At 34.8% G+C, this 144,179-nt stretch overlaps 4 protein-coding genes across 4 annotated transcripts; 1 reads left to right on the top strand and 3 right to left on the bottom strand.

Moving 5' to 3' along the window:
• Positions 1-82,058: 82,058 nt before the first annotated feature.
• On the bottom strand, positions 82,059-106,398 carry LOC133333814 (protein takeout). Its single transcript, XM_061542105.1, has 4 exons — positions 106,347-106,398; positions 82,654-82,866; positions 82,429-82,509; positions 82,059-82,363 (listed from the first exon to the last, which is right to left on the bottom strand). The coding sequence occupies exons 1-4, from the start codon at positions 106,396-106,398 to the stop codon at positions 82,059-82,061; spliced, it is 651 nt and encodes a 216-aa protein (XP_061398089.1).
• Positions 106,399-115,433: 9,035 nt separating this feature from the next.
• Positions 115,434-124,105, bottom strand: LOC133333813 (Fanconi anemia group I protein homolog). Its single transcript, XM_061542104.1, has 14 exons — positions 123,995-124,105; positions 123,378-123,832; positions 120,464-120,699; positions 120,294-120,403; positions 119,774-120,224; positions 119,625-119,713; positions 119,376-119,488; positions 118,954-119,213; positions 118,563-118,894; positions 118,330-118,494; positions 118,108-118,268; positions 117,318-118,044; positions 116,508-116,908; positions 115,434-116,442 (listed from the first exon to the last, which is right to left on the bottom strand). Exons 1-14 carry the CDS (start codon positions 124,103-124,105, stop codon positions 115,434-115,436), a joined length of 4,620 nt encoding a protein of 1,539 aa, XP_061398088.1.
• A 4,738-nt stretch (positions 124,106-128,843) lies between these two features.
• On the top strand, positions 128,844-135,229 carry LOC133333812 (exostosin-3). Its single transcript, XM_061542100.1, has 5 exons — positions 128,844-129,125; positions 129,194-129,319; positions 129,382-131,019; positions 131,085-131,921; positions 135,115-135,229. The coding sequence occupies exons 1-5, from the start codon at positions 128,844-128,846 to the stop codon at positions 135,217-135,219; spliced, it is 2,988 nt and encodes a 995-aa protein (XP_061398084.1). The 3' UTR covers positions 135,220-135,229.
• Positions 135,230-139,272: 4,043 nt separating this feature from the next.
• On the bottom strand, positions 139,273-143,941 carry LOC133333806 (ankyrin repeat domain-containing protein 13D). The gene is made up of 10 exons (XM_061542095.1): positions 143,840-143,941; positions 143,393-143,525; positions 143,137-143,307; positions 142,616-142,759; positions 142,230-142,546; positions 142,077-142,169; positions 141,826-142,005; positions 141,435-141,765; positions 141,140-141,347; positions 139,273-139,484 (listed from the first exon to the last, which is right to left on the bottom strand). Exons 1-10 carry the CDS (start codon positions 143,936-143,938, stop codon positions 139,280-139,282), a joined length of 1,881 nt encoding a protein of 626 aa, XP_061398079.1. The 5' UTR covers positions 143,939-143,941; the 3' UTR covers positions 139,273-139,279.
• Positions 143,942-144,179: the final 238 nt, after the last annotated feature.

Here is a 144,179-nt window from a genome sequence, read left to right as displayed (position 1 = left end):
AATAGTCGTTGAAGATTTTACGTAAAAATGTAATAAAAAAATTCATGCTGGTGATAAAAATAAAAAATTCATGCTGGTGATATGGAAAATATTTGTCTCACCTTCAACCAAAATTTGCTGTAATTTGGCATTTTGGGTTATTATTGTGTAGAAAATCCTCCTACCAAAAATGATACATTTTTGTCCACTTTAAAAGATAGTCCCCATATAACAGTACCACCAAATTTCGATATTTTTGGGATTTTGTAAACGTACTCCTACATAAACCAAGGATTACATGCTATTTTAATATTATTTGATTCGCTATTATGAATTACTTTTATTTGATTTTCCAAATCGGATTTCACATTTATAATCAGTGGCCGGAGCTCTACAAAACGTGCTTAACAATAATTTTAAATAGTTGACCGCCATTTTCTTTAGAATTTGTAAGCTTTTCGTACAGAATCGTAATCAGCGTCCCCGAAACACTTATATGTGATATTTATTTATTTGTCTCATAAAATCACTGATTTTTCGCCCATTGTGCGTACTCTGGTCTGTCACACAGATGGCTCTACTAGAAGTAGATCCATATTATTTTTAGTTAGCCCTAATACTATAAAATGTCTATTATATATCAGGCAAAATATGTATATTTGCGATCCCACTTTATTTAAAGACATTTATAATTCCGCAGAAAGTATATGGAAATACATGAAAAATAGGCTGTGAATGTATCGCAGAAATAACGATAGAGCCCCCAATATTTATTAGTTTAATATTTCAAATAGGATATATCGGTCCACGTTACGAATGATATCAAATAAAGAGCATTATAACCGATATGTCGTTATAAATAATTTTCACTTTTATTTTGGGTTATTATTGAGTAAAAAGTTGGAATTTTTCTACCGATGTAGCTGTAATTTGGGATATTGAAGCTGATACAAATCACAATAGGTCCATGTTAGCAATTTGTCATATCGGGTTGGGCAATCGATTTGAAAACGAGGCTGAGGTGGGTAGGGATTACATATATATGCCATAGAATACAAATTTTGTAATTTTTCTCACAAAAGTTTGAGCCCCATATTGACCGATAACCAGCACAACAGTCATTCTTATTATTTGACCATATTCCCTTCCTCGTGAAAAATTTCGTAATGTTCGGGTTATAATTGTAGCCTCCAGATCGACAGAAATTATTTATTTTTTTTTTTAATTTCATTTCATCCTCTAAATATTAACCAATCATTACCAAAATCAATAGGGGTTACCTTGGCCAGTACCCATAACTTTGGCCGGTATCGTGTTTACAAATTATAATGGACAGACAACAAACAAACAGCATATGTTACTTGCGTATGCCGATGACATCGACATAATGGGTCGAACATTGCGTGCGGTAACAGCCACCTTTGAACGAACTGAGAAGGAGTCTGCCAAAGTGGGTCTGGCAGTAAACAGCAAGAAGACCAAGATGATGGTATTAACGCGCAAAATGTCCATTAGGCTCGGACCAACTGTGGAACTTGAGAACTACAGCTACGAGATATAGCTCAGTACCGCCATAAACAAATCTAATAACATCAGCATTAATATCCGGAGGATAATAGTGTTGGTCATCAGATGCTACTATGGGGTGAGTAAGTAAGCAAGGCCACCTCTTGCCAGACCAAACTCACACTCTACAAGACGTTGATATTATTGTTGTATGGATTACTGTTGTATGGATCTGAAGCATGGGTACTTGCCCAAACAGATGATGGAGCTCTTATAGTGTTTGAGAGAAAAATTCTCCGGAAGATCTATGGGCTGATCTAAGTAAAGAAGGACATAATTAACAAGAAAAATAAATAAATAAAAATACAATAAAACATTATATGAACTACTAGTTTAATTGAATCGTCCTCTTGTCTGAAATACATATGCGTCTATTAGAAATAAATCCATGTTATTTATAGTTAGAAAGCGAAACAAGTCGCCATAGTAAATAATGACTAGAGATAATATAGGATATCCATTAGAGATCTGGCAGAATATCTATATTCGCAATCCCACCTTATTTGAAGTCCTTTTTCGGGAAAATAATATGGAAATACCGAATGCAATGTTTGTCGAATGTAGTGGCGATCGTCCAAACAAAGGACACTGATAGTAAAAATAGTTTATTATTTGCTAAATGTCCTGTTCCTTTAGCCAACCAATAATATTTTACCTGGGTCCATGTTTTAGGGTATCCTCCATATAACGGTACCCCCAATATTCGGTATTTTGAAGCTTGTGGACGCGGTTTCCAATAGAATTGGTTTTATTTCGATATTAGAGATTCTCGTTGAGCAGAAAATCACCCGACCAAAAATTATCAATATTGGCCCGTGTTTCGGTGTACCTCCCAATATTCTATATTTTGAAGCTTATAGGCACGGTTATACACCAAATCATCTGTAATTACGAATTTCCAGTTCTCGTTGGGTAGAAGAAATGATTAATATTGGTCCACATTTTAGGGTATTCGGAATTTCGGTATTTTAACCAATTTGTCTGCAATTTTATATTTTGGAATCTCACTAAGTAGAAAATCTACTTTACCCACCATTATTCCATATTTTGGTTTTCAAATGAGTTATCTCCAATTTAAGTAGATGTAATTTGTCATTCCGGATTATTGGAGGGTAAAACACATTTTTCTGGAAAATTGTGTGTAAAGGCCAACGTTCTGATATAGCTTCCAAATAAAAGCTAATATGTTTTTAAACAATTTTTTCATCGAAGTATCTATAATTATTCATTAAATTCGACTGGGTGGAATCCCATATACTAAGGATTCCACCCAGTCGAATTTAATGACGTTTTTAAGGGCTTCGAGTATGTCTTTTATCCAACTTTATTTAGCTTTTTTTGTGAGAACTCGAAATGATCAAATACGGATCTATATTTTCAGTCCAAATATAATTTAACCTCCTAGAATCAAAAATAAAAAACCTATAAGTGAAGCAGTATAGTCGGAGGGTATATCACATCCTACACAACTACCACTGAACTCTATATTTCTGCAGATCTTTATTCCGAGCTCGAAAAGTATATTGTGATATCTGTACTCTCTTCTGTAAGAAGAGCTCCAGCCAAAAAACACAGAAACACATATAGTAGCCCTTATTCACTCTCCTCATATGAACCACTACTATACGCATTAATAATTAGCATTCCAATCAAAAGAAAAGTCTATGAGAACACAAAATTGTATGTTCCGAGATCCGGTTTTAAATTATATTTAAGGGGACACCCCATTCTCGGGGTCAAAAATTTTTTTGATTTAATTCAAATCTTCACTAATTCAAGAATGTCCCTACAAAATTTCAAGTGAAAATCCAAGAACTCTTGAAGATATAGCCGATTTATTGTGTCAGCATCAAGTGACGGCTAAAGGGCTTCTCAATCATTAAACGCGTTTTTCTCTTTTGCGAATGGCGGGCACGATAACTCAAAAACTAATAATCCAATCGGTTCCAAATTTTGACACGTTTCTCTGGGAGTGTATAGCTCTCGTATGAACTAGTATAAAGCCAATCAGTGAAGAACTTCCTTATTTTTTAACTTAGTTTGTGGCAAAAAATAGGCGATTTTCCAAAAAAAAAAAATAAATAAAATAAAAAAATCAAAGTTCCGCCATTTTGTTAATTGTTGTGCGAAGTCAATAATCGTAGTTCATACGAGAGCCATACATGTACTCTTTCTAACACCGTTGGAATTTTCGGATTCCGATGTTCCTAGTGAGGAGTTATCATGCCCGCCATCAAAAATAAGGACTATTCTTTGATCACAAAAAACAACAACAAAAATTTTTTGTAAATTATTTTTCTTCCTTTTTAAATCTTCAAATATATATGTGCAAAGTTACAAACCTTAACAAGCATTGGTATTCATTTACCAGCCCATTTAAAATCTTAAAAATAAAAAATCGAGAATGGGGGGTTCCCCTAATGCAAATAATGAGCCAACCCACAGCATCGAATATTTATGCTATTGCTGATGAAAATAATCTGAGAATTGCATATTTCTATTTTTTTCTGATTAACGAGAATAATTCAAAGTTTTATTTGAAGTAAGAAAACTCTATGCTTTTCTTTTAAGATAATGTTGTTGATTCTTCTGAAAACTTTTCTGTTTGAGTTGTTTATAGTCGTATTTTGAGTTGTTGTTGCTGCTGTTTGGTTATTCGATTGTGAATCACAAAAACTGAGAACTTTTCGTTTTGTGTTTGGTATTTGCTTTCGGTCAAAAGAAATTGGTCGCAGAATTTTGTATTTTTTCCTTAACTTTTTCGTTTGTAAATAATTAACATTTCACTGATTAAACTTAAAAGGAAACTCATTTCTATATATGAGGCAATCGCATTTTAATAAGAAATCCAATTAAAATTAGGAAATTAAAGTAAATAAGTGAAATTATTGTGATAACAATTTGGATTAGAAAGAAATTATGGGTTTGGTGGTCTTATATTTGCGGTGTGTTTTCAAACCCATTCTCAGAAATACATATTATCAGTTTATATTAAAGTTCACAACTTTCCATTGTTCATATTTTTTTACAATAATTTAAATTATTCCGTTTTTATTTCGCAAATTGCAAATACCCTTCAACCTTACGGCATTTTCATTTCATCAGATTGTTCATTAGCAAGAACGAATATTTTTCATATTTGCTTATACCCATCTTGTGCAAAATGAGATATTTTGTTGTCATTGCAAATATAATATTCATGATTAAACCCCAGCCTCAAAGTATACACACTCCTTTACGACATTTACAGCACCCCTAATGTATGCTATGCTTTTTCAAGCAAATACGCTCACACACACTGTGTTACTTTCATCAAATATCACATAATATATATTTTTTAATAATTCGTTCAGTAATTTACTTGACTCATTTGTATGGTAAAATAACGCGTCATTTCGCCATGTATCGTTGCGACATGAAACCCTTGCTTTCCTTTCTGCTACCAGCCTCAGCATATGCTGCCATCTACACCTACACATTAAGAACGTGAAACAACGGAAAGCGGGGGAGTTAAGCATATCAGAAATCTTTGTATGTATGGGTGTCTTTGATGTACCATATTTCATTGCAAGAAGTTTCGGATTTCCCCCCGTCTCTCTCCACAGCCTGCTTCATATCTCATTAAGCGTTTGAATTTAAAATAAATGAATGAACAAAATGAGAAGCATTATGGAATATAGAGCGTGCCACTCATAGCTTGGCATTTTTTTTTTCTTCGTGTCTGTATACTACTACACTTGTATCCTGTAACCTTTTACCAAAAAACGCCAAGAACAAACAGCAGAAGTAGAAGAAGTTGAAATTTCCAAAAACAAAGCCTACAAGGAAATTTCGTTGTTGGTACTTCTCTAATCATACCGCACGGGTATCATAAATTATGTTGTTGTTGTTTTTGCTGTTCTTCTTATTTTCGTTTATTTTTATTTTTTTCTTTAATGTCAGCTTCATCAGTGCCAAACAGTAATGCCAAGAACAACAGCAGCAACAACAACAATTACACCCCCTTTAAGTTAAATGCCTTTTCTTACTTTCCACGGTCTCCAATCTACCACCACCCTCCTGCACCGACTAGCTTGCTTATGTAAAATGAAAGCTGGCAAAGAGCTTGAACAAAGCAACAACAACAGCATCTACCTAAAATAAAATTAAAGTATAAAAAAGTCTTTGACAAGAAATCCTTTGCCTCACAATATTCTGCCATGGCTTGGTTTCCCCCCTGTGTGTGTAAGGCTATACTCTTTCTCTGCTCATTATTTGTGAACAGCTACGCCAGCAGCGCTGCAACTGAATTTAAAAATAAAAAAACTCTTTTTATTTCCTCCACCTCTTTCGTTAGCTTGACTTTTGCCTTTGCATCTCTTCGTCTCTACCACGCAACGTTCTGGTTCATTTGCATATTGTGGCACGTTGGCAACTCTGCTGCTCACCAAAATGCCATTATATCGGTTAATGAAAAAAATTTGCATATTTTTCGGCATCCCCTTTTATTAAGGGTTTACAGTAAATGTCTTGCCTGTCTCCGTCGTCGTTTCCTTGTGACTTTGTTGTTTTTTCACCATTTGCCTTTCGATTACTTTGCAACTCATTTATTATTGTTTTCCTATCTCAGAGGCCTTGGTATTTCCAGTTCCATTCCCTTTTCAGGAACAAGATGTGATTTCTTTTTTCCTAGATTTTTTAATGTTATTCCCTCGTTTGTAGCTGGCGTAGACTCCTTTTTTAATTTAAAATAAAATTATTTTTTTGTATTTACCATCTTTGACAGTATCAACAATTTTTAGCTGATGTTAAGGTGGGAGGTAAGAGGAAGCAGAACAAACTGATGTTAGACTCCCAATCAGAATGGAAAAAATGTCATATTTTAATGGCATACAATTAATTAAATTTATGGCAGCTATGTACAAGGTTGGACATTATGGTACGCAGAAAGGGGTGGGAGGTTTAAGTAAATTAGACTCTTCTATGAATCTGTTAATGAAAATTCAAAATGGCGAATTTGAAATAATGAACAAGGTAGTGCCAAGTCGTAGTACATACAAGTGAAATTTTTAAATAGCTAAAAACATAGAATCTATTCGGCACTATAAACACCAGAACCAGTTTAAAATACTATACAAAAATTATACTATAATTATTCTCTTCAGGTGAGACAAGGTTTTATACTTGTAAAAAGTAAGTATTATACTTCCACGACGCTCGATAGGCGTAAAGACACCCGTAAAGGTAGAATCTTGATACTCAGTCACTAATAATGAATAGAAGTGATTATCGTTTGTGTAAAACCATCCGTTGTTTTTGTCCGATTTATTAAATCGTAATTTTTGTATACTGGGGACTGTTTTGCCATTCACGATAACATTGGATGTAAACGACTTGCACGCAATTACCATTTTTTTGGAAACCCCTTTTGAAATTAGCGGGAATCAATTTCAGTATGTCTATCCGATTAACACGAAATTTAACGTAGAAAAGTAATTTCATTCCAGAATTATTTATGCCAACTTGTGCACAAAACACCTCATTTGAATTTGCATAGACTACCGAACATAATAATAGGGAAAAACCCCTATTATTATATTATGGTTTAAAACAGTTATGGTCGACTTTTAGCTCCTGGACGATGTTACGACTGCTAACATGCCGGTCAACTTCGATCATTTCTCCGATATTATCGACATTGTACCTAGCTGTGCGAGGTGCATCTTTAACATCACAAATTCCTGAACGGGATCTACGAATCCAAAATTGCACATAATTCACAATTTAAGCCGCTTGGATTGCATTTTCGCCTTTGTCAAAGAAAAAATGTACCGAAATTTCTCTTTGTTCACTTCCATTTTTAACACCCACACAACTGAACGCTCCAAACAAAAAACAGCAAAATATTTTTTTAATCGATACTTTACGATAAATCTATCAGTACAGCCATCTCCACACCTAAAGTTTTTGTCCCCATATAACGTTACCTCTTATATATCCGCATTTTTAGAAGATTGAGCATGTTTACCAACAAATTGGCTATTATTTAGTCTTTGGGTAGTAAGTATTCATATCCATATAAAGGTACCTCCCAAAATCTCTAACATTTTAATCATATTTTTAACCGAATTTGCTATAGTTCGGCAGTTTAATTTCTCGTTAGGTGTCAATTGTTCCTACCAAAAATAATTAATATCTAATTAATTAATCTCTAATCAGAAACCCCAATTTTTGGATTTTTGCGCAGACCCATATGTTTAAGGTCCTGGACCAATTATCCTCGAAGTCTTTAGTTTGGAATTTCGTTTAGTCCTGGTAGCAATTTTCCATGGCTAGCACCCATATAAAAATAATTTGTCCGAAGAGGCGATTGGATCATGTCACAAAATAATTAGAAATGACAGATTAAATCGCACGAGAAAATGTGATCGCGTAAAAACAAATCAAGGCCTGTTCACATACCTGATTTTACAATCAGAACCATCCATTAGTGTTTTAAGCCAAAATAGGAAAATGAGCACAGATAAAGTAGACATTAAACATTACATTATAAGGGAATTGGATTGGATGGGAGAGGAATAAAATTGTATCGTTTATATAAATGTCATATGGTACAATTATAAAAGGTAACAGCAAATCCCAGCTGATTTGATTCCAACGTAATACTAGTGTCAATATGAATTTGACAAATTATGTTTTTAAAAATAGCCCAACAGGAAAATTGGGAACGCATATAATTTGTAATTGTTCTTTATTAAATGTGCTCCCGTATTCAATTTACACAATCTGCCTGCTGGGAAAGTTTGAGGAAGCAAATCGTTCTTCATGGAATAACTCGCAATTCCCTGCATTTTCATATGTGTTATACATATAAGTGACAATGGCTCAATTATAGGAAAGATGTAGAAGCGATAGAAATATAAATTTGATAGATTTTCATTCGTGTTTTTCAATTTTTATTTTGAGGATTCGAAAATATTTCATTTTCAAAATAAAAATAATTTGATGATAATTTGTTTGTTTGTTTACATTTTTCTGTCAAATGAGTTGACACTAGTAGAACTTACAACAACAAATTTCCATGTGGTTGTTGTATCGTTTTTTGTACCTTCTATTATTATACCATGTAAATGTCATTATATAATTTTTCAATTTTATTAAATGTAAGTTAAAGTTAAGTAAAAAATAAATACATTTGATATAAAAAAATTGAAATGTTAAAAAAAATTAGCAAAACAAACTCATGTGAGTTATATTTCTTAACTGATTTTAACGTACTTACAGACCTTGTCGAGAATCTAAAATGTTCCGAACTAGAAGGAAATCGAACCGAAATTGACTAAGTTATAGCGAAATCGGTGAAATATATATATATATATATATATATATATTGGGTCTATATCCAAAATATGCTTACACTCAGATGGCCGAGAGCAGGGACGTACGCAGGGGGGAGCCCTGGGGGCTCACAGTAAATTTATGTTTGCAACAGCGAATTTTTTAATTTTGTACTACCGGGCCCCCCCGAAATGAAATCCTGTGTACGTTGCTGGCCGAGAGTATAAAACATATATATATATATGGAGGCTATATCCAAATGGCTATATGGAGGCTATATCCAAATCTGAACCGATATTAACCAAACATTGCATTTTTCATTCTTTAGTCCCACATATTGCATGTACAATGTTTCATAAAGATTAAACAACTCCGTCTATTTTTGTCCAGTTTTACAACACTGTGCGCTGTACTGCAGCATACCGTTTGGCACATGCCAATTCTCCTTCAAATCTATACAGATTTACATACATCTCTTGCAGTACGTTTACATTGTACCGGATTTATTAAATCCAGCATATCAATTCCATTACATATATGACAAATAAATGCTCATAGAGGAGGTTATCCCGACAAAAAGTTCTAATGTAAATGCCTTTTTATGCATACCTATAATAATATAATTCAGCCCAATTATATTGAAATTGCATAGCTTTTAGAATGGCGTGTGTTTTTGGTTTGATTAAAACAGTTTTATATATCTGTATAGATCACATATGGTCAAAATTCTTAGAGAAGGGGGTGCGTTGTTTTCGTTTTACATCGGAATACTTCTCACTGTATCTTACAATAGGAATCAAAAATGAAAAATTTGGTTTGAGTCATTGTGGAAATTGTCTTCACTTTGATGATCTACACAAATATTATAAAATATGCCTTTTTTCATTGACCAATTTGAATAATTTACAAAATGATTCCGAAAAAATGTTTCAGTTGCTAATTATGTAGGGTGTAAATGTATATATGGTTTGACCCTTCAGATTTCTCCCAAAATTGTTTTCAATTGAATTCCTAAATAGATTTAATCTCCTTTCAACTTCCCGGCCATTAAAATTAAATCCATAAGACATTTAGCGTAAATAATTTATTTTAATCTCTTAAAAATACGCACTTTTGACATTTTACCTCCTTTTAGGATAACGCAAACGATAATCTCCATTATTGCAAAATATTTGACATTGTTGCAATGATTGATCATCCATCACTCCAACGGTTGGAAACTCCTTCCTCATCGCAATCACCAAGAACACCATCATAATTCATTGCAATGGAAGGCGTTTGCTCATTTCTTCTACTGTAAATGGAAAAAAAGAAACAATTGAATAACGTTTTTGATTTTCATTTCAAATTTCTATAATGGTATCCTTTCTTTTCAAAAGAAAACCTTTGGTAATGATTTCTTTTTATATAAAAAATGAAATTAAAACAATGCATAAATGAATTGCTGGCAGGTAAGAGTGGAGCAACAATTGAATGCTTTGGTATAGCCCACACCTTGTTGCATTTGTTTGGTTGGATGATGCTTGTCCTTTAATTCCTATGAAATATTGAAAAATGTAATAAAAAACAGAGGAGAGAACCTAACAGTAACGTTGCAACCATATTCCTCACATCAAAATTCTGCACATTTACGATTTTTGTTTTTGGGCGAGTGAGTGAGTGAGTGTCTGCCAAATAACAATGAATAATAAATAAGTAAAAATTGTGTCATTGCATGCCATGCAGAAGCAACAACTACAACATTACGCATTGTCCTTGTCACCGTTGTGTGTGTTGGGCGTCTGGTGTTTCAACGTGCAATGTTACTTCAGTTGCAACACCAACACGGCTAAGACACCTGGTGGCCCTCTCAATTTACAAACCAGCCAGACAACACTCACTCTCTCTCCCGTTGCATTGTTGTCACAAAAATGTCACCATTGTTTCGTTTCTTTTCGTTTTTTATAACCTAACTGTCTAAGTGTCGTCTGACGGCTGATGGTGCAACACTAGCACCCATCATTTCTGGTTAAGAACAACAATTATGATAACCTCTTCAAGGGAATCTTTGTTGCCCTTTTCGTTGTTGTTTTTGCAAAAACAGTTACGTAGTTAAAAGTCCTTGCCTGCTGAGGACATGTCAAAATAGAAGTTATAAAAAAGGTTTGTTTACATAGTTTTTTTTCAATAAACAATAATCGGTAATAATGAGGAGAATGTTCTTTTGTTATCGACTCCTAAATATTGGATTGTGTCAATGGGTTTATATTGAATTTAAGGGTTTCGAATGGCGGCATCGTGTCGAGACAGCTCAGACCAATTTAACGGTACATGATTTTTAAGACTTTGGTTTTATTATTTTTTTGACAATAATATTTTATTATTTAAGATAGTTTATCTAAAACGATATTGTTGTTGTACTCTTACATGAAGTATTTGTAAATAATACGTACATACTTAATCATAACAACAGAGAAGATTAGGCAGACATATATGATAATCTAAATTGTAAAATGGAGGAAATAATACTTATTTCGAAGACAAATATATTTTAAAATTTCAGCAGGTTTGACTGCCCATTACATAAAACCAATAAGGAAAGTTCAAAAGATAGACGGGGCTGAATATGTGCTTTTAAATAGAATCGAACGAAAATCGAACATTTACTTATAAATCCAGAATCCAGAATGCTATGCCAAATTTTGTGGAAATCGAAGGATATATAGGAGCTTTGGTGCATTATTCACCTAAAATCGGACGCAAACATATATGGGAGCTATATCTAAATCTGAACCGATTTTCACGAAATTTAACACACATCTTTCTAGACTTAATCCAGTACGCTATGCCAAATTTGTGCAACTCGAAGGATATATAGGGACTTTGGTGCACTATTTACCTAAAATCGGACAAAAATATATATGGGAGCTATATCTAAATCTGAACCGATTTTCATAAAATTTAACACACATTGTTCTAGGCTTAATTCAGAATGCTATGAAAAATGTTGTGGAAATCGAAGGATATATAAGGACTTTGGTGCACTATTTACCTAAAATCGGACGAAAATATATATGGGAGCTATATCTAAATCTGAACCGGGTTTCAGGAAATTTAACACACGTCGTTCTAGGCTTAATACAGTACACTGTGCCAAATTTCGTGCAAATCGAAGGATATATATGGACTTTGGTGCACTATTTACATAAAATCGGACGAAAATATATATGGGAGCTATATCTAAATCTGAACCGATTTTCATAAAATTTAACACACATTGTTCTAGGCTTAATTCAGAATGCTATGAAAAATGTTGTGGAAATCGAAGGATATATAAGGACTTTGGTGCACTATTTACCTAAAATCGGACGAAAATATATATGGGAGCTATATCTAAATCTGAACCGGGTTTCAGGAAATTTAACACACGTCGTTCTAGGCTTAATACAGTACACTGTGCCAAATTTCGTGCAAATCGAAAGATATATATGGACTTTGGTGCACTATTTACATAAAATCGGACGAAAATATATATGGGAGCTATATCTAAATCTGAACTCATTTTCAGGAAATTTAACACACGTCGTTCTAGTCTTAATTCAGTATGCTGTGTCAAATTTCGTGCAAAGCGAAGGATATATATGGACTTTGGTGCATCATTCACATAAAATCGGACGAAACTATATATGGGAGCTGTATCTAAATCTGAACCGATTTTAACAAAACTTCGCAGACATCAGTCCGGACCTAATTCTGTGCAAAATTTTGTCATAATCGGACATATATTGAGAGCTTGTTGTATCATTTACAAAAAATAGGACGAGATATATATGGGAGCTATATCTAAATCTGAACCGATTTTTCCCAATTTCAATAGGGTTTGTCCTTGGGCCAAATAAGTGAACTGTGCCAAATTCCATCCAAATCGGATCACAAATACGACCTGTACTTTGTTAACAAAAATACATGGACGGACAGACGGACATGCATAAAAAGTGATTCTATGCATATTCTCAAAAGGAACCATGTGTCTATCTCGTTTCCTTTTGCCTGTTACAAACATATGCACAAAGACTAATACCCTGTACCACAGTGTGGTGAAGGGAATAAAAACGTCGCATTTGATATACTGCAGCACAGTAGACTGTATAAAATTGTATATTGGAGAAACGCTTATTATTTCGTATACAATTTGCACGAATTCAGACGAAAATATAGAGCCAATCGGTCAATTTTCAGTTGTTTGGTACACCATTTAGATAAAATCGAACCGCTTTAAACAAATTTAAATTTCTTTCCAATACGCTATGCTATTTTTCGTGTAAAGCGAAGAAACCGTGGCTCCTCTGTGCCCCATTTACATAATATCTGACGAAAAAATATATGGGAGCTATATCTAAATCTGAACCGATTTCAACAAAAGTTCGCATACAGTACGTTGTGCAATTTTTTGTCTCAATCGGACAAGCCTTGGGAGTTTGAATCACCATTTATCCAAAATCGGACGAAAATATACTAGGTTGGGGAAAAAGAAATCCATTATTTTTATATGAACTAAGGTAACTTCATTATTCCTCTCTCGAGAAATATAAAAAACTCTAGTAGTCTTTTCAGGAAATTTTGCGATGCAAGAAAAAGAAATCCATTATTTTTATATGATGTGTGTGGCCTAACATTGTCATGGTGGAACACGACACCTCTCCTGTTCGCCAATACTGGTCGTTTCTGGTCAATTGCTATCTTCAAACGATCCAGTTGTTGACAGTAGAAATCAAAATTTAGTGTTCCAGTCCCACCAAATGCATAGCAGAACATTCCTAGCCGTTAGTCCTGGTTTGGCCACCGTTTGAGGTGCTTCACCGCCCTTAGACCACGATCGTTTACGCACTGGGTTATAGTATGTGATCCATTCCTCATCTCCAGTCACCATCCGTTTAAGAAATCGGTCTATCTCATTCCGTCTGGCCAAGGCTTTGCAGATGTAAATTCGATTTATCCTATTTTTTCTGTTAATTTGTGTGGCATAAACATCGAGTTTGTTTTGGAATCCAGCTTTTTGTAAATGGTTTTAAACAGTTTTATGGTGGATTTTTTTGTTCCTGGGCGATGTTACGACTTTTAACATGCCGGTCAACTTCGATCATTTCTCCAATTGTATCGACATTTTCGACGACCGGAATACCTGTGCAAGGTGCATCTTTAACATCAAAAATTCCTGAACGGACCCTACGAAACCAAAATTGCACATAATTGGCTTTTACATTATCGGAACCATAAACATCATTCACAATTTTAGCCGCTTGGCTTGCATTTTCGCTTTTGTCAATGAAAAACTGTAAAATGTACCGAATTTTGTCTTTGTTTACTTCAATTTTTAACACCCTGTAACTCACAACTGAATGCACAAAACAAAAAACGTCATCCTTCCAACGAGTATAAATCTGAATTTGTTTGATCGAGTTCATCCGCCCGATTTCTATTCTTTCCGTCCATGAAACATAATTTCGTTCTCCCTACACAGCAACATAGTTTCAGGAAAGCTGAAACAATGGCATAAAATAACTTGCGAATGGCCTTAAGAAGCCTTATATTTGTGCAGATATCCGACATCACAAAATTCATTCTTCCGAATGATGCTGAGTTCCGTAATTTCCTCTACTTTCTTCCATCAGACAGTGGTGTCATAAGCGATGAATGCACTACGATATTGACGAGATATAAGGCCATCGGTCGTTCCATTTTTAAATATACAGCTCAAGTGTGAACTGCTTACTGCCATAGTGACACAGTTATCATTGCAAACATCACAAGAAAATGCAATCCGAGTCGCAAAGAGTCAGTGTCAAAATGATGTCAGTCAAACAATATAATATGAGTCGACTATTTTGAAAGTGGTTTAAGCCCATTTTAGGTTCTAATATATTTTATTTGTTCCAGGATTTCCTTAAAAATTTGTAGTTTCATCCCAAAATTTTTAGATTTTAAGTTGAAGTTTCCATATTTTTCACACGATGAATTTGAATTTCCAATGTTTAATCAGTGAGCGAAGCTGTAAAGTTGGACAGGGACATTCATATGATAACTTATATAAAGAAAAACATATATGGGCAATATTGCCAGTTTTTTAACATAGCTGAAGCGGAGGTTCATCCCTTTATAACTCGGGAACTACTTAAGTATATGAAAAAAAGTGAATAGTTTTGGGTTAATTGATCTATCGTTGCAAACTGTTCATGATATTGACCTCCAAACTTTATTTTGGTGGAAGCTGTGTCTACTTTAATGTAAAAAAATGTGTAAAAACAGGTTGAGGCAAAACAGTTTTTTTTATGTTCTCTATCGATTTGTGACTAAGCCACTCATTGTACGGCCTTCGTGTCAAAATAAAACTAGAAGCCAACACAATTTAACTGCATCTACCTTTAAATGATGCTGACATTTTGAAGCTCGATTTTAAGTGTTTTTTTAATTTTACTTCTAGCTTTAATACGCCAACAGGAATTTATAAAAATCGATTATAAGATTATTGTAGTCGCGAATCTGCGTAATTTGATATGTATTTTGTGTATGTAGTATGCACAGCTTCAGAGTAATACTCATCCGAAGGTGCGAATTTTGTGCGATCTAATTTCTAAAAAACCTATTTTTCGGGCCAAATTTTTAGATCTGTCAACTGAATGATATGGGTACCCGCGATCAATAAGGTTTTTTACGTTTCGGATGATATAAAATCTTTTTCGTGAAAATCCATCTACTAGAACGGCGGGAACTGACCTTCCAAAAACACGAAATTTGGCAAAAAATGTTTTTGAAAATATCGCGGATTTATTTGCGTTTTCTGTGTATCATTTCCGCTTCAATAAATGACCTCATACGGATTTTGATCTTTTTCGAAAAGAGAACTTTAAAAACTTCAGCCGAAAGAGAGATGTACGCAATTTATCTCAATAATAGATTGTGCTGGCACATCCATGGTTCTTAATGGACCACATTGAAATCGGTATAGATCGATGTATTTTTTTAGGGTGCACACCGAAATCGGATGCGCGTTAATGACATATGGAGTTTTCGGAAATTATTTGCGTTTTACGATTTTTTGGGTACTTCAATGTAACGTGCGGCACATCTTACCCGTCAAATGAAATTTCGCAAAATATATATGGATTGGAAGATAAACTTCAGTACTTCCTGGAAACCGCATGCGCATCAAATGATTTTGAGAATTACGCGATTTACACGCAATTTAAAATGTATATTTCATAATATTATTTTATTTTAAGATTTATTCCTATTTATAGAATTCTAAGATTTATCGGAAGGGTCTTGATATAATCCGCAAGGCGTATACTTACACACAAAATGTGATTATTAATATATATGCCAATTTTTCGGCGAAATTCGCTGTGATTTAGAAACCGCTACACGGACTTGTGTGATTTTGATATCATTTGATTCACCATGGTGTTCAGATTATGTAGATTATGTATTATGTAGGTTATTTCAAATTAAGTAGAAAAATTATTTGTTAAGAACTATAGATCTTATTATGAACTACAAGCTAGTTTCTTTATATAAATTTTTAGCACTTTTCTAAAAATGTTAGCACCTTTTACATTTTTTAAACTAAATCTAGCATTTTTTCTCAATCAAGTTTTGGCAACACTGTAGAAACCATATTTAAATTTTGGCACAGCTAGGACCCGAGTATATCGACAACGTTCCATTGACTACACATTCATCCTCATTAAGAAAACGGTCTTGCATACCTGACTACTTTTCTGAATGAACATAACACGCAGGTCTTTACTTGAACCGCTAAATGTTGACCGATCATCATCAAATCTCATATAGGCAGATCCCTTCCAGATATCATCGGAAATCATAAACCAAAAGTATGGGTCTCGTGTATGGTCTGAACCGAATATATTTCCTAAAATTCCTTTCGAGAAAAATACGTTTAAAGTTTGAGAAGCACTCTTGTCGTAATTTGATGCTAACACAAAAAAAAAAAACAAAATTCAATTTTTGAAAACGAGAAAAAGGTGGGATCCCCTTAAATATAGGTTCAAAATAATAATAAATAACCAACGCCTTACCTTCTCAATTTTTTAATGATCTAAGTCAGATTAAAGAACCAAATTTGGAAAGTTACAAAAATTCTAGCTACATTTTCCATCAAAACCCCATATTTTCGCGACATATTAATAAATTCTTCCATTGCACTATGGAGCAAAGATTTCATTTTTTTTTCATAATTAAAGCAGAGTCGTGCATGTAGGATGGGTTCTGGCCGTCTTCATTGATGAATAGGGGATGAAATGGACCAACAACTTTATTTTTGTCTGATTTTCCGGTCGCATCAGAGACCGCAATTATGGCCCAAACATCGCGAATTTTTACATGGAGAAAAGGATCGGGCCAAAGAATAAGCATGCCGAATTTAATAAAGAGCGGTCAATATGTAGCGGGTCAAATGGACCCTGACTTTTGTGTGAAAATGACAAAATATGTATTCTATGACGTATTTACCCCTGAAGGACATAGACCGAAGTTGTTGATAGTTATTGGCCTCCGATGTGGGAGTTACACATGAATATTTACAGATGCTTACGTATTCAGATATTATTTAGTAACCCATTACTACACTAGAAAGAAATATAGCGCTGATAGCTCTGAAATTTTCCATGAGGGTCCAGGTATGGTCAAGGATAATGCCTAAAATTTTCGTTGATGATCAAATAATAATTTTGGGTTGAATTGGACCGAAAACTTAATTTTTAGTATTTTTTAGTCGATCTATAGGTCACAATTGAAAGCCGAACATCTCAACACAACCCACGGTGAAGGCCTCTAATCGGTAAAGAGGGTGCAACTATGACGAGATTTTGCCCAGGCTCGGAATAAAAATCCGCGGAAAGTTAGAGTTCCGTGAACTGGTTCTTAATTGAATTTTTTTAATACGATTTGTAGAGCTATGGTCTTTGACAACAAACGTGAAATCAGATATTGAAAATCATTTCATAAAAAGTATAAAAGTATATCTTTTTATCAAAGAGTTGACCACCCATTTGATTTATAGATCCAATATTCGCATTTAATGTAGGTTTGGTAAAATATTACGATGTGCCAACTATGAATCAAAATGACTATTCAATTTGCTTTAAATTAAATTTACATGCTTATAAAATGTTGACCCTTTGTGTGGGGATGTACTAGAAGTGTGTAAAAGTTATAAGCAAATCCGATAGTCCGTTCATATGATATTTTACAATTATTTTTCAGCAAAATGTTGTGTGAGAGGTACCAGAAAAAGTGGCCCATGGGTCCCACCTTCGAATTTGATTAAAGATTGAAATTAATATTACGATGTGCACATTTTGTATTTTTAAATTTTTTTGTATGAACATACATTGTAATTAACGACTTTATAATAATACTGCCTTAAAATATGAAAAGTTTTATACACGAAATATTTACGAAATGGAATGGAAATATTACAAAAGCATCTGTAAAAATACAAAAACCCGTGTATATTAGAGAGCAAGAGATTTAAAATTTTCCGACAGTTATTTATTTTGATTCATAGGTATCGAAGAGCTTTATATCGAAAACGCCATTACCACACCCCACAGCCATAGTTGCTTCAATCTCCCCTAATTTCCAAGTTCGTTAAAAAATACTCATTAGAGTTTCCTTTTATCAATATATATATATATATATATATATATATATAGCAACAATGTTGCACCAATTATTTCCAAACCGGTACATTAGTTTCAATTATATATTTTCATAGTCTCAAAATTGTATACTTCTAGGCTAAAAGGCTATTCATTTTCTGCCTACTTTTAGGCAACATTAAGAATTCTATATAAAAATATATAACAATTTTATGGATATTACATTAACCATACAAATATCTTATGGACATACATATAAACGGAAAACAAATAAAATGTTTTACAATAATTTAGTTTCGTTGTTTAGATTCTAAACAGACAAATAAAATTACTTCGAGATTATATTTCTGTTTTGTCTAAACCAAGAATTACTTCAATAAAAATGTCATAAAAACATTGAAATGACACGGCGAATCAAAAAACAAAGGGAGGTTAAAATACCCGATCCACAAATAGTAGTCTGACAATTTTGATGTGCAAGCAGAGTCAGTCACTTGTCAAAGAGCAGCAAATGTTGAACTACTCCAATTTGACAAAATAGGACAGTAGTATATGAAAATCATACCTACATCCCTATATATATACGATATGTTAAAGTAAATACAAAAACAAAATCATGTAACCTTTTATCATTCACAGTGAGGGAAGTATGGGAAGGTTAACATCATACATTCATGATTTGTTTATTTGTCATGTCGTCGTTATATGTTTATGACGATGATGATGCGACACCGAAGAGACACCCACCTTGGCTGGCTGGCTACCACCGTTCTACGCCACCACTTGGCCCTTGAAACAAACTAAACTAATGCAATTAAATAGAAATAAAATCCTAAGAATTCAATGGTTGTTGGTGGTATCCATGTCACAGGGTATCACCTTCCTTGCCAACAGTCTACAGTCGGACGGAAAAGGGGGTTGGCCGCCTAAGATGATGCATATGGAGTGTCAAGACATCATAAATGTACTCGTAACAAAATAAACAAATTTCTTAATGTGCTTTTAGGCGTTGTAAATAAAACACGTAAACAGTCATCATTACACACATTGGCTGGTTGGCTGGCGGTGCTTGTGTACCACCCGTAAATTCAGATCGACCCAAAATGTCAAAAAATGTAACATACATCTTGACTTAAAGCATGTGTGCATCCACGGGTATATAACTAGACCAGACCAGAGAAAAACAACCAACCTGCCGTCCGACAGTCACAGGCAATGTCACATACTTTGTGGCGTTTTCGCTTTCTTTGTTCGCTTTCATTTACCATAGTTTATGAAATTTTTATGAGCATAAAGTACTGACGGTGTTGTTGTTTTCTGGTACACACACACATTGCTATTACACGAATTTCATCTAATGTAAAATCACTGTCAAATATCAAAATGTATGTGCCTACGGTGGTAATTTAATCTAATAAAGGATACTTCAACTTCCCCCGATAGTGGGTGAAAAACAAGTTGAACCGAAGTAAACAAACTAATTTCACCTGTTAAGACTTGTGTAACATAATTCCTGTTAGTCTTTTGGATAGTTCGGCAACTAGTGTAACCGTAATATTTTAATCACCAACTAAGAACTTAATTAAGGTTTGGCAAGGCCAAACTTTATTATCGAAGTTATGTTCCAAGTAACATTATTGTGATTTATACGGTATGGTATGGGTAAAAGAACTTCGAAATGAGGTAAAGTTTTTCAAACTATATTTTACAGGCGTAATCCCAGTTTGTTGTTTTTATAAAAACATCCTGGGGTAACTATTTTCATCACCCGTTGAAATAGTGAAATGATATGTGACTCGAGTTCGCCCATAAGAACTATAAAAAATGGGTTGAGGCATCCGATTGTTGCCCACACTCGGAAATTCCCCCTACAATGAAAAAGCAGAGAAAACGAAAACCAAACCCCCTAATATTGACGACCCCCGCAAATGTATAAATGACCACGATCTGCGAATCTGCACTTGGAATGTGCGCACGTTGTACAGAACCGGCGCAGATTTCGCTTTGGCGGATGTACTCAGGAAGTACAAAGCCGATATTATTGCCTTACAGGAAATGCGATGGAAAGGGACAGGCGTATGTAAATCAAACGATTACGCCCTGTATTATAGCTGCCATGAAACGAGGCATGAATTTGGCTGCGGATTTATGGTTAACAGGAGAATAAAAGACTTCGTCTCCAGATTCACTCCAGATGAGTGAATTGCTATTACCCGCATAAAAGCGAAGTTCTTCTACATAAGTCTTATTAGCGCCCATGCTCCGACGGAAGACAAAGATGAGCAGACCAAAGACATACGCATAGAAACAGCATATGACCGCAGCCCTGGCCATGACATTAAAATTCTGCTAGGAGATTTTCATACAAAAATCGGAAGATTCAGCATCTATGAAGAAACATCTGACAACGGCATGAGGTTTATTGACTTCGCGGCAACAAAAACCACGGTAGTTAGCAGCACCAGATTCAAGTATCTCGATATACACAAGGCCACCTGGATTTCTCCTTATCAAGCAACGGGAAATCAAGTTGATCATGTTGTGATAGACCGAAGGCATTCATCCAATGTATTAGACGTTCGATCGGTCAGAGGAGCGAATATCGATTCGGACCACTACCTTGAGCATCCAAGGTTCGTACTCGTCTTAATGTAGCAGCAAAGCGATATAACACAACACGACGTCGAAAAGCTGCAAACACAACAAATATCAGAAGTATACTCCGATCAACTTACCCACTTGCCTGTGGGTAAGTTGCCTGTCGAAATGTACAGGAGTCAGAATGAAGTCCGGAAATTTTATTCCAACTATAGAGGAATTAGTCTTCTTCCCATCGCATATAAAGTGCTATCCAGTGTGATGTGTGAACGACTGACATTGTTGGATTTATCGAAGACCTTCGTGATCATGTGATCTTTTTAAAATCCTCCTGAAAAACGTCATACAAGACGCAAAGGTGATCAGATATGTCACTCTCTGCACCAAACAACACATGGTACTCACATTTGAACAAATGAGAGAATGAGTCTCAATTTGCGCAAGCAGATGAAGCAGCTCTTAGTGTTTTAGAAATTCTCCGAAAAAGATCTACGGCCGATCTGCGTCGACGGTGAATATCGGCGTCGAATGAACCTCGAGCTTTACAATTTATACGCGGACATCGACGTAGTCAGTCGTATTGAGCTGCAGCGACTACGGTGGCTAGGCCATGTGGTTGGAATGAATGATATGGCCCCAGCCGAAAAGGCATATAAAAGCGATGGACCTATATAAACAATTTTTGCAAATATGTCTTTCAACCTCCAAGAACTCGGAATGTCAAATTACAACCAGTTCGATTGGAAAATGAAGCTGAAAGCATCAAACTACCGTAATATCGAGTCTATGTAAAAATATGGACCTATATTGACCATTTTCATTATTCATTTCTGCATTCAATAGCAACTTTAAAAATTGCATTGCAATTGCAGTAAAATAATTACTGAAGACATTTTCATCATCTCCGATAGCAAATCAAAGCACGAGTCAGTCACCTTGTCATGCTCCATTTACGAAATTTTTCATCTCCGATTTCTAATCCAACGGTTCTTTTGTTTTTCTCAATACTTTGCTGTTCTGCTCTGATTTTGATTACAACATTTTCTTGTGATACCAGCCAGCCAGCCATCCAGTCAACCAGTCAGGCATGTGTCTCCGAATGCACTTCCGTTATCTTATCTTATTTCTTTTTAAAAAATATCGAAACAAATCAAGGAATAAGATTCGAATCCCAAATAAACAACCAAAGAAGAAATCCTCTTTCATTCGAAGGAAGAAAAACAGAAAATTGCAATCGAAATAATTACGCAAATGCCAAGCAGGTGACAATGAACACCTAACACCAAACAATCATTGAGGCAACGGTGTACCGTTGCAGGTAAATCTGAGGTGCAGCATTAAACAGTTGTCGTCGGTTGTTGCATGAACGAACGAACACATGCCACAGCAGCAAAGATAACAAAAAGTATCATATTCTGCTATGTTTCTCTATGCAAAAAAATAAATAAACCGTTCATTTGTCACTGCAGACGTATTATAAAGAAAACTGAACAAAATTGATGTGTAAGTAAAGAAGTGAATAGGGTTTCAAAAGTTATGATGAACACGCGTTATTTTTATATTCAAGGATATACGAGGCCAATTGTTCAAAAACGATTATATTCACCGTTTCGTGAGTTTCATATCATCGGTCAACAAGGTGTCCTGTCAGTACACCAAGTGCTGTAGGTCATTGCCGTATCGTCGTGCTTCGAACTATGGTTCAAAGCACGAAGTTTCTTGGCTAAAATTATAAAAAGTTAAAATTATTGTATTTTTAATATGAATTAAAATTTGTTGACCTCTTGACCGACTAGAGGTCCACAAATATTACTAAAGTTCATTACAGCCCTTTTAATTACTGGTGCAGATTCCTTTCACCATGGGTTGTGTTGTGATGTTCGGCTTTCAATTGTGGCCTATAGATCGACTCGCAAAAAATTAAGTTTTCCGAACACTTCATCCCAATATTATTAAAATTGTAGGCGTTGTCATTGATCATATCTGGATCCACATGGAAAATTTCCAAGCGATCAGCTCTATATTTTCGCCCTCTAGTGTGGTAATGGGTTACTAAATAATATATAATATTTAAGTGTAACTCCCACATCCGAGTGCATACGACAATATAATTGGTATCAATTTAAAGGTCAACCACTCCTCTTGGATATACTATCAACTTATCAGGTCTATGTCCTTCAGGAGTAGATATATATGTCATAGAATACAAATTTTGTCATTTTTCACACAAAAGTCAGGGTCCAGTTGACCCGCTAAATAATGACCGATCTATATCAAAACATGCATGCTTATTCTTTGGCCCAATCCCCTTCTCTATATAAAATTTCGCGATTTTCGGGCCATAATTGCGGTCTCTGGAGTGACCAGAAAATCAGACAAAAATTAAGTCTAGATCGACTCATCTAGTCGAATTAAAGGTGGGTCTGCACAAATTTATACACTAATTGTAACTATTTGTTCAGTTTACTCAAACTTAAAACATAAAAAATGCTTTTGGGAAAACTTATTTTATTTTGTATAGTATTGATTATACCCTACAAACTATGTTGTGTGTGACTCCAAGAGTTCGAAATGTCGCAAAATATTGGTCCCAGACCCACCTTTTAATTATCGTTATATCTCGACCAGCTGTGTCGATCTAGACATATGTTTCCGTCTGTCCCTTATAATTTGTAAACACGATACAGGCCACCGCCATGAAATGTTGCATGTAGGACGGTTCCGGCCAAAGAGGACCCCTATTGTTTTTGGTAATTATCGGTTAATATTTTGGGGATAAAATTGACCAACAACTTTATTTTTGTCTGGCCCCTCTAGAGGCCACAATGATGACCAAAATACAACGAAATTTTAAACGGAAACTGGGATCTGACTAAGGATCAAATATGGGTTTTTTCATGATAATCGGTCAATATTTATCGGGTTTAGCTTTTGTATGAAAAATGGCCAAACTTGCATTCTATGGCGCATATAGTTACGAAGGACAGACCTGAGCTGCGTCTTCGAATTCTGATTTTATTTTGAAACCATTACTATAGTAGAGAGCGGAAACGTAGCTCTGCTCGCCATGGAATTTTGCATGAAATTCCGATTGGGATCAAGGACGGGACCTACTGTTTCCGGTATTGATCAAATTATATATAGGGCCGACAAATGTTTTTATCAGGATTTCTAATCTCTCCAGAGGACATAATTATAAGCCGAACATCACAAATTTTAAATTTTACGGGGAAGTGAATGTGGTCAATATTTAGGGGGTCAAATAAGCCAAGGCATTTGTGTGTAAAATAAGAATATTTGAATATTGTAATTTACAGTTCAGGATAGGTCAAATGTCAAAAAATAAGGCCCAGGCTAGGTCGCGAAATTCTATATTCAAATGCACTAAACATATTCAATTTCAGTGACTCAGTGTTATAATGGCAGTGGCTTGCATAGACGAGGCTGTCGAACGCTACACCCAATATCTTGAAGTAATTGGTGGTCGGAATCTGTCCTGGACAGCTATGTTCAGCGGGAACTTCCGGTGGTTGTAAAACATCAGAAAGGTAGAAATTGAACTGTTCCAACACCACCTTGGAGAACTTCCCGCTCTACGGTTTATTTCGGAATAGTTGATTTCATACACTCAGGCAGGTTGGTCTTCTCTATGTCCTCAAACAGCATGCAACAGCATATTGACTAAAGAAGAGAAATCTGTCTGACAATTCAACACTGTAGCCCACCCTATCTTCTTTCCAAGTTTCAGGAACTATGTGGGTTATTAACGACAAATAGAATAATCATCGGATCTATGTAAGCAACCTTCTCTTGGATCATGGCGACCATAATAATTCAACGAGTTATAAACTTCACTATCTTGTTGCAAAGTCCATCGTGACTCAGTGTTATAATGGCAGTGGCTTGCATAGACGAGGCTGTCGAACGCTACACCCAATATCTTGAAGTAATTGGTGGTCGGAATCTGTCCTGGACAGCTATGTTCAGCGGGAACTTCCGGTGGTTGTAAAACATCAGAAAGGTAGAAATTGAACTGTTCCAACACCACCTTGGAGAACTTCCCGCTCTACGGTTTATTTCGGAATAGTTGATTTCATACACTCAGGCAGGTTGGTCTTCTCTATGTCCTCAAACAGCATGCAACAGCATATTGACTAAAGAAGAGAAATCTGTCTGACAATTCAACACTGTAGCCCACCCTATCTTCTTTCCAAGTTTCAGGAACTATGTGGGTTATTAACGACAAATAGAATAATCATCGGATCTATGTAAGCAACCTTCTCTTGGATCATGGCGACCATAATAATTCAACGAGTTATAAACTTCACTATCTTGTTGCAAAGTCCATCGTGACTCAGTGTTATAATGGCAGTGGCTTGCATAGACGAGGCTGTCGAACGCTACACCCAATATCTTGAAGTAATTGGTGGTCGGAATCTGTCCTGGACAGCTATGTTCAGCGGGAACTTCCGGTGGTTGTAAAACATCAGAAAGGTAGAAATTGAACTGTTCCAACACCACCTTGGAGAACTTCCCGCTCTACGGTTTATTTCGGAATAGTTGATTTCATACACTCAGGCAGGTTGGTCTTCTCTATGTCCTCAAACAGCATGCAACAGCATATTGACTAAAGAAGAGAAATCTGTCTGACAATTCAACACTGTAGCCCACCCTATCTTCTTTCCAAGTTTCAGGAACTATGTGGGTTATTAACGACAAATAGAATAATCATCGGATCTATGTAAGCAACCTTCTCTTGGATCATGGCGACCATAATAATTCAACGAGTTATAAACTTCACTATCTTGTTGCAAAGTCCGTCGCAGTTAAACTGCAGGACTCATGCATTATAAGGCTTTTGGGGAGACTATAAGGCGTCTAGTATTCCGACGATGATTGAGACACACTGCTAGATGTGCTGGAGTAACAAGCCGTAATAATAACGCGGTACTACTGTATTAGGTTGAATTCGGAACATCCAATGGGCCTTGCAGAACAGGCATTTCGGCCTCTGATCGAAGTCTTCCTACTAGTCAATTCGGAGCATAGAATCAGCTTCGTTGGGATTGTGTCAACATTTGTAGTAAATTTTAGTGCTTTTCGTAACTTTAAAGTGCGAATTTCCAAATATCGAATCTTATTTCACGCATATGGCTCAATTTTAACTCACATGCAAAATTTAATGATTCTAGTTTAATGTTTTTTACTAAATATAATACTAATATATAGCATGCTAAAATATTTTTCTACTAAATATATTTATCAATTTCTAATTGTGTTTGCATTAAATATTTTTAATTCTATAACACATTCTTTGTATTAATCCCCTTTAAAAAAAACACCAATCCATCAATAAAATATCCTTCCCATTAATGACCCTGAATAGTACTTAGCATTTGTGTATTTATATTGAAGAGGCCGAAAATCTAATTAAAATACCAATTGTTTATTCTATAAATAAAAAAAGATGTCTTAAATAAATATTTTTTCTTTACTTTTCCAGTGATGAATGAAAAATGAATGAAAAGACTCAAAACTTGCAATGTAGTAGAGAGAGAATAACAACAACATTAATTCACCAATGAATGGATTCCATGGCAAGAAAAGTTCGTAGCGGAAGGAGTTCATCCATTGAAGGTAGCCCTTAAATGTGATTCGCCGACATGATAATGATGCTACGACGAAATATGCCTTTCCTTTATTTCCTTGGCAAAATAAAAAAACCAAATATCCATTATCCTTTATGATGAAAGACACACCAATGTCAGCACAGTACCGTCAGTCTGAGGAAGCTCAGGCTGGTGCGTGTCTATGAATGAATTAAACAAAATATCCAATTTTTTCTCTTGTCTCAACCGAATTCAGTGTCGCAGCCCTTCTTCTTTTTTGACATGGTACAGTGGGTTAGAGGTGGCTTGTAGAGAACTTATGAATATGTTTAGGAAAAAATTTAAAACTTCGCACTAAGTAGGGTAAAATAGTGATTGACAATAGCTGTGACTATCGTAATTTTTCAAGGTGAAGAGTATATTAAATATGTCGTCGCCTCAAAAACGACCCAAACAAGTGTAACATTCTTGATCAGAATAAAATTCGTATGTTATATGAATAGTGTTCAGAAAATATTGCCAATGTACAGATTTCAGAATTTTATGAATGGAATTCATAAAACTGAATGTTTGGAATTCATACAACTTCAAAGAGAGCAAAAAAGAAAAAACAACTTTTGTGTGAGTTTGGTGTTGGCGGGTTTAATAAGACACAGAAACTCTTTGCCATTTCGATTTTTTTCTTATTTATTTACTTGCATGTTCTTGTTTTGAGTCATTAGAATAATTATATACAAATTTAAATATTCGACTTGATGCTCAACACACTTGTTCACTTGTTTGACATATTAATACTTGTTTGATATATTTTATTTGGTATATATCAAAATAATTTGGAAAATGCATATGTGAATTTTATAACATGGTAGCAGTATCTGAAATAAGGAAACACTTGAATGCAAAACTAACCACAATCTAGTGAGTTGAGACACGACGGTTATTTGCAACACAAACAGTAGTGCAACAAACAGTTGCCAAACTAACAACCACTAAGTGAGGGGAGATGGAGGACAATACGAGAACAAAACACAGTCGAACAACGAATGGTGGAAGAGAGAGGAAAAAATGAGCGCAAATAGTGGTAAAGTAGATCGAAGTAGGAAAATAGTTTTTATATTAATGAAATATTTACATTTTTTTGTAAAATAGTGGATTTTTCATGGTTTTAAGAATTTTTAACTTTTATACCAATCGGGGTATATGTACAAAATGGAAAAACACTATGAATGAAATTGTAAAAATATTTATTAAATGTTTTTTTTTCTGTATAGATTCTTGTGTTGGTCCCGCCTCACTTTAAGGTCGCCGTATTTTACTGAAGTGGCTGTATTTTGGCATTGTAAGGACTTGGAGGTTGGAACATATCTTTGCAGAAACATTTCGATATATGTCCATGTTTTGACATTAACCTCATATAAAGGTTCCGCGCCAATTTTTCGGAATTTAAAGGTTTCAAATGCACTACAGGTACTTGAAAGGTTTTAGGCCATTTACCAAATGATGTGGATGGGATAAGGCTTACCGTCTTCGCTGTGATTGAAAACCCCCATATAAAGATACCATTCCGTATTTAAGTTACAGGAGGATTTTTCAACAGATTTGTCTGTATTTTGGCAATTTTCTCAGAGAAAGTTTGCGAAATAGGTTCAAATTTTGGCATATCTAAGGTCCGACTCCATTTTCGGTATTTTAAAGGTTTAAGAACCATTTTCCCATCGAAGTGTCTGTAATTAGGTATTCCGGGTCCCTGAACGAAGAAAATCCTATTTTCTAAATATTTTGAAATATGAGCACATGTTTTGTCATAGCCCCATATAAATGTCCCGCTTTTATATGGGGCTATGACAATACTGTTTATTATCCAGCCGCAATTTTTCCACCGAAGTGACAATAATTTGGCCATCCATGTCTTTTACATATCGCTCATTTCCTGCATGACCGGCATAAATAAAAGAACGATTTTGCACGCACCTTACGAGGAACAGGGGGACTTATACAGGCTCTCATAGACAGGAATGACAACAATGTAACGGACATAATTGTAAAGTCTTTCGAAGAATGATGACCACTTTAGGAAAGGAAATCTGCTTCGATAAACCCTGGATAACTGTGGAGATTCGAAATAAAGTTAAAGAGGTCGGAAGACTCTACAACAGAGCTCACCACAAGAAATATGTAGTATACTGGTACAACTTCCAAGCTAAAACGAAAGAATACATTTTAGACCAACTATTAGACCAACTGTAACATAAGCGTAGTTAGTCTGGTGGACAAAATATGTAATGTCCAGAGAACATGCTGCCTAGGTATATATGGGGCAATGAGGACAACGCCAATGAGAGTTTAGCAGACTATAATTGTATATGACGCGCCCGTCACAGCTTTACGACTTAAAGTTTCTGAACTGGCTTAGTGCAAACTGTGCTCAGGATATAAGAAATGTAATAACAGATAGTAAACAAGCCATAAAACTATAACCTCTAAAACAGTTAAACCTAAAACTGTATAAGAATGTGTATAAACCATAAATAATTTCTCGCGGCATGGTCTCGTGCGAATTATATGGGTACCGAGTCACATACGAATAGCAGGAAACGAAATAGAAAATATACTCGCCAGAAGTGCAACCGACTGACCTACAATGGGTGTAAATAATGCCAAAACTTTTTACTGCAACGCGTCTAGAACTGAGGTCATAAGTGACAAAATACACAAAAATTTTTGGGGACTGGAAAAAACACAACAAATTTATGGGGGACCAAATGAAGATACGACAAATTAAATCCTAATGATAAACAGAAAGGAAATCAGCAGACTGACTGGTATTCTCACAGGATATAGCAGCCTGAAGGCCCACTTACCAAAGATTGGATGCTAGGGAAGCAACTGGTGTAGAACGTATGGAGCGAAAAGTTACGACATTTCATGTGCCACTGCCCAGACTTTTCAAGCTTTCGAACCCAATTTTTAGGATATGACACCTTCAAACATTATGACTTCTTCAAACATTCATCCTTCTCTAGAGTGACCACTTACAAGCTTAAGTGCATGTCCTAATATTGGACATGTGGTGGCGTAAACCTTCCCTCTTTTCTACATAACCTAACTCAAGAATCACGATTTTTAATTTATGCCGGTCTTGCAGCAAATAAGAGATATTTGCATGTTACAGCCTCAATATAAAGGTTCCGTCCCATTTTCGACATTTTCAAAGCTTTAATATGACATTCCTCGCTCCCGATGAATAAACACTTTCAGAAATATTTATCAATATATATCCTTGGTTTTAAGTTTTAAGTTTCGAGCCCAATTTCCAATCTGTGTTTCATAGGATAAGCAAATTCCAGGCAGAGAAATAAGAATATAGGTCCATATTTTGATATACGACTTCACAAGGTACCCCACAGATTTTAGATATTTTCAATGTGCACCTCACTGTGAAGGGCATAAAAAATTCTACCGTGGTCGAACATGGCTCCATATAAATTATGTCAAAATTTGTTTATATTAATACTCCCATAACCACAGTACAATTTCTCCATAATATGGGTGTTTTCATATTAGAAAACGCAAGTAAAATAAGAAACAGTACAACCGAGGGGAAATGAAAAGAGCTTCGCAAGAATCTCTGTTGGTAAACCTTCCGCCAAACATAAAAAACTCATAATCAAACTAAGATAATTCCATGAACACTTCTGGCTGCCAAACCAAACTACGAAACAAAGATTCGCTCAATATTGTCATCACGGCCATCAGCAAGCAGTATCAACCCCACCATCTGACACTTTATACAGCCAGCCAGCGAACCAGCCAACCAACCAACGACCCATGTGCCCATTCAACGATTTACCAACATTAACAGAAGATATCCAAGGATTGTGAACGGAATGGAATGACATTCAAAAGGACGGACGGACAAACTTTGTTTAGGATACGATATGCAAATGAAAAACGAGTTGTTGTTACGTGGCCTCCGTACACCCATTCCATCCACATTCATCCGTTCGATGATAGCATTTTTCTTCACGATGAACATGGCCAGGCACCACCTTCCACCACCACTACAGCGGACATCAGAACCCATTTTCCAATACAATTGTTTTGAAGATGAGCAGAACAATGTGGTGCGGCAAACAAAAGTTTTTTTTTTCCTTCGTTTGCTGTTACTCATTGTCACCATAAGGGGTTTGAAAGTCCACAGACAAGATACAAGAATTTCAGTGTCACTCTTGAGATGCTATGTGGATGCTAACTCTGAGTAATACAACTCTCCACAATCACCCACAAAATGTCTTTAGGCTCAAATGACATTTAAGTTCTGTGGAGGCCCTTAAGAAGGAGATATGTTCAGGCTTAACCTGCTTTCTTCTTCGTTTTTTTTCGCTCGGTTAATGCTGGTCCCGCGTAAAATCCACTGATGGCTGATATTATTGCTGCATAATGGCTTCGCCAAATAACGGCCAGGGAAAATTATTTGGTAATGGAAAATTGGAATTTTAATTTGTTTTATTTGTTGAACATGGTCATCAACGGTATGTTTTTTCTTTACTCAAAACATTTGTGTTGGTGATTTTTTTCTCGCACTTTTTGTTTTTACTTCAGAGGTAATGGCAGTGGAGCGAAATATTCTGCATATTTTTTTTAAAGTAGGTTAGACAGGGGAATGTTTTGTTAATGGTTTCCTGGTTCGCTTGAAATCATCATCGTTTATAACCAATGGCATAGCATAGATTTGCCGCAAGAACTCCTTTTACACACAAAAATCTATGGAGCGTATAATTAAAGAGTAAAAAATTAAGTAATTTCCCCATTACCAATCTATTGAAGGTAATTCGGATTAAAAAATAGAGTAGATAATAATTTAAAAGAACCCATGTTTTTGGGGACAACCCGTTTATCCAAGTCCTATTAAAGTAAGCGACAAATTTTTTGAAAGTAGAAGATAAAGATCAATGAGTTTTGTATACCAAGGACAATCGAGGCTCTGAAGAATGTTATCGATTTGGTCCACACATTGAACATCACAACATCACGTTGTGTTCGAATTGGCTCTAATTTGGTATTTTGGGTTCTCATTATATAGAAAATATTCCTACCAAAACTGATCAATATGGGACTAGTTTTTCTAACATAGGTAAACTCGTTGGGCCATGTTTTCCCGTTTAAATATACGATTAAAATGTTATTTTACTCACGATTTTTGAGAATTTTCATTTGAATTATTATTTGCTCTTTTACAAGTCAATATTTGATATATAGTCATCAATAGCCGATATTCTGACATGTTATCATAGACCTAAATAACTGATCAACAACTTACATCAAATTTTATTTCAAAGGATGAAGAAATAATTAAATAAAATTAATTATTTTATCTCCTTGTCCTCTCACACACTCCTGATACGCTTCCCGCATCTTCAGTTCCACCGAGTATTCAACACCAACCAACGCAGTCAACCATTTTGTTTTCCTCAACTGTCGTTTAAACGAACATGTCGTTAACCCTTTCATTTATCACAACTTACTTGACCAATGGCAAAACAATGCTGTCAGTAGAAAATAGTGACAAAACGAATGAACGAAGAATGAAGGAATACTGAAAACCACAGAAAGTTGAACAAAGAGTAGAATATAAAAACACTTCGATAACTGTTTAGATAACATGACAAGTTGTTTGGTGGTGATGGGGGAACCTCGTTACCACCACCAACATAACCTTGCAACCCCAGTGAACGGGCGACTGAACGAAAGGATAAATCCTCATAAAAGAATAATACAATAAATGCAAATTAGTTGAAATTAAATGCTGGTTATGGGCAGGGGGATAGCACAACTACAATGAGAACAGCAACCATTATACTGGCAATACCGATGACAACAATGTTGGGCGCCATTGTTTTAAGTTTTTCTCTGAGAACAGGAATAAAGCGAAAGATTTTGTTATTTGTTGTTTTAGAAGGGGTCAATATAACCACCACCACAACCAACGTCACCACAATCTTAAATCGTGCCAGAGTAGAGAAAAGCGAGCAAATAAATTATATAAGAACCCTTTGTGTAAGGAAGTGTGAGAAGGATTTAAGTTGATGAATACAATTTAGTTTTAAGATTATTTGAAGAGTTCAGGATGCATACAAAACCTTGCAGATTCTTTGGAATAAGAATACAACTTTTCATAAGACATAAGACAATTGTTTCGACACACACTTGGAATATATTGAGTATCATAATTGCATTCCGTTAAAATTATAAATGTAGATTTTACATTAATTTGAAATAGGTGGGAAATTTTTCAACACCGCATAAAAAAATCTTTTTTGGTCATAATTTGTGTCGAATTATTAATTTATAGAGATGGCGTGGAAAGCCCAAACTTCTTAATAGGATGAAACAATAAAGCGAATGAGTCATTGTCGGGGCAAGCCAGATTCAAATGAGAAGGTTGCAGGAACATTGTACATTATATGCAGGAACATTGTACATTATATGTTATTTTATGAATCAAAAATTGTCTCTTTCATTAAAAGACATTCCTCTTAATCGAAATTAAAATTTAAGTTATTCTAAAATTGTAAATTTCGGATCCATCAGTATTCTTGTTCCTCTCCCCAAACTAATTCCACAATCTACTAAGAACCTAAATAAAATTTAAAATTTATTAAACATTGTTTGGGTGTCGAATCCCATTGAAATCGAAACTAATATTGAATGTCTTTTCTGGGGGATCGTCCCAATGACAAACTAGAGAAACTGTTGGAAAATGTGAAAAATTCTAGCAATAACAAAATTGAAGATTATTTTGTACGGATATATACCAAACACTCAAGTTAACCTTTGTTATACGATTAAAAAACGGTACAACCATTACTTTTTTATGGAGGCTATGTGAAAACATGGATCAATATTGAAAATGTTCTACGAAGAAGTTTCTACTCACCTGAAATGACAAATAACAATTATTTCCGCTGGGAAAGGCACATTGGAGCCACAAGAACCCGATATACCAAATTACAGTCATTAAGATAAAATATTAATAATTAGGCGATTCTATAAAGAAATGTCCCGCCTAAATTCATATGATATTTATACCCTACACAACTATGTTGTCAGGTTTATTACAGCGTTGTGCAGTCCCAAAAGTTTGTAACGCCACGAAATATTGCCGAACGACATATCTCCACTAACCGAGTCGATCTAGACATGTGTGTCCGTTCGTCTGTCCATTGTAATTTGTAAACACGATACAGGCCACAGTTATGGACCAAACGTTACGATGTAGAATGGGCTCTGGCCAAAGAAGACTCGTATTGTTTTTGGTAATGATCCTTTAATATTTAGGGGATGAAATGGACCAAATGCCTAATTTTTCTGGTTGATCTAGAGGCCACAGTTATAATCCGAACATCACGAAATTTTACTCATAAAAAGGGGTCTGACCAAGGAATAAGATCGGTCTATATTTAGCGGGAAAATTACAAAATGTTTATTCTATGGCGTATATATTTACACCTGAAGAATATATACCCTAGAAATTTATAATATATCCAAGATGAATGGTTGACCTTTAAAGTTATACTTTAAATTTACAGGTATCTAATATTCTATTCTGATATTATTTAGTAACCCATTTCCACATTAGAGAGCGGAAATATAGCGCTGATCGCTTTTAATTTTTCCATCAAGTTCAAGTTATTCTTAAGGACAACGCCTATAATTGTCGGTGATGATTAGGTAATAATTTTGAGATGAAATGTACCGAAACTTATTTTTTTCTGTGTTTTGAATTGTGTTTAAAATTCCCAACAACAATTGAGTGAGGGGAATTTTAAATTGAGACAATTATAATTGTCTAATGTAAATACGGAGTAAGCCACTATAATATTTATATATATATATATAGCCCAACAAAATGACACAACCGTTTGTATCCCATGAAATGTCTTAATTTTGATTATACCGAGTTTCTCATACAAAGATACATACATTGAATTGTATCTTAAATGTTCATCGATTTCTATGACCAATGTATCACAAAAACTTAATTTCTGCACCATAATGCACCATTAGATGCACTACCTTGGCTGGGGCTTTATATGGGGTATATGTTAAAAATACAACTATACTTACAAGTTTCTGCGAAGAAATATGAGCCTATACTTAAAAGTGTTCTTCGAAGAATTTCTTAACACACCAAGAACACACAGTAGGGGAGACTGGGACACCTTCGGCATAGGGGCACATTCGGCAATCGCATTTTCGATATGAAGCTCTCACTGTAGATCACTAGTTTCGATACATAGGTATCGAATATCAAAATAAATAACTGCTGCAAAGTTTGAATTCTCTAGCTAATAAACTAATTGGATGCACGGTTTTTCGAACTTTTACAGATGTTTACGTAAAATTTCCATTTAGTATTTCGTGTATAAAACTTTTCAATTTTTATAGCAGTATTATTAAAAAGTAGTTAATTACCACGTGCAATATATTGGTAGAAGATTGGTGGAAATAGAAAATTGGTAGAAAAAAACTTGAAAAATACTATAAAAAGTACCTTCGGGGTACATTCGGAATTTTAAAGTGGGACACACTTGGCAATATACAATATTCGGAACATGTAATATGCGTATATCTTAAGAACGGTCAGAGATACCGTCTTCAAATTTTCTCTAAATAACGTAGTTGTAAATACACATCATCCATGCGAAAATGAGCATGGTACGAACAACGAAAAATGCACTTTTCATTGCATTTTAAATATTTGAATATTGAAAATATAAATATTGTGGTTGTAGACTTAAAAATCGCTGAACAAATTTAAAGAGACTTCCACAGAACGTCATGGCTAGCCCTGGGAAAACAAAGGTTATATAAACTTCTAAGATTTCGCGTGGATCCGGAGTTATAACATCGAATGATTATGAACATGTAATTTGGGTATATCTTAAAAACGGTTACAGATACCGACTTCAAAATATGTCTGAGTAATGTGGGAGTAAATACACATCATCGACACCACATAAGGGCGGCGCGATCAAGGGAAAATCCATTGCATTTAAATCTATACGTAGAAAATAAAAACATATTGTTTGTGGAAGAAGAACCATTGAACAGATTTTACTAAAATGTTCGCAGGGCGTCAAGCGATCCCATGGAAGTAACATAGGTTAGATAAACTTTTAAAATCCGCCTAGATGCGGAGTTTTAGCATCAAAAGTATTCATATGTACATACATACATATGTATGTACATATGTATATGGAAATAAAAATTGTGTAAAATTAAAATAAATGATTGACTTGGATTACAAAAAATATATGCATTATAATAATAACCATTTTGTGGGGAAGTAACAGATGGATGTGATCAATAATAAGATGTTCAAAATAGTAATTCTAATTATTAAGTGTCATTATCTGTACTGGCAATAACAACCAGTTCAATAATTCCGCTAACCGAATTTTCTTCGTTTTCATGCACACGAAATAAAAATGGTGTAAAATTGATAAAAAAAATTAACAATTGGTTTAAGTTTCAAGAAAACAAAAATTACCAACATTACAGAAAACACCAATAAATTCAATAACTTCTATACAGCTATCGTCAGTTACCCATCAGGAAGGCAGAAGAACACAGGAAATTTCACACATTTTTGTAATGTTAATGCGGACATATAGAAATCCAGAGTTTTCCCAATTTTAAAATTTAAATTAGTGTATATTGCAGCTGCATGTAGGTTGGTTATTAATTGATCATTGGTATATGCTTGATATCTGTAGCAGAGGCAGCGAAGCGTCACGGGTCCAGCTATTACATATATAAGACAAAACGTTTCTGTATTGTCGAAAGTGCGATAGAAAAAAGTTATTTCTGATGGTGTACGTGGTACGTCGCCGCTACAAAATATAGCCTTAAAAGTCAAACATTGAGTCGCGTATTAAAACAAAATAGAACCTTTACATGATCTGAATTCCAACCAGACTTATATCGGTGATAATTAGCAGAAATATTGTTACTATGACAAATATATAAACGAAACTTTATTATTTTTGACTATCATGAATATTTAGTGGATTATATCACACAAAATTGTACTGTATCCGCATTACTTTATTTTCGAATAACACAAGAGACTTTCAATTCCGATATCTACTAATAACAATTCATAACCACGAACAAGTCATTACGGTATTGTTATTCCTGATAAAATGTAAATTATCATACTTCAAGGAGTTAAAAAAGAATCCGATCCTTAGCATATCCGCTAGGAATACATTTCATCTCCTACAAGTTACAAATTGTGGATAGACTCATTTGGGGTTGTTGTTCTCAAGAGTCAAATAGCTCAATTACCCTAAATTACTACAGCTGAAAACAAAAATCGGAACAAATTTAAATATCAAATAAAGGTAAAGGCAAAGAAAAAAAACTATCCGAAGAAAACTGGCATCATTCCTAGCGTGCGTTACGATTGCAATGAATAAATAAAATACACCTTGTGTTTATAATAAGGCGTAGTAATGGCATTGAACAGATGCTGATTACCTCATTCCCTCCCTGAGTTTCTAAAAAAATACAACTGCAACTCTTTCCGTCCTACGATCGGTGACAATCTGTTTCCATGACAATAGAAATGCTAATTTCAATCAAACGAAAAATATGCAAATGTAATTATGCAAAAATAAAATAATGCCTAACATCAATGTAGAAAAAGGTTTGAAATTGTTCCGTGCATCTAATACAGTTAAAATAATAGCTGAGCAAAAAAACAAAAAAATAAAAAAGATGCAGCTTTCGCATTAACATCCGTATCCGGCGCACAATGAAAATTGTAGACAACAAAAGGAAAATCGATATGTTATCCATAATTTTATTATAATGCATTCAACACACATCCACAGACACACAGTTACCCAGACAGTCAGTCACCCAGGCAGCATGCCAGCCAGCCAGACAACAAAAAAAAGAGTTGCACAAAAAATTACAAAGGTGTTTTTTTATGTCATACACAGAGAGGGAGAGAAGCAAACAAAATGCAAATTTTTACGCCGTAACATTAAACCCTTTCATAGTCACAGCCATTCTATGAATTATGACAACTGCTCTCTGCACAATTTCCAACCGAATAACAGGAATTCCGAATAAAGGATTCACCGTTGCCAACAGTCGAGACACAACAGAAGAAAAAAATGGCACCCCTAAGCAGACAGCATCCTTACCCACAAAGTGTTCAGCTCGAGGAGAAAAAAATTAGGGTAGCGCGTGTCATTGCGTGCGTCTATCTCTGGGTAATTGCCACTGATATTTTTTTTAGGTCGACGCTAGGTGGTGGGCAAGGGTTTGAAAAAAATTTGCATACCAACATTCCTTTTTTTGTAATTTATGACCTTTTCCAAAACACATAAATTGCTACTGCAACAACATCATATCATTGATGTTTCATTAATTGATGAAATTTAAAAAGCAGACTCCGTTTTTAACTCTTTATGGTGGCGATGAACAGTGGTTTTAAACGTGAAATGGGAAATACTCTTGTAGGCATTTGTTTATAATTAGTCTGTTCCAGAACCTGCAAGAATGTACAGTTGTTCTTTTTTATATCGATAATAGTAAAAATCAGTAAAAAACAGGGACCGAAAATAACAGTTATTTTCTAAAATGCGAACAAAAAAATCTTCATGTTTTAATAGTGTCATATACCAATAGATTCGTAATTGAGGATATTGAAAATCTCAGTTCCCATGTTAAGGATTATTTTTTAATTAATTATTTTAAAAAATAAACGTTGATTTTTAACTGTTAAAAATGATTTTTATTTTTTCCGTCAAAAATAAAAGTCTTTTTGCGATTTTTATTTTTTCCGTCAAAAATAAAAGTCTTTTTGGGACTTTTATTTTTTCCGTCAAAAATAACAGTCTTTTTGGGACTTTTATTTTTTCCGTCAAAAATAAAAGTCTTTTTGGGATTTTTATTTTTTCCGTCAGAAAATAAAAGTCCTTTTGGGATTTTTATTCTTTCCGTCAGTCTTTTTATGTAAAGAAGTTTATACAACTTGTAATCAGTTATAAAATTACAATTTATAAATCTCTGTCCTTATTACAATAAGTGTACACATAAGTAATCAAGATTAAAAAAAATTTGTTATAAATTTTTAAAAAATAGTCTAGTGTTTGTATAAATTAAAGAATCAAATTTTTATATAACTGGTACCAAACTCTATATGTTTATTTACGTAAAAAGACTTTTATTTTCTGACGGAAAAAATAAAAATCACAAAAAGACTTTTATTTTTGACGGAAAAAATAAAAGTCCCAAAAAGACTTTTATTTTTGACGGAAAAAATAAAAGTCCCAAAAAGACTGTTATTTTTGACGGAAAAAATAAAAATCGCAAAAAGACTTTTATTTTTGACGGAAAAAATAAAAATCATTTTTAACAGTTAAAAATCAACGTTTATTTTTTCCGTTAAAAAATAATTAATTAAAGTGGATCATTTAGGTCACATAATAACAGTTATTTTTTACCTGATTTGATATAAGTTATAACCGTTACGGTCCCTGGTAAAAAAATTATGTTGCAAAAAATTCATCCCGTAAATATTAATCGATTAATCCTAAAAATTATAGCTATCGTCATTGGGCAGAATCGAACCTACAATCAATATTTATTATCGGTTTGTTTACAAATTTCAATGGTCGACAGTCTGGAACAAATAGGTACATCTATTAAACTCGGTATACTAAACTGTAGTTCTATAACCAATTAGGACTATCATCGACATCAACCTTATTTTATTCTCCAGACATTACCCTAGCAAAACAATTATTGAAGTCCTATTTCTACTAGTAGAGTAGATGTATGGTGGCTTCTGGAACCGATCTTGGCCTTGTGGCTAGGTTTCCATTCATAAAAGAAATTGAAGTTCAAAATATCAACGAGAATAATTTTTCGCCCAAGAGGTTACAGACAAAACGATTTTGAATAATTATTTTATAAAGAAAAGACCTACGGAAATTATCGCACATGAAAAACTATTTCGGACGGGGCCGACCATACGATACCCTACTCAACTTCCACGAAATTCTAACATTTTGTGGATGTTTATTTCGAGCCTGGGCAATATTTCGTGATACAACACCTCTTCCTTACACTGACATATTTTCCGAATATTCCCAGTATTCTATACAGTCCTTCTAATTACTTGTCCAGATTGCCTTCACCTTGGGTTGTGTTGTTATGTTCGGCTTATAATTGTGGCATATAGATCGACTCGAAAAAAAAAAACAAAAAAAAATAAGTTTTCGGTCCACTTCATCCCAAAATGATTATCTGAATACCACCGAATATTATAGGCGTTAAACTTGATAATAAATGGAACCTCATGGATTTCAAGGTGGTCAGCGCTATATTTTCGCCTTCTAGTGTGGTAATGAGTTGCAAAATAATATCTGAATACGTAAGCATCTGCAAATAATTAAGTGTAACTCCCACATCCGAGTACATGAGACAATATAATGGTATCGACTTAAAGGTCAACCTCTACTCTTGGATATACTATCAACTTCTCGGCTCCATGTCCTTCAGGAATAAATACAATCACCATAGAATAAAAATTAAAGAATTAAAGGTCTAAGACCAATATTTCGCGACGTCACCAACTCTTGGGGCTACACAAAGCTATAATACAGGCGGGAAATCTATGGGATAACTTCGATCAAGGGAACATAAATTGGATATGTTCTGTACCTAGAAGACATAAATATGTGTTACGTTCAACACAAGTGCTGATAACTTGGGTTTTATTATTTTTTCACAGTATTCTCCAGCATTATTTATACCCTTTTTATGCGCTCATATTAACGTTCAAAGTCCTTTTTTACACCCATTGATACACCACTTGAATACTTCAACAGGAGTCTGTGGGTGCGAAGTTAGCAATGTACGACGGTTGACCGATCAATTTGATCGGTCAAAATGTCGCCGTTGTGCTAGAGCTCGCAAGGCCATGGTGCAAAATAATTCGTCTTATATTGATCGTTTTTCAGATTACTCCTCGGAATTAACCGGCCGGTGTTTCTTCCACAACCACTTTCCATTAGGTTATATTTCTGAATTGCTTCGGGATCATACGCATATATCCATGATTCGTCAATAATGTGCATATATACGGCTGGCATTAAAAACAAATATAAGGCCACAATTCAAAAACTGCGTGTCAACTTTAAGTCAAGAAATTCACTTCAGCCTTTATCAGAGTAACACCACCCAAATGTAAACTATTGAAAACCAATCCCATTCTTAACCACTGTACAAACATTAATCGAAAACAAGTAACGTTTGACATAAAAACCCACAGCACATGTTAAGCACACGCCAAAGTTTTACGATAGGATTCATAATGACAAAAAAACTCCACTCCTCATTTCCAAAAGGATTTGGGGTATACTTATTTGTTCTATCATTCTGTGTGTCTTGTGTGTACTCACTTTCGAATTTTTATAGAAACAAACAAGAAAACTTCATGCCAGCCTGAAAAAGCCTTTTACACCGGATCAATATTATATTACTTTCAACATTTTCCGAAATTATTCAATGTCAGCACACACTTTAATTTATGCATGAAAAAAAGTGTGTACCTCACATTTTTTTTCCTTCCTTGCTTGCTTACCACCAAATGATGCCTCAACGTCACCCAAAGCATCAGCGGCAGAGTACTCTGCCAAAGGAGAAAAAAAAAAACAAGAAATCTTAAGGGTTAAATTGTTCTGCATTAGAGGTTAAATTTAAACATTAACCAACTCTACCCAAAAAGGCAGAAAAAAATGACACCCCACAAAATCATATCCTCTCACCGTGTGCCTACTGACGACGACTGCATTCTGTCACGTGGGTAACAGCTGTAAATGTGTTTCAGTTTTAATTTTAATGGCCTTAGCTGGGGTAAGGCCGGGGAGACTTTTTTTCGTAACATTTGGATATGCAAATGACATTAAACGCATTTCCTGAAATTGGTTTAATTTTATAGAAATCAAGCATTGTCACGTGGTACCTGTTTACCTCCACTCCACTATTTCTCTGTGAGGGTAATTGTAAATCAACGAAATCTAATCCAAGTGGGCACACCCATTCAAATGTCAAAGATTGTGATGTGAATTTTAGAATATTTTAAGTTTTAAAGCTGTATTAGAAAATTTTAACAAATATATATTTTGTTAAAAAATATGTATTGGAAAATCCTTCATCCTTAAAATACATTCGATAGTTTATAAAAGTATCGTTTGTATATAAACCAAAGCTGATAAAGACTCAAAATTTGTCAGGGAAAACATCGAAATAATTCCGAAACCGAAACTTAAAAATTTAGTTGAAGAATGCGGGTCTGAGTTTTTCCAACCTTAAAAATATACGTATTTTCATATATATTCTCGTTGCGTCTGACGTGTGTCTTGTGGTACCGTCCTGTTGATACCACCTGTCGTCCAGGCTGAAAAAGCTTTAACAAAACGAATTTTGTTAGGTGAACTAAAACAATAAAAACACAACTGTAAACATATTTCGGAAAAGTCCTATGAAATATATAAATATTTTCTGCCACGGTCTGCACGTTACGGTTACATCATCCATTTTCGGCCTCAAAACCTTGTTTGGAACTTTAGTCTCCTTATATAAAATACAAGCATCGATAGTCTTGAATTTGTCGTGCCATTGTTGGCCTATAAAAATATTGCTGAGCGCCGCTATAGTTTTACCAAACCAACAATGGTTTTTCACCGTAGAAATATGAGCTCCATAATTTCCATATAACATTTTCATGGATCTTGAAGTCAGGAAGACTGTCTTATCCTTGACCATCACAACCTATTTCAAATACTCATCACTTTTGTATTCAAGAGAATTTAAATCAGTTATGGGCCCCTCATCTACAAACATGTTCAGCTCATCCGTGTGCAACGGCGATAATGTGTAGTCGACTGTGAACGGCATAAGTTCATTAAGAGGTCTGAACTGGAAGGGTCAGCTTCAATTTTGTCTCACCAAAAATATATGCCAGGTATCTCAATTGACGGCGGCAGAACTTCGATTTCTTAATGTTTATGCTCAGTTTCGCCCTGGACAACATCTCGCCTACCTTTCTCAATAGATCGACATGAGTCTCCAAACTTGGAGATACAACCAAAAGTTCGTCGACGCACACGATGGCCTTGTTCTTCAGTTCCGGTGAGATCACTGATAATGTGGTCTCCCCAGCACAGTGAACGCTGTCTCCGTCGGCTATCAGCTACCAGAGGAACTTGTCGAATCGCGTCTTTCAAGTCGATACTTGAGATATCATACGTATAAACTAGCATCTTTAACTGCTATCGATGTTCACTTGGCCCATGAAAATGTAATGAAAACCAGTAAGGAAAGTAGTAAAGTCGGACGGGGCCGACTATACGATACCCTTCACCACTATGGGTATATTAAACAGGGCTATTAACATGAAATTGGATGATATAAAATATGTGATATTTATCTAAATGTGAATCCACCTAGATCTATCCATAAAGTATGTAAATCGACTTCAAACAAATATAAATAGGTCATCCGTTGGGCTATGTCTGTACTTCTAGAAAACGCAACTACGTAATTCTATGCTCAATTTTGTACGTTGGGCAAAATTTGATGTCAATCTGACATCAATCGGGCGAAAATATATATGGAAGCTCTATCCAAATATTAAGCGATTTCAAACAAACTTGTCACAGGTTAGGTTATTCTAATTTCAGAACGTTTTGTTCCTATTGGTTCCTTGGTGCGTCAATTACATAAAATCAATCTATAATAAAATGGAGCTATATCTAAATCTGGACCGATTTTCACGAAACAAGGCAGACATCACTCTAGGCTCAATTCAGTACGTTATGTCAAATTTCGTGCAAATTGCAAGATATATAGGTACTTTGGGGCACCATTTACATGAAATCAGACGAAACTATATATGGGAGCTATATCTAAATCAGGATCGATTTTCATGAAACTTGGCAGACATCACTCTAGGCTCAATTAAGCACGTTCTGCCAAATTTCGTGCAAATCGAAAGATATATAGGTACATTGGTGCACCATTTACATGAAATCGGACGAAACTATATATGGGAGCTATATCTAAATCTTGACCTATTCTCACGAAACTTGGCAGACATCATTCTAGACTCAATTCAGTACGTTATGCCAAATTTCGTGCAAATCGCAAGATATATAGGGACTTTGGGGCACCATTTCCATGAAATCGGACGAAACTATATATGGGAGCTATATCTAAATCAGGATTGATTTTCTCCAAACTTGGCATACATCACTCTAGGCTTAATTCAGCACGTTATACCAAATTTCGTGCAAATCAGAAGATATATAGGGACTTTGGGCACTATTTACATGAAATCGGACGAAACTATATATGGGAGCTATATCTAAATCTAGATCGATTTTCACGAAACTTGGCAGAAATCATTCTAGATCTAAATGATTAGGCTGTACCAAATTTCGTGCAAATCGAAAGATATATAGGGACTTTGGGGCACCATTTACATGAAATCGGAGGAAACTATATATGGGAGCTATATCTAAATCTGGACCGATTTTCTCCAAACTTGGCATACATCACTCTAGGCTTAATTCAGCACGTTATACCAAATTTCGTGCAAATCAAAAGATATATAGGGACTTTGTGGCACCATTTACATGAAATCGGACGAAACTATATATGGGAGCTATATCTAAATCTGGACCGATTTTCAAGAAACTTGGCAGACATCATTGTAGACCTAAATGATTAGGCTGTACCAAATTTCGTGCAAATCGAAAGATATATAGGGACCGTTTACATTAAATCGGTTAAATATATATATGGGAGCTATATCTAAATCTGAACCGATTTTTCCCAATTTCAATAGGGTTCGTCCTTGGGCCGAATAAGTGACCTATGCCAAATTTCATCCAATTCGGATCATAAATGCGACCTGTACTTTGTTTACAATTTAACATGGACAGACAGACAGACGGACGGACGGACATGCATAAATCGACTTAGAAAGTGATTCTATGCATATTCTCAAAAGGAACCATGTGTCTATCTCGTTTCCTTTTGCCTGTTACAAACATATGCACAAAGACATAATACCCTGTACCACAGTGTGGTGAAGGGTATAAAAATGCTATTGGCGAAAAAATTGCAATTTGGCAAACTTTCAACCAATTTCAGTACAATATAATTTGAAATATTTTTCTAATCACATCGGATACACTGTCTAAATTATTAAGGAATGATTGGTACCGTCCCATCTGTCTCTTTACGATTGGCCCAAATTATCCTTCGGATAGAGGTTGACTAGAGGACTTTGTGCTGGTCACTCCATAAAATGGAAATTTTGCCCACCAAGATATTCTGTCACGTTTTTGGAAGTGTGTCTTGGATCACTGTCCTGCTAATAATTACTCTTTCTACAGGATAGGCGTTCTTATCTACCACAACTGGTTGATATGACTCTGTAATGCATTCAATAGACTTCTTTCATTATTATATTGTCATCTTTTCTTATCGGTCCAAGGTTCCACAAAATAAAGCCAACCCATACCATGGCGAGTCCTCAACCGTGCTTCACGTTGCGTCTTTGTATTAGTTGTCATCAGCAATAATGCTCATTGTCGGATTGAAAACGATTGAATTTAGATTCGTCGTCTCGTTGAACAATTTGCTATAAACAATTTCGGGAAGGAGTCTACACGCCACGAAACAAACGGTATGACGAGTATTAACCAAACATATTTTAGTGTTAAACATTATCATTCAACGTGGGTCCACACAACTTAGATGCGTTCACGACCTCTAATTTGATGTTAGGGAAAACGGAACTCCGTTTTTGTAATTTGCCATGTATTTCTTTAAATAATACATAGAATTCAAACGGACAAAAGTGGAGGCATACGAGATATTTCCATATTTTCGGGAATTCTTGGTTGCTATTGGTTATTTTATGAAAATTTTCGTATTAAGTACTAAATTATTTTTATGAGGTAAAAAGTACACAACGTACAAGCATAAACTCCAACTGAAGCCTACCCCGGCTTTTGCACTTTTCTTACCAGGAGTTGAAAGGCAGTACAAAACAATCTATTTCGTTCCTCAAATGATACGTTATAGATAAATTCTAGAACACATTATAGGGCTCGCAAGTGGATGCATTAAATCAATATTTAGTTGAAACTGAATTCCAATTTATAAATATTTATAAAAACTGAATATCTACAAACTTTAAATTCGACATTCAGCTTTCTAACCCTGTCTCTACAGAGCATACGTCCCTTTGTGAAATAATCCCTTTAGAATCCTTTCACAAATAATATGATTTAATAACTTAAAAAACACTTTATTAAATTGTCATAACCATACATGCGAATATGCCTTCGGGGATATACCTATAAACCCTTGACCATTGTTGCTATAAGCCCAAAGGCATAACGATTTCCCGGACAAAATCAATGAAATCAACATCGCAAGGTATGAAGTCCACACACATCCTCTTTGCAATACACAACGCACACAAAAAATAATCAATGACCAAAAATAGAAAAAGAAAACTCGAACTACTACTATGAACAGCAATTATCACCAAGGATTCCTTAAGGATTACCCAAAGAAACCCAACAAGGGTGAAGGTAAAAATTGAAAACAAATTATGACAACAACAAATTCTTCGGGTTCCCCATCCCCAATAAAAAGGTAACTTATCATTTCCATATCAAACTATGCCATCAAACGAATAGGAAAAAAATCTTTAAAGTAAATTTCCATTTACCAGAAAAGAAAAGGGAAAATCGAAAAATCATTGAAGCCTTAACTGTCGTTGTTGTTACCATTCACTCACTATTGCTGCCAAGATGTTGGTGTGTGTGTCCTGTCTTAATCCCATTGTTAGAATTGATTTGAAAAATATTGTTGAATTTCGCATTTTATAGAAAAAAAAACTTAATCGTAGGCAAAGGTCTGAGAATGGACCAATTTGCATGAGAAACGTTTTTGCGTGTGCAAATGTTTTGCCAACACACATCCTATCAGGAGAATAATAACAACAACAGGAATAATAATACGGTAGCTGCCATCAAGGGGTGTCCTGTTCACTGGCCTATAATCACCTATGAATGTGTAACCCACACGCACAAGCTGGCAAACACACACTCACACACCATCACTCATATAGCCAAAAATCAGTGATTGACTTGAATGAATGGTCCCTTGTTGACCCTTAAATGGTTTTCCTTTGCATTTTCTGTTTTGTTTGCTGTTTGGGAAGCTAGGACAAATTTAAATATTTTTTTCCAAATTACACTGTGAGAAATTTTTAAGACAAAATAGGAAATTACTTAAGCAAAGAAACTGCATATTCCTTCGAAATGGCTGGACCTATTTATACTCTCCATTATAAGGTGGAGTGCAACACTTCGAAATATTCACCTGAGACATTCAAAGGTATATATATATATATATTCTACATTTAGCCATGTCCGTCTGTTGAAATCACTATAGAGCTGGCAACATTGAAGATAGAACTTTGAAATTTACATATATTTCTACTATTTCTAGGATGTTTGGTATTGAAAATATGATATCTCTACCTCCCAATATTATGTATTTTTAACCTTTTTTCGGTTATCATAGGGTAATAAATCATTCTATTAAAAATTATAAAATTATTATAACGGTACCTCTCGATTTCGGTATATCGAGGAGCTTAGTCAGATTTTTCATCCGAATATACTGTTACTACAGTCGACTCCGCTTTACTGAAACGGAAAAATATCTGGATGTTTGTTTCAGTTATCCGATGTTTTCACTTAAGCGGAGTTCGGTTAACTGAAAATAATTTCAGATATCCGAACTTCTCATAATCGAAACATTTCTCAGTTTTAGAAATTGTAACAATTCATATTTTATGCTGAATTCAAATTTTACGAAATATATAAATTAAAACTGGTTGACATGTTCACTGCATACGCGATTTTTATTGTGAACTGCCTTTTTTATGCGTAATATTAAAATGCGCGACTTGTAACGAAGTTCTTCGTCTTCATGCTGCAATCCTAAGATCTATCTTAAATATTATGTGATATATAATATAATATTTATGATATATCTTAGGAATGATTTTAAAAAGGGATGATTTTTCATAGAAAAGGTTTCATATAACGATACTAGCCGATTTTAAATATATTTAATAGCTGATTTGGCTGTAATATGCAATATGGGGTTGTGAATGAGATGTGTATTCTACAATACAAAATACTCAGTCATTATCTTTCATTCTCATGATTTTCAGTAATACGAAGTGATTTGAAAGGAAATTGCCATATTTGACTCCAAAGCTATGTCAGTTATCCGTTATTTTTAGTTATGCAAAGTCTCACTTATGCGGAGTAAATTGTGGGCGATAAACCTATAATGTAATGGTACAGGAAATCTGCTTCAGTTATCTGATATTTTTCAGTTAAACGACTTACAGTAAACCGGAGTCGACTGTAGTTACTTTGAAATCTCATTTGATGATGAAATCTCTCTAATAAAAATTGCCAACTTATTGGCATAGCCTCCATATAACATAACAGTACCTCCAAATATTTGGTATTATTGAGGTTTATCCGATAAAGTTTTATCTGGATGGCTCAATCAAAGAATGAGTGGTCATCTTACTCCAGATGTGTGTTTCTCCTTCTTCATCCTCTCCAGCTTTCCCATTGTCTTGTTCTTGTCATTGAAGGCATAAGCCTATTAAAACAAGTCCCTTCTTCACAGCTCCAACCTCTTCATCAGCCATTGCCTGTTGTAACAGGTTGGGTGTTGGTGAAAGTTCTTTCCTGGAAAAAGAAAAATATTAATTATTAATTAGGATTTGCAGATGGTTCCTGGAGAAACAGTGCCACCTCCATGGGCTTTATCCATAAGGCCATAGGCAATAGACTGGTAAGCTCTGGTAAGGAATTAGAATTCCGGGACAATGCGCTCTCGATACGAATTGAGGACATTGCCGTAACCGGATCTTAGTCGTACAAGACTACCTAGGAAGAAGCCTCTCACTGTCAGAAATCGGAGGGGTTGGAGTAGGTCTTTGTTGGATCTGAATCCATTTATGTCTTCGGAGACCGCCAGTTGATGTACAGATTTCATCGCGTTCGCTATCCGATTGAATGACGTCTTGGATAACTCCACGCTAGCGCATGAAGTCCTGACGGATGTGTAGCGGAGGTGGATCCGCTATTACTGTGTGATGGTTAGGAGGGCACGGCAAATAGCATGCCTAATCTCATTATGTTGCTTGACTGACAGCATCCTGGTCTTTTTTGTTTAGGATGGAACGATCTTTGACCTTGTGTGGCGTTATCAACGTTTTTTTATCGTTGCCCCAGAAGGTGTCAGCCAAATCTTCGGATTATGAACGGTGGGGATGCGCGTACATCTAATAGAAATGTCAAGTTCTAAATTGACTTCTCGCGTCCAGGAAGTGAAAAGTGACACAGTAGACTTTGCGGTGGATAATTTTAGATTGCGCTCCCGGAAGAAGTTGGTGATGGTGGATAAATAGTTAGAAATTTTTGCACTTACGTCGTCAATGTTAACGCTGGGCAAAATAAGCGTTCAGTCATCAGAATGGAAAGTTTCGCAAGATACACATTGAACAAAATGGGTGATAGGACACCGCCTTGAGGTACTCCCATTTTGAACTTGCGATATTTGGATTTTTGGCCTCGGAACTCAACGAAGACTTACCGCCTATTAACTACAGGCGGATTTGACAATCGCCTACTCTTCCGAAGGCCTGATCATCTTCGCCGCTTCCTAAGAAGTGAAGGGAAAATCCTTTTGAGCATCCTTTTGTTGTTCGCAATTGTTTCTCCATTTCGTTGTCGATTTGTTTTGTCACTTTGGTTTTGACAACGTATTTTGTCAATTTGTCAACAGGCGTTTACAATTCTTAGTATTTGACCACGATACGTTGTCGTGTTTGAGAATGTGACAACAGACGTTGTAAAATTTGAGAAAATGACAACGAACGTTGTCAACTTGTATTCGTATGTGTTCATATCGGAATTCAGCATTGTTATCGTGTATCTGAAAATAAATAGACGCATTGTACAAAAAAGAATTTAAAAAATGGGAAATATTCAGAAACTGATTGATTGACTCATGGGCAGATCAACCAAACCCGTTGGTACTGAGTTATTTAAGTTCTTCACCGTAATTTAATTCTTCTTATTCCCTTCATGATTGATTTTTGTTTTAGGGGAAGTGAATTAGTTTTAGTCCGCGGGGTCAAGGTCCTTACCGTCGGTCGATCTGGCTGAACTTAATATAAGCTTGCCAACATAGTATGTAGGGTAGATTAAGTTTGTTATAACCTACTCTTAAAGTACAGGGATTTATGTGGATATTTTAGGATATAAATATTAGTCCGATTCGATTTTTAAGAAAGTCTCTACTGCCCGAATGACTCGAAATTTTTATAAACTACCGACTTAGGTCTAGAATGGCTCTTTATTTTTACAGTGTACCATTCCCTTTCAATAAGAAAACTAAAAAAAACCCAACCAACCATCAGTCACTAGGGCAAATTTGTAAGGCAAACAAATCATTTGGATATTTTTCTATTATTATTATTTTTTTTTCTCATGTAAATTTTCGATTTTTTGATTTTTGGTCATTGATAAGAAGTGTTAAATTGTTTACCCACCATGCCATGCCGAAACCCCCAACAGAAACTGCAAACAAAATGCGAATTAAATCTAAAAGTATCTTAAAAAATATAAGTACGAGTATATGAATTCATTTAGGCGTAGAAAACTCTATGACAATATGGGTTACCTTCACAAACACTCATCCGGTATGGCATACATCGTCCGCTATCAGCCTAACGCCCATTTTTGAATTGCTTATGTCCTTTGGCCATTCATCGCCAGTGTGTGTGATTATGGTGATTACACACTACACAAGGACTTCTTTAAGACGAAATGCTTCCCTTCTTCCCACTTTTATGCTTTGCATATCTCGATGGATATAAAATGGGTTTGATTGTTTGTTGACTGTTATTATCTGTTTCGGCTGTTGTTGCTGTGGTGGTAGTATGTGTTAATCAAAAAGGATATGAGATTTTCTATGTCCTTATTCACATGAGAGAGTTTCTATTGATTTTTGGGTTATTGTTGGCAATTAAAAATCAATTTGATTTGTTTGAGAAAATATTGACGATTTATCTTAGGATATGGAAATTTTCGGGTTGGTAGTTGGATATTGGATTGTTTTTGAATTTAACGCCATTGGAGATTTAGCTTGAGTTAATTGGATTTGTGTTGAATTTTATTAAATTTGTATTTTTCAAGAGTTTGGACAAAATTTGCATCTACATAAAGGCTGACATTTATACAAATGGCAACACTTTGTTATAGCGTACTGTGCTCCTATGCATTTGATTGCAACTCTTCGGTCGTGTCGCACTTTTTTACCCTCCAAAATTAGGTGAGTCTTCAAGATAAATAAACTCGATAAGGAGTTTGGTATGGGGGTGAAGTCATGGTAAATTTTCGGTAAGAAATTTGAACCCAATTCGGATGAAATTGTGACTAAAATACCTAGCCTTAAAATAAAATCTATATTTATTATATATTCTAGCATAGGCCCGCTACGTTGTTAGCGAAACTTTTTATAGTTAAATAAATAAACATTATTTTAGCTACGCAATATACTTTTGGATTAAGTACAAATTTGAAACATTTTTATTATAGGTTTTATATCTTAATATGTTTGTTTTAATCTCAGATCTTACTCCGTATTTCTTTCGTACAGAAACGTTAATGCTTCTATCCTACTAAATCGAGTACAAGTTCTGTGAGTTTACTATTTTCTCGATCATCCCGATGGACGGATGTAAAAAGTTCTATAATACTGTGTTAACCTTTTTTGTTCCTTCCGGTAATTTAATACTAATGGTAAAATATCTAGTTCGTTTTAGTACTGATAGTAGTACCCTTATAATACAAATTACAATTTTGCACAGCGCATCATTTTTTATTCAGAGACCTGCCTTTATAGTGAAGATTTCCATTAAAATTGCAGAAATTTAGTATTTCTGGTGTGTTACGTATTACAAAATACTCAATGGTATTGTCCGTATTTTTAGTATATCCTCATAATAATGATCCAGCCCATTATTCATTACATCAAAAGATCGATCCAATGTGGTTGGAAACATCATTGGAAATATCAGTATTGTTATTTTAGAAAATTTGGAACTTTAGCATTTAAAATTGACTACACTTTTATTGCATAGTTTCACTTATTTGTATTTGAAGTCTCGCCTGTTTTTCACTACACTAGAAATTTTAACCAAAATTCACATAATCATTCGCTGTAGTATAGATTCATGTGGGATTCGAAACTATATTTCATATAACCGTATATATTTCCATTAAACATTTTATTTACCATAGTCAAAGAGTAATACTAAAATTCGGATATCTTTCTCTAACATTTTCTATTTACTACTTTTTACTAAAAATTAAAAAAAAAATACTTTTTTTAATTTGTTTAAACAAAATATACATACAAAATTTCAGGACTCTACCTCTACTCGTTCTGTCGTATAAAATATTTAGTACTTTAAGTACAAATGTCAAACAATATTGCCAAAAGCATTGTTTTTATATCCACCCGTACCGCCGTATACAATGTGTTGTACTTTTTAGTACATTTTAGAAGTTATTAATGCAAAATTTTTATGTATAAATTGTTATTGTCATAGTTCCAGATAATTATTTAATAACAGGTTCCTATCTTCATCCATTCTACCGTATACAATATTTAGTACTTGTATTCGATTCGTATTCTATTTGTTTATAATATACAAAAAATGTTCCCATACTGTGCAATATTTTGTATTAATGATGCATTTAGTACGAATTTTCAATAAACCAAGCCTGTTAATTATAGTTGGACATTTTTGTACTCTAAATTTACATTTATATTTTTTACCATTCACTATGGTACAATATTTAGTACAATTTTGTGCATATCGGTCTATTTGTAATAGTTAAGCTACATACTAAATTTCAGATCTCAATCTATGACTTTTCCATTATAAGTTAATATTTTGTACCATTTTAGTACAAATTTCAAAAATATATTAATATATAGCATAGTATTTGTAATAATTAAATCTATGTACCGTGTTTCAGATTTCTATTCCTACCGGTTCTATTATACTACAGTATTTAGTACTAATTCCAAAAAGTTATGCTTAGAGTAAGCTACATACAAAATTACAGACTTCTATTTCTACCAGTTACATTGTATATACATATTTAGTACTTTTTATCGCAACTTTAGTGCTAAATTAAAAAAAAAATGGCATAGTATTCTATTTGTAATAGTTAAAGCTATATGTGAAATTTCAGAACTTTTTAATATATTCTAGTACTAATTTAAAAAAAAAATATGTTTGCCCATCATTCTACTTGTAATAGCTTAAGTTACATACCAAATTTCAGATATCTATCCCTACCTGTTTCATCGTAGTATAATATTTAGTACTAATTTGCAAAATTTGTTCACACATTCTGATTTGTTTATAAATGACAAAGCTGCATACCAAATTTTAGAGTTGTAGTTCCAACCGTTCTGGCGTAATACAGTTTTTAGTACTATTTAGTACCATATTTGTTCTAATTTCCAAAAAATATTTTTTGTACATCATTTTATTTTTAATGACTTAAGCCAAATTTCAGACATCTATCTCTACATTTTCCATCGTAGTATAATATTTAGTACATTTTAGTACCTTTAGTACTAATTTCCATAAATTCTGATTTGCTAATAACTGACAAAGCTGCATACCAAATTTCAGAGTTCTACTTCCAACCGTTCCGGAGTAATACAGTTTTAGTACTTTTTAGTACCTTTTAGTACTAATGTCCAAAAAATATTTTTGCACAGTATTCTCTTTGTAGTTGCTTAAGCTCCATACCAAGTTTCAGTTATGAATCTTCACCAATTCCATTCAAATACAATATTTAGTACTTTTTAGTATATCTAAGTACTAAATTCCAAATTTTTTTCACAAATTCTAGTCCGCTCGCCATAGACAAAGCTACGTGCCAAATTTCAAAGTTCTACATCTAACCGTTCCCGCGTAATACAGTTTTTAGTACCTTTTAGTACGAATTTCCAAAAACCCCGCCTTATCACACGCCTACTCACCAAACCCCACCTACATGCCAAATTTCAAGCTTCTAGCTTTAGCCGTTTCGTCTGGGCGTTGATGATCAGTCAGTCACTTATAACGCAATTCTTTTATATATATAGATTACAGCTAATTACAATTACAGAGAGCGAGACCCAACCGTAAACCGAAGGCTTTTGTGTAGGCTCCTGTAGAGGTAAAGAAGGAAACTTAGTGACAGATACAGGATCTGGAAGGAAGCATTTTGAAAAGCTTCTGGTATTAAATAGTATCGGTGAAGAGGATATGACAGAACTAATAATATATGACGGCATAGAATGTATACCACCTAGCCAAGATCAAGGCCAGAATATCAATCAATCGGCTGAAGAATAATAAAGTAGCATGTGCCGATGGGTTACCAGTCGAACTATTCATGACTGGTGGTCAGATGCTGGTCAGGAGCATGCACCAGCTGATTAGTACAATTTGGCTAGAGGAATGCATGCCCAAAGATTGGAACCTCAGCATACCGTGTCCCGTGTACAAAAAAGGAGACCAGACAATAAGTGCCAACTATCCGCATTCGACAGCCCTATCCGTTCAGAGGCGCTTAAAGCAAAGTGCGCGATTGGCATTCCTGCAAAATTAAAACCACTATGCAGGATAACTTTGAGTGGCACAAGGTTAGCGGTGAAAGTGGGAAAGGAGTTATCGGAGCCCTTTAATACCGAACGAGGATTCAGACAAGGTGACAGTTTGTCGTGGGACCTTTTTAACATCCTGCTGGAAAAGGTCATACTAGATGCAAAGGTGAACAGAAATGCCACTCTGTACACCAAACAACATATGTTACTCGCCTACGCCGATGACATCGACATAATGGGTCGAACATTGAGAGCGGTAAAAGTCACCTTTGAATAAATTGAGAAGAAGTCTGCCAAAGTGGGTCTGGCAGTAAACGGCAAGAATACCATGCTGATGGTATCAACGCGCAAGACGTCCTGTAGACTCGGGCCAACTGTGGAACTACAGCTTCGAGGTAGTCCAAGATTTTATATACCTTGGTACCCCTATAAATAAAACTAATGATATAAGTTTTGAAAATCGGAGAAGAATATTGTTGGCTAACAGATACTACTATGGTCTGAGTATGCAGTTTAGAAACAAGGTCACCTACCGCCAGAGCAAACTCACACTCTACAAGACGCTGATACTGCCCGTGCTGTTATATGGATCAGAAGCATGGATACTTACGCAAGCAGATGAGGCAGCTCTTGGAGTGTATGAGAGAAAAATTCTCCGAAAAGATATATGGACCGATCTGCGTTGACGGTGAATATCGCCTTCGATAGAACCATGAGTTGTACAAGCTATTCTCGGACATCGGCATTGTCAGACGTATTGAGCTGCAGCGACTACGCTGGGTAGGTCATGTTGTGAGAATGGATGAAGATGCCCCAGCTCAAAAAGCATATAAAAGCAAACCAGCTGATGGTTCACGCAGAAGGGGAAGGCCACAAATTAAATGGAAAGATCAAGTGGATGACAACATGGTCTTTCAAACTGGAAAAACTGTGCAAAAGACCGACGCGCCTGGAAATCTTTTTTAAGCTCGGCTTATGGAACGAAAGTTCTGTCACAATCCAGGTAAGTAAGTATTACAGCTAATTGCAGATTTTTTAGGTTCATGTTTAAACATAGCCTCCATAGGAAGGTCCCACTAATTATCGAGAATTCTAAGGCTTTTCCTTCCCAAGTAGCAGTAATTATACTAACACCCTAATACACATACCGCAACCTAAAGTCCTGTTCACACCATTTAGAAGTGTTTTATTGTAATAAATATTCAATTTACAAGCTTTGCTATGAAGGCTCCAATTGCTCACAACATAATATGATTTATAATTAATTAAAAGTGTAGGCGTAAATCATCACTTCTAGCAAATTCCTGTCCAATATCAAAAAAACGCTAATTAATCACATTAATGTCCATCTCATTTTCTAGAAATCTAAAACACAAAAAAAAAACTTAAGACAATTATTTAAAATCAAGTGTGTGGACATAAAATTGAAAGACACTCCAAAACAAATGTATCCAAAAAATAAGAAGCAAAACTAAACATACACACACACTTGCACAGCTGAAATTTGAAACCATTTTAATTCCTATTCAAACAAATTTCGAGAATACCTACAAAAAATCCCCTCTTCACGGCACACTCTCATCATCACCGTCATCATCATTTATAAACTGTTTAATGTTTTTTATAATAGATTTTTTTTTACAAAAAATCCAAGTAGATTTTTCGATCCCATAAAAAAATACTTCATTAAAATAATTAAATTATTAGAAAAACCATCAGCAGCTTAAGTTAATGTGACATCGTCCTCCTTTTCATTTGGTACACATTTAATTTTTTGTTTGATTTTTTTTTTTTTTTTTTGGGAAGACACAAAAAATTTAAGGTGGGCCAGTCAGTCAGCCAGCCGTCACTTTTTATTTCTTTTCCATAAAAAATGATACGCTTTTCTAATTTTTTATAGGTGCTCCAAATTATAAAGAAAAAATGATGGATTTTTTTCATAAAAACAAAAAATTGTGGGACTCGTGTCACTTTTGAGGGTAAATTAAAGGTTAATTTTTTCAACACTACAAAAGCAGCAATTGCGTTAAATGCCAGCCACGCTTGTTTATTTCTACATCATAATTGGGGATTTTTAGGCTGTAAAATAGCTTTAAGTCAGTTAAAAACACGTTTTCAGAATGAAAAAACGAATCCTTGAAAAAATAAAACCAGTGAGAAATAACAATGATCGGGCGGGGCAAATCTGTATCGACCAAAACTTAAGCCAGTATTTTTTTAAGAAAATAAAATTCCAAAATAAAAATTTTAGAAATAAAAACGAAATTTTGAAAATTCATAAACTATCTTATTTATAGTACAGAAAAAAAAATTATTAAAAACAATCTTTCGTTGCGTATCCTTAATTCTGGGGGACACCCGCATAGAGGTTTCCAACCTATTTTCCGGCTTCCAATAAATTTTCTTTGGGTTGGCAAATTTTTGGTTTGATTTTTGTGTTAATGATCTCCAACAAGTTTTGGATTTGGTTGAGATCAAGGAATTGGGCAGGTGAAGGGAGAATTTCAATCGTATTTTTGAAGAATCCACTATTTAACCACTTCTAGTGTATCCAGTGTATCATCAATGCCCATAACTCAATTTGAAAAAACATTTTTAAAAAAAATCCATGCCTATAACTCAGCTTGAAAACATTTTTAAAACAGTAAGGAAATATCAAAAGTCGGACGGAGCCGACTATATATAGTACGCTTCACCACTTTGGGTACATGGGAGCTATATCTAAATCTGAACCGATTTTAACAAAACTTCCCAGACATCAGTCCGGACCTAATTTAGTACTCTGTGCAACATTTTGTCCCAATCGGAATATATTGGGAATTTGGTGTATCATTTACAAAAAATAGGACGAAACTATATATGGGAGCTATATCTAAATCTGAACCGATTTTAACAAAACTTCGCAGATATCAGGCTGGACCTAATTCAGTGCGCTGTGCAAAATTTTGTCCCAATCGTAATATATTGGGAGTTTGATGCATCATTCACATAAAATCGGAGGAAACTATATATGGGAGCTATATCTAAATCTGAACCGATTTTAACAAAACTTCGCAAACATCAGTCTAGACCTAATTCAGTACACTGTGCAAACGTTTGGTGCATCATTCACATAAAATCGGACGAAACTATATATGGGAGCTTTATCTAAATCTGAACCGATTTTAACAAAGCTTCGCAGACATCAGTCCCGACCTAATTCAGTACTCTGTGCAAAATTTTGTCATAATCGGGCATATATTGAGAGCTTGTTGTATCATTTACAAAAAATAGGACGAAGCTATATATGGGAGCTAAATCTAAATCTGAACCGATTTAAAAAAAAAAAAACTTGGCATACATAAGTGTGGACCTGACACAGTGCGCTGTGCAAAATTTTGTCCCAATCGAACAAATATTGGGAGTTTGGAGCATCATTTACATAAAATCGGACGAAAATATATATGGGAGCTATATCTAAATATGAACCAATTTCTCCGATTTCAATAGGGTTCGTCCTTGGGTCAAATAAGTGAACTGTGCCAAATTTCATCCAAATCGAATCATAAATGCGACCTGTACTTTGTTCACAAAAATACATGGACGGACAGACGGACATGCGTAAATCGATTCAGAAAATAATTCTATGCATATTCTCAAAAGGAACAAAAATATGCACAAAGACATAATACCCTGTACCACAGTGTGGTGAAGGGTATAAATATCCACGCCTATAACTCAGCTTGAAAATATTTTAAAAAGTCCACGCCTATAACTCAAGTCGAAAAATATTTTTTAAATCCACGCCTATAACATAGCTTAAACAAATATTTTCATAAAATCCACGCCTCAGCTTAAAACAAAATGTTAACAAATCCACGCCCATAACTCAGGTTGAAAAAATATTCCTAAAAAAAAAAATAAATTGCGGCTTAAAAGTGTTCTCAATTTTAAAAACTTGGGGTCTTAGATTTTTTGTTTTTGCTTTTTCAGTAGTGTTGGCGGTTTATTTGGGATACCAACACTACTGAAGTTGTAGACGAAGGCTCGGTTAAACTGTTTGGTTTGTTGCTGTATACTAGCAACACCAACAAAGTTTTTTGTATACAACACACAACAGTGGCAAGCCCACTTGAAATGTGTACAAAAAAAACCATTTGTTATAAAACAAAATTAAAACAATAATAACAATAATACCTTCTTACACACTAATGTCCTCCATTAATTGCAATGCTTAAGCCACCTAGCATCCACTTTAAACGAGTTCATTCATTTTTGTTTCATTTTGAAAATGTATATAATTGCCAGGATATCATAAAGAACGGTGATGCCATCTGAATATTTAAAAATTGTTTTAAACATTTATCTAATGACCATAATGATTAATCAAAAATGTTTTTTGTTTTTCTTAAGAAAAAAAAACTTCTTCCTCGTCACTTCATTCCGTTGCCTTTATTTGTTCCGGCCGTTTGCTAATACCCACCCACACGTGTTTTGGAAACTTTTTACCTTTTGTTTTGAAGCCCTTCAAACTCCAACACTGGATTGGCTGGCCGACCGGTCTGTCATCTCAAACTTGGGTTGAATACAACTAAGGCAAACATTAAAATGACAATTTTTTTGACAGAGTCCAAGCGTCATTCAGATTTGTTTTAAAAGAGGGGGTGTGAGAGTATAAGAAAATGCTATGCCCAGCGTCTCATTACTGATAATGTTTGCATTTCCTCCTTTCTTTTTAATATTCATGGGAAGGCATGCAAGCCTGCCTATACCAAAGAAAAAACTTTAGAAAATTTTTGGGTTGTTTTTCAAGAGTTTTCTTTTTGTTTTTAGGTTATCTTGGATGGTTGTTCGATTGGCTGGTTCGTCCGTTGCTTGTTTGGTTGGTTAGTGGGTCACAACTGCCTTTGTTAGAGATTAAAAAGTTTTCCAACCCAAATGGAGTTAACAGATAAGACGCCACCAACATTTTTAATGATGATATTATATGGAATATTAGCTATTAGTCGGCAGGTTGGTTAGTGGGTGGCTTACCCACCGAGCGAGCGGTAATGGCTGGAATTGAAAAATCCTCAAGAAAAAATTAAATGTATAATGGCGAATCAAAGTTGTTAACAACAAGACAAAGAAAGGTAAAACTGACATTTTTGATAAGTCGCCTTTAAAAAAATGTGACGTTATCTCAGAAGTGAAATGAAAGCACGTCCATTGTAGAAGAATTTTTCGTTAAGAGATTATGAATTTTTAAGAGAGTGTTTTCTTAGAAAGCCATTTTATTTTTAGTAATTGTTCGCCAATGTGTAGAGAATTTACCTTACGATAGCAAATTTTAGGTGTAAGGACAATAATATATATATTTATATATACTAGCGGGACCCATGGCGCTTCGCTGCCCCAGCTGAAGTTATCAAATTAAAATTTTGATATTAGCAATTAGTAAGCATCCTATATACAGCTGCAATATTTACTAATTTTAATTTTAAAATTAGGTAAACCCTGGTACAAAAAAGTGTGAAATGTCCATGTGTAGTAGTTGTATAGTAGTTATTAAATAATTCGCTGTTTTCTGTAATGGTGGTAATTTTTTTCTGAAACACAACAATTACAAAAATTATAATGTCTATACTTTTTATTATCAATCGATCTCCTCCATCTGTTACTTCTTCCACAAAATGGTATTTTTTAAAGAAAATTAATGGTATATCTGAATTTAACTTATCCCAGTCTCTGACTTTTTTCAGTTGATAAAACGATTTATAATTAAAATGCACACTACTGTTTTTGTGTTTTTTTTTTTCTTTTTTTAAATCCAAGTAACATTTTGCTTAATTCTGTTCAAAATAAATAATTTTTCACAAACTGACAAAAATAGAAAATTATAATGTCAAGCATTTTTTTTTCAATTTTACACAATTTTTATTTCAATATGCATACATATGTATGTATGTAATTCAAAATATATCCCTAACAGATGATGAGTATTTGTATCCATGATACTCAAACATATTTTCAAGCCGCTACCTTAAGATATACCCCTAGAAAATGTTCTACATACATACAAACATACATACATATGTACATTCTTTCAGATATATGAATACTTTTGTTGCTATTACTCCCCAGTTTTATCCAATCTATGTCCATGGGATCGCTTGACTTACTACAAACATTTTAGTAAAATTTTTTAAGTGGTTTTTGAGTCCACAAACAATATGTTTTCTACTTTCTACGTATAGATTTAATGCAATGAGGTGTGCATTTTCCCTTGTCCGCGGTCATGTTGTGTCGATGGTGTTTATTTACACTTACTTTACTCAGCAATAATTTGAAGTCGGTATCTGAAACCGTACTTAAGATATACACAAATTACATGTTCATAATTTTTGAGGTATGATTACATTCGATGCTATAACACCGCACCCTCGGGAAATTTTAGAAGTTTATAAAGCATATGTTATTCCCAGAGCATGTTATGACGTTTTGTGAAAATCTCAGTAAAATCTTTCAGCATTTTTAGAGTCTACAAACAAAATATTTTCAATTTTCAATATACTGATTTTTAAAATGCAGTTAAAAATGCATTTTCGTTGATCGTACCATGCTCATTATTGTATGGATGGTGTGTATTAACACCTTCGTTATTCAGGCAAATTTTGAAAACGGTATCTGTAACCGTTCTTAAGATAAACGCATATTACATGTTCAGAAAATTTGAGGTATGTTTACTATTGAAGCTATAACTTCGCATCCACGCGGAATTTTAAAAGTTTATATAGCCTATGTTACTTTCAGGGCATGCCCCGACATACAGTGTAAATCTCATTAAGATCTGTTCAGCGGTTTTGGCGTCTATCGGTAACATACAAACAAACAAATTTTTTTCTATTTTATATATATAGATATGTATCATGAAAATACATATATGTATAAAATATTTTCAATAGCTTTTAGTAGTTCTCGATTTTAAAGTGGTTAAAGAACCGTTGTGGACCTTTAAAGTGAATTTTATCAAATGAAGAATCGTGGTGGGTTTTTATCGACAATGTCCGTGTAATCGTTGGTCTTAATGAATGAAATTCTCAATATAAAAACCGTCCAGTTTCTCCAATAACCAATATTTTAAGGCCGTCGTGGATCTTCGAAAGCACAAGCAGATTACAGTCAAATGTTGAAACTGGCGGAAACTTGTTGTAACTACTAACCCTGACTCGTTCCGAATGTACATGTGCCTATAATTTTTCCCATCGTAACGCGCTTCTTTTCCTCCTCTCTTCCACATTATACAGTCGACATGAACACAGGGGTCATGCGACACCATATAAGGAGCAGTACCGTCAACGGTACCATAAAGCAGTGTTGGGCATAACTAAATTCAGAGTAAATGTGGGTGCGCGTAACTGAGAATTCATCATTAAAAACGACTGACGAAAATAGAAAAAAGGGAATGTGTATTTAACCACCGGCGCTCAGTTACGGTAGCGTATATGGCTAAGCATGACTGCCTTAAAGCAATAATATCCCGGGAGGTCAGCGATTCGGTTGGGGTGGTCCGGCGTTGTTGGATCGCGGTACAGCATTTGGCAGTGAAAAAGATGGCATAATACAGGGCCAGGCCATGTCGGGTGGTGCTGTAGACGATCTGGGGTATACCACGGATATGGGAGCCCTATCACCTCAACTGTGTCAGATGTTGTGCCATAACGTGGGTATCCGGCGAACTTTTAATTGGCTGTTGAAATGGGAATTGTATCCCCCCAGAGGGGAGTCTCTGATCCTGATTGACAGCTCGTCATCATCAGTGTCACCTGACGACATTGACAACGCCCAGCCGACTTTCAAGACCCACTTGGATGAGTGGTTCAGAGATGACCCCTCCCCACTGGTGTCGTGTTATCAAGCCGATGACGCAGCGAACGCGAGTAAAATCGGTGAAGGAAAGTCGTGAGAAGTCCCAATGAAAATTCGTTCACAGGGAAAAACTGCTGGTTGAAATAAGCCGACAGTTGGAGTCATTGTAGCATGGACCAGAGATCCCATTTGTTGGTCATATTTAATTAGAGCAATGGGTTTATAAAATAAATTAAATATCAAGTATAAGGAATTCGAGGACGCTAATTATAATTCTGCAATAAAAAAAGTAAAAATTCAATAGGGTGTATCGGTCATATTTTTAAAGGTTGAATTAATAAAAATATTTTTGAACACGTTTTGTAGAGCAATGTCCACTAAATACAAATGTGATTTTGAAATTAACACTAGAACGACTGGAATTTTTTATATACCTATATTGCCTAAAATCGGTCAAAATTACCTCATTCTGAAATAATTTTTATTGTGTAAAGATTTTTTTAAACTTATTTTTTAATATTTAACATACAAAATGTTCTTATTATTGGTTTTCGGTGGGAGGGCTCCCGAGTTTTGCTTTTTGAAAAAAAAGAGCGAGGACAAAATATTCGTAAAAGAATATGTGTATACTCTAAGAGTGAAATCGACTGAAAATATAAAATTTATTTTTACCGATTTGTGTGTTCGTTTGTGTTTCTAGAGTAGCAAACGCTTTTCGATGTTGTTGTACTGATCTGGACATATAAGAAATTTACTTTATACAATAATGAAAGTAGTTTGATTATTTAATATTTCACAAGCAGTCAAAATGATCGATTTTAGGCAATATAGGTATAGCACATGTGAATACGGGAAAGAAAAGAGGTGGGGAAGCAGCTACTATGATTAATAAACGTAGTTCTATGTGGTACAAAAAGTCACCAAATTTTAAAAGGCTGTGTCATAATAAACACAATTGTTTTTGTACTTGAAATTGAAAAACGGTCAAAATGACCGCCTTCGGCAATCTAGTGTTAAATAAAATGAATCCAATATGACGGATCAAACATAAGAATAAACTAAATATTTAATTTCTTGGCAATATTTAACTTCGGAATAGCAAGAAATCGTGTTTTTATTGACTTAAAACACTAATATTTTTTTTTTATAAAAACAACAAACTTGAATTCAGCCTGACTATTTTGCAAAAACAAAATACTATGGCATATATTTCAAAAGCGTGGTCTAAATCCCCAAAATACCAAAAATGGGGGGTCTTCTTATATGGGGCCTACACCGAAACATAACATAATATTAAAAGTTTTTGGTTGAAAAACATTATCGGGTACCGTTATGTAGAGGCACAATGAGAACCCAAAATACCTCATTACTGTCAATTTGGTTGAACCTTAGACTAATGTCTTCCATTTTTAAAAGTAAAATTCAAATTTTATTTTATTATAAAATTTTTACATGAAAATATCAACAATTATTTTTATAATAACTTTCATAACTCTTTGGTTTATAACTCTTTAGTTTATGAACGTTCGCAAAATTCTGGACAGAGAACATATCAAGGCGTCGATTGGTGCTATAATCATTAAAATATCCTCTGGCACTGCATGGCATTAGGTCTGAAACCCAAAATGTTTGTACAAAATCATATACATGAGCCATTTCTAGACCGTGACCCACAATGTTATTGGTGTAAAGCTCAAAGTTCCCAGATTTGAAATATATAGCGGTTTTTCCGATCTCCCTGAAATTGATTTTTTGCCAAAAAATTGGATTCCTGATCCATAGTGCATTGGTGGCCAACGTCCTAGCGCCACGTTGTTAGGGATACCAGACGAAAATGCTGACGTTGAAGCTGATGCTGACATTGATTATAATAATTAACAACTAGCAGGCCCGGTAAACATTGTGTTGCTTAACAATATTGATGTATAGGTGTACAGATCTTTGTAATACCTTGGTATTTATCAGAGCACACATAAATAGACATTACAGTACTGAATATCTACAATTTGATGTTTATGAGCGAGTCTTGTTGTTATTTTTGCATTCTAAAGTTTCGGTGGATATACATTTATTAATACTTGAATTCGTGGAAAAAGTTTAAATTTAATAAATTTATATGCACATCTAAGTTTGACTTTCGGAATTAATTATATTTTCCTAATATATTTATAAGACTCATATCGGTAGTCCAATGTTAAGTTAGCTTTTTTACCTTTCACTATTTAAGATAGAGCTTTGAAATTTGCACATACATTACTATTGTTCACTTTTTAGGATAGAACCCATATAACGGTACCCCTAATATTTAAAATAATTGCTTCCAATTTAATATTAGGGATACGTATTAAGCAGAAAATCTCACTACATATATATGCAGTACTCCACATTTGTTGATCCTTTATAAATCTAATCGGCTGCAATTTGGCATTCGGTTTTTTATTTGGTAGAATGAATCCTATTAAAAATGGTCAATATTGGTCAATTCTTTGAAGTAGCTTCCATATAACGGCACCCACAATATTCGGTATTTTGGGGAGTTTGGTCCAGTGGCTGCAATTTTTTATTTTACCATATTTTATTTTACTCTTTACCATATAATGGTATCGCCCATTGTTCGGTATTTTCTCATGTGGTGTCAAATCTTCCTACCAAAAATTAATATATATCCATTCCCATTGTAGTAGCTATAATAAGTTATTCCGGGGTATTGGAGGGTAAACACATTTTTGCGGCAATTTTTCTATTTAGGTTCAAGTTTTGATATAGCTCCTACACACAGGTTCCCCCATTTTCGGTATTATAAAGACTGACCGAATTTTCCTTTAGAGTTTGACATAACGGTTTTCTGTGAATGAAAAACTTATTCCCAGAAATTATGCACTATAGCTTAACGTTTTAAAAAGACAATTAAACAGGAAATATATGTTCCTGTTTAATTGTCAGTATGTTAAAGTTCTTAACCCGTTTCACAACCTGAGTGTCTGTATTTTTGAACATTTGTTTTTACAAAGGAGGACAACCTACTACCACGTAATGCTGTATATATCGGTATTTGACATATTGAGGTATTTGTAATTTTATAGTCTCTTTTCATATGAGATTATTGATAGATTTTTGCAAAAAAGTATAATTGTAAATTAGCTTTCTCTGTGGCAAAAATTTTTGGTATCGGATATATTGGAGGTGTTGTGTTTATAAGTTCAAAAACATTGACCACGATTTGGCATATTACCACCATAGGGTACCATCTGATTTGATATTTCTCGTGGCATAGCAACATGTTAGGTACTTTAAGGAGCAACGTGGCCCTATGAAAAATGATCTAGGTCATTTATCTTAGAATCAGAACTCTATTCCGAATGTCTTCTGATTTTCATCCCAGCATTTGTCCCAAAATTTACGTGCAATTTATGGACAACGTGTATATACAATGATCGCGTGTACATTCGATGATGTACTTCTCATTTTTTTTTCTCACATTAAATAGTTTCAATATAATGTCAATTCAATTGAAAAAATAAAATATTTTGAAAATTTTCAATAATTGACAAATGAAGGCTTTGAGGAATGATCCAAAATACATCAAAATTACAAAAATTATCCAAAAATACCTGAAAATTACATCTATGACGTGGTACAATCAAAATAGCTCGATACTAAATTCGTGGAAATGCAAATATGCTTCATAGTATTTTTTGCAAATTTTTCGCGATTTTCAAATTTTTCTCACCTTTTAAAACTATAAAAAAGTGTGAAATGTCCATGTGTAGTAGTTGTATAGCAGTTATTAAATAATTCGCTGTTTTCTGTAATGGTGGTAATTTTTTTTCTTGAAACACAACAATTAAAAAATTATAATGTCAATACTTTTTTATTGATTTTACGCAATCGATCACCTCCATCTGTTATTTCCTCCACAAAATGGTATTTTTTATAAAAAAAATATTTTCAAGCCTTAAGATATACCCATAGAAAATGTTCTACATACATATGTGCATTCTTTCAGATATATGAATACTTTTAATGCTATTACTCTACAGTTTTATCTAACCTATGTTACTTCTATGGGATTGCTTGACTTACTATGAACATTTTAGTAAAATCTTTTTAGTGGTTTTCGAGTCCACAAACAATATGTTTGCTACTTTCTACGTATAGATTTAATGCATTGAGGTGTGCATTTCCCTTGTCCGCGGTCATGTTGTGTCGATGATGTTTATTTACACTCACGTTACTCAGCAATAGTTTGAAGTCGGTATCTGTAACCGTACTTAAGATATACACAAATTAAATGTTCATAATTTTTGAGGTATGATTACGTTCGATACAATAACACTACATACTCGGGAAATCTTAGAAGTTATATAGCATACGTTTGCATTTTCCGTTGATCGTACCACTCTCATTTTTGTATGGATGGTGTGTATTCATACCTTCGCTATTCAGGCAAATTTTATCTGTAACCGTTCTTAAGATAAACGCATATTACATGTTCAGAAATTTTGAGGTATGTTTACTATTGATGCTATAACTCCGCATCCACGCGGAATTTTAAAAGTTTATATAGCCTATGTTACTTTCAGGGCTTGCCCCGACATACAGTGTAAACCTCATTAAGATCTGTTCAGCGGTTTTGGCGTCTATAGGTAACATACAAACGAACAAACAAACAAACAATTTTTATACCCTTCACCACACTGTGGTACAGGGTATTATGTCTTTGTGCATATGTTTGTAACAGGCAAAAGGAATCGAGATAGACCCATAGTTACTTTTGAGAATATGCATAGAATCACTTTCTGAGTCGATTTACGCATGTCCGTCTGTCCGTCCGTCCGTCCATGTATTTTTGTGAACAAAGTACAGGTCGCATTTATGATCCGATTTGGATGAAATTTGGCACAGTTCACTTATTTGGCCCAGGGACGAACCCTATTGAAATTGAGAAAAATCGGTTCAGATTTAGATATAGCTCCCATATATATTTTCGTCCGATTTAAGGTAAATGGTGCACCAAAGTCCCTATATATCGTTCGATTTGCACGAAATTTGGCACAGCGTAATGAATTAAGCCTAGAATAATGTCTGCCAAGTTTCGTAAAAATCGGTCCAGATTTATATAGTTTCGTCCGATTTTATGTAAATGGTGCACCAAAGTCCCTATATATCGTTCGATTTGCACGAAATTTGGCACAGCGTAATGAATTAAGCCTAGAATGATGTCTGCCAAGTTTCCTGAAAATCGGTCCAGATTTAGATATAGCTCGTCCGGTTTTATGTAATTGGTGCATCGATAGGATACATCTTAGGATACATCTGTTGCATATACCCAAAGTGGTGAAGGGTATCATATAGTCGGCCCAGTCCGACTTTACTACTTTCCTTACTGGTTTTTTCTATTTTATACATACATATATATATATATATAAAAGAAAAATATTTGATTTTTAGTAGATGTAAAGTTATAGCATTTTAAAAAATATATTATTATTTTCAATGTATAAAATTACTTATGGTTGTAAAGTTGCAATAATATTTTTAAATTTTTAATTGCAAACAACGATTTGTCATTTTGAGAAGAGATCCAAAACTTTCAGTTTTCTTTTAAGTCTATAATTTCTTTTATTAATTAGTCCCCTAATGTCAGCACCTCTACCTTTATGATAAATTTCAAAAATGCCTTTTGAGATCATCACTTACAGTGGGAAATGTAGGAACATCCCCTTTACCATGGGAAACGCGTGTGACCGACTGCTTAGCCATGGAGCTAAGTGATATATAATTTTTAAGAAATTCATCATTCACTAGAGACTGAGGGGTATAAAACATGCCCACTTGCATTTGTGTTGGCGTGTATTATCATTAAGGCTCCACATTTCCATCAACGGCCAACATCCGAATCATGCAGCCACGAATTGTTCCACTTTCACTTGCTCGGCCGTTCAGCGAGCGGAGACACTTTAAATGACAAATTCGTTTCAATGTTCCCCAACTACAATTAATCGTTAGCCATGTTTTTTAGTCGCTTTCACGTTTCGCTGTGTCCACCCTTGACGTTTCACGTAATTTTACTGTTGGTGGTGTTGTACTTAAGTGGGCGGGGTGGGTGAGTTAGCGAGATGAAGAGGAAAATAAAAATTAATTTCTCATAGAGTGGCGGCATCCATTAAAAATTGTTAAACATTTTCTTTGCTTTCTTTCTAAACATACTTTCGCGAATTGTGTTTTTTTTTCTTCATCATCTTATCAATGGACCTTTTTGTGGACAGTGGTCGCAGGGGGATATGGGAGTAACATTTTGAAACATTTAGCACTGGGTTATAATACATATGTATATGGCTGTCAATGTGTATATTTTATTTATTTTAAAGGTCGTAGATAATTTTCTAAACGACAAGGCTTGAGATTTTCGGGAATAAGGGTAGATTGTCAAAGTTCGCCAGATATAAGCATCGGGTCACTCGGTTTGATAAATGACGTCAACTGGCAGTCCCTTCATTTCACTTGGATCATTCCAATTACCTATAATTGTATCCATCAGTAGAACTCCTGATTTCGCCACATCTGAACGCCGCATTTTCCTTAAACATAAGAAAACCAACTGATAGTCCTTCTTTCCAGAGAACTTTCCATTCCTTCTGATATGCAGATAGCAGAAAGGAAATTCCAGGACATCATTGCAACCGCTAGATTTATTGGCTGAATGCCAGAAATGAGTCCTAATTTCACAGCTGAGGCAGTTAGAATAGCAAATGAGCATGATGAGCTCCGACGATATATGTCAGCAGATCACAGGGTCGGGGAACCCACGTTTGAGGTCAGATATACAGATAGCAGAAAGGAAATTCCAGGACATCATTACAACCGCTAGATTTATTGGCTGAATACCAGAAATGAGTCCTAATTTCACAGCAGAGGCAGTTAGAATAGCAAATGAGCAGGATGAGCTCCGACGATATATGTCAGCAGATCACAGGGTCGGGGAACCCACGTTTGAGGTCAGATAAATCGTGGAGCATAAGATCATTGTTGTTTAGATGTTTAGATCATTTGAAGAGTTGATTGAAACCGGCATGAGTAAACCTTGGGTATTGGTTAAGTCGCTCTCCGACCCTGATACAATGGATGATAAGAAGTTTGTGGAGCATCCCCAGAGAAACAGGGCGAAGCGAAGAGTAACTACGTCGCAGGGTGGTCCCGCTACCGGCATCCCTACGTCACGGATGCCAGCCAGGGTGAATCATACAGGCCGATCTCATTATTGTCACCAGTAGCGAAGACTCTTACTCCACCTTGTATTAAGGAAAGCTATTCAGTTGCGGTACCCGCAATAATGTCACACTCTTTGAGAACACCGAGAATACTTCCCTCCGACCATGTTTGAAACGTAGGATATATTTGGACGTCAGTCGTATGTGGAGTTCGGGAATAAGGAAACAAAATTCAGGTTAGTGTGTTTTCTCAGCATTGAGATCGTTACGTAAGAAATGATTGTACGATTATGGAGGCGATTATTGACGACATATGTGTAATGTTGAACACCTATCTCCCGATTTGGCAGCCTTCTTCCACGCGAAGAATATATAAAAATATTTAAAACGAAATTTTCGGTTAGATTTCTCACCATATGGACCGCGGAGACGAATTCAGGATCACATTCGCAAACCACAGCTATCTACGATATATTTAAAAGACCTCAAATCGCTTGCCGGCAGCACTTGGAGCGCAGTTAAGTAAACCTTGTTGACCTGTCATATAGAGATAGGTCGGCAAGTTGGTGCCACAATGCGATCCGCGAATACTAGAGCTACTCAATGGAGAAGTATTCAGACCAGTGCAACAGTGTGCCTGCTCATGACCACGGGCGAACCAGCTACGTGAGGCGACGAAGATCCTTCCCTTACGTCAGGATAACAATATACTATGCGTTGCAGTACCTGTTTGGGTGCTTCAGAGAGAATCATTCTAATAATCATATAGTAGATAGACCTGCCCCACCTGGAGTGTGTCAGGAAGGATCTGCATTACCTACAGAGATATAAAAGAGTGACTCTAGACCAAAAAATATATGGAGCAGTTCTGAATAGTAGTCACACTGATGCAGTTGTCGACGTTTTAAATGAATACAGAGTGAATGGCGTCTTCCGAGTTCACCCCATCTCACTTTTTATACCCTCCGACATAAGGTGGAGTGGAGGAATTTGGGTTCTCATTGCATAGCACATGTATATACAAAAAATTAATAATATTGACCCATGTTTCAGGGTAGCCCCCATATTACGGTACCCCCACATATCTGTATTAAAAATGTTTACGAACTGGTATTAAGGGATATTGTGGATAAAACAATTCTTCACAGAAGATTTTCAACATATGTTCATGTTTCTACACAGAATATATCCTAGGGTCACACACCATTTTAAGGACCTAGTCCACTTTTCTATAGTTTGGTATTATATTTCATATAAAAATCCCGATGGATTATAGATATTTTGAATGCCAGCTCATGGTGGATGGCATAACAAGTTTCGGTCACAATCTAAGTGATTTGAAAATAATTGGGGTTACATGTCAACTTTTGTGGGTTGGAAACTTCTTTGCGAAAATATTGTCGGAGTATGTCCCGTTCTTTTTCTTCATAGTAAATTATTATTTGAATATTATCAATATTTTCCGTCCCTTTTAACTTGTTTTATGTTACAAATTCCTTTTTTAGATTTTAAACCTCCACAGTACCACTGTTACTTAACTCATATTACTCAAACGCGAAAATTCATTAAGGCATAGTCATTTTTCTTAGCAGTTGCCAACAAAAAATTAGAAACGCCAGCTAAGAAAAAAATATACACTTAAAGGCGTTAAACAACAGCAAAGGGCCAGCAGCAACCAAAAACAAAAAAAAAAACTTAAAATCTGAGGGAAAAAAGTAGCAGCAAATCTGCCTACTCTTAAAAAAATAAGTAAGCAATGCCCATACAACAAAATACAAAACCTTGAATGGACATTATTTTACCTCAACCGTCGTTCTCCACCTTTATTCTAGCGCCATAAAGACAGGCACACTTTTAGCTCCCCTTCCGGCTGTCCAATGCCAGTGAATGACTTCAGACTACTACTATTGCTATTTTAAAATTACCCCAACCACCCCACTTTTACATGCAAATGCCAGGAATCTTCAAAACAAACAACAACAAAAAATTAATGAATACTTTTAGGTTTTTACGAAATGTGTCCATACAATGAATGAAGGTCCCTCCTTGAAAAATAAACAACAAGAACAGCAAAAAAACACCTGAATTAGAAGCCCTTTTAATACAAAGTTCGACCCCCTTTTGAAGGGCTTCTTAGTCGCCATAGTTAATGCCATAAGTCTTCGTCTTCTTCGTTTTTGCAGTGCATGACCATTTTCAGGGAGATGTAAAATAAGACCGTGTTAAACGGCACGGAACGCACCAGCGCCATTGCCAACCAAAGGAATGTTGTTCTTACGACAGCAGCAGCAAAAAACACGCAAAACAGAACCCATTTAAAAATTGTGCGTAATTCACGAATTTTAAAATTAACAGCCCCAAAGAAGTGAAAAGCAACACCCCCTTTTGTCCTGTCCTGAGCACCACAACAAAGCAAAAGAAAAACGGATTCATTCTTTGAAAGGCAACGAAGTGGCCATTAAAATAATTTCACCCAAAGAGCCTCTTATTTTGTTCAACGTCAACTTAACAATGAGCGTCCCCAAACAATAGCAACTAAGCTGAAATATTTTATTGATGGAAATATGGACTTGAATGGGAGCTAAATTTCTCTTAATACCCTACACAACTATGTTATAAGGGTATTATAGATTTGTGTGGCGGCAAGAATTTGTAACGCAGTGATCATATCTCGACTAGCAGAGTCGATCTAGACAATAATGAGTAGAAAATTTTGCACAATGTTCCGGTTATGGTCAAGAAAGAAACCTACAATTTCAGGGATGACCAGATGACATTTCGTGAAGGCAATGGACCGAAAATTTCATTTTTGTCTTGTTTTCTAGCCGCTCTAGGCGCCGCAATTATCAGCCGAACATAACAACTTTTCCATGAGGAAGGCCAACTACTTCAAATGGCTGTCTTGATAAAAAGGGTCAATATTTGGTTCATTGGACCCAACACGTTTTGACGTAACATAACAAAACTATGCCGCAGAGGCGCTTTTGACCTCTAATCGGTCATGAGAGCTCAAATACCCCGCCCCATTATTTGTAATGTACTGAAAACTTTACATTCCAAACGTAATGCTGATATCAAATAGACTGCTATAGAGACACGTTAAATTCTTAATAAGGAGGGAATTGGAACCACAAAATTAATCATCAGATATATTTACATAAGATAGGATGCATCGGAACAGCTGTCGTAGAGCATGTGCGGGACGAAACTCTGAAACATTTCCTACCACTTTTCCTTTTCTAGAGAGCACAACAGGCATGGCTAAATAGTATGCCCATCTACCGATAGGAATATTTGCAGTTTTGAAAAAAAATTGCAATATACGAATATTCTTAGAACTTACATCGAAGATTTATGTAAGTTAAGGTGTCATTTATGAAATTTGGCGCACTTTCAACCAATTTCAGTACAATTTAAACTGAAATATTTTCCCATCACCTTAGATCCGCTGTTCCAAAGTTCGTCTACATTATTAGGAGATGATTGGTACTGTCCCATCTGCATCTTTTCTCACCAAGATATTCTGTCGCGATTTTGGACTTGTGTCTTGGATCACTGTCCTGCTCAAAATTACTCCATCTAAAGATTAGGAGTTTTATAGACCAAAACTGGTTGATATGAGTCTATAATGCACTCAATCGACTTATTTCATTATGATATTGTCAAATAAAATATAATTTTATTTAGTTTTTCGATTCTACACTAACCCAAGAATGTCTCTGCAAAATTTCAAGTGAACGTCTCAAGAACTCTTTAAACGCATTTTTCTCAAAGCAGTGTTTTACAAATGGCGGGCACGATAATTCAGAAACGAATAATCCAATCGGTTCCAAATTTTTACACGTTATTTTTTAACTTAATTAGCGAAGTCAATATGTCAGATATGTACTCTTTCTAACACCCTTGGAATTTCCGGATTCCGGTGTTCCAGCGAGGAGTTATCATTCCCGCCATTAAAAATAAGGACTTTTCTTTAATCACCAAAAAACAACAAGCAAATTTTGCAAATTATTTGTCTTCTCTTTTAAATCTTCAATTACACCTAATTCTGTTTTTACACGATAGAATGGTTCCCGAGAAATTCGTGTAAAAAAAATCGTGTAAAAAAAGATACTGGCCAAGTACAAAAATAATAATAGATTGGTTCTAGACCTCAAAAAATAAATTAAAATTAGACTAAATAATATAAAAAAATTTAAACATTAAACAATTTTATTTATTGTCACTGCCTGATAATAAACGTAAACGTTTGCGAAAGACTACAATATCACTGCCATCACTGGAATGATTTTGTTGATCATTATCATTTCTAGCCGACTGTGTTGAGACATCAGTAGATTTTTGAACGAAATCAGTTATCTTAGATTGAGTTTTATTTCGCGTTAACCCATTATAAACTTCCCTGTAAGATGCCATTAATGATTTCAGTTCACGTTGAAATTTGGCAGCTCGTTCCTCGTCATGATCATGTTGTTCAAAATGACTACCTAATTTTGTAGCGAAATGAAGACCTTCTTTAATTAGAGATGCTTTCAAAATTGGACGATCTCTTTCGTCACTGTCACTATGTTCTTTATCATAACGAGTCTCAAGGGTGAGATCTATAATTTCATTTTCGCTCAAGCTTTCATCTACCAACAATTCTTCTACATCTGCTAACGATAGGTCATCGAATCCATCCCCACCGATTGCATTGGCCATTGTTATTATATCAGCAAGTTCAGCGTTATTATCGATAACAGGATCTTTGCATTTTACGCATTCTGGCCAAATATTTTTCCAACACGAGTTCAAAGTTGATGGCTTTAATAAATCTAACGCGATCTTGACTTGATTAATGCAGTCCATTATAGAAAATTTTTTCCATTCATCTATGGCTGATGATTCCTCATAATTATCAAGTTTTTCTAAAACATAATGAAATGAACTTCTTATGTAATACGTTTTAAACGTAGCAATTGTCCCCTGGTCTAGTGGATGTATAAGGGAAGTGGTATTAGGCGGCAAAAAACAAAATTGTACGTTTGGATGCTCCAAAACTGGATGGCCTGGTGCATTGTCTAGAATCAAAAGAACTTTAAATTCGAGACATTTTTCTTTCATGTAGCGCCTAACTTCTGGGATGATGTGCTTCTGAAACCACTCTGTGAAAATTGCACTGGTTACCCAAGCCTTTTTGTTCGCCATCCAGTGTACAGGCAATTTATTGAAATCTACACTTTTCATGGAACGTGGTCTTAAGGCACGATGTACTAGGAGTGGCTTAAGAATACGTTCTCCTGAAGCATTGGAACAAAACAACAACGTAATACGGTCCTTTGCTACTTTAAAACCACCGGCCGTTTTCTGTGATTTTGCTACATAAGTTCTTCTAGGCATTCTCTTCCAAAAAAGGCCGCTTTCATCTAAGTTCCAAACTTGGTCTGGAGTATATTCTCCATCTTCAATAATTTTTTTTAGTTTTTCGGGAAATTCTTTAGCAGCCAATTCATCAGCGGATTCAGTTTCTCCCTTAATTTTTATATTGTGGAGAGCGTGTCTTTTTAAAAAAACCAGTCATCCAACCAGTACTTGCGGAAAATGCATGTTGTTTTGACTGAGATGATGTATCTGGATCAATTTCCTGGATACGTTTATAGATTCTTAATGCTGTATGCTTGATAGCAAGTCCGTCTACTGGTATTCTCTTTTGGGATTTGTCTTCTATCCAGATTACCAAAGCTTTTTCCATTTTCTCTTTAACAACATCCCTTACATACGATGATGACTTTGCACTTAATTTTGTTCCAGAACATACTGATGCTCTAATTGCAGTATCATTTTTTTTTAATTGTTCTTACAGTAGCTTCATAGATTCCGAAATTATTTCCCACAACCGTTGCGCCTTGTCCCGTTGCAAGTTGATCTAAAATTTTGATTTTGGTATCTAAGCTGATCGCTTTCCTCATTTTTAATGCAGGAGAATTATGTAACATGGGTGTGGCTACCAAAATATATTTTATTAATCAAAAATGCAAAAATCTAAAATTAAATATTTGAAACTTACCTGTTATTGGTCTACCAAAATTATATGAGCTTCTACTTTATTTTACTTAGCACTTGTTAAAAATCAGCAAAAACTAACGATCTTTCAATTATAATTGTCAAATAGGAACTAAATTGTGTGTACAATACATTATGTACATTTTTACTTTTTCAATAATTCGGGGAATCCCGCATTTCCCGTAAAACAGAAATTACGCATACATAGACATAACTCAGAACACACACCAGAATTATATAAAATGTTGCCATATCAGAAATTCATGCCATGCAGGGTTCTTACTCTAATTAAGGCAGGGATGTTTGAGCAAAAGCATTCCAGAATTTTCTTCAATAAATAAATAGTTCATGTAAAAAAAGTAATTTTGTTTTTTTTTTTTTGTATTCGTGTTATTTCAAATTATGTCGTGTAAAAATAGAAATATTTTTTCGTATTTACTCGTGTTATTTCAAATTCGTGTAAAAATAGTTTGTGTAAAAACATAAAAAACCTTCGCATGCAATTACCAGCCCGATTTAAATCTTGAATATTTAAAATCGAGAATGGGGGAGTTTTTTTTAACGATTGTGAATCGTGCACGTAACGATCCTTTGCTATTTAGTTCGTGAATTTCAGGTGTATAGGAATGTAAATAAAAAAGATTGCAAATTTGTTTTGATTTTTTAGAAGACTGCAATACGTCAAACTAATAATTTTAAATAATTGTTAATTGTTAAAAAATGAATAAAATAATAATGCCCTTATATGAAAATTTTTTTTATGTTTTTAATATATTTAGTTGTTTTAACATATATAAGCAATTTGTCGTTGCGTTAAATTTAGATCAAGACAAAAGTTTATGATTGAACGAACGATAATATAGTTCGAACAGTTGATAAATATAAAATGAACTATAAAAACCACTTTGATTGAACTAGTTCAATTGCTCTTTCAACGTATAGTTTTTTCCTATATACCTGCATAGATTTTTTGCAAAAAAATGGATTCGTGGTATGGACCAGTGCATCTGCATAGTTTTATAAGACGAATATGCATGCAAAAACACATTCCTTAGATATATTTTGATTAATTTCCCCACAAAAGATGTTACAAACCCCATAATAAACCAAAGCCACCCTTACCGGTGGATGCCATTACATTATTGTTTTTTTTTTTTTTTTAAGCCGGTCCACCATTGTACTTAAGAACGATTTTTTTTTGTTAACAAAATAAGTAAAAAAAAGTAAAATAATGTCTTGAAACGCGTTATGTATGCGTGGCCATTAACGATTTTTTTCGTGCATTTTTCATTAACGAAAATTTAGGTGGGAGGGTGGAAGTGAAAATGTAGCACCACCGCCACCACCTCGTTGTCGTATTCAGATGTTGGTCTTCAGTGGACATTGATGTCGCTAAAGTTGATGCTGCTGCTGTTGTTGTTGTGGCAACAACAGGCAAATTTTATGAGCGCTCCTGGTGAAGGGGTGTTTTTTCAAAAGACAGAGCCGACAATAAGAAGCCCTTCAGAAATGTTTTTTTTTTAAATTCTTTGAGAATCGAGTGGAGAGCTTTTTCACTTTCCTTTAAAAAGTGAAATGAAATTACCTGCGCACGTCCGTCTTTCATTTGAAAGTTATTAATTATTCAAAGCAAGTCGGCATTCTTAACAGCAAAAAAGGCTTCCTTTTTAATTTTTCCACCTCTACACTCACCCCACAATAGAATGAAATGGAATGGATGAGAAATATGGTCATTTTGATATGAAAAAAAACAGAAAACAAATCTTCTTAAAGAGGCATATAGAAAATACTGCCTATATAATGGAATTTTGGCCGAAATTATTTTTGTAACAAGAATGCTATCGGGATATACTCAAAGATGCTATGTTACATTCAAAATATTATATATTATAATAAGAAAGAAATGTCAATTAACTTTGATGATATTCCAGTTAGGGAACCCCACCCATTCTCGTTTTTAATTTTTCAAGATTTTCAATTGGCTGGTAAATCAAAACCAATGCTTGTTAAGGTTTGTAACTTTGCACATATATATTTGAAGATTTAAAAGAGAAGAAAAATAATTTACAAAAAAATTTTGTTATTATTTTGTTGTTGTTTTTTGTAATTAAAGAAAAGTCCTTATTTTTGATGGCGGGCATGATAACTCCTCCAACGGTGTTAGAAAGAGTACATGTCTGGCTCTCGTATGAACTAGGATTATTGACTTCGCTCTAAAATTAACAAAATGGCGGACCTTTGAAAAAATATTTTTGGAAAATCGCCGATTTTTGACCAAAAACCAAGTTAAAAAATAAGGAAGATCTTTACCGATTGGCTTTATCTTATTTCATACGATAGCTATACACTCACAGAGAAACGTGTGAAAATTTGGAATCGATTGTGTTATTAGTTTTTGAGTTATCGTGCCCGCCATTCGCAAAAGTTTGAGAAGCCCTTTAGCCGTCACTTGATGCTGACACAATAAATCGGCTATATTTTCAAGAGTTCTTGACATTTTCACTTGAAATCTTGTATGGACATTCTTGAATTAGTGTAGATTCGAATTAAATCAAAAAAAATTTTGACCCTGAGAATGGGGGGATTAGACGTCGGTTTCAAAACAGACAGTGTTTATAAACTATATTCAGATAAAAAAACATTGACAGGTAAGCCTAGAAGTGGTCGGTCACTAATAATGACTCCAATAATACAGCAACCAAAGAATAATAACCAAAAAACATGTAAAAACGTCTTTCAACCGGCCGAACTTTTTATACACTCCACATGAGTTAGACATTTAAATACCTGTATTCCTTGTTATGGTAAATTTTTAGTATCCTGATTTGACACCCAATTAGAGCCAATTGGGTAAAAAAGCTCTTATAATGCCTAAAATGCCGGATAATGGGGTTACCGTTATATAAGAGGATATCCCACAATGAAAACGTAAGCAAACTTCGCAAAAGGGACCAATATTGATAAATTTTGGTAATAAGATATGCTACCCAATTACAATCCAAAGTACTAAATTACAGCTACCACTGTTGCAAAAAGTGTCCATACTTCCTAAAAAATATTTTTCAAGGTCCCTTAAAAATATTTTTTAAAAACCAAGGATTTTTCTTGATCCCTTATAAATGCGTTCAAAAAAATCAAGCTCTTCTATTGGTTTCTTTAATTTTTTTTTTTAAATTATGGCCTTTTATCGGTCCCATAGAAATATTTTTTTTTAAAATTAAGGCCTTTTATCGGTCCTTTAAAAATCAATTCCTTTTGTCCCTTAAAAATAATTTTTTCAAAAATCAAGGCTTTTTATTGGTCCCTCTAAAAAAATATATTTTTTATACCCCACACAACTATGTTGTCAGGGTATTATAGCTTTGTGCAGCCCTAAGAGTTTGCAACAGCGCGAAATATTGGTCATATCTCGACTAGCTGAATCGATCTAGACATGTTCGTCCGTCTGTCCATTATAATTTGTAAACACGATACTGGTCACCAATCTTCACGAAATTTTGCATGTAGGATGGGTTCTGCTCAATGAAGACCCCTATTGTTTTTGGTAAAGATCGGTTAATATTTAGGGGATAAAATGGACCAAAAACTTTATTTTTGTCTGATTTTCTGGTCGCTCCAGAGGCCCCAATTATGACCCAAACATCACGAGTTTTTACATGGAGAGGGGGATCCGGCCAAAGAATAAGCATGCCTGTTTTCGTGAAGATCGGTCAATATTTAGCGGGTCAAGTGGACCCTAACTTTTGTGTTAAATTTTGTATTCTATGACGTATATATTTACACCTGAATGACATAGACCCGATAGTTGATAGTATATCCGAAGAGGAGTGGTTGACCAGTTATGGTCAATGATAACGCCTACAATTTTCGGTGATGATCAGATAATAATATTGGGATTAAGTGGACCGAAAACTTAATTTTTTGTGTTTTTCGGGTCGACCTATGGGTCACGATGAGAATTAGACCATCACAACACAAGGGAAGGGAATCTAGACAAGTAATCAGAAGGACTGTACTGAACATTAGTAATAATTGTTGGCCTCTAGTTGGTCAAGATGGTTCAAATATCGCGAAATATTGCCCAAGTTAAGAATATAAAATCACAGAAAGTTAGTTTTTCGTGGTAGTTGTGTAGGATATCATATGGCCGGCCCCGTCCGACTATACTGCTCCGCCCACTGGTTTTAAATTAAGGCATTTTCTCTTTAAAATATTTTTTAAAAAAGCAATGCCTCTTATTGGTCCCTTTAAATTTTTTTTTAGAAATCAAGGGTTTTTATTGGCTCCTTAAATATATTTGTTAATAAATAAAGGCTTTTATTGATCTCTTAAAAATATGTTTTTAAAAAACCAAGGTCATGTCCAGTTTTGGCTCCTGAGAAATATTTGTTTTAAAAATCAAGGCCTTTTATTGATCCCTTTTAAAAAAATTTTAATACAGGATAATTATTGGTCCCTTTAATTTTTTTTAATGTTAAGATTTTTTATTGATCCACTTAAAATATTTTTTTAAATCAACGACTTGTTCTGGCCTCTGAAAGAATATTCTTTACAAAATCTACAACTTGATCTAGCCTCTGAAAAATTATTTTTGTTGGTCTTAAAAAAAAATATTCATTAAAAACATACTCTTTATAAAATCTACGCCTAATTAGTCTTTGAAAAAATTATTCTTTATAAAATCTACGCCTAGTTAGTCCTTGAAAAAAATATTCGTTAACAAATCTACGCCTTGTTAGTCTTTGAAAAAATATTCTTTAAAAAATCTACGCTTTGGTACTCTTTGAAGAAATATTCTTTAACAAATATACGCCTTGTTAGTCTTTGAAAAAATATTCTTTAAAAAATCTACGCTTTGGTACTCTTTGAAAAAATATTCTTTAACAAAACTACGCGTTGTTAGTATTTGAAAAAATATTCTTTAAAAAATCTACGACTTGTTAGTCTTTGAAAAAAATATTCTTAAAAAATCTACGAAAAAATCTATTGAAAAAATATTATTAATAAAAATATTCTTAAAGTCTACGCCATGTTATGGCCCCTGAAAAAATATTTTTTTAAAAAATGTACGCATTGTTTTGGCCCCTGGTTGGTCTTTGAAAAATATTTCTAAATGTTACCAATATTGATAATTTTTGGTAGGAAGATATCTATCGTAAATCTTACGGATCTGCAATCCACATCAAGCTAACTCCTCAGCTACTTCATTTCCCGCTTATTTATAGCGGTGACCTGAAACTAGCCTAACTAACTGCTTTATAAAATCTACATATATCCCACAGTTTTACAATCATGAACAACTGAAGCTTGTAGACTACGACTTGATTGTGTTTGGAAATAAACGTAAAGATTTATATCTTCTTTATTCCCAACTAATAATTCTTATAAGATCCCCTCTTCAATGCTTCGTTTATTAATTTATAAACTTTACATTGACACAAATTAAACGGTTGGCTAAGCACACACACAGACCTATTAAATTTCACTCTCCAATAACAACATTAGATGTGGCATTCTTTTAAAATGCATAACTCAATTATTTTGCAACATTAAAAATAAATTCTAATACTATTTTGAAACAAACAAAAACTTCTAACACACTGGCACAAAAAGAAATATTTTCTAAAAACAGCGATGATGCTGGCGATTTGTTATGGACTTAATGTCATGTCCTATTTATATTTAAGATTTAATATAAAATTTATAGAATAAAAACTTGAAATAAAAACAACACAAAATAAGATACAATTACAAAATAATAACAACAAAATATTAAGGATTTTTTTATTGGGGTGGAAAATGTGTGTTATTCTAAAGGACTTGAAGAAATAGTCTTATATATCGTCTTGGTTGTAGTGAATGACCGGCACACTACCACCACCAATGTGTTAGCTTTCATATTGAGGGAAAATACTTTTTGAGTGATTTTTTAAACAAAAATATACAAAACCTATTTATTGTCATGTAACATATCTTCAAGGAAAAAATCGACTGCATACTACATTTTTCTCAATGATAAGATACAGCGATTTTTATTGGTTGGAACCCAATGAATTCTGTTTATTATAGATTACGATGATTTATCTCTATTCGTTTGTATGTCAGCGTTCACAATATTTTATTTTAAAACTTTCAAATTTATATATGTTTAGTACTATGATACCTCCGTCCACGGCTATGAATAATGCCATTTGCAGAATTTTGACCATTTTTTAGAGAATAAAATACCTTATGGTTGAAAATATTCAGTGCAAATAATATAGTGACACATTTTAATTTGTTTTTGCTTTTTATTTAAATAATACTGCAATGCTAACTAACTTAAAATACTAATAAAAACATATCATACAAACAGATATTATCTACATTGGGAACATTTCATCAAACGTTGTATTGGCCATCATCATATTGGCAATATCTAAGAACTTCTTTGATAATCCCCTTTCCAGACCGGGTATTATCTCGGACAAATATAAATCTTGATTATCGTTAATTATCGTATTGCCAACATCACCCAAAATACGATCGCCATTAAACAAATTATCCAAATGTAGTTTAAACACATCAATATTGATTTTCAATGGCAAGCGGGTGAAGCGCACATATTCCAAACCATCGGGCATGGGAACACGAACACCGCGGATTTTTACCAATGCCTTAGCATTTTCTAAACCAAAAGAGAAATATTATTAATGGTTTACGAATAAACAAAGTTGAAAGCCAACAACTTACCACAATAGCCCCGCATATTACCCCTTCCTTGTATGTCCAAGAGCAGAATATTTAATTTCATGAAATATTTTCCAGTGAAATCCAATCTTGGCAGTGTCAGCACCAAATCAAATGACAAATTTGTTGCATTAGCTCTGCGTTATGAAAATGACAAAATGTTTATAAATGTTGAATTAATGAGTGAAAATATTTATGCTTACGATAATTTATTAATAATAAAATTACTTCCGCCCTTGACCACCATTTCACTGAACACAGCCTCAAATTGACGACCACGTCCCAATTCAATATTATCCAAATATAGTGGCTCCAAAGGTGGTGACCGATATCCTTCACCAAGTTCTCCAGTGGCCAGCAGAGGTCTTAAATCTTCAACTGCCTTAATTATGCAATTGTTTAAATCCGGATTGTCACGATGACAGGGTACAATGGACGGAGCTGAAACAAAAAATAAACATTTTTTTAATAAATACAATTATTAATGCTAAGGTTATAATACGCATATTGGGAGGAGGCACAGTTATATGGATCCAGAGACCTCATTTTCCATACCAGAAGATAATTTGACATGTTTTCCAAATTTTGGCAGCCTACGTCAAGTTGTTCTGCAGAAAAATTATTTATACCCAAATATTCAAAATGGACGACAAATTTTAGGAAAGATATTTTGTACACTCTGAGAACTCTCTGTGCCAAATTACAAATATTTAAGCCAAACGTAAAATAGAGCTCTAAAATTTTGCACAGAAATTTGTTCTGTTCCAATACTTTTCAATAGTAAAACAAGTAAATGAAAATATTACGGGTTTCTAATAAAAAGTTGCACAATTTGTAAAATTTTTAGATTATTTTAGGTTCTGGAAAGGAACTATTAATAGTAGTTCTAGGATATTGGTATTGCAAATGCGATATATCGGTTCTCGTTTTGGTATAGCCCCACATACTCGGTATTTTTGGGCAAATTGGCTGTAATTTTATATTTGGGTGTTCATCTTACTTTGAAATATCGGTAACCGAATATTGGGGTAACTCTCATATAAAGTTACCCTAATATTCGGTTTTAGCTCAATTGATTAACATTTTGTCATTCCGGGTTCTTGAATTTTGAAAGACTTCTACGCAGCAAATTTTCAAAGTAGGCCGAAGACAATGCCGTAATATATCGTAATACTCGTGTCAGGTTCGATACGACATTTTTTATTTATGTAAAACCACCCAGCAGGAAAATTTTGTACACATTAACAATTTTACACATTTGGAATAAAAAGTACGATAATACAATTTGAGCTATACTATATATAGGGAACCAGGAAACTACAACACAATTTTGTGAAATGTTTGACAGTTATTTCTGCTATATTCTCAAATATGCAGACGATGGAAAAATATAGCATCAGCAACTCATTAGTTTATACAGTAGTTTTCGTTTATAGTCCACAACTATAGTTGCACAATTTTTGTGAACTATAAGGGAATTAGGACTATATCGGAATTTCCATTTAAGCCTTATAATGGACTATAACCGAATCCTAGTGTAGTACACTTCATATATATATATTAGGGGGCAAAGTTTTCTAAGCAACTTTGGTGAAGGAAAAATAGGTATATCACGATTTTCGAGTCTCCCCTTTTTTAAAAAATCGTTATATTATCTTTTTATGTGTATATGGAAGTTTTTGGGGTCGAAAAAATTCATTTCGGATCCTTATTTTACAATTCGTTCCCACGCCACTCTTACCCACCCCTGCCGACCGAGGGGGCCTTCTCCCCATAACGTAGGGAGAACGTACACCCCATAATCCGGATTATGGAGGGTTAGTAATGTTGGGAATCCCCGGCTACAGTAATCATCAGCCGGTTATACAACTTAAAGTTAATTCAACACAACAATAAGGACAAACATAAACATCTGGTAACTGCTTGCACTTTACAGTTCTAAACGTAGAATAGAATTTTTTATTACATATATTGGATCAGATAAAGATATGCGATTATACAGGTTGTTATATATTTCACATAGTGATCTAAAGAGATTACATAACTCATAATTAGATCTCGCTAAAAGAAGATAAAGCGGTATATAATTACGAGTAAGACGTGCAGGTACATTAAACTTGATTTCACCGATTAAAAATTTCGAGTCAATTAGACCGCGTAAAAGTTTTATTAAAAATATAGATCTTAGCATTAAACGTCTTCGTTCTAATGTTGGAAGATTAATAAGATTTAAACGATTTTCATAAGGGAGGAGTGCTACAACTTTACTCCAAGGCAAACCTCTAAGAGCAAATAAGAGGAATTTTACCTATGACCACCGCTAGAGGACGTTTCATACATATTTGAACTATTTTTCGTCTCTTTTCTGAGAAAATTAAATATTTTTCGGCAAAATTGATCAAGAAAATCGAATTTTGAATCAAAATGATGTTATAGGAAAATTTTTTAATTTTTTTTTTTTTGAAAAGTGGGAGACTCGGTTATCGAGATAGGCCTATGGGTTCTTCACCAAAGATGCTTAGAATTACCCATATTATCATCCTTGGGGCTTGGTTTAATCGAATTTTTCGATTTTCCATACAAATTGGCCCGCCCTAATATATATATATATATATATAAAGCGCATTCTTCATCATGATAATTATTATGACATTCTTCAAAAGGTCAGTCACCACTGTATACTGTCCACGCATTTCATTAAACCTTATAAGAAGCACGTTTTCAATATCAGGCTGATCTTCTTTTCTTTGACGCAATGTCTTCAGATAACACGAATTTGAATTTTTTCTTTTTTTTAATTTTGGAACTATTTTTTATAATTTTATAAACTGTTGATTTGTCCATTTTGTGTCCGGCGCTCAGTTGTCCGCATATATTATATTATTAGTTTTGCATGCACAGAAAATGTGGTCTTTAAACGAAAGTGGACTTAAGAACAAATAATTTGTATGAAATCGGAAAAAACTTGTCAGTAAATAGTTATGTTTTCGCTTACATCCGTTTTTAGCCTTTAAGCGTAATAGACTATAAGCGAAAAGTATACAGTACTTTTCGCTTATAGTCTATTAAAGTATACTGTACTTTTCGCTATACAGTACTTTTCGCTTATAGTATACAGTACTTTTCGCTTATAGTCTATTACGCTTAAAAATAAATACCCACCCCCTAGGTATTTACCCGGTAAATACCATCTCTACGCATTGCGGCAATTCTCGGTTTGTAGGTGAATGTGGTGAAGGGTTTCCATTCCCCTCAACTCTCCACCCAAAAACTACAGATTTGAGCAATTAAATTGCCTAATGAAAAACAGGACAAACGGTACCATCCGAAATTTTGGGTTAGTTTGGCTTCTCATTTGGAGGGTATGAAAGTAATTTGGAATTTCTATATAAAAGTTTGTCTAATTTGGTTTGGTATCATTATTCAATTTCAATTGTCGTGCATCATGAATTGTCTTGTGGACAAAAAAGTATCTGTAATTACCAAATATTAATAGTTGAGGATTATAAAAAACTCCAAATAAATAATTATTTTGTGAAATATGCATCAAGATTAAAAACCAGTAGCCTACGGAAAAAAATCCTAATCGATCCTTGTACATTAGAACTTTTTACCGGGTTAACCTTAATCCTAAAGGAAATGACAATTGAAACGCACTGGGTTAACGAAATCCGGTTAAATGTAAACGTACTATAATGTGACAAATGTTACACTTTATTAAATTAGGTTACTCAGACTCGTAAAATAGAGAATTTAAGTTCTATTACATATCTGATCCAACCGTCATATAATTGATGTTAATACATATAATCGATTATTAAACACACAAATTATTACTCACCAAACATAGAAAATAAAAATTCAATTATACAAATCAAACAAAACAGGGTCACTACAAGTGACCAAGAATTTTTTGGCTTAAATCATTGAAGCGCCAATTGGTAGTTCTTTGTTTATAATATTTTCGCATTAAACAAAACCATTGTGATAGCCTTGCATTCGGAAGACGTGATTTGCATATTCGATAAGCGTAATTTTGGTAGCACCTACAGACCTACGACAACCTTAGGCACCGCCAGTGACAGACATTAATTATTAACAATTCTGTAAATCATCAAGTACAGGGAAGTCATATTTGTTGATGTTTTTGCTTTCGTTGGTGGTGTAAATGACAACAAAATTGAAATTCAATTCACATTCGATGATTGTCACTCACCCAACTAAAGCAAAATAATGATTGTGCGGCATTTGTGTTCGCTAATTCTTAGTTTAATTTGGCCAAACATAGAAACTATTTTGTAATATTATAGGAATTTTGTTCGAACATGAAAATAATAAATTTGTTTACAATTTGGCGGTCAAAATAAAAATAAGATTTCTCGAGAAAAATAATCGCAAATAATATATATTATTATAAATTTTCTAGAATATATTAAGATTAAAAATATATAATAATAAAAATATGAAAACAGTGTTAATAAAAACCACTAGAGATAAGGGCGACGTCGAATGGACTATAATGAAAAGACCTTTGTGAAACCAACATATCATTTACATTTCATCTGACTAAAATATCTACTGAATATATGCCTACGCGGTAATTGACTAGCCAGAGGATTTTTATCCCACTTAGAAAAGTTGGAAAATTTGACATGGACCTTCCAATATAATAAATGAACCTACATTGATACATTTCTGCGAATTCGGTTTAAAATTGTGTTTAGGACTGTTAAAAATACCTAGCATAGGGCAGGACCTGTATAAGGAAGCCATGTCAAAATATGGACCTATATTGAAAATTATATGCAAATATATTTATTATATATCATCATCCTAATGGCTAATACTACACTTTGCTACAAAAAATATGCATAGGCTGTAGACCCCAAATTTCTTTGGACCGAATCAGTTTTAGAAAATTTATTTTGGTATTAAAATTAAAAATTTTTTTTTTGAACGAAAGCTAGCGGATCCTAATATTATAATCAAGCCTGCTTATCGGTCCACTGCTTCTAGTAACTCCCCACAAAGTGTAAATATTTCATGCAGACTTGACACATAGTAATATTTTTACAAAATCTAGATTAAATCTGAAGAAGGCGTCATCGGTCCACCACTTAAGATTACAACCGAAGCTAGGAACCTTTTTGGAGACTTTAAATTTCATATGAAACGAATGGTGTATCCGATTAACTAGCAGACCTTAATATTAGGTTGGAGAAAAAGAAATCCATTAGGCCGGTCGTCGAAAATGTCGATAAAATCGGAGAAGTGATCGAAGTTGATCGGCATGTTAGCAGTCGTAACATCACCCAGGATCGATCATAAAACTGGTTTAAACCATTTACACAAAGCTGGATTCAGAAAGAAGCTCGATGTTTGGGTGTCACACCAATTAACAGAAAAAATGGGATGGATAAAATTTCCATCTGCGAAGCCTTGGCCAAATGGAATGATATAGACCCATTTCATAAACGGATATTGACTGGAGATGAGAAATGGATCTGATTCGATAATCCTGTGCGAAAACGATCGTGGTCAAAAAGCGGTGAACACCTCAAACGGTGGCCAAACCAGGACTAATGGCCAGGAAGGTTCTGCTATACATTTGGAGAGAATGGAAGGAGATTATATATTATGAGTTGCATCCATATGACCAAACTTTAAATTCTGACTGGACTTGGCACCAAGCGATTATCAAATTTTTCTTGCAATGCAAATTTCTTTAATGATAAAAAATTGGTATCTAGGGAGGATTGTGAAAATTGACTCTAGAGTTTTTTTGCAAATAGAGAGCAAGACTTCTATGAGAGAGGCATTATGAAGTTACCTTTAAAATTGCAACAAATCATACAACTAAAGGGTGCATATTTGGCCCAAATCGGACATTCCGAAGCATCTTAAATAAAATCCTATAGTTCATATAAAAATAATGGATTTCTTTTCCCCCAAACTAATATTTACACCAACCATATATTTAGTGATACTATAGCATATATAGGCACATCCTTTCAGGTTCCTCGCTCTAAAAAGTCGTGATTCGTGTATACGATATGTCATAGACTGAGGATATATAAAAATGGAGCTCAATGAAAATGTAGGTTAACTTAGAAAATTCGGCTAAAACTTTTAATATACCTAAAATGCGGCGGAACCATTGATTGGGGCTTTATCAAAACGCAGGCCTACATCGAATATGTTTTTCGAATAATGACAAATTAAAGTTGCCTATGTTAAAAAAATGCGTTTAGGACCAAAAAAGACCATATTTGGGCGGGACCTGTATATGAGGGCTATGTCAAAACATGAAACTATATGCGAGATATACCAAAACATTTTTAACAAATATTACTGGGGAGGAACTCTTCAAAACACATATATTATTACTTTGCAAAATTTTAATAACATAATTCTTACGCTATCAAATGATCACTTTCATCAAATACTTACGCAAATTTCCGAAGCACGTGTGAAACAATGCGATTGAGACAATTAAAAACGAACAGAAGCGTGCGGCATACATTTTTGAATAATGACACACAAAAAACTGGCCACGGTCAAAGTTAAACGAAAATTTTTGGATGATGCCACAGAGGAAACTCAACAATTAAAAGTTCTATTTTTGGGTAGTTGTTATACTGATTAATACGATTTCTTTTTATTCATTTACAAATCCATCTGCGTTTTTTTTTCAATTCCGATAACATAGGCTCATCACTCCAACGAAATGACAGAACAATGATCAATCACACAGAGAACACAAAAGATACACCACACACGCACACAGCAGCAAACTGATCAACGCGCTAACAATTATGTTGTACGCACAACTAACAATGATAGATTTTTATTGCAAAGTGCGGATTACGAACCGCCACAAAGTCTCTCTGCTCGAACAAATAAAATTCAACTGAAAGTGTCATTCGCACAAAACGCTCTATATAAGAGGTGAGACGAGCAGACATGCCAGCAAATAAACATAAACAAAGCTTGATATTCGAAATTCTCACTTACACAAATATCAGTTTAAGTTTGCTACCATGTACGTATTTTATATGCTAATGTTATAAACCAGACTGTAAACAGCTGATGTGGATTATGATCAAAGCTTAGGCTTAAAGTTTTTTACCCCCACCATTATAGATTATATTTAAAATACCAAAAATCGTTCGAGCCCCTAATGTGGAAAGAAAATACGTTTTGGGTCATCAAAATACATTCCTAAAAAGGATCGTGACATTTTAATTGGGGCTATGTCAAAACATGCCTTACCCCTTGGTAAACAATGTCATACTTTCCCCACCAATAAATTGTTGTTCTTATACCCTACACAACTATGTTGTTATGGTATTATAGCTTTGTGCAGCCCCAACAGTTTGTAACGCCTCGAAATATTGGTCCTAGACCCACATTTAAGTATACCGATCGTCATATCTCGACTAGCTGAGTCCGTCTGGATAAATGTGTCCGTCTGTCTGTTCATTTTAATTTGTAAACACGATACAGGCCACAGTTATGGGCCAATCGTCACGAAATTTTGTATGTAGGATGAGTTTTGGTCAAAAAAAGATCCCAATTGTTTTTGGTAATGATCTGTTAATATTTAGAGTATTAAATTAAACCAAATGATCCGTTAATATTTAGAGGATGAAATGATACCCAAATTATATTATTGTATGTACTCGGGTGTGGGAGTTATATGTAAATATTTAAAGAAGTGTATGTGTAATGATATTGTTTAGTATGACCCCACGAGCATCGCGCTGACGCGCTGATCCGCGCCGGTTATTGTCAATCTATAATTTTCGGGATGTTAAGGTATTATCAAATCAACTTTATTTTTGTCAAAACCTTATTACGGCGAGACCATATATTTTTATTTTATGGTCAATATTGGGAGGGTAAATATATAGAGACTATATTTTTATTTTATGAGTAAATATTCACCTCGGGAAAACAAGATTTGGTAAATATTCCAGAGTGTGAAAGTGGAGCTGACCTATAAAAAGTCAAGAGGGTGCAAATATCACAAAATAGGCTCAGGATCAGAATATAGAACTGCAGAAAATTAGATGTAGAGTATCATATGGTCGACCCCGTCTAACTATACTACTCCGTTCACTGGTTGTAAATATAACAAACTCAGATTACATCTGACCAGTAAAACCGATAAGGAAAGTAGTAAAGTCGGACTAGGCCGACTATATGTCGTCGCCTTTTCGAAGGAACATTGACAGAAAATTTAACGAACTTAAATATGTGGTATTTATCTATATGTGAACCGACTAAAATCAATCCGAAACCTATTCTAAGATTCATTTCATTCAGGCAGATTTAAACAAACGTAATAAATCATTCTAGACTCGATGCCAAATTTCGTGCAAATCAAAAGATATATAGGGACTTTAGTACACCATTTACCTTAAATCGGACGAAAATATATATGGAAGTATATCTAACTACCTGTTTTTGTAAAATTCGAAACGAAACAATTCGAACGAATTACTACCAAACCTTTATTTATGTAAAAAAATGTTTCTTGATTCAAAACAAAAATAAATGACATATTTTTCAAAACCAAGGAGTTTGGTCGTAAGTCACTCGAATTCGTTCCTTTAGAATTTTACAAAAACAGGCTGTAAATCTGTACCAATTCACACGAAACTTAGCACACATCATTCTAGTCTTAATTCAGTACCCTGTGCCAAATTTCGTGCAAATCGAAAGAAATATAGGGACTTTGGTGCACAATTTACCTTACATCGGACGAAAATATATATGGGGGCTATATGTAAATCTGAACCGATTTTCACAAATCTTAGCACACATCATTTTAGGCATAATTCAGTACGCTGTACCAATTTTCGTGCAAATCGGAGCAATATCGTCCTTGGACCAACCTATGTCAACTTTCATCCAATTCGGATCATAAATGCGACTTGTACTTTGTTTACACTTTAACATGGACAGACAGACGGACGGACGTACGGACATGCATAAATCGACTTAGATGTCTATCTCGTTTCCTTTTGCCTGTTACAAACATATGCACAAAAACATAATACCCTGTGTGGTGAAGGGTATAATAAGGAAGATCTTGACCTAGTTCATACCTTTGTAGAGGCATATTTGTTACAGAATGACTACAGATTTTTATTATCTACATACGTTTTCTAATAAGTCTCTGTTCACACTACTAGCACACACTCCAAAATAATTTCCCCAGTTAACACTAATGCTCCTAAAAGTATGCAATATAAAGTGAATAAACATTCATCTATTTTCCTTCATAAACAAATGAACTTACAGTTTATATAAATAAGGGAAAACAGTATAATTTTAATAAATGAATTATTTATGTCAACGGTTTTTCTTGTTTATTGGTCAACAAATTGTTTATTTTTTTATTGAATATCTAGTCGAAGTTTTTATTTTATCAAAAATGAGTGATGTGTCGCAAAAGTTTGATAATGAACCCACCACAAATGAACCCAAAAAGAAAACAACAACCAACCACAATCAAACATCAAATTTGAATAGTTAATTGAAAACAATTTTTCCTCTGCTGCTACCAATGATGTCCTTTTCTGATTACAATACTCTCTACTGATTACAATATATGGAATATGTAACAAGAACAAAAAACATCAACATCAACAAAACATAAAATAAATAAAACAACACAATTTTTTTTTGTTTCTATGAAAAGTTGCAGTAAAAAATACACTGGGGTACGCAAATCACGCATCACAATTCGTATATCTCTAAAATGTCAAGTTCTCATCAAGGCTAGTTAAAATAAAAGTCCATATCTGTGTGGTTTTTGGGGGGTTTCTCTTCCAAATCAAAATGGCCAAAACGGTATTTCCCTCCATAAAAAAATACCAACAACAAAATGGTTGAAAAATTCAAATTTTCCATGTGTATTTTTCCAAATGTTCGGTCGGTGTGTCGGTTGGTCGCTTATCGGAAATTTGTTTAGCAATTGTTTAACGAATGAAAAGTTTCATACTTTTGTTAACGAAGCAAACAATTGGGAGTTGAGATTATGTATGCATGGATAAGGATGCTGATGTTGAGCAACCACCAATATATTGGCTCGAAACTACACTACAACACACCCAGATTGCTGTTGTTTTAAACCACAACACCAACAATAAAGGCAGTTACATTGGCCCGCCATTACATTCATCGATACCAATCATCACATGTCCATCATTTGGTATTCCTTTGTAACTTTGACGACAAAAACAACTCAAAATTATCCCTAGGAACAATTATCACAAAAATGTTGTTGATTTTTTAAGTATGTCCACACGTTCGGAAAATATACACGGAATCAATCAAATGTCTTCAGTATTTCGAGTGGCATTCATTCACATCACTTCACTAAATGTTTCATTTACGCTCAAATGAAATGTTCGTTTAATTGTAACATTTTTTTTAATGTTGGTCGTCCTTTTCATCGTTGCGTTTAAAGGTATTGTTTCACATGATTCGTAACTCCACATGCAGATGACCTTTGACACCTTCGTAAATTTGGAGTTCTATTCATTACATTTTCAGCATTACTTATTAGAAGTTAGTTCTAATTAAAATGACATTTGGTTTTTTAGTAACATGGGTTTTCATAGACTCCTGTTGTGTTTTTTTATTCTTTTAAATAACGTTGACGGATTTGTGAGATTTTCGATGATACTATATAAACATTTTTTGAAACCAATAATAACTGAGTTTGAAACTAATAATAACTGAAACACACAATGCAATACTATCGAATACTTTAGGGGTTTAAACTTGATTTCAAATCAAAAATATGACTCAATATTAAAAATCGGGGGTTACCAAATAGTTGTATCCATATTTAAATAATATAAAATGTAATTGCATATTCAAAATATTTCAAAGCAAGCTATTTTTTATTAGAAAGCATAAACATGTGGTGCCGATTCATAAGTAAACGTGATAGTACCGAACTTGTGAACCCTTTATACCAAATTATAGTCAAATCGGTGGAAAAATGCGGCTAACGCTTTCAAATTTCAAAAATGGGACGGAACCTTTATATGAGAACTATACCAAAACGTTATATTGATCCTCTCTGGTAGGGCGATTTCCTTCCCAATTAGAATATAAAATATCAAGTTAGAGCCAATTCGGCTGTAGACACTCCCCAAAATACCGAAATTTGGAACGTACCATTATATTAGCGGATAGGGGCTAAACATACTAGGAATAGTAGAAATATATGTGCAAAATTTCAAAGCTGCATCCTCAATATTGCCAGACAAACTGACATGTATAAGAATTTTATTCTGATCACATCCCTAGAATCAGTGGTCAGATACGTACATTACGTCTGACTATTTGACATAACACCACTGAATTGATTAAAAATATTTTATTTTTAATATTTAGTATTTAATTTAAAAAATGGAAAAATTAAAAATAATTAAGTGTGGAAGTTCACATCCCGCCTAACGAGGTAATATATTATACTTCCCGATTGGGAAGAAGATACGAGTTCCGGTGTAATGAATAATGGTCGCGATAGTTATGTAGGCGATATGAACAAAAATGTCATTAAGATTTTGTAACCCACAACGTACCACCAATACCAAATTTCAGCAAATTTTAATGTGATTTTTCCCAAAATCTCAAAACCCTAAAACGTAGACTAATGTTATTAATTTAATCTAAAATCCGCAGAGCCGATTTTGAATGGCCAAAATTCAGAAGGGTGTAGATTTTTCACCCAAAACCCAAAATCAAAGGCAACTTTATGCAATATTTTGGTGGTCTGTCTTAACTCGTTTATTACAATAGACGGACATTTCTATATCGTCATACAATTTTACTCCGATCAATAATATAGGATCGGAATTGATTATCCATGAGTAACATTCGGAAAAAATAAATTAATATACCCTCGATACAAATCATGAATAAATTTCCAAATTCGCATGTCCGGCGGGAAGCCTAACCTTATTTCTAATCAAACCCATAGAACGGACATTCAGCACCATTATAAAGAGCAATATCTCCTACACTACAATATAGACAACCCGCGGGTGTAAAAGGAAGATAGAGTGAGTCACTGTCAGAAATGTCCACGTGTTTTTTTTTTTCATTATAATAAAAATATCATAAGTGCATGTTAATCAATGAATTACATTTTATTATTTTTTATATGTGAACATGAATATCTTAACACAAAATTAATGCAATAAAATAAACAATATTTATGTGAATTCAATAAACTCACTGTCACACAATTTTTTGCACTTCAATTCAAATTATCGTTTAGAATGTTTAAAAAATAAATGTTATTATTTACACATTCTCCGGCAGCGCTTTACGGTGCGGAACAGTGTGACCAGATCAAAGAAAATTGTATTTTAAAGTTTTCACTCCATTTACAACACCTCGAAATATTCACCAGAAATCCCTTAAATTTATCCATTTCCAACTGACTGTTGAAACACTTCGAGAATGTTTGTCATTAAAAATGGGATACATCGATCCACATTTTGAGGTATAACGGTGCCTCAAAATTTCCAGTATTTTGAGGATTTTCACATGTTTCCAGATTAAATGGCTGTTAATTTATACCTTGGTTTCGCATTGTGTGACAAATCTTCTTACCAACAATTATCAATATCAGTTCACTTTTTCAGTTCGACCAATATAGGCGTAAACCCAAAAAACATCGGTATTGTAGGATGTTTTGGCACGTTTTTCGACAGAATCGGATATAATTTGTATTTTGGATTTTCATTATCAATATTGATAAATTTTTATGGAAGCCCCATATAACAGTGTCCTCAATATTTGCTTATTTTATGTAGTTTGGGCACGTTTTTTATCCGATTTAGTTGTACTTTGGTATTTTATATATATATATATATATATAATCTATTTGAATCAATGCCAAAGTGGCTTTTGAACAATGTCGCCAATCCAATCCAATATACAATCTTTAGGCGTCTTTTGAGTTGACCAAACTCTCATAGACTAGTTGAGTTCTTTGCTAAGGAATGCATAAGGTACAGTCTACATGCAGTAACTATCAGGGACAATTAAGAATTAAGGGTCACCGCACGGACGGATTCTACACCACTCCTGCAGGTTATTACTATAAAAAATCACTCGGACCTAATCAGAAACTATTTAAGGGGACCCCCCCCCCATTCTCGGGGTCAAAATTTTTGTTGATATAATTCGAATCTACACTGATTAAAGAATGTCTCTACAAAATTTCATAAAATCTGTAGAACTGTTGAAGATATATCCGATTTAGTGTGTCAGCATCAAGTGACGGCTAAAGGGCTTCTCATATATATATTTATATATATATAATAATCCAATCGGTTCCAAATTTTGCAACGTTTCTCTGGGAGTGTATAGCTTTCGTATGAACTAGGATAAAGCCAATCGGTGAAGATCTTCCTTATTTTTTAACTTGGTTTTTGGTAAAAAATCCGCGATTTTTCAAAAATATTTTTTCAAAGGGCCACCATTTTCTTAATTTTAGAGCGAAGTCAATAATCCTAGTTCATACGAGAGTCAGACATGTACTCTTTCCAACACCGTTGGAATTTTCGGATTCCGATGTTCCAGTGAGGAGTTATCATGCCCGCCATCAAAAATAAGGACTTTTCTTTAATTACAAAAAACAATAACAAAATTTTTTTGTTAATTATTTTTCTTCTCTTTAAAATCTTCAATTATATGTGCAAAGTTACAAACCTTAACAAGCATTGGTATTGATTTACCAGCCCATTGAAAATCTTGAAAAAATAAAATCGAGAACGGGGGGGTTTCCTATTTAAAGTAATTGTTTTTTTTTATTTTGAGCTTATTGCAACTTTTGGTTTATATGGGCGCAGAAGTTTTAAGACGAGTGGATCGATACATCGATACGATCGATACGACGCATCAAAAATATAGTACAGATTAAAATCCGAGCCTCATTATAGTTACCCTTCTTTGGAGATTATAGTTACCCTTCTTTGGAGAGCAACCTCAGGCAATTGTAAAATAAACAATTAAAAGCGTCGTTAACTTCAGCCGATTTAAACTTTTTCACGCATTCAGTATAACAAACCACTGAGGTATGTACAAAAGATGGCCGGGGCGGACTTAAGGGGACCCCCCCATTCTCGGGGTCAAAATTTTTGTTGATATAATTCGAATCTACACTACTTCAAGAATGCCCCAACAAAATTTCAAGTGAAAATCTCAAGAACTCTTGAAGATATAGCCGATTTATTGTGTCAGCATCAAGTGACGGCTGAAGGGCTTCTCAAACTTTAAACGCGTTTTTCTCTAAACATTTTTTTGCGAATGGCGGACACGATAACTCAAAAAAAAAAAAAACCCAATCGATTCCAAATTTTTACACGTTTCTCTGTGAGTGTATAGCTATCGTATGAACTAGGATAAAGCCAATCGGTGAAGATCTTCCTTATTTTTTTACTTGGTTTTAGGTAAAAAATCGGCGATTTTTCAAAAATATTTTTTCAAAGGTCAACCATTTTGTTAATTTTAGAGCGAAGTCAATAATACTAGTTCATACCAGAGCCAGACATGTACTCTTTCTAACACCGTTGGAATTTTCCGATTCCGATGTTTTCTTTAATTACAAAAAACAACAATTGTTCTTCTCTTTTAAATCTTCAATTATATATGTGCAAAGTTACAAACCTTAACAAGCATTGGTATTGATTTACCAGTCCATTGAAAATCTTTGAAAAATTAAATTAATCATCTGGTGTGAAATACTGATAAACATACCACTGACATCAATGTCATGACTGTCCAAAAATTGGTCCTATCGATTATCCTGATAAGAAAAAAGGACATATATCAAATTTTTGGATTCAGTGACTCACAATCTAGAGACGCTGAAAGTTTCGTCCCAAAATTCGAAAAAAAATAATTACAGCACTATTCGGGTTAAATACAGTGGTGGTCACATAATTAAAACATGAACTATTGCAAATTTTTTTGATCAGCCCTCAGTATTTTTGATTTTTATTTCAAAACATTCATATATAATGTACTATTGAGATTTAGTGTGAAGATAGAAGATCAACGCCTATGTTGACCAGTAAAAGTTTCTAGCTGACTCCAACATTTTTGATGCTCAACATAAGATCTTAAATATTGGTCAAACTGTAAAATTGTTCTCTCTTTACGGCTAAAATATATTAAATGGACATTGTTCTATTCCAAAAACATTATATGGGAAAAATAATGGCATGTTTAACAGATTTTATGGGTCCCATGTTGAACAAAAAAGCTTATACTGATCATTCTGTCGTGACTGATATATTTTTGGATCAAATATATTTTGAACAACTCGAACAATCGATTTGATAAAATAAATGCCAATATTAATCGATATTTCCTCACATATCCTTTTAAAATCGAATCGTTCCTTTATGTTAATTCCCATTTTTATTGATATCTTCTAATTATATTTCTGACACATTCGGACCTTTTTTACTATATTAAGGGTGATTTTCCCAATGTTAGGCGTACTGTTGCCAATTTTGATAGATTTTACAGATTTTTTTTTTCATTTTTTTGTCTGTAAAAGATTTTATTTACTCAATTTACCAAATTTAAGTTTTTTTTAATATATTTTCAAATAAATTTCAGTAAAGTAAATAATCACACAATGTTTTAATTATGTGGCCAGGTCAAACTCGATGTTTTTTTCACAAAACCTGTTATTTATGGAAAAATTGCATGCATTATTTTTCTATCTTCACACTAAATATATTTAGTACGCTATATCTAAGTGTTTTGAATTAAAAATATTTTAAAAATACTTTAAATGAATCGAGGGCCTATCGAAAAATATTTGCCACATATATAAACATGTCATTCGGGAATCTATGGCAAATTTCATTTCTGGCAGACTTAGAGTCGTTAGTGAAACTTTTGGCTAAAAATTTAGATCAAATCGGTCGAAAATGTATACGGAATCAATATCTAAATGTGCACATATTTCCATTAAACTTTACAGACGTCATTCCAGATCAGATTAACATTGGCACGACCAGCAAAATATAGTGCATCGTATTCATAAAATGGGACCAAAATATCTAAACCTATTTTATTCAATTTCGATTGGATTCGTCCTTGCGCCAAATAAACAAACTGTGCCAGATTCGTATCATAAATGCGACATGTACTTTGTTTACAATTTTACATGGAGAGAAAAAATTCTACGCTTATCAAAATTAAAGCATGCAACCATTTTCCAAAATTGTGCACAAAGACATTATACCCTGTAGGGGAGACTGGGGCACCTTCGTCACTTTTTTTTAGAGCTCTATATCTCAGTACTTATTCAACATATATAACAACTTTATGGCTGATTATTGTCCTCTGACACTTAATTATAAAAAATAGTACCAAAAATATATAAAAAAAAATAGTATTAGTTAAAAAATTTTACAGTTTTGTAAAAAAAGTCAAATTCGCCGAATGTGCCCCAACCCGGGGTAACTTCGGCATTTGATGGGGCACATTCGGCACCATAGTCATAGCCGGGTAATTGTCATCGCTATCAGCCTGGTTGAAATTCTGATCCTCTAAAGGCTCTATTTGGTTTTAATACGCCACACAATGTTTGAATTATAGGGCTTTATTTTCTAGCGGCGGACGTTTACATCTCAAGGTCGCACATAGCATCAGAAATAGAGGTTTTCTATCGCATTTTCGTCAATACAAGCACGTTTCATCTTACATATTCAATTTCGAACCATATTAAAGGATTAATTTTAAAGACAAACTCAAAAACATTTTAAGGAAATAAAATTGCACAATCTGTATATGGCCGAATGTGCCCCACTTTAAAATGCCGAATGTACCCCGAATGTACTTTTTATAGTTTTTTTTTCATTTTTTTCGATCAGTTTTGTAAAAATATTATATTTTTAAATATTTCTATAATAATACACATCGTAGTTAACCACTTTTTAATAATATTGTCTTAAAAATTTAAAAAGTTTTATACACGAAATACTTACGAAATGGAATTGAAAAATTACATAAACATCTATAAAAATACAAAAACCCATGTATCTAAATAAGCTTATTAGCTAGAAATTTCAAAATTTGTGTCAGTTATTTATTTCGATATTCGATACTTATGTATCGAAACTAGAGATGTACGGTGAGAGCTTCATATTGAAAACGCGTTTGCCGAAGGTGCCCCGATGCCGAAGGTGCCCCAGTCTCCCCTACCACAGGTTGGTAAAAACTATAGGGATTGTCGACCAGGGCTAGGGACCTGTATTGAAGAATAGACCAATAATGGCATTGGCCTATTAAAGATATGGTATTTAAAGTGGTGTACCCATGTATTACATATTGTTGAACTGCAAAAAAGTAGTTACTAACACATTGTAAAATACAAATCTACAACATAAATATGATTATCCTGAACAAGTTCAAAAATGAACACCCATAAACATCAACATGTGTGTGATACAGAGGCCATTAAATATTGTAATTACTTAAATTGAAGTGCGGTTCTTCAGTTGTGATCGCAATTACAATTACAAAAAAAGTTCATATTCAACTGCAACAAAAGCAATAAAATTTCAAACTTTTTCCCAAAACCCCATTTACAAAAAGCGAAAGAAAATAACCACCTAATAAGTCTGTTGTTTTTGAAAATAAAAGGCCATATCTATTCTAATCAAATCATGATGAACTCTCGTGGACCCCATTTGCGTTTGAGGGAAAAAAGTTATAGCAATAAAAATGCCAACGTGTACATGAAGCATCTAACTTTCGTTGCAGGGTAGGTGTTTCATTTGACCACATCGTTTTTGTATTCACTTCTTGGGCAGGTATGCTGCAGGTATGTGTGAACACACAATTTTAGCACGTAAGCCTAACGCATGTCCTTCAAGGGAGTGGATGAAAAGCATTGTGAGATTGCGATATTTAGAACAAATTCCATCAAATTTATAATGAATTACAAGTAAACCATGATTGAGATGCATAAGAGGGCCACAATTCATATATCCATCTCAGGCAGAATATAAGAGTATCTTTTTTGTATTTATATATCCCAGCAAACAAATTTTGGAGCATATATAAAACAAGGATAAGAATATAACGTTCCATTTTCAAGTTTTTACCAGTTTTTACATAGTTCCGTGTAAAGGTCCTTTGCCTATTATTACGCTTTTTCAAACTGAAATTTCTGTAATTTTTGTATAGTCACCATTATTGAAACCTTGAGGTTTTCATCAGAATTTCTCAACCGTAGCAGTGGCAATATCGCATTTCAGGTCCTGTAAAATTAAAAACAAATTTGCAGAAAATTTTCAATATAGGTCCAAATTTTGACATTGCTTGTATATGCATATACTGGCCAGATTTTAGGTCAGATTTTACTTGATTTGTTTTGTTGTAAAAAATTTCACTTGGCAAGCATGTCCATTTGTCCCAAAGTATCCACCACCCTGAACGACAAAGCCATAAAAATGTTGAAACAGAAAAACATGTTTTGAAGAACAACTTACATCAAAAAACCAAAAGATTTGTGATGTAGATGTTGTTGTTACTCTTGACGGCGGCGGCAATGATGATGATACTTTTCTAATTAGATTTTGTGGCAATAAAATTTAAACGTTGCTCTCTCAAAAACACAGCAAACGACCAAACTTTTATTTGGAGGCAATTGCAATTTACCGTTGCGTTGATTTTTGAGGCAAAATCTACCCGAATGGAATCTAGCCGGTCTACATCTTTTACAGGTCGTCCATACTTCATTAAAATTTCAATATATATTAAATGGTTGTTTGTCTTTATCATATTTTCTTCATTTTGTTGATTACAACCACCCCTCCCCCTGACTTTGTGTTCATGGTGAGGTGAATGCATGTATAAGTTGATCCTAAAACAACATAAAAAAATTTATCTGGGATCATGAAAGTCTTACTTCACTTCTTGAATAATCTAGTCGTTAGTTGAAACAAAAGAAAAAGTAGTTTCTACCCTCCATCAGTTCGACCTTCCGACAGCTCTGCGGAACTCAGGGAGGTTCTCAACCGCCAAACCAATGATTGGTCTAACATCATGTTCTTTTAGGACTAACAAAAAACAAACAATTACACAAGTCAACAAAAATTATACGATTAACATTGTAGGTGGATTCTAGGGTTCCTTGGTGTTCAGAACGCCCACCCAACCTTGGCCCACTTCTTCCCATCTTTGTTTAGGCTGACCCCATTAACTTCATCCTCCCTTTACATGATCATCCCTACCATTTTTCGTTAAGTTGGCCATTCACAATAGGCGGGTAAGTGTGTTGAGATATTTAATTGAATTGATTCTTTTATTTAATTAATATTACTTTCAGGTCAATCTTGATAATAAATGAAACGCATTGATTCCATAATGGTTCCCTAACCCGCATTCTACGCTAATGCCGAAATAGATCAAGATGAGCATGTGCCATTAAGGTGCCAAAAGGGGGTCTACCCTGAAGGTCGTCAAGTCCATACATATTATTCCCTATCAACTTGACTATCCTACATTTTCGGAATTTCCTTGCAATTTTCGCATGGAAATTCTTCTGAAAGTCGCTGTCCTGGTATAAATCTTGTCAATCTTGCTCTTTTAATAAAACGTTTTTCATTTAATTAAATGTTTTCTCTTATGAGCAACAAACGATCCCTCCTGTCCAAGATGAGAATTTCATGTTCTGTTAGAGACTTTAATTTTTTTGCTAGTTTATAGTCCGCACCTTTAGTGAACATGTGGTAGCCAAAAAGGGCTAAGAAAGGTGAAATTCCTGTCTCCATATGTATTGGTTAGCCCGTTCTGAGGCGTTCGATTGTGGTGAATACGGAGTAGTTTGCAGATGGTTAAAATGTAGAAATGACTTTATATATATATATATACATAAAGTCATTTCTACTTTTTGAGCGCGGGTATTTCCCCAAAAAGTCTATATAATTTTTTTTTTTTGTATTGCCTATGATTGGTTGCGTGTTATAATTAACGCTTTTTGTTTCTTTGCATACTATGCAATTTTCTATATGCTGTCTAACTTGCGAGGTCATATTCGGCCAATAATATTGTTGCTTTAGCCGATTCAACGTTTTATGCACTCCGCCATGAGCGGATATTGGAGAATCATGAGCCATTTTAATAAGAATATGTGTTAATTGTTCTGGGAACCACAGTCTCCATTCGTATCTCGCAATTTCTTGTCTCATGCGTTTAAAATTAATATATCCTTCATTTTCAGATCTGGTATTCAATCTTGGATGTCTTCTATGTTCTTCATAAATTCCTGGTATTCGTTGGAATTGAAATCTTCACTATCTATACCAAAATCATACTCGTCATTGATCTCTTCTGTTCGGGGAAGACGAGAAAGGGTATCTGCCACTACGTTGTCCTTCCCTTCGCGGTGTACTATTTTGAAGCGGTATGCTTGCAATTGTAACGACCATCAGGCGAGACGACCACTCAAATCATTTAAATTCATAAGCCATTGAAGGCTGGTGTGGTCTGTTATGACAGTAAAATCAATTAATTCCACATAAGTGCGAAATTTATTCACTGCCATAACAGCCGCCAGACATTCCTTCTCTGTCACAATGTAATTTTTGGGTCGGGAATTCAGCTGTTTGTCTCCTCGTCATTCAATTGAAATAACACTCCCTATTCCGTTCTCCGAAGTGTCGCACTATATAAAGAATGGTTTGCAAAAATCAGCATGAGGAAACACAGGTGCCTTAGTTAATGACATTTTTAGGGTCTCGAAAGATTCTACAGCTTCTGGAGTCATTGTAAACGTTTTTGATTTCTTCAGAGTGTCAGTTACTGGGGCTGTGCCTAAAAAACTCCTAACTTCCCGCACATTCTTCGGTATGACTATGCTTGTTTGTTCCGGAGTCAGTTCATGAGGTTTCAAACGATGTTCCATCCCTGTATATTAATATTCATCTAAGACATTTTCTATATTTATTTCTTCTAATCCGAAGATTTCTGGGGCGAGGTTAAACGATGTTATAATGTTCTTTTCGTTTTTCTACCGGAATATAATGTCTTTGATTAGCCCATGTTTCCTGTCCATAATCTGATTTCGATTTTCTTTCTTATTTTCCATTTTAGGTACTTTTTGGATTCACTGTGTGGGGTTATCCGCCGGACGTGTCACTCCATTTGCAACTGGTACATTTGGAAATTATGGTGTTTTGTTTTCAACACCTACAGCAAAATAACGCTCTTTCCGGATTCTTAAACTGCAGCAACCATTGGAGAGCAGCGTGGTCGGTCCTCAGCAGGAAATGCTGGCCATATAGGTATTTGTGGAAGTGTTTAACGCACTCAAGGACAGCAAGCAGCTCTCTCCTCGTCGCACAGTAATTCCTCTCAGGTTTCGACAATGTCTGTAGTACCCGATGACTTTTTCCTGTCCGTCGATTTCCTGGGAAAGGACGCCACCGATGCCGCACGCACTTGCGTCTGTGTCCAGAACAAACTTGCGGCCAGGTATAGGGTATGTCAAAATGGGGGCTCTGCATAGCATGTCTTTGAGCTTTCTGAATGCCTCCTCCTGGTCGTTGCCCCACTGAAACTTCTGGCCTTTTTGCGTCAAGCGGTGTAGACAGGCGGCGATGTTGGCAAAATTTTGGACAAATCGACGGTAGTATGTGCAGAGACCCAGAAAGCTTCGTAGCTCATGGAGATTTCGGGACTGCGGCCAATCTCTGACGGCTTGAATTTTCTCCTTATCCGTCGATATGCCCTCCGGCGTTACGTGGTGCCCCAGGAACTTCACCTCTCGTTGGAAGAGACTGCACTTCTTTGGGTTCAGCATGAGACCTGAAGACGAAAGCTGCTGTAGAACATCCTTTAAGTTCTTGATGTGTTCGGTCGAGGGTAGAGAACCATGACGTCCCGGCTAATGTGTCCAATGTGTCGTCGATTCTTTGGAGCGGATAGCTGTCTTTCTTGGTGACATCATTCAACTTTCGGTAGTCCACACAAAATCGGGTGCTTCCGTCTTTCTTCTTGACCAATACCACTGGGGAGCCCCATGGACTTGACGATGGTTCTATTACACCACTCTTTTCCATTTCACTTATCAGCTTCTGGACCTCGTCTCTTTTCGCCAGGGGAACACTTTTTGAAGGCTGTTTAATGGGTCTCGCGTCTGCTGTATGGATTTCATGCTTCACCACTGATGTTCTTCCCTGGTGCTCTTTTGTCAACGCAAAGGTAGAGGCATATTTCCATAATAGCTGCTTAGCCTTGTTACTCTCGGAAGGTGATAATTGGTGTGTCCACTCTTTTATGTAGCCGTCGAGGTACTTCTTCTCCATGGCTGCTGGCTTTTCGGTGCTAGTTTCCAAATTAATTACAGCTTCAGCTGGTGTGCATTGTCCAACATCGGAAAATTGGCAAATTTGCTCTTGCTTGTTTGACAGGTTCAAAACTCTAACAGGAATCAAACCGTCCTTGTTGCTTTTCACCAGGACATTCGCTATTCGGATGTTACTGTTTATGTTTTCTGTTGGTTCCACCACCCACAACTTCTCGGCTCCACAATCTCCATTCATTGGTACCCATATTATTGCTTCGGCACAGGGCGGTATTATCTCTGGATGGTCCGTAGTCAGTCGTCTAATGGGTGTACTTTCATCGTAGCCCACGTTTAACGGAATTTCGACGTTAGACCAGGTCATCACACGCTCTTTCATATCCAGATTGATACCAAAGGCAATCATAAAATCTGCGCCTATTATCACTTCGTCTACGATATCGGCAACAATAAACTCGTAATTCTCCGATTTATTGGCAATAGTTAGTCTCAGGGTAATCTTGCCGTGTACTGCCGCGGGCTCCCCCGTTGCTGTGCGCAGTCTGACTCCATTAAGTTGCGTTATTTTTCCCTTTACCAGATCCGATCTTATGATGGACTTTGATGCGCCAGTATCTAACGTCAGAACTCGCTTGTCACCATTGATGTACCCAGTTGTTGTTAGGTTGTGACTTTTCTGTTGTACTATTGCTATGGAGATTGTGGGGCCATCGTCGATGGGAGCCAGTTCATGCCCCGCTGGACTGGCTCGATTTAGTTTAACGGTGACTCCTTGGTGGACTGTTGAGCCATTCTTCTACCATCTTTCGTTGGAGGTGGTGACAATGACCTGGATCGTTTGCGCTTAGCTCTGCGTTCACGCGCAATATGACCTGCTTTATCGCAGTTGAAGCATCTAATCCTGGGCTTAGTCATCCCTACTGACTTTGTTTCTTCTATTACCTGCCTCATGGCGTCCTTGATCGAGTTAACGAGGGCTTTGGGTTGGCAACATTCGGTCTCCAGTTGACGAATCTTGTGGGTCTGGGGCTTAACAATTATTCTTGCCGTCTCTTGGGCAAGAGCAAACGAAACGGTTTCGGCAAATGACGCTTTTGGTGACGCATATGTTGCACATTTAATCTCAGGGTCACGTATGCCATTCACAAAGGTTTCGATTTTCATACGGTCCAGCAATGGGTGATTCTCTCCTGGATACGTCATTAACACCAAACGTTCCACCTCAGCTGCAAAGTCTTGTAACGTCTCGTTTGCCCTCTGTACTCTTCCCCTTAATTCCATAAGGTAGATGTTTTGTTTATGTTCGCCACCGTACTTACGTTCCAGTGCAGCAATAACAGTGTCCTGCTACAGATAATTCCAGCATATGGTAGTTTTTCATGTAGCTGCATCCGTAATGCAGAAATATTGTCCGCCACCTCCATCTGTGGATTCGACTCTTCATACTCATAGTCCTAATAAGCGACTTCATTAATTTGCCTATCAGGTCGTGGATGGGATGCCATTGGCTTTGGATGCTTTATTGGAAAATTCATTTCTGCATGTTTACATTCGACGCGCAGTAGTTCAACGGTGGCGATGCTCATGGGGTAAATAACCATTTTAATATTATCCCTCACATTATTTTATAATTTTAATCATATCATCAGTGATTGGATGCTGCAAACCAGATCGGAGCTGGTACAATGTATGAAAATATGAGTCAATGGGCTCATTACTCATCTGCTTCCTTTCGACCATATCTCTCATGGATTCAAACGGTGATATAGTGTCACGATATTGGGACAACAGAGCATCTTTTAGACGTATCCATTGAGTGAATTTTCTCCTCTTTTGTGATTGCCAAAACCACTCAAAAACTGGTCCTGAAATAAGTAATCGAAAATCCCTTAATTTTTCATCCCAAGGAATGTCATACTGTTCCTGAAGACGTTCTAAGCGGAATGTGAACTCTTCGACGGTTAGTTTTAGGGGATTCCCATCAAAATTGATGCCGAATTTATCGACTCTTAGCGCAGCTGTTCTCTCGAATTAGAGGGTGGACCATAATATCCACTGGATTACGAACCTCCGGATGTCACCTGATCTCTGATGGCATTGGAAGCTGTTGGATATTCAGTTTGAGGAATATTTGTATTTTTAGGACGATCTTCAAAACTGACTGTTCGAGGAAGTATATTTGTATTCAAAGTTAAACTTTGAACAGCACTAGTTCCCGAAGTAAGAAAATTGTCAACTTTACTTTCGCTATCAACTGGTACCGTTTGGTACCATGTTTCCCTGAACCAGCCGATTTATTATCGTAGCAGATAAGTCCATAAATTGTCCGGTATTTTGTACTGTGCATGTTCCTAATTCAGCCATCTCATTCTTTTTTGGTATGATTTTATGTTGATCCGGAGTATTATCAAAATTTTGTGGCCAATTTATTTTGTTTGCTGTTTTGGACCGAGTATTCGTTCCCTAGACACAATATTTTTACAGATCTTATCGTTCGATTTGGAAAATAATATTTAACTAATAAGTTAAATTGTGAAAATAGTTTTAAGTATAAATATCCTATATTAATATTAATGTCACTATTATTATTATTTTCTAGTTAATATATCCCCTAGAATTTTAAATCAAACAAATAATACATCGATAAATTGTATATCTCATCCAAGACTGAGATCTATAGCATACACTTTACCTACTTAGTTAAATGAAGGTCTTATAGTTTCGGTTGTTTGACACACTGTCTTATGGCAATCTATATTCCGTAACGGATATATTTTTTTCTGCCTACAAAGACACGGATTGAGATATATATTAAAAACTTAAAAACATGCACAGGTCGAATACAAACATTCATAGTTATACATATACAACTACAGATTGCACTTTGACCCTTGATTTAAAACTAGCCTTAATATACCTAGAACTAAACAGACTCTATATATGTAAAGACCTGGCTGCAATATCAGCAAGACATATTCAGAAACAGAAAAACATGTTTTGAAGAACAACTTACATCAAAAAACCAAAAGATTTGTGATGTAGATGTTGTTGTTACTCTTGACGGCGGCGGCAATGATGATGATACTTTTCTAATTAGGTTTTGTGGCAATAAAATTTAAACGTTGCTCTCTCAAAAACACAGCAAACGACCAAACTTTTATTTGGAGGCAATTGCAATTTACCGTTGCGTTGATTTTTGAGGCAAAATCTACCCGAATGGAATCTAGCCGGCCTACATCTTTTACAGTTCGTCCATACTTCATTAGAATTTCAATATGTATTAAATGGTTGTTTGTCTTCATCATATTTTCTTCATTTTGTTGATTACAACCACCCCTCCTCCTGACTATGTGTTCATGGTGAGGTGAATGCATGTATAAGTTGATCCTAAAACAACATCAAAAAAAATGTATCTGGGATCATGAAATTTTTTCTTCAGTTCTTGAATAATCTAGTCGTTAGTTGAAACAAAAGAAAAAGTAGTTTCTACCCTCCATCAGTTTGGCCTTCCGACAGCTCTGCGGAACTCAGGGAGGTTCTCAACTGCCAAACCAATGATTGGTCTAACATGTTTTCAATAAATCTTCTTTTATGACTATCAAAAGACAAACAATTACACAAGGCAACAAAAATTATACGATGAACATTGTAGGTGAATTCTAGGATTCTGGAAGAATTCACAATAGACGGGTAAGTGTGTTGAGATATTTAATTGAATTGATTATTTTATTTAATTAATATTAACTTCAGGTAATTCTTGATAATAAATGAAACGCATTGATTCCATAATGTTTCCCTAGCCCGCATTCTACGCTAATGCCGAAATAGATCAAGATGAGCATGTGCCTTTAAGGTGTCAACAGGATAGTCAACTTGACTATCCTACATTTTCGGAATTTCCTAGCAATTTTCGCATTGAAATTCTTCTGAAAGACTTCCTGTCCTGGTATAAATGTTGTCAATCTTGCTCTTTTAATATAACGTTTTTCATTCTATATATATGTTTTCTCTTATGAGCAAAAAACGATCCTTCCTGTCCAAGATGAGGATTTCATTTTTAGTGAACATGTGGTAGCCAAAAAGGGCTAAGAAATGTGAAATTCCTGTCGCCACATGTACCGAGGTTTGTAATGCACATCAATTTCTGACAAATAGAGATCCCAATCTCGCTCTCAAGGTATGCTGTAAGAGCCGCCAGAATGGATTGGTTAACCCGTTCTGAGGCGTTCTATTGTGGTGAATACGGAGCAGTTTGCAGATGGTTAATTTTGTAGATTTTTATCATGTCTTTGAACTGTATCGAATTAAATTGTGTCCCGTTGTCACTATGGACTGTTTCAGGTACTCCAAAAGTTCGAAACCCGTTTCGACTAGAAATTTGACAACATTGCTGTCGGTGGCTTCTCGCATTGATTTTAGGCATATAAACTTTGAAAAATGTTCCATGAAGATATATATATACATACATAAATTCATTTCTACTTTTTGAGCTCGGGTATTTCCCCAAAAAGTCTATATAATTTTTTTTTTTTGGAATTGCCTTTTAGTTTTTACTTCCTCGCCTATGATTGGTTGCGTCTTATAATTAACGATTTTTGTTTCTTTGCATACTATGCAATTTCCTATATACTGTCTAACTTGCGAAGTCATATTCGGCCAATAATATTGTTGCTTTAGCCGATTCAACGTCTTATGCACTCCGCCATGAGCGGATATTGGAGAATCATGAGCCATTTTAATAAGAATATGTGTTAATTGTTCTGGGAACCACAGTCTTCATTCGTATCTCGCAATTTTTTGTCTCATGCATTTAAAAATTAATATATCCTTTATTTTCAGATCAGGTATTCGATCTTGGATGTCTTCTGGTATTCTTCGGAATATAAATCTTCACTATCTACACCAAAATCATACTCGTCATTGATCTCTTCTATTCGGGGAAGACGAGAAAGGGTATCTGCCACTACGTTATCCTTCCCTTCGCGGTGTACTATTTTGAAGCGGTATGCTTGCAATTGTGACGATCATCAGGCGAGACGACCACTCAAATCATTTAAATTCATAAGCTATTGAAGGCTGGTGTAGTCTGTTATGACAGTAAAATCAATTAATTCCACATAAGTGCGAAATTTCCTCACTGCCATAACAGCCGCCATACATTCCTTCTCTGCCACAATGTAATTTTTGGGTCGGGAATTCAGCTGTTTGTCTCCTCGTCATTCAATTGAAATAACACACCCTATTCCGTACTCCGAAGCGTCGCACTATATAAAGAATGGTTTGCGAAAATCTGTGTGAGGTAACACAGGTGCCTTAGTTAATGAAATTTTCAGGGTCTCGAAAGATTCTATAGCTTCTGGAGTCATTGTAAACGTTTTTGATTTCTTCAGAGTATCAGTTAATGAAGCAGATATCGTGGCAAAAATCTTTATAAAGCGGCGATACCTTCCCGCTGTGCCTAAAAAACTCCTAACTTCCCGCACATTCTTCAGTGTGACTATCTTTAGGATGGCTTTCACGTTTTCTTCAGTCTGCTCGAAACGACCTATCCATGAGACGACACAAGCCTTGTGCCGCGTTGCATAGGCCAAGAGGCATCACACAGAACTGTTATAGAGGTCGTCCGAGCACTTTGAAGGCACTGTATTTTTTGCTATCTTGGTCCAACTCAATTTGCCAGAAGGCAAACTTGAGATATACATTACTATTATATGTGTCACTTAATATTCCATCTACTACAAAATTGTACGGTTACACAACGGACACTCCCTTTCAATTCGAGCATTTTATCGATTTCCTCATAGGTGATCTGTTGTAACGCAGGGGACATAGGATAATGCCTGTCCTTAAATGGTTCTGCACCCTCAACTAACTTTATTACATGCTTTTCTATTGCAGTATGGTTGTTTGTTCCGAAGTCAGTTCATGAGGTTTCAAACGATGTTCCATCCTTGTATATTTATATTCATCTAAGACATTTTCTATATTTATTTCTTCTAATCCGAAGATTTCTGGGGCGAGGTTAAACGATGTTAAAATGTTCTTTTCGTTTTTCTACCGGAATATAATGTCTTTGATTAGCCCATGATTTCCTGTCCATAATCTGATTTCGATTTTCTTTCTTATTTTCCATTTCAGGTACTTTTTGGATTCACTGTGTGGGGTTCTCCGCCGGACGTGTCACTCCATTTGCAACTGGTACATTTGGAAATTATGGTGTTTTGTTTTCAACACCTACAGCAAAATAACGCTCTTTCCGTGGATGGACAATCGACAAACAAGTGTCCTGCTACAGATAATTCCAGCATATGGTGGTTTTTTATGTTGCTGCATCCGTAATGCAGAAATATTGTCCGCCACCTCCATCGGTGGATTCGACTCTTCGTACTCATAGTCCTAATAAGCGACTTCATTAATTTGCCTATCAGGTCGTGCATGGGATGCCATTGGCCTTGGATGCTTTATTGGAAAATTCATTTCTGCATCTTTACATTCGACTCGCAGTAGTTCAACGGTGGCGATGCTCATGGGGTAAATAACCATTTTAATATTATCCCTCACATTATTTTATAATTTTAATCATATCATCATCAGTGATTGGATGCTGCAAACCAGATCGGAGCTGGCACAATGTATGAAAATATGAGTCAATGGGCTCATTACTCATCTGCTTCCTTCCCACCAGATCTCTCATGGATTCCAACGGTGATATAGTGTCACGATATTGGGACAACAGAGCATCTTTTAGACGTATCCATTGAGTGAATTTTCTCCTCTTTTGTGATTGCAAAACCACTCAAAAACTGGTCCTGAAATAAGTAATCGAAAATCCCTTCATTTTTCATCCCAAGGAATGTCATACTGTTCCTGAAGACGTTCTAAGCGGAATATGAACTCTTCGACGATTATGCGCAGCTGTTCTCTCGAATTAGAGGGTGGACCATAATATCCACTGGATTACGAACCTCCGGATGTCACCTGATCTCTGATGGCATTGGAAGCTGTTGGATATTCAGTTTGAGGAATATTTGTATTTTTAGGACGATCTTCAAAACTGACTGTTCGAGGAAGTATATTTGTATTCAAAGTTAAACTCTGAACAGCACTAGTTCCCGAAGTAAGAAAATTGTCAACTTTACTTTCGCTATCAACTGGTACCGTTTGGTACCATGTTTCCCTGAACCAGCCGATTTATTATCGTAGCAGATAAGTCCATAACTTGTCCAGTATTTTGTACTGTGCCTGTTCCTAATTCAGCCATCTCATTCTTTTTTGGTATTATTTTATGTTGATCCGGAGTATTATCAAAATTTTGTGGCCAATTTATTTTGTTTGCTGTTTTGGACCGAGTATTCGTTCCCTAGACACAATATTTTTACAGATCTTATCGTTAGATTTGGAAAATAATATTTAACTAATAAGATAAATTGTGAAAATAGTTTTAAGTATAAATATCCTATATTAATATTAATGCCACTATTATTATTATTATTTTCTAGTTAATATATCCCCTAGAATTTTAAATCAAACAAATAATACATCGATAAATTGTATATCTCATCCAAGACTGAGAACTATAGCATACACTTTACCTACTTAGTTAAATGAAGGTCTTATAGTTTCGGCTGTTTGACACACTGTCTTATGGCAATCTATATTCCGTAACGGAAACAATTTTTTCTGCCTACAAAGACACGGATTGAGATATATATTAAAAACTTAAAAACATGCACAGGTCTAATACAAACATTCATAGTTATACATATACAACTACAGATTGCACTTTGACCCTTGATTTAAAACTAGCCTTAATATACCTAGAACTAACTAAACAGACTCTATATATGTAAAGATCTGGCTGTAATATCAGCAAGACATTTACATCTGACTACCTATTTGGTATATTTTCTACTATTGGTCTATTGCACAGTACCTTGGTGGTGTGGCACTCAACCCACCCAACCACTTCTTCCCACCTTTGTTTAGGCGGACCCCATTAACTCCTTTATCTTCATTCTCCCTTCACATGCAGAGAAGTTGGCCATTCACAATAGACGGGTAAATGCGGGAATTGATTCTTTTATTTAATTAATATTAATTTCAGGTCTTTCTTGATAATTAATGGAACTCATTGATTCCATAATGTTTCTCTAACCCGCATTCTACGCTAATGCCAAAATAGATCAAGATGATCATGTTCCTTTTAGGTGTCAACAGGGGGAAATTCGTTGGGGTGATGGAGGTTGGTGTCGATGGATCTCTCGCAACAAAGATCCAGGAACGACAAATTTCACCTCCTTCGGTTGGACAATGCAGACAATGTCAAAACAAACTCTGAGCGGCATTATATCCCGGAATACTTATTCCAGTACAGACCACCATGAGTTATGAGATTTCGTCCTAGGTAATATCCAGAGGCAGACAGCACTGGCTGAGTAAATTAATAGCTCGAAATTTTGCACGGTTAAAGAGGATGCATTACGAGGATAAGAGGAGATTGGCAAAGTTCGCCAGACTTCACCATAGTGGCACCGAATCTGAAAATCTTTATTACCTTTGCAATACTTTCCTGAACCATGGGAAAGCTGATTGGCCTGGTTTCAGAGAAAGTAACACTATACAACCTGTAATAAGCGATTTCTTCAAAGCCAACTTCATCAAACACGAAACAAATGCACAAACAAGTCCCTCCTATACGCAAAAGTGGAAGATGTAAACTTACGAAGGCTCAAAGGGAGCTGATTCCACAATCTTACGACTCTAACTACAAATAATCTTTCACAAATTACAGACGAGAACCTCGGATACAACAACTGAGGGTTCCGAGAGGATCTACACCTCACAAACCTACTACACAGTGGTAAATCAACATTTCTCATAATTCTATAATAACACAAAAGGATAGGATATTCAACATACTTATCAAAGGATAGGCCAAGAACTTTAACAACAAATTGGAAAACATGATGACTACGACCCAAACCATATACATAGCGAACAATGGAGTTAAAAACCTTTTGAAGCCGATGCAAATTACCAGAATTAGAGCCCGAAATTACCTCCAAACAGAACACGGGACAACAGAAGATCAATGTGAGTCGGAAAACTAAGTTTGGAATCAATAATTACACCCAAGCACTTCATTTCATCAACAATATTAATAGTAAAGGAACTAACGCAAATATTAGGCATAGAACGGTCATAGCAACAATTGAACAAAACAGCTTCAGTCTTATTCCAATGTATATCAAGACCATTGGAGGAGATCCACATAGAGAGATTGCAACGTTGTGTTATCCAGATTTTCCAACCTGGCGAGATCAACACTCCTAAAGAAAACATGTATGTCATCCGCATACAAGAAGAGACTACAACTACTAGCAGTAACAGAATACGTGATGTCATTAATGAACATATTAAAAAATAATGGGTCCAGCACAGAACCCTGCGGGACTCCACACCGGATTAGACCAATATCAGATTGGACACCCTTGTGCACAACAAACGACAAAATTAGTCTACAGGCCAAAACGGAAAACCCAAATTTGACTCTAAGCTTGCGAATAAGCTGCGCGTGGTCAATAGAATCAAAGGCCTTAGACAAATCAAGACCAACATCAGACCATCAAAAACATCGCGAATAACATCAGTAAGGGATAATAAGTGCAACGTTGTACTACAACCAAGCCGAAAACCATACTGAGAACTACTCAGGCATTTATGATCATCTAGAAACTTCAAAATAGCATTTTTAATAATATGCTCTACTATCTTTAAACATTTACAGGTGCTTATGTATTCAGATATTATTTATTATAGGTAACGGGTTACCACACTAGAGGGCGGAAATATAGCGCTGATCGCTTTAAAATGTCCCATGAAGTTCCAGTTATGGTCAATGATAACGCCTAAAATTTTCGGTGACGATCAGATAATTATATTGTGTTTTTTTTTTTAATTTTTTGCGTTTCCTTTTGTCATTCTTCGTTATTGTTTACTTTGTGGTGCCAGGTTGCCCTATTTTTCGATTTATTTTGCGAATGCGTTTGCGTGAGCGATACAGAGTACCAAATTGTACGCTCAACGCATTTAGCTTTCGCATCGCAATACAGAGAAGGGCAGGGTGGTCTTGCTACTAAAGCCTGACAAGGATGCCATCAAATGTGAATCGTACATGCCGATTTCACTCCTGCAGCAATACACTTGAAACGCTACTCCTCCCATCGCCGAGAACCAGTTTTCCAGTTGCATGGATTCCGTATGTTATTTATTGTTATTACATATAAACAAAGACTCAACGTGTAGGAACACCTATCAACAACTCATATGGACTTCCTTATAAAAGTAGACTATAAATTCGATGCTATCCATGTATGTAGATAAGCTCTCACGACATCACGTTGTCAAGCAGACGATTAATCCACCGATCAATGATCTATGTATATCATTTTCTTATTTTGAAATAGTTTATAAATGCCACAAATAATAAAACCATTATATTATTTTTTTTATTTATTTATTTTTTTTTTTTTTTTTGATTAATCGTTTAAAAATTCACAACGTACAATAAAAAATATAAATAAGACAATTTAAAAATAACAAATGGATACATGGAAGAAATATTGATAAATTTGCATCATTTTCCCGGTTTTCGACCACGTTTAGATTTTTTCGATACCGGCTCAAGGGGTGGTGCACATAAAACATCAGGATCTTCTTGTTGTTCTGAATCACGCAGTGAACGCTTTTTGGCTGATTTAGCATTAATCTTCGCCAAATTCTTCATTAATTGAGTGCAAGAATCTCGATCACTTTCATGTTCAAGTGTTTCAGCATCATCCGGTGTTATAATTGTCACGTCACCATTATTTCCATCGTCATCATCGATCTCCATAGGTTTTGGTTTTTCTTTTTGTGAAGCTTTAGTTTTCTTTGATGTCGGAGCTTTCTTTTGCGCCACTACCTTGATTTCGGATTTCTTTTGTGGTTTTTCCTTTTCTTCAGTTTTCTTTTGTGGCTTTGACTTTTCCTTTTCTTGAAATTTCTTTTGTGTTTTTGTATCGGATTTCTTTTGAGATTTTTTCGCTTTAGCGTTTACGTTAGATGGTGTTGAACTTCTGCTACGCCTTGATGATGTGTCAGACTGCTCTTCGTCTTCTTCATTGTCTTTGCTCGAAATATTTTCTTTTTCTGCTTCTATTTGTGAGGCAATAGCATCATCTTCTAATTCCTTGAGTATTGTTTCGTTATTATCTTCAATTTCATATTCTGGAACCTCACCCTCATTATCTTCTTCAGCACTTTCAGATACCTCAATCTGACTGCTATGTGATAATGTTCGATCAATGGCTGCTTTTAAATCGGAGGTTTTTATACGAAAATCTCTCACGGTACCGAAATGTAAATAATTGGCCAAACGATCGTTGGTCTTCTTGGCCAATAGTATAACATGTTTATTGAAATTCTCAATGCATAAAATAATTTTGGGTATAAATTTAGTTTCCCTTAGTACTTTGGCCTTGTCGGCTTGCGGATTGGATTTCTTTTTCGCCTTATCTTCCAAAATATTGCTTTCAATGTATGTGATTAAGGCATAAATATTTGATGGTAATGGTTTGCCCACCACGCGAAGCAAGGAATCAAATCTGTTAAATAGAAACAAATTCAAATATTACTTAAATATTATATTGGAGAATGGGAGGTTACCTACTTTGTTCCCTGTATGGACACCTTCATACCACCCGATGAACATGATAGAAAATGTTTGGTTAGATTTTTCAAGCATATATAATGTTGCATTATAAGTTTCATCAAACCATCCATGGAACTGCCCAATGGTATGCAGACATTTGTTAAATTTCGTAGAGTATTTGATATATGTACCAATTGCATGGATATTGATCTCTCAAGAGATTTGAGAGAAGCCAAACAAAAATCACGATCATCTTCGGGTACAATACGACATTTGTAGGCCAAATTATTAGCCTTAATAATGAAATATTCAACATCTTCAATTTGTTTCCGCAATAAATCGTATAGATGCTGCAAACACGATTCAGCTGTGACATCGGTAATTGATTTAAGGAGAAAATTTGTTTGTGTTCCGGGATCCTGTAACGAAAAGAAGTTTTTTTACTTTAGAATATTTATTTTATTTTTTAATAAATTTGTTTTGTTGTAATAAATGCAAATATGCGCAGATTTAGGATAAAGTAAGGGAGACGAAGCCGATAGTTTCGGGAACTGATATCATGCAACTGAAATACAAACTAGGACATTGTTATCCATTGTCTCGTTTGACTCCTTTGTATCACAATTCCGGAAGGTTACAAGTTGGTTGCAGGTGAGTAGGCTTAGCTGGGATAATATTCATATTGTATTGTTCTACTTGCCAATAGTCCCTTGTACCTATGGATCTATATCATGCAGATCTCTGTCTGACACTGACCTCTACTCCTCCTACAATACCTCGGCTCTGCACCACTTTCCTTTAATCCCAAATTTAAATCAATTTACTTACCACTTCAGGTTCCTCATCATCCTTAACATATGACCAAATTTTTCCCAAATGTTCGGGTATAACTTGAAAAAATGCTCCGGAATGCGTTTTCTGTCTCTGTTTAAACAACAGCTTGTGGACAATTCCCAACTCCTTGGTTTTAATTTCAAAAGTTTTGCAAAATTTCAGTAACCAATTATATGATTCAATAGTCAAACGACTACCAAACGATATATTATCGTATAAAACTTCCAAACTTAAGAATATATTATTGGGAATTTTACGACCATTTGTATCGCTCAATAACGATTCATTTGGATCTGTTTCTTCGGAATGTTCTTCTTTCATAAATTCATCCATTACATCTTGGAGTATGGAAATTACATCTTTACTCTTATTAATTGTATGGAAATCGAATCCTTTAACAAAAATCGATTCAAATTTCGATTTATAAACTTCATTGGCTGTTTGTAAACATTGACGGAAACATTCCATAGCCAGGGAGGCAGTTTCCATATCAAAATTACGCCATAAATCTGGTAAACGTTTTACACAACGTTCATAGACAACTTTTGTAATATCGGTAACATATCGTAGCGTACGTTTACTGTGTGCCAATTGTTTGTATTCTGGTTCGGAGCGTATTTGGGCAACTTTTGAAGCGGCCACTTCTAAAACATAACGTACCAAGGCGACATGAGAGCGCAAGGATGTGGTATTTTGTCTTGCAGCAAATGGCACAATATCTCTTAAAGTACAAATAGGGATGTATTAGGTACTGAAATTTATTGAAAATATATTGAAAACTTACTCGTGCAACAAACGTAACAATTTCTCAATAATACTTAAATCCCATATATTTTCCGGTTGTGATTGGATTTTTTTGACTGCTACCCCGTTAATGGTTACATTTGATATCTCATTATCATTGGCGGTTTTAATTTTCTTGGGACCTTTTTTATGGGATAGGGTCTATAAAATATATAAAATTATTTTTCTAATTTTATTTAAATTTTCTTTATATTTAAGTCACCTTAAGACCCTCAGTCAAATGCTCATGTTGTTTAAATAATGGCAGGAGATTTTTAATATTTTCATTGTTTTGTTTGGATGTGAGTAGGCTGTATGCCATTAAACCTTCTATGAAATTTAATTGTTGCAATATTAATTCATTTTTAAGATGTGTTAGAGAACCATTCTGAAATCAACAATAATTTATATTGAGTATAATATTCAGGAATATTTTTTTATTTATATACCACTTACCATATCTTCAAATTTAATGTGTTTTCCAATTACCTTCTCCAGCGATAGCTTTATGAGACGTTTTATTTCTCGCGTATCATATTCGGTTTCGAATTTTTCAAATATTACCAAACAATGACTAACAAATATTAACAGTTTTCCCAAATTATCATGAATTTCAATTTCATTTTCCTGTAAATCCTTCGATGAGACAATCTTTTCAAATTTCACCGCAAATTGATTATCTTCATCTTCTTCGAGGGGTGCATTGAAAAATGAACGAAAATGCCAATCGATAAATTGTAGCACATGTGGAACAAGCTTTGGGTTTAATTCTACAGCACGTTGTAGGTCTGTAATTGGTGAGATAGTTAATTATATTGTTTGATTTTCATATTTTTGTGTATATTACTTTCATATAAACATAATTTGATATCCAATGTTTGGGTAAAACAATTTCTTAATACTCCAATAATTTCCAATGTGAGCATATCAAAATGTCTTTGTGGATTATTACGATTGCCCAGCTGAGACATTAGCGAGAAACCCGAAATACTATGCTGTGTACACATACCGGAAACATTCATCTGGGAACGTTGTGAGTTACTATTGTTGAGCTGTTTTAAAATCATGCAAAAGCCATAAACCGCCATGCGACGAGTTTTCATTTCACTAAAAAAATGTTTAAAATATAAAATTCAGTTAAAGGTTTGGGATTATTTTCCAATTGATAATGCAAAAAGTGGTCACCTCTGAACCTCAGAGGGACGACCGCCTTATATAATTATGATGGAGTTTTAAATATTATTCTAAATGTTATGCTTTTTATTATACCTTGAACTCATCGCTTTACGTAGAACTTCTATGAAAGCATCTCTAACTAGGGCAGATATTTTTAAAACTGGTAAAATGAAAGACATCATGCGCAAGGCTTGATCTCCTGGTAACTGTAAATGAAAGTTGAACAATGCAAATTGTATTAATTTCAATTTCAATTTATTTCATAAACGAGAATCTAGCCCAAAGGGCCAAAAGAACAATGCAAATTGTATTATACAAATAAAATAAACAATTTGTGCTTACCCATAAAAAGTAATCCAGAACATGGTTTATGGTTTTTGTACATTCCGAAACGGTAAAGGTATCGGCAACACTTAAAACATTCAAACATTCTGCAAAAATATGAAAAAAAATGTTAATATTCCTTTAACACATGCAAAGTATACTCTTACCGGAATATTGATTTTGATCCTGTTCAACAACCATCCATTCGGCCAAACGTTTGATTATACCTTGCCCGAACACAAAACGTTTTCGTATAAACTTCGTAAGAAAATTAATTGCCAATTGATTTAGTTGTGGACTGTTTTTAGCTTTTAGTAAAACAAAGGCTAAATTCACCAAGCCCGGTGTAATGGTATCTTTACCATCCTTATTCTGGTCGATAAGTACTGTAAAGATTTGTTCCAAATCAACATTTTTACGTTGTAGGCTATCACGACACCACACTGAATATTCAGATAAAACATTCTCTTCATGATTATTGCGAATTACACTACGTAAAAACGGTAACAATACAGAGGCGGAAAGACGTGAATCAGGTTCACGATTTGCCGAGGACATGGACAATATGGCACTTAGGACAAATGGTGTTAGAATAACATCCGGCATCGCTAGAAAATTCTAAGAGGGGGATATGATTTTGAATTAATATGTAATTAATGAAAATGTTTTCAATGTGTTCCTGCTCACCCTTAGGACAATGGACATTTGTATTTCACTGATCTTGTATTGGGTACAATAATTCAAATGATGCAATATAGTTTCTTCTGCTTCACGCAATTCTCGATCGGAAAATGCATCTGAAATAATTTATATTACTTGGAAAAAAATACAAAATTTGGGTGGATTTTGTTACTCACCAATACTATCAAAATCAGTGGAATTGCTACTCATGTCATCAAATAGCTTCTTATAATAAAAACGATGGAAATATTTCTCCAGTGCCAAAATGGGTATGATTATTTGTGATGCTGTGGAGCACATAGAGAATAATTGAAAGCTTAATGCCGGTAAAGCATCGGGAGACATCGATTGTAGACAACCAGAAAATTTGTTCAAAACCACAAGTGTTTCACTGGGTGTTAGGTGAAGTTCCCTAAAAAAATGGAAATTGATTAAAAAATTGAAAGGGTAGGAGACAATCGTAGTTTCGAGCCCGGCCGTGATGATTAATCTCTTATATATATAAAAATGAAATGATATGCCTTGTCTGCTAAAAACTAGAGAACGGTTCATCGGAATTTAATAATTTCTTTTGTGTTGTATTCGCATTGTTTACCGGAAGGTTTAGCAGTAAAAAAATGCAAAATATTGGTTTTGATAAATCAAGCAGGCAAGAAACAATTTTTTAAATCAATAATAATAAAAACGCCAAAACGGGGACGACCAAACATTGGTCGCTAAAACTCGAGAACGGCTGAACGGATTTATCTTATCTTAGTCTTGAAATGTTCGTGGAGGTCCAGGGAAGCTTTAAAAGATGAGAAAATATCGAAAACCGCGAAAAATTTGCAAACAAATATTATGAAGCATATCTGCATTTCCACGACTTTAGTATCGAGCTATCTTGATTGCATAGTTGTTATTTTGAGATATTTTGGGCGAGAAGTGTATCATTCTTTAAGGTTTGCAAATTATTGAAAATTTTCAAAAAAAAAAAAAAAAATTATTGGATTGACATTATATTGAAAATATTTTATGTGAGAATACAACAAAGTATATCATTGAATGTACAAGCGATCATTGCATGTACACGTTTTCCATAGAATTCACGATTTTGGGACAAATGACATTCTGAATCGAGTTCGTGTCCATTCAGGGTATTCGGATTTTAAGATCCAAACCCTAGATTCTTAATAATAATAGGAACATGTTTTTCGTTTTCCAATATATTTGAACTCACAAACAGAACACCTCGCATATATCCGATACCAAAAATGTGTATCACAAAGAAAACTAATATACAAGATATTTTATTTGCTAAAATTTATCATTAAGCTCAGCTGGAAAGAGAACAACGAACCAAAAATCAGCCATAATAGAAAAAATAGCCAAGCCATGGTATCTAATTTGAAGGTTATACCAAAACCTCCGTCCGATGTTAATTATTCGTATTGAACATGCCAACTACTGACAACACTCAGGTTGGAAAACGGTGGTAAGAAATTCAATATACCGAAAATTGAACGGGAAAAATAGTCATGGCGTCTTTTTAAAACGTTTAGTTATAGTGCGCAATTTCTGCATAATTTCTTTTTATTCACAGGAATCCGTTAAGCCTAATTATACACAATTCGGTCAATATCTTTATAATACCGAAAATGGGGCGAAACCTGTATGTATTGCTATATCAAAACTTGGACCTAAATAGATAATTTTCGCAAACCATTATATGGGTGCTACCCGGAAACGTGGACCGAGATTTGCAAAGAGATTTTGTACTCACTGATCATCTAAATTATAGAATTACAGCCAATTTGATTTAAACACGTGACCAAACCCCCCAAAATAGAAGAGTGTATCAATATTTTTAGTAGGATTAATGCTACCAAAACGTGCACAAATCCCCAAAGGATCGTATAATGTTGAGTGTCATTATATGGAGGCTTTTCGGAAGCTTGGGCAAATTTTGTTGGGAACATTTTCTACTCAATGATCATTCAAAACATAAAATCAAAATCAAAGTCAAATACCGAAAATTGAGGGCCAATATTGATATTTTTAAGTAAAGAGATTTTCTGCTTAAAAAGTGCACCCTATGTTAAATTAATAGCAATTCTGTTGAAAACCGTGGCCAAGATCTTCAAAATATCGTGAGGGTATCTATCTCAAATCGTGGAGGGTAGAAAAAGCTAACTTAATAGTGGGCTATAATTATGTGGATTGTACATCAACAATATTGCTATGCAAGACAACGTTTGCCGGGCCTGCTGGTTTTTTATATAATTAATTTATATTTTTGGGAAAGAAATTTATACCATAGACAGACGACAGCCTTAATTTGCATTAAAAAGTTCATAATTTGAATTAATATTTACCCCTGACAGACGAGAGTTTCTGCATTTACGAAACAGTTTTTTGCTTCAAAACAATTGTTTGTCTGTGTGTAGTATGAAATTTTTTACATTTGTTTCGATATTTTTCGGGATTACATCTTTAGGAAATAGATACATGACATAAAGGAGGAATAGCAACTATGATCTTAGCAAAACAGCTTCCAATTTAAAAACTGGTTAAAATTTGCCTTCAATTCTTATTTTTATTTTCATAAATATAAATAAATTTGACAAGAAACAATTAATTTTCGACAGCATTGCCATATTGAAATTGCCTAATTCAGTATAAATTCAGTTTGATTTTGTGCATTAACAACACATAAAAATAAGGATAATGTACAAGTTAATTGAATTAAGGCTGTTAATGCAAATTAAGGCTGTCGTCTGTCTAGGCTATTACAGAACCAGAAATTTTGTTGCATGGATATAATTTAGAAGCGTTTGAGGTCCTGATTACAACAACATAATTTTTGGAATATTCTTACCGATAATTCGGTATTTAGATTCCGGCTTTGTTCAGAGTTTTAAGACATTCTTCTATATAGTGCCTCATATAGTACATATAGTAACAATTTAAAAAAGACCCACAACCAGGCCTTCAAATTGAATTATGTCAAGGGTTCAAGTATAGCCTTCTTTCGGATCGTGATAGGATATCCCCAATAGATGAAACTATAATTTGGGGAAGCATGGACCTTTTAAAGTAATCTGAACTTACTTGAACATATCGGCAATGGGTGTCATCACTTCATTTGGCCATTTCATTGAGCACAAGTTCTTCACAGTTGTATCACGATATTCACTGCCGCTCATTGTGACCCCGTTTACATTTAAATGTGGCATTGTCGCCAATACATTTAATGTTTCCGGCAGTAGATCTTTCCAGCCAACACATTTCGGATCACCCATACGTAGACCGTCTATACAATGTTCCAGAATTTCAATCAATTGATCACTGGGAAATGTATTTAAATCCTGACATAGGCGGGTAATTAAATCATACATTTGTTTATAGCTTAACTCCACCCGGAGCAGGCCATCGAGAAAACATTTGACACATGCAAATCGTTTCTCCTTCGAGTCATGGTTATTGGGATGGAAGCCTTGTAGCAGATAGTTCCACAGTGTTGTACAATCATTTCTACCCAATTTACTGGAGAGTATTGTTGTGAGCTGGAATGATTTATAAAGAATTAGTGATTTAAATTGGATCCAATGGAATTGCAATTGACTTTTCGGGAACCTCTCAGATAAATGTTACACAGGAAGCGTTTAGATATATTCGTTCTTCCGGATGTATGGGTTACTGAGAGGTAGCCATTCCATCAAACTCACTTGCTTTGCTGAAGTCTGCTCGATCAACAGCTGCAGTTGCGAAATATTATGTTTCTCTCCCAGGCGTATAATTTGAGTTTCCAGCGGCAATTTACTGCTTCCTGATGACATTTTAATTCATTCTTCGGTTAACAATACAAACAGATATTTTATTTTTCAAACTATTTCACAACAAATTAAAAACAAATCAACACGAAGATCCTTTTCTCGCGCCTTTCTCAACGACTGAAGAAAAATTGAAAAACGTTCCACCTCCTAACGAATGAAAGGAGAAGACAAAATGGCCGATAAAGATGAACTCAAAGTGGTATAACCGAAAGTTTACGAATGAGGTGGGAGAGAGACTAAATGGAAACCGTGTTGTTTACGAATGAGGTGGGAGGGAGACAGCTGATAATCGATTAACTGCATTATCGACAGAAGAATAATTGAAAAACGTTCCACCTACTAACGAATGGGAGGAGAAGGCAAAATGGCCGATAAAGATTAACTCAAAGTGGTATAACCGAAAGTTTACGAATGAGGTGGGAGAGAGACAGCTAGACGAACTGTATTATCGACAATATTCTATTGTTCAGTTTGAACAGCTCTGATTGAAATTTGATTTGTAATTACTGGAAGACGTAATGTAGTTATTTAGGAATGCAAGGAGACGGATACAACAGTGGCCGATAAAGATGAGCGTAACGTACAACAGAACTGCATTATTGAAAATTTTATTTTTGTTTACAGTTTGAAATGTTCTTCATGCTAAATAATTAATGGAAGACGTAACGTTACGTAAGACTTAGATTGCACTATTCGATTTCCGTAAAAGAAAGTCTTAAATTCCGAAGGTCGGCTTCCTACAAGAACTCTGTTTTATTATAAAGATAATTCAACACATCAAGAAGAATATGGACAATTCCATCTTCTACATTGAGAAAATGGATTCCATTCATTCCGCACTCTCTACATTTCTGCTCTCAATTGAATAATGGAATGCTAGAAGGCAGAATCATCAATTCCTATATTGGAGGGAGTTCTGACTCGGACCAACTGTGGAACTTGAGAACTACAGCTTCAAGGTAGTCAAATATTTTATATACCTTAGTACCACCATAAATAAAACCAATGACATTAGTTTTGAAATTCGGAGAAGGATAGATGCTACTATGGTCTGAGTGAGCAACTCAAAAGGAAGACCACCTCCCGCCAGACCAAACTCACACACTACAAGACGCTGATACTACCCGTGCTATTATATGGATCTGAAGCATGGGCACTTACGCAAGCAGATAAGGCAGCTCTTGGAGTGTTAGAGAGAAAAATTCTCCGAAAGATCTATGGACCGATCTGCGTTGACGGTGAATATCGCCGTCGAATGAACCATGAGCTGTACCAGCTATTCTCGGACTTCGGCATTGTTAGACGTATTGAGCAGCGACTACGTTGGCTAGGTCATGTTGTGAGAATGGATGAAGATGTCCCAGCCCAAAAGGTATACAAAAGCTAACCAGCTGATGGTTCACGCAGAAGGGTAAGGCCACGAATAAGATGGAAAGATCAAGTGGAAGACATCATTGCCGAATATGATCTTTCAAACTGGAAAAACTGCACAAAAGACCGACGCGGCTGGAAATCTTTTTTAAACCCGGCTTATGGAACGAAAGCTCTGTCGCAAGCCAACTAAGTAAGTATTCATACATACCTAACATTTCATGGTATTCCCTACTCGATTAAAAAAAATAATTGATTTTTCGCGTTTTTGTTATTTGTTGAAACATTTTCAAATAAACACAAGAACCTGTTGCGTATATTTATTATTTGGCAAAAGCCACTACCTCCAGTGTTCCTTTTTTGTTATACACACGAAAAAGATACTCAAGCTTTTTTTCTCCGGAATAGATCCCATTAACCCTTTGACGTATCAATTAGCGCAACGAAGTTCGCTTCCAACTGTTAGAACACAACTTGCACTAAGTAAACCGGTTTTGATGCTTAGTCTGCTTTTCCACAGGCAGATTTTTATTTGGCAAATTTTTTGTTTTCTCTTTTGAAATTTTCGCTTGCTTTTCCATTACCAAATTTTTCTTTGCCAAATTTGCGAATCAAAGTACAAAAGAAAGAAAAAAAAAACGTCAAAAGTGTTTGCATTTTAAAGATTTTTTTAATATTTTATTTATTTTTTATATATTTTATTATATAAATTGCAAATATTAAAAATTAAATTTCACTTGCACAAATTAAAACAACAGGTTTGTAAACAAAATCCGGCTGTGTGTCAGTAAAGCGAATAGGTTCAAAAGGATGCCAACAAAATTGTTTTCAACGAACAGAGCAAAGCAGAATTTGCGTGTACGGCAAATTCCGAACAGGCAAATTTTTGTTTTTCTTCCTCGCGCCCCTCTCGCCAACAAACTCAGTATTTGCCAAATAAAAATCTGCCTGTGGAAAAGCAGACTTAAGAACAGCCGCAAAACGAAACAAAATGTGAATGCGTGTAATAAAACTATTTATTTTAGATTAGATGTTGTGCACGGCATTAACTAGTTTTATTCTTATTATTATGAGAATCGAATCATAATCATGTTAGGCACAGAAATTGTACCACGAGTCAGACTCGTGGAAATACGTCAAAGGGTTAAAATACTTAGCTTTACCAAACATATGTCATGATCAAGCTAAAACATGTAACTACTTTCTATACCACCCACTCCTTTCCTTTTCCTCTCTTCTACTTTACCCTTTTCAGGAGAAAGCAGCTACTAAACAACTGGTGGGTAAATATCCCTTAATTTAACCTATTCTGTTTAAATAGAAATTCATTTTATGGGTACCAGTGGAATTCTCCTAGCCCGCGTCTTGGAAATTTTGGGTTTCTTAAAAGTTATATTATTTTTGTAGTCAAGACTCCAGCCACTTCAAATTAATACCCATATTAGTGAATTTTAAAGATATAACCCTTAGACACTCCACAAATGGAATATCTTTATCTATATACGCGGTAGGCGGAAATATGCAATATGCAGTTGTATACCATTAAAAAAAATATATTGTAGTCGGTATGGAAAAAAAGTCCGTCACTACAAAAAATCTGCTCTGAAAAGGAATGTTCTGGTGTGATGCCAAATGTACGAACCTTGACACGGTTGAATTTAATTCGTAGATGCAATTTGGCAACAATATGCCTGATGAGCCGCTTAACCAAAGGCGAAACGCATCGCATAATGGTGGGAATGTAATATCTCTCTGACTTTCCTTTTCATTGTAACTTTGATCATGTAGCTCATCTCGAAACAGAAATTAATAAAAAGGAAATTGCGCCCATTGAAACAAATTGTTTATTACCAGGGTGCGAAGAATGATTAAAATACGTTCTATCTCAGTTTTACACTGTTGGTGGTTGGGATTGGTGTTGAGAGTTTTTTCTCTCTCTCATTGATGGAGTTGGAAAACATTGCCACAGGTAGGAACAAAAAAGTACGAAAAAGTACCTAAAATTTTACTTCAAAAGATAATAAATCATAATTATCGAGAAATATTGACCAATATTTATACCAGCTAGTTGCATAAATAATATATGTTATAATTTAAGCGTTGATGTATTCACGAATAATAAAAAAATCTATTTTTTGTTTTGGTACGTCAATTCAATTCGTACCTTTTGTGAACAAAAAGTACGCTTGTTACAAAATTGCGCAACTCTAATTACTCTCAATTTACCAATGAGAGAGAGAGAAAAACTCTCAACACCAATCCCAATCATCAATAGTGTATGTGCGACCATTCTTTGGCGAATGTTCGTTTGGTAGGGAGTTTATCGCCATAAATTCATTCTTAAAATGAGCACAAAACGAAAAGAATGTATTTTGAATCATTCGCGAGCGAATTTTTGCGCATCCTGTTTATTACTCGAAAACACAATGCCTAGATCCCTTAGTCTGCTTTTCCAGAGGCAAATTTTTATTTGGCAAATACTGAGTTTGTAGGCGAGACGGGTGTGAGGAAGAAAAACAAAAATTTGCCTGTTCAGAATTTGCCGTACACGCAAATTCTGCTTTGCTCTGTTCGTTGAAAACAATTTTGTTGACATTTCCTTTTGAACCTATTCGCTTTACTGACACACAGCCGGCTTTTGTTTACAAACCTGTTGCTTTAATTTGTGCAAGTGAAATTTAATTTTTAATTTTTGCAATTTATATAAAAAAATATATAAAAAATAAATAAAATTTTAAAAAAAAATCTTTAAAATGCAAACACTTTTGACTTTTATTTTCTTTCTTTTGTATTTTGTTTCGCAAATTTGGCAAAGAAAAATTTGCTAATGGAAAAGCAAGCGAAAATTTCAAAAGAGAAAACAAAAAATTTGCCAAATAAAAATCTGCCTGTGGAAAAGCACACTTATGAGTTCCATACCAACATAATCGATCGATGATGTATACTCAACTTTAGTTTTCACATTTTGTCAGCTGTTCATTTTGCCGCCAATAGATTTCTAATGCCCTATACAGTCCTCGCCAATTTTGTTTTGATTCTTGGCCTTTATCAGCCGTTTTGTTTTGATTCTGCTTTATCAGTTACGTCTTGAAACCTATTTGCCGTCGTTTTTTTAACTCTGTCGGCATTGTAATTTCGTAGGCGCCTTCATTCATTCAGTGTGTGGCTTTGGTACGACGACGTTTGTGGTGCGTATTTACGGTCGGTGTACTTTAGTTTCCTTAATTTGTTAAAATATTTTAATAAATTTAATTTTAGTGATAATTAAGAAAAAACTCCAACTCCATCAATACAATGAAAAGATGTTAACAGCGTACGTCTTTGGGAACGATTTGTGAACTAACAAGTCATCAACCAGTAACTGGACAAAATGAGCACGAACAATACGGGACATCAGCAGGCTCATTTATCATCATCTTCGTCCAATATCAGCACTTATCACCTATTAGAAGTAGACACTGGCGAAAAACCAACAATGGTATCACCACCATCATCAACATCGGCAACAACAATTTCCCTCGGTGGATTTATTTCCGTTGTCTGTGGCAGTATTAATTCTTGGTTTCGACATTATCGGATCTACAAAAGTATATTGTTGATACTTTTGTTGTTGGTTCTATTGCCCTTATTTGCTCACCGGAATCTACTAAATGTAAGTGTTTGCGTGTGAGTGAGATGAGTGTTCAAAGCGGTAATTGTGTTGCTATTTTTATTTTATAGCCCGATAGTGATGTTCCCCAATTGGATTTGCATAGGCAAAGACCTCTGCTGGATGCCTATGAAGATTTCAGCTCCATGCGAGCCAGTGATTTGAAAATGAGAATTGAGGAGCTGCTCCGAATAAAGGTAAGTGGAGAGGAGGTTGGAAAATAAAAATATTGTGGTAACACAATATTCCTATTTTACAGAGCACCGTTTCCATTGAATTGCGCGAGCTGGAAGCACGTCGTCAAAAGCTTCAATCCGACATTGGACAGTGCAATCAAAAAATCGAAGAACTCAAACAAGATTTGATGCGTGAACAAACCGAACTGGAGAGACTTAAAATATCGGTTGAACAAGCTCAGGTGGCACAAAAAGAAGCAGTGCAGCGAAATACACCAGACCTGGCACTACCACGTACCTTGTATCCAAATGCCTTACCTCGCAACATGCCTGCCACCTCATTACAAACGATGGTCACATGTGAAATGCACAATTGTTTCGATCACTCACGCTGTAGTTTGACCTCGGGGTTTCCCGTTTATCTCTATGACCCAGATACATATAATGTCTTAAAGCCCGGCTATGAAATCGATGGTTTCCTACGGACAACCATTAAACAAACATTGGGGTACAACGCTCATATTGTCAGAGATCCCAAACAAGCTTGCATATATTTGGTATTAATTGGTGAAGCTTTGTATGAAAGCGAATCGGTGAAGAATAATCGTTATGCAGCCCATGAGGAAGAAGAAAAAGAGAAAAGTGGTTCAGTGTATGGAGTACAAGACAAATACAACGCCATCGATATGAATAAAATCTACAAACTACCATATTGGGGTGGTGATGGACGCAATCATGTACTCCTAAATCTTGCCCGAAGAAATCTCAATTCCAAATCCACCAATGCTTTACTCAATCAGAATACAATGCGTGCCATTGTAGTACAATCATCATTCGAAGCGGCACAATTCCGACAAAACTATGACTTGATAGTACCACCCATATTGGGTCCTCCGGGCGGTGACGTTTGGCAAGAATGTGCCGCAATGGTGCCAGCAAGACGTGCTTACCTTCTGTCATTCCAAGGTGAATTGCGACCATTAAATCAGCCCTTACAATCACCTCATCCTTTGGATGATTTCATATTGGACCATCTGACCGAAATGGCGAAAGGTCCCACACTGGACAAGTTCCTTCTGCAATTCAAATGTGTTCCGGCAACGGAACAACAAGATGATAATGCTGTTGTCGACTGGGCATTGTGCGGCACCGATTCATCGCGTAAACAAATTTTAAAAGAATCCACTTTCGCTTTAATTCTACCACCCCTGGAGAGACGGGTTAGTTCAACATTGATGTTGGCACGTCTTTATGAAGCTTTACGTTCTGGTGCGATACCGGTAATACTGGGAGCCGATGAGGTACGTCTACCTTACAGTGAAACAATTGATTGGCGTCGAGTAGCATTACTGTTGCCAAAAGCCCGTATTACAGAATTGCACTTCCTATTGAGGGCAATCCAGGACGGTGATCTCTTGCTGATGCGACGTCAAGGTCGTTTAGTTTGGGAACGTTATTTAAGTTCCGTGCAGTCCACAGTGGATACGGTTATAGCAAGTTTACGTGATCGTTTGGGTATACCACCCAGGCCAGTTCCACCAGTTATAGCCCAAAGTGTTTTCAACAATACATTTATTCCCCTGAAATCGGATCCACCCGTTGGTATGGATACAGAACCTGAAGAATCATTGGGACCTATGGAACCGCCATATCCAAGTCCTGCATTCAAGCGTAATTACACCATTTTGAGGATGCAATCAAGGGAAGCCTGGAATGATTGGGTAAGATCGAAATTTTACATTATCTTCATTTGTTAATAGTTCTCCCATTTTATTGCCCATAACAGGTTGATCCATTTTATATGTATCCTCAATTGCCTTTTGACCCAGTACTGCCTTCAGAAGCAAAATTTATGGGCTCTCACATGGGTTTCCGTCCAATTGGCAAGGGCAGCGGTGGTGCTGGTAAAGAGTTCAGTGAAGCCTTAGGTGGCAATTATCCCAGGGAACAGTTTACAATTGTCATACTAACATATGAACGAGAACAAGTACTGATGGACTCGTTGGGACGACTCTATGGCTTGCCATATTTGCACAAAGTAGTAGTTGTGTGGAATTCACCTAAACCACCATTAGATGATCTACGTTGGCCGGACATAGGCGTACCTGTAGCAGTTGTTAGAGCACCACGAAACTCGCTCAACAATCGCTTCCTCCCTTATGATGTTATCGAAACGGAAGCTGTTCTATCTGTCGATGATGATGCTCATTTACGACATGACGAAATACTTTTCGGTTTTCGTGTGTGGCGAGAACATCGCGACCGTGTTGTTGGTTTCCCTGGACGGTTTCATGCATGGGATTTAAATGATAATCATCATTGGAATTACAACTCCAATTACAGTTGTGAACTGAGTATGGTGTTGACGGGTGCTGCCTTCATCCATAAATACTATATGTACTTGTACACATATCAATTGCCACAGGCAATACGTGATAAAGTGGACGAGTATATGAATTGTGAAGATATTGCTATGAATTTCCTTGTGTCGCATATAACACGAAAACCGCCAGTGAAAGTAACATCTCGTTGGACCTTCCGGTGTCCCGGATGTCCAGTATCTTTAAGTGAAGATGATACTCATTTCCAGGAGAGGCATAAGTGTATAAATTTCTTTTCACAAGTAAGTACAAAATGTATATGTATCAATATCGTTAATTTAACATTTAGAAGGAGTTTTTGCAAAATTCTTCCAAGAACCATACTAAAAAAAATAAAAATATATTTGATTTTTGTACTGTATTGTGAGCACAGTACATTTAGAAGAAGTTTTTGCAAAATTCTTCCAAGAACCATACTAAACAAAAAATACAAATATATTTGATTTTTGTACTGTATTGTGAACTATTGTACAGTACCCCATCGACAGGATGGTATAGTGAAACTATTAATGTGTAGATGGGGCTTAATAGCTATTACGTCCATTTACTTGGCGTACTATTTACAATATCAATTTAAGATTATACTAATACTAATAAAAGAGTAAAGTGATTGTCTGACTGACTGACTTAACGGTTCATCAAAGCCCTGACGAAACGGCTGAAGCTAGAATCTTCAAATTTTAGGTGAGGGTCCAAAGGTGTCAGATAAGGCTGGGTTGTTGGGAAATTCGTACTAGAACGGTACGAAAAGTACTAAATCTGGTTTCATTTGTATTTGGCCGGTAGAGCTAGAACTCTGAAATTTGATGGAGTGTAGAATAGATGTAGCAAAGGGTTTTTTGGATATTCGAACTATAAGTATCCGAAAAGTTCTGAAATGTACTAAATTGGTACAATTTCGTAACATGTGAATGGATTGAGCTAAAAACTTGAAATTTGGAATACAAATTAATGGTCGCTATAAGGAGCTGGATTGGAAGCGTGTACTTATGTATACGAAAAGTACTCTATGGTACTATATTTGGTACAAATTTAATTTGGAGGTACAAATCGATTTGGAATCCTGAAAATTTAAATTAAAATTACCGTCAGAGTGTAGGATTGGGATATGTACGTAGTTTTGGAAATTTTTCACTTATGTGTACGAAAAGTACTAAATCGTACTATAATTGGTACAATTTGGATTTTTGTAAACCGGTAGAGCTGGAACAATGAAATTTGGAGTCAGTATCACTGTTGGGGTGTAGGATTATGGTATGTAGAGAATTTTGAAGATTTGTACTAAAGTGTACTATATGGTACCAAATTTGGATTTGGATGAACCGATAGAGCTGTAATCTTTACAGCTGGGGTTAGCATCATTGTTGGGGCAGAATTGAGCTATTTAGGATGTTTTGGAAATTTTTACTAATGTGAACTAAATTGTGTAAAATTTAAAGGTCGGTTGAACCGATGCAATGAAGTTTTGGAAATTTGTACTAAATGCGGGTTTGGGTGAACCGATTGAGCTAAAATTTTGAAATTTGAGGGTGTAGAATTGGGCTTTATGGAAAGTTTTGGAAATTCGTACTAATGTGTACTAAATTTGGTACGATTTAACTTTTAGGTGAACCAATTGAGTTGGAAACCTTGAAATTTGGAAATAATGGTTCTGTTGGAGTGTAAGATTAGGGCATGGATGTAGTTTTAAAAATGTATATTTATGGGTACTAAACTGTACTAAATTTTGTACAATTTAAATTTTGGGTGAACCAATACAGCTGGAATCCTGAAATTTGGAGATGGAGTTACTGTTGGGGTGTAGGATTGAGATATGTTGAAAGTTTTGGAAATTTGTACTAATGTGTACAAAATAAGGATTTGAGTGAACCGATAGAGCTAAAATCTCGAAATTTGAAGTTAGGATCACTGTTGGGATGTAGGATTCAGGTATGTATAAAGTTTTGGAAATGTGTACAAAATGGTACCAAATTTGGATTTAGGTAAACCAATAGAGCTGGAATCTTGACATGTGAAGTTAGGATCACTTTTGGGGTGTTGGATTGGGGTATGTAGAAAGTTTTGGAAATGTTTACTAAATGGCACTAAATTTGTTACAATTTTTTATACTGGTACTTAATTTGGATATTTGAAATTTGGAAATTTTACAAGAGTACAAAGGGTAAAAAATGACACCATATTTTGTATAGAGCTAGATTTCTTTTGCGGTCAGAATAGGGTTGAGATATGGAGGTAGTTTGGGAAAATACTATAAGAGAACATAGGTACTAAATTGTTCCAAAAGTGTTATATAAGGTTTGGTATTGGGTTTTAAATACTTCCCACATTCGCTAACGAAGGTATATGCTAGTAACGAACAAAGAAATAATTTTCAAATGTGTTATAGGAAAATTTGGTGCTGAGTTTACGATAAGATTATAAAATTGGGGTATTTAAAGTTTACTGAGTTCATACACTATTGTTTGGTAGAGGACGGAATATCGATCATGGCATATCCTCGTCGACACACCGTGCAGGTCGTTCTTTGCTGAATAATTTGACGGAAAATAAAAGAATGTGTCTATTGTATTTATTGTTATCGAAGAAGGTTTAGTTTGAAGGTTTTATCCATATTTTTTAACCGAATTGACTGTGTTGAGATTGTCTTCATATAAAAATCTCTTCCCATTTTCTGAAATTTGTTAAAATTTCATCATAGGTTTATGTTTATGTTGGTAAATAGCTTTTATTCGAAGGTCCCTTTAATTTTCGATATGTTTAATATTTCATCCTGAGGGTTTGAATTTGACTCTTCTGGTAGACTGTTTGCAATTAGATACTCCCCATATAATGTTTCCGACCGAGGAAATGAATTTTAAATGCATATCACACGGTGGATTTATAAATATTGAAAATTTCGCAATTTGTGGCGGAGGTACCAGAAGGGGTTGACCGGACCTATTCGGACTTGATCTGGCAAAGGTAATACGTTGTGCAAAGTTTTGTTTAAATCAGGCATTCCATTCGCCTGATATTGGATTTATTTGTGGGCGGAGATTCCAGAAAGAGTTGTCCAATTGGTCCCATCTTTGGATTTGATCTAGGCTTTGTAAAGATGGTACAAAGTTTGTTTCAAATCGGATAGTCCGTTCGCATTGTTTCAACATAAATTTTAATCAATTTTTTAACATAAATTTAATCACAATTTTGATTAAATTTCGTGCGCATCGGCTCCAAATTGTTGGAAGAATGGGGTCTAAAACCAATATTTCGATGAGGCGCATTTTTGCCGTATATGTATATAAAAATATGTTGTTCAAACATCTATTCATTTTGGCATCGCGATGTGAAATTGTGTACACATAAAATTTTTTATATATATTATTGTTTTGGAGTATTTAAGTACATATTTATAATTAAACTTTTATATATTTTCCCTCAATTTCATACTTTCAGGTCTTCGGCTATACACCACTTTTAAATACACAATATCGAGCAGATTCGATATTATTTAAGACCCGTATACCACACGACAAACAAAAATGCTTTAAGTATATTTAAATTATATACGGATATATACAAACATAAGTAATTTAGAATAACTGAAACAAACTAACTCAGCTTATTATTAAGTTTTAATATACACTTCTTCTTTATCCAATAGAAGAATATTTTTATTTCGCAACAATCGGATGCGCATTATTACTATTAAAGATCACTATTTCGATTAAGAAATCAACTAAACTACAATTAAGGTGCAATAATTTTAAAATGAGAACATATTTTTTTAGAAAAAAAACTAAAAGCTAAAACGACTTTTTAAGGCTTTTGTAGCAATGTGTCATATTAGTTTTTAATTTTAAATGTATGCTAAGAGTTTTAAAATTTCTTTTTTTAATTGATAGTGTAAACATTTTTATACAATTTATTTTTATTTTTTATGTACATACCATATATATTAATTATACACTTATTTTACAACAAATTTTGCTATTACGTTTAACTATTATTATTTTTATTACAACTGAGCACAACACACATACATTCTGTTATCTAAAATTTAGTTTTTGAAACAAAATATAAAAACAAAATTATTGAGAAAATCGTCAAATTAACTATTAAGACAACAAAATTTCCATCCATTTGAATTGTTTAACCGAGCATTGCTTAAAAATCAAATACGCAATTTGTAAAATGAAAATTCAAATTAAATTGTAAAAAATATTGATTAAATGCAACATTTGTTTTATATCATAAATCAATAAATTTTTTCTTTACCTTTAATAGTACATGTAATTTTTTTTTAGTTATATAGCTCAATTTTATTATTGTATTTAATCAAATTTTAGCGAAATATTTGTGATCTGTTCATGTATATGTTTTAACAATTGTATCCATTTCGTTGGCAGCATTTTCTTTTATATTTCTGTGAAATCATATCCCACCTTTTATTTTACTACTTTAATAAATTCCTTATAACATCGACTTTATTTTAATTTTAAATTTTTTTCAGTACTTAAAATTTTATTTCATATTATCGGTTGATAATTCCTAATGGTTAATTTTGTTGTAATTTGATATTCCATAAAAATATTTTATTCAAAATAATATAAGCAACTTTATTAGTATCACTAAAAAATATCCAATCAACATTTTTTTCTCTCAAATTTATTTTTATACATTTATAAATACAAACATACATACGCATAATAGTATGTGCGAGTGTGATTATCGTAATACTAAAAATTCCAAATAAATTTTAAATTTTTGAAAATGTTAAAATTGTGTATATTTTCTATATAGAAATATCGTTGAAAGATCACAGCGTTCTAGATGTAGATTCGGCATTTGAGACGTACCAATCGCCAGCCTATTTCGAAAGAAATAATAGAAGTACAACACCAATCCCACGAAGGTTGGTTCAATGTACCGGATTGACCAGCAGCCTCTGGTCACTTGATGAACCCGGAGCTACGTATTTATAATCAGCCTTCTATATATCGGTAGAGTAGTCCCGCTGCCTGGCAAGGATCTTAGCATAGCTGAAGATGAGAAACAATTTTCCGATAGCCCAATTCAGCACGCAGAACCAACCTATTGGTTGCTCTTGAAATGTCGAATGCCTTGGATACCATCAACCAAGCTATTCGCGGATGTAGTGAAAATCAACCTCCAACCGAGTTTGAAATGTTAAATAATAAAAACAAGCAAAAAAAGTGTCTTTATTTTGCGGAGGTCTTTGGGATTACACACAGGTTTTATTATTCGCTTTATACAAGGCAAATGTTTTTATCAAACAGTTTACGGATTTAATGCTGATTTAATCGGATATTCAATTCGCTTCAAATTAAATTCGCAAGTTTATAAAATATTAACCCTTTGTATGGGAGGTATCAGAAGGAGATGGCCGACGGGTTCCACCTTCGGACTTGATCTAGGCTTGATAAAGAAAATGTATTGTGCGAAGTTTGGTTTAAATCGAACATTCCATTCGCTTGATGTTGAATTTATAAATATTGAAGATGTTCACCATTTGTGAGGGAGGTACAAGAAGAAGTGGGACGAACCTTTGTGGGTCAAGGAGTGGACCAATGGGCCCCATCTTCGGACTTGAACAAAGTTTGAAAGATGTGCAAAGTTTGGATGACATCGTTTACCCCCTTCGATAGTGATCGTGCGGACCAACCGGCCAGACAGACGGACGGACATTTGTATATCGAATCCAAATTGTCTAAACATATTTGGTTCAACGAAACATGGAGTCTGAAACCAATATTTCGATCAGGCCATAGGGCTGAGGGTATAAATATGCGTGGACGTCAATTATATAAGGAGTTCGAAAACAAGAAGTACAGTTCAGCAGGGAGTTCTCCAAAGTGGGTAATTTATTTGTACCGATTATACACAACTACCGGACGGCATAGAAAGGTTGTAATATATTATCATATATATTATATCATTAATGATATATACATTTTTTCATGCGCCACTAAATCTACAATCACATCTTTCTTGGACACTCTGATCTACTGAAACTAATAATAGATGGTGAACAGACCCCTAATATATTGTTTGTAACATTCGAAGGACTATTCAAGTCGTCTTGGTAAGCTACTGCTATTTACGATAAACTGAGAACTAGGAACAAGGTCTTCAAGTCGCTGACCGGCATGTAAAGCAAAAGGACAGTCAATGGTAAGCTGTGCGACGCCAGTGTGGTTTGCAAGTGAAAGTGATACATAGGGGCATTGCAAAAGAGTGTGTCCTTATGACACCAGTGGTTATTTCAGATGTGGCGAATTCTACCCGTCCATTCTAAATTTTACAGATGCAGCACCTGCTTTGTCAAGAACACCCATGACATATACTTATGGACAGGCTTCCCCGACCAGGCAAGTCAGGAGAGATATCCATGATATATATATAGAGAGAGAGAGCGTGATCTTTTAGTTCAACCTATCAGGGAGGTCTGTATAGCATTCATATCGACAAAGTCGTCCATTCAGCAGAACAATACCATATGAATGGTATACTCGGAGACCATTCATAGCAACAGCAACAACATAGCTAGACTAATGATTGCTAAACCGATGAGAGGTCCTATAATGAAATTAGGTTTTGCTTATATACTTCATGTGGTTGTACAAAAAAAGTTTTAAGAACAAATATGAGATTTTATGGCACTATTTACATAATTAACTGCTAAATTCAAATATTTAAATATTACCTAAATGCTAAATGAAAACGGAAGTGGTTACTCTATCGTAAATAAAATACATAAGTAGAATAAAATAGAATTGACTCTTTTTTAAAATAAAAAGTAATTAACATTTTGTACGAGTCGATTTCTGTGGGATTATTGAATAAGCCGTCTGTCTACTCACTTCCTCCAAATTAAAAACACATTTTGATACTTTGATATTTTCGTGTATGGTACTGTGATTTATTTCTTTCACTTTATTTCTTTTTTTATTTCTATATATAATAAATATAACAAATTAAAATAAAGTGATAATATTGTTTTTTTAGATTTGTTTCTTTTTTGTTTTTATTTTCTTTATTTTTCACTTCGAAATGTTACGATTCAAGACAAGTCTCTTCTGTGTGTAATGTAGAGTATAGTACGTATATATGTGAATGTGTTTTATAATATGTTTAACATATATGTGTAAATACATATACGTTTGTTACAATTAAGTATACAAAAGTATATTGTTTAGTGTATATAATTGGGTTTTCTGGTTTTCAATATTTGCAATTAATAATAAGATCTTAAATAACACGATTTTAACAAAAAAACATAAAGATTGCAAATAAAAAATGGTTTTGGCATAATTTAATTATGTGTGTGTTTATGAAACAAAACAAAGAAAAAGAGAAAAAATAAAAAAAAAATACAAACATATTTAAATACATAGATTATCAAAACTATAAGTGATAATTAAAGTGACTTTGTTTTTTATATATTTAAATAAAATATATTTATAGACTTATTTTTAAAAGGACACGTTTCAGAAAGCAGACAACTTTTTGTGTCTATTTTGTTTTTTAAACAAAAAATATATAAAAAAATGAAAACTAACTTAATGATGATAAGTAGAATATAAAAAAATACCACAATTTAATGCTCTTGTAAGCTCAATTTCAAAGCTTGTTCTATCATTTCCTGTTCACGTTTACGTTCCAATTCATATTGCTGCTGATCCTGTTGACTCAGCCGTAGAGCCAGCGCTAAATCCGGATCGATATATTTAAAGCCGCCATCATCGTCGTCCGAAGCAGGAGAACTTGCCACATTAACTGCACACAACGATTCCTGTAGCACTCTATGGGAAAATAAATTGAGAAAGCACAGGTTGGGGGTTTAACTACCACTAATGACCAAATTAGCAATACTTGTGAAATATGGGAGCGGTAAAGGAGTTTTGGTGATTTAAAAAAAAAAATAACCATGATAATAAGTAATAAAATTATTTGAATATGTTTTTCATGTAGTTAATATCATTTTTGAAATTTTGAGGATTCGTATTTTGACGATTTCTAGGAGAATTGGGTGAGGATTTGGAATGTTGTGAAAATGTTGTTGGTGGTGCTAGACGTGTTGGTGTTGTTTTTTGACTGTTTGCTTTATTAATTGTTAATCTAGCCAATAGTTGGGGAGGCAAGCAGCAATAAAACAAATTTAAAATTTTTCAAAACTTGCATCGTATTTTAGTCACACAGAAAAATGTAATAATTATTAAAACGAAAAATTAAATAGTCAATTAAATTTTTTAATATATTTATATCGAATTAAACTTTTAAGATAATCTAAGATGTTCGCCCCCCTCAATTAAAAAACGAAACGAACTGAATCCCAGTAGCTGACAAGAGTAATTCATTTTTCGTTAACCAAACACATCGTTCCAAATCCAAATCATTGAAAATAGCCATTGTGGTTTTTCTCCTGGAGCCAGCAAAGAAAAATTAACAAGCCAATCTAAAATTCACCACCAGTAGCGAATGCTCTTAAGACACAAGGAAAGTTATCCTGAAAGTTGTTGGCAGCTCTTGACCTACCAAAAGCTATTGAAAATTCATTGGCGCCAGTTTCAGAATTGGCATATGTTTTGATATTTATCAGAATGCTGCGGACCATCTCCATGTGGAAGCGAAGATTTTCTTGTAAGTCAGAAAAGTAATAAAACTTTGATTGCAGTACCAGCTTAAGTGTTTCAGAGAGAGTTATCCTTGCCATAATAATATAAAGAAATCGCCCACTTATACAAGTCAGAATGAATTTGATTGGGAGGGTCAAGGAAAGTATAGCACAATATATTAAATCTGAAGTCCACAAATGTTATCTGAAATCTGTGCGTCAATAACAAGGACTACAAAGTAGAAGATCTGTTGTTGTTGTAAAAGGTTGGCTGTTTGGTAAAAGTTCTTTCCTGAAAATATTGTCAGCCAAATCTTTCAGAACTTTTTTTCCATTTTTGGTTAGAGTGCGAGGAGAAATGGAGGAGATTATCGAAGACCACCCCAAGGATTTTCGAATTATGGATGCGCCTACCTTGAATGGAAATGTCAAGTTCTAAATTGACTTCTAGCCTACAGGGAGTGAAATGTGACAGTAGACTTTGCAGTGGACAATTTTAAATTGCACTTCCCGAAGAAGTTTTTAATGGTGGCTAAATAGTTGGACATTTTTGCTCTTACGTCGTACAGACATCGACGTACGACACCACAGAAACATTTGGTGGAGGAATGTGGAGTTTCGTAAGATACATGTTGAACAAAATGGGAGAAAGGACACCGCCTTACGTTGCTACCATTTTGATATTGCAATATTTGGATTTTTGGCCACGGAACTCAACGACCATTAAGGTAGTTGGAAAGCCAATGCTTGATATCACTTTTATATTCCATATTTCATGGTATTTTTTAGGAATCAAAACATCTCAACATAAGAAATTTTTAATCACATGCATATCCAAATTACCTTTGCAGCTGTTCATCTTCTTCATCTTCAGCTCCGACTCCCTGACCTCTCAGGGCTTCCCATATATCAACTTTATCCGTGGACGATGAGGAACTTTCTAAATTATGTACACTACAAGCACCGCCAGTTGTTTCGACTAGACTTTGTTCAATGGCGTATTGCAGCATATCGTCTTCGTCTAATGGCATTTGGCGCCTTACGTCTGCTCCTAGATCAGAATCAAAAATACAATGAAATGAAGTTACTCATAAGTTGAGTGAGTTACGAGCATTATACTAAATCAGAACTAACCCACCTTTCTTGGTATAGTGTAGAGGTTCGTTAAAACAAACATCATCCACTATACATGTAATGCGATCATCTTCATTAATCGTTGTTACATGCTCCACCGGTGTGGTCATACCAAAGACATTGCCAAATGTGATGCATGCATTCAGGACATGAAATAGGGGTATCTCAATTTTAACTGGGAAACCGGAAGGCAGTTGCATTGTAATGAAGTCTTTTAATTTGGACACATGAGGACTAGCCATGGTGGACATAAGATCTAAGATTGGAAGTACTTGTTCCTGTAAACGCATTGGATAATCTTCACAAAGCCAGAGATTGGCTTTGAAACGTTGTATCTAAAACAATTGCATATTTTAATTAAATAAAAAAAACATTGCAAATATTGTAGTATTTACTTTGGTATTTAGTTTCTTTGGCCGACCAATATCACGACCCCCCAAATCTACATCATTAGAAAAGTATTCTTGGGGAGTTATAACAGTTCTGGGGGAACTGGAACCGGAATTGTTGGAACTATTGCTGTTGGATGCCTCATCACCATTTTCATTATGTTCCTCAGTATGCGGCGTTGGGGTCTGAGAAATGCAAAATGTAAAATTAATGATTATTTGTATTTAATATATTCTCGTAAATTCAATAAACATACCCTTTCTCTTAAATTTGCTAAATCTGGACTTGATATATATTCTTCTTCGGCTAAGCCCAAAAAGTTATGGAATGGCGTTCTTGATGTCTTGGCCTATAAACAAAATCCTGTTATTAAAAAATTGATCATTGGGAAATGCTACTTTTAAATTACCTTAATTTGCTCTTCCGTTAGATGATCCATACGAGTTTTGGTAATAAATTCCACATTACTTGCACCATACACTTTGCAATTGTAACCATTTATGACTTCAGACTTTTCACTACGCCAACCCCATATACCTGATTTATTTCTTTCGAAACTGATCTTTTCCATTTCAATGCTATTCGTTATAACCGGTGCATTTAGACGGGCCTTCACGCCACCAATTGGTGGTGGTATTGCAATAATGTCACCAATTTCCGAATTCATTTGTTCGATCATAACTTCACGTGTATCATGATCAACTTCAATCATTGTAGCGTTTTCATCTGTAAGTTAAAGAAATGGGTGGGATTTGCAGTTAGTTTCCTAAAAGTTGATAAGTGATTCATACTTACTAGACCCTTTAAATATATAGGAGCGATTCCCTCTCTGCCATGTGTTGTTATCAAAGCCCAATAATGTGGTATCGATACGAACATTTGCTCCACGTTTATAGACACGATAAGTGTCGCTTGGACAGAGCCGTGCCATTAATGGAACTGTAATAAAATTTAAATAAAATGTAGTAATCCGCAAAGTATACAAAAAGTACACATAATATAATATAGAAAAGTATTATCTTCAGTATTTATCTGGACTGAACACACTTAAGCTGCAAGAAATTCTATTTCCTAGGAGAACAACTTCCTCGAGAATAAAATTATCCGATGAAGAATAAATTGAAGACAATTATATGTAAATATGACACCACTAATGAAGTTTTTTGACATATTGTGTACACTTTCATTAGGTAGCATTCTTGTATTTTAACTGCAGATATATTATTCCTTTCGGACATTTTCAAATTTCGATATAGCTTTCACAATAGCCAATACTAAAGAAAACACACCTTGTGTGCCTCAGCAGATAAACTTACCCCATGACGTAAACTCCCATTTCATTTCGATGTAAAAATCAGGAGCATCCAACAAATGTTGCAATAATTTTGGAACATGTGTTACACGTTGGACATGGCGTTGCAAATCACGTACCTCTAAAATGGCAGTTAGTATATCTTCATTGCCAGTACACACGGCCTCTTGCACGACTGTAAACAAATACAACAAATATATATGTAAAGTTCATTAGGTTAATGCAGATGGACGAGCGACTTATAAACCCGCAATACATACTTGACCAACCCTCATGTTCATAAGTGGCATTACATTTGGCGGATAGCAAACATTTCACACATTGTAGATGGCCCAATTTTACCGCTAACATCAATGGGGTTCGGCCTCTGGGATCGACTTTTTCCTTATCAATCTATACGAAGAAGAAGAGTATATACAATAATTAAATATATGAATAATTACAAAGCAGCAGAGCAGAAAGAGGTAGGTAGGGAAAGGTTCAGTCAACTGGGTGTTCTTTTGGGGTGGTGGTTTTGGTCATTTTACTATTGACCCGGAAACCTTAATTTACTTTCACACACGACCTGCCAACAATCTATTCTTCTGTTGTTGTTGGTGTATATATGCTCCAGCAGGTCAGACAAGTCACTACCCCACCCCTCCCCTCTTCAATATACAATCAGACCAACAACCAAATCCTTGCAATTATCACCGCCGCTTCTTTACCTTTCCATTCTTTAGAGTTTCTCGTAATTCCTCCACATTATTTTCCCAAACATGCCAATGCAGTGGAAACTCCTGTTTAATTTCCTCGATGGTCTTCATTGCTGTGTGGTTGGCTTCGTATGGTTTATTATTCGAAGATGACAAACAGTAGTAATGGTGATTTAATCAAATTTGTTAATTTGTTTGTTTGTATGTCACCCCGCACTCTAATTTTTAATTAGTGTTGATATTCCGCTGCGCAAACCAATGCAATTTCACACTTTTCGAGTAAATTTCACTTGAATATATTTTTTTGTTATTTGTTCCTCGGTCTTTGGTCACTTTTTGTTGCCATGAATAA

This window comes from Musca vetustissima, unplaced genomic scaffold (assembly GCF_032173495.1).
Source record: "Musca vetustissima isolate MV318-11 ecotype Yass unplaced genomic scaffold, APGP_CSIRO_Mvet_v1 utg2745, whole genome shotgun sequence".
Taxonomy (NCBI): domain Eukaryota; kingdom Metazoa; phylum Arthropoda; class Insecta; order Diptera; family Muscidae; genus Musca; species Musca vetustissima.
This window is presented reverse-complemented; position numbering and strand designations above follow the sequence as displayed.

What these genes read in the sequence shown, in the direction of transcription:
- LOC133333812 (XM_061542100.1), top strand. Translation starts at nt 128,844, where the DNA reads ATGAGCACGAACAATACGGGACATCAGCAGGCTCATTTATCATCATCT. An exon ending in AGGAGCTGCTCCGAATAAAG is followed by an intron (nt 129,320 to 129,381) that starts GTAAGTGGAGAG and finishes CCTATTTTACAG; the next exon opens with AGCACCGTTTCCATTGAATT. An exon ending in GTATAAATTTCTTTTCACAA is followed by an intron (nt 131,922 to 135,114) that starts GTAAGTACAAAA and finishes TCATACTTTCAG; the next exon opens with GTCTTCGGCTATACACCACT.
- LOC133333814 (XM_061542105.1), bottom strand. Translation starts at nt 106,398, where the DNA reads ATGGTTATTTACCCCATGAGCATCGCCACCGTTGAACTACTGCGCGTC. An exon ending in TGAACTACTGCGCGTCGAAT is followed by an intron (nt 82,867 to 106,346) that starts GTAAACATGCAG and finishes TTTTTGTTTCAG; the next exon opens with CTCCGTCCATTGTACCCTGT. An exon ending in TAATATGCGGGGCTATTGTG is followed by an intron (nt 82,364 to 82,428) that starts GTAAGTTGTTGG and finishes CTTTTGGTTTAG; the next exon opens with AAAATGCTAAGGCATTGGTA.
- LOC133333813 (XM_061542104.1), bottom strand. Translation starts at nt 124,105, where the DNA reads ATGTCATCAGGAAGCAGTAAATTGCCGCTGGAAACTCAAATTATACGC. An exon ending in CACTGATTTTGATAGTATTG is followed by an intron (nt 120,404 to 120,463) that starts GTGAGTAACAAA and finishes AAATTATTTCAG; the next exon opens with ATGCATTTTCCGATCGAGAA. An exon ending in ATGATGAGGAACCTGAAGTG is followed by an intron (nt 116,909 to 117,317) that starts GTAAGTAAATTG and finishes TTTTCGTTACAG; the next exon opens with GATCCCGGAACACAAACAAA.
- LOC133333806 (XM_061542095.1), bottom strand. Translation starts at nt 143,938, where the DNA reads ATGAAGACCATCGAGGAAATTAAACAGGAGTTTCCACTGCATTGGCAT. An exon ending in AAACTCTAAAGAATGGAAAG is followed by an intron (nt 143,526 to 143,839) that starts GTAAAGAAGCGG and finishes TTCTTCGTATAG; the next exon opens with ATTGATAAGGAAAAAGTCGA. An exon ending in CAAAGAAACTAAATACCAAA is followed by an intron (nt 141,766 to 141,825) that starts GTAAATACTACA and finishes CAATTGTTTTAG; the next exon opens with ATACAACGTTTCAAAGCCAA.